The following is a 106,409-nucleotide window of genomic DNA, read 5'->3' as shown; positions in this document are numbered from 1 at the left end:
ATTCATTCTGAAGCATCTTTAAAGTAACCGGCTAAGACAAAATGAATGCCAATTAACTTAACTTTATTAGTTGTCTACTAGAATCAAGCCGTGAAATTTATAGTATGGGATCTCTATTTCCTTTAATTAAACTATTACTACACACTACCCTATCACGCAACATTCATACTGTGTTGGTTTTTAAGATTAAGATCAAATTGAATGTCAAATAAGAACTTTTGTTTTCTACGAACTCAGTGAAGCCTACTGTTAAATCAAATATAATAAAATATATAAAGCATAAAAGATAAAGCATTGTAGTTAAGTGCTCCATTTATTTGTCTTGATATTGATATCTAGACAACTCCTACAGTCGGTCTCCTTGCACTAACTGTAGAACTTGGTCGTCAACGTTTCTGGTTGTTCAGTCGCGTTCTACTTTTGTATGAAAAATATTAGGCATGTATTAAGTGTCCATATTTGTAAAGCTTCTCACAAATAGGATAATAAATACGGTTCAATATACGTGTAGCCTACTGTAACTGTGGTCACTTAAAACGGACTAGTGACATTGTGAAGTTAGGAGAAAGCCATTCGTGTAGTATTTAGCTATAAATGAATTATGGTAGGTCAGGTTTAATCTCTGCGGCCTGATACATAAGTTTATTATACTTATACATGGATTATCATATTAGTACTGTACACTTCAGTTACATTTATACCGACTGGAGTACATTTCATTACCGTTACTATAATAATATTTAGTCATAAAGTTTGGATCTGTAGAGTTGTTTATGAATAATATTTTGAGATTAGTATAAAATGTATGATGTTGAATTTTATCACGTGTTTATGTTTTTACATCCAGTAAATGAATACTCTTATCTGTTTGTGTATAGTCATATGTTATTTATTGGACTGAAAAGGACATTCATCAAGTGATTTAGAGACACGGACTGTCGTTGACTTTTAGGTATAAGATAATGCAACCAATTTATTCTGTACGTATTGCTAAACTAGAGGGATTTTTTTTTTATCGATTTGTGCAATGTATTAATTCACCCCTAACAAAACGTTGGTGTTCAGATTCTATTATAAAGGTATTAACACCAGCCATAGCTTAGATGCATTAAAAAAACAGTTACCATTCAAGATTGTAATATTGGTGGATCCACAAAATGGTATATTAATGGTGTGGTTATTTTATCCAAAAATATGACAAATTTTCGGTGGATTACGGATGTATTTACAACAAGAGACAGTCTGGATTTCCACCCATCAAGTATTATAACTAGTCGTGGATGCTTTAAGCCATACAGATCCTTCAACAATAGAAGCATTCTTGGTACATCAACAAATTTTATAGAAAAACTGCAGAAAGATCGTGAAAGAGATAGTGAATTTCACTTTAAATCGCTGGAAAGTATTCCAAGACAACTAAGGTAAATATGAAATCGCTACATTTGGCGGCTATATATATATACAACATAAAAGCATGGTATACTCTTCCAACAAGATTTATGTTGGGTATTAAAGAACTCTAATCTGTAAATGTGGGTGATATAGTGTGTGTGTGTGGGGGGGGGGGGGGGGCAACGGTCAGCCAAGTCTGCAATGTATAGTAAGTTATATTATATGAAACTCATTTCTGTGTTTTTGATGCGCAATTCAAGTGAGATCATTGACTTGTTTTACCGATAAGCAGATTAGTGCTTATATAAAACACGTGTGTATGTATACCTGTGTAATGTAGCATGCGATATAGGCATAACTTGTCCAGATTACCAAATATATATTCTATAGAAATGTGTCAAAATCGATTCGATTAACGGACATATTTTGATTAATGACAATTTAATCGTTTCGACATGGTCTAGTGGGGTTATTCTTCAAATGAGAATAATAGTTTCTATGTAAACATATGAAGTGCATTAAATACAATGAATAGGTCTAACCCTGTGGTGTATGGTACATTTCTCGAAATGGTGTTCCATTTAACTAGACCAGTTTTAATAGCCAAGAAATATACGAGGTTGGTGATTACATAGACCGTTACTACTATTTTGTCTTTAATGGCCCAAAGCAGACCTATAGTTTTTTATTATTTTTTTTATAAAAAAACCCAAAAGATCTTTGCTGTGGGTGAACCTGCAATCTCTACCCACAAATTCCGGATGCTGGGCATCGATAAAAAAATTATTTGTTATTGACTGAATTATTTACGATCGATGTGTCACGTCCGGAGTTGTGCTACATTGTTATTTGAATATTTATCACCATTAATTGAATTGTGTAGACTATGTATATATGTTTTTGTGAAGAAAAATAAATACTCTAAACAACCATTATTCTATTGCAGGAGCCCATCAAGACAAAAGTTTTATTTTTCTGAAGAACAAAAAATAGCATTACCACGAAAACAAAAGAAATCGCATTCTCAATCAGTTTATTTACGGCACGGACACGTTCCACCGATTCATTCCAAAATTTTAAGAAAACCATCAAACACAGACAGCTATTGTGTTGAACCCTTAGCGATTGACAGAAGTTTAGTTGTAAATTTGAATAGAACCACTCCACGAAGTGATAGATCGCAACCTTGGGAATCCGATACATCATCCAGCCGAACCCAAAAATTCAAGCGATTTCAAGCAGTGAGAGTTAAAAGTTCAGAAGCAGTAATTCACGATCGACCTGTTCGTAATATGAAAAGTCTAGAACGTTTAAATTTTGTGAATCCACTTTTAAAAGGTCGGCGAGTGGAGAAAGACTTGGACAGAAACTCGTTGTATGATTTAGAATCTAATACTGCTATGTCGGCAATAAGGTCGGTGCAGGAATATAATGATCCAAGAGATGATGACGACACACCAGATCCCGGTTTTACTGTTGAGGATGTGTTTAAGATTAAACCGAGCTGATATGAAAACAGTTGATATAGTGACCGGGTTAGAAACAGTGTTCTCATGATTAAGCCTACAATGGAAATAATCTTTTCATTAATATCTAATAGAAATTTGTATTATATTCTTCGTCGTGGATGGGACATACGAGGGCTGGTTGAAAATTTCTAAGCCTATCTGTGAAAGACCTGTACAAAGTTACTTTTTTCATTTTTGGAAACAAGTCTCATCAATGGTTACAAATCTGGCCATGGTCTGCTTCAAAACGGTACAGATTGTCACGGGACGTCAGGAATCTGACACGTTTCTGTTCAACTTGTATAGAATTCGCGTCCAACAGGAATATGAAAACAATGGATCGAAGGATCCGATACGGAAGCGTCCTTCACAGATAAAAGCGACACTAACACTGTTTTCATAGCCAGGTATTATTAAACCAACGTTTCGAAGAGGTACTGAAGAGATACCCTCTTCTTCTTCAAGGTAATAAATAAAATGTTTTATATCTGACGATGAAAACAGTGTTAGTGTCGCTTTTGTTAGTCTACTTTAACGTTTCTGATCCGCAGCCAAGCGCTTTGACACCCATCTTGCGAAGACTTTTTATTCCTAATTCGTTGACGATAATGACATTGTGCTCAACCCTCTTATATTATAGGAGATACCCACATCATTGGCAATATGTCGAGTGGTTCATCGTCGATCAGCCATCACCATGTCATGCACACAGGTAATGTTTTCTTGAATGGCTGCTGTTGATAGCCTTAAAGAACGCGGGTCATCGTCAAGGCTCTGTCTGCCACGCTTACAGTGGAAAAGGAAGGGAAGGGGCATCATCCCCCTTAAATGGAGACCATATCGTCATGTATCTGTGTTGGGGTTAGTCCTTTCAGTTGCAGGTACTTGATGACTGCCATATATCCAGTGTTACCCATTTCTGGTGATGATTTCAATGGGTAGGTTCACAATATGGTCTGGTACGAAGACAATCATAACACTACAGATGCAGTTCTTATATCTATGATTCATTCAATGATTGTACTTGGTTCTGGCAAAAGTTTGTTTGAACCCAATTGATCTATCATTTTCAGGCTTAGAAGTTTTCAGTCAGCCCTCGTAGAAGAAGATGTCAGGACCCAATCGCTAAATAATTTTTAAAACTACAATCGGAAATAAATATTTATTATTAAATACAAGTGCGTTAGAGTTAATGGGACAGGCACGTCTGGCCGAACGTAGCTAGAAATATGGTGGACTGTATAAAACAACTGAATACTACCCAAGATGTCAGGTTTACTTTTTGTTATGCATCGCCCGAACAGTAGGTTGGTTTTCCTTTTTGTTCAGTATTACCGCCCTCCAAGAATAGTGGGTAACACACAATTGGACATTGGTATACTTCTGGAGGGATCAATTTACTTACAAGTATCTCTATATGTTATAGGGTCATTCCAATTCCATGTCAACTGGACCAATAGTGGTAACATGACCCCCCCCCCCCCAAAATAAAAAAATAAAAAAAATTTCGGATTTGTAAGTTTAAGACCTTATACAATAACATATATTTTTTTTTATAATTTTTGGAGGGGGTCATGTTCCCAACTTTCAGAAATTTGGTTCACTTGACACGGAATGACCCTATAGGCTCTGCCCTTAAAAATTTCATATTTAAACTATATAAGCACCATATTTTACATTGCATTCGATTTTCTTGTATTTCTTCTTTCTAAAAGCTATTATTTAGCTACGCCCTTAACACGCCTGGTGGGGCAACCGTATTCTTTTTATTTTCTGCTTTGTTTTATGGAAACATCATTTTTTCAACAGTCGCGTTGCTAAATACATTAGCCATCATGGAACAACAGAAACATCTTCAAACTACATTTGTTAACAAAAGCATAATTTTCGAAATACATAAAGAACAACTTTTCTGGCAATTAACTAATCGTCATGATATGTTGGTGTTATCAAAGAACGTACGAGTTGTTAAATCGTGCTTATATTACACCCACAACGGTTGACACAGTGGATCATGCTGTGTAATAATTAACTTGATTAATTCATTGGAGTAGGTAATTTGAGCCACAAATAAAATTAGTTTGTGAGAGTCGAAAGAGGAAAATACACGTCCTTCATTTCGCGACCTCTTGATAACGACGTCTAGATTATTTCAGAGTAAACATGGTTATTACACATACTCTTAATCAAAAATAGAGCAACACCACCGTTAACAAAAATATGCACCCCTCTACGCTCAGCATTCATTTCACCCCGCCCTATGCCGAGCTTAAAATTAGCCTGACCCTAGGGATTTAACCATATTGTAGTCGTAGTTATTGACATAAATAGCTGATGGTGTGCTGCCATTGCTTGGCAACGCATGTTTAAAAACACGTCATCTTCAAATCCTCACCCGTCGTACAGCATCATTAAACCTACGATCACGTTGTATTAACATCTTCACATCCGTATTCATCTCCAAAACCTTGCTTATGGAGGGCATTAGTTCTTAGTATATTCATTGTAACTTCAAACCCCCGCTTGTCGTATTTCAACACTTTCAAACCCCCGCCCATCGTGTAGCAATAAGCTGAATACAAACACCCGTTCATCGTGTAATAACCCCTACTTATCATGATCAAATCCCCATTCATCGTCCGAAATCTTCCAACCCCTACGACTAACCATGTATCAGAAGGTCCACCGTATCGGAATTGGATATCTAAACATCGCTTGCGCGTAGGTGTCTTTAGCAGTGGGAGGAAACCGGAGGACCCGGAAAAAACCCACGAGGTTGGAACATACAAATGCGATTTTTATCCAATTTATTTTCAATATAAAAAAAAAACAATTCATAAATGCAACAGGTGAACAAACAAAAAATAAATTCAAACTTAACAATCGTTCTTTATGAATGACATCGTAAATGAAATGAATATTGTTTCTACTGTCCATCTTCTATTTCAAAATTGTGGATTTCCAAATCCAACCTGTTTTTGAACTTTATGAATTTCAGCTAGTAAATCTTTGTCTTGTAAATTCAGTTTCATTGCGTATTTATAAGTTTGTTCTGCCTCTAGTTGTCTTGCGGATTTTAAACAAACCAAAGAAAGATAACCCCATACTTCGGCGTCACTGTTATTCAAAATATTGGCTTCCGATAACGCATCTTCGGCTTCTGTCAACTCATTTAATCTATAGCAAGCTATTCCAACACCCAACCAGGAAACACATGATGGGGATTTTCTACAAGCCATCAAAAACATATTTTTGGCATTTTGAAATTTTTGTTCGGAAAGATAAATAGATGCCAAGCGTATGTAAATAGAATGCATCTCCAATGCCTCTCCAATGAATGAAATCGTTCGTTCAAAGCACTCTCTGGCCGCTTCTGTATCGCCAGTTAAATATTTAAGGTGACCCATTAATGACCAACCATCGGGATTCTGTTGTTCCAGCTCCAATGCCTTTTTCAGACACACTTCAGCTTCCCTAAACTTACGTTTCTGTAAGTTCAATCTAGCTAATGCTATTTGATATTCTATAGCTGTTGTACTGTGAGCAGGGCGGGGCAGAAGTATTTCATGAGCGAGTGCCCTTTCTGCAAACTGAGCAGCTTTAGATTCCAGAAGCCACTCAATAGTATGCATGTATATACTACAAGCTGGTAAAGGAGTTGGATCTCTGGAAGGAATAGCTTTAACAATGTGTGTGGGTTGTGGTGTGACCGGCTGTTTCCCTACCCTTTGTTGACTATGGGTTCGTGATACTGACACGCTAGCACCAGGGGAATTGACTTTATCAGTTTCACGTTTATCATCAGTACTTTCAGATATAGCAGATGTTAAGGGTGTTCTGTCAGGAGAAGGAGATTTTGGAAATGAAACCTCGCCGTCACCCAAAGCCTCTGAATCCCGAATTTGCTCACCTTCTAGAACTTGTGGCACAAAATCGGACTTTTCTTTCAATTCTGCTTTGATGGCTTTGGCTGTTGCTGCTGCTTCTGAATGGTTGAGTTTGTTTGCTTCCATGTATGCCATTTCAGCACCAATATCATTCCCAATAGAATCGTAAAACAACCCAAACATCGTCCAAGATTTGATACATTTAGGATTAATGTTTGTAGCGGCTTCAAAAAATGTTTCTGCTTCATCATTGCGCTCCAATAGGGAGCACACGACGCCATACATTAATATACCATACAGGTGGTTCTGCTTGATGGAGATGCATTCTTTAAAACATTCCTCGGCTTTAGTAACTTCATTAATGTAGAGATTAAAGATGCCATAGTCGTACCAGTTGTCTGCGTTTTTCTTTTCTTTTGCTATTCTTTCTTGGTAGTATCTTGCTGCTAACTCGAAATTTCCACCCATTTCTGCCTCTCTGGCAAAATGTTTCAGTTGTGCAGACTCTGTGACAGGTTTTGGTACAGGTGGTCGGTCTCCAACTTCCAGGGCATTGCCCAAAGCTAAATGCATTTGATCGACTAGGTATACATACAGCTCGCTTAGAAAAGTTTGTAGTTCTTCTCGATCATCAAAAATGGTTGTTTTCAAATACTTCTCTCTAACAATCTTTACCACTGAATGCTTCAACTGTTCTTTAAAGGCAAAATATTTACCAGATGAATTCAATTCGTATATCAACTTCTGGCGATTAGTTTCCATTGCTTCATTAACATTTAGCTGCCCTGTAGCATCATCACCAAACAGTTCCCTGAATTCATCTAATATGAGATCGGCTACATTAGATATCTGTGCATGGTAATCTTCTACAGCTCGCTTTGCACCATCAGTTCTCTTTGGAAATAAAGGGCGTGGTGGGATATATTCAGAGACTTTTCTAGCTAATTCCTCAGGCTGACGTTTTGGTATGAGGGGACGATCTAAAACTATCTCCAAAATCACAAAAGATTTAGCTTCAACATACATCTGTCCTTCCACATTTAATGGTGGTTGTCCATCTAGCTCTGAACCAGTATCAGATTTAACTAACTGTGACGCACCTTTCTTTACATCTTTTTTCTCTGGTTCTTTGCCACCTTTCTTAGGTGGTGGGGAAGTAGAATTGTGGTGTAAAATGTTCATGGCTATTTTAGAAGCTTCTTCGGACATGCCACTTTTCCTCTTTGTTTTTTCATAAAGAATATGATCAGAATATGGCCAAACCTTATAGGCTCCTCTAATCTTCTTGACACCAGGATATAACAGGGGTGCTAAATTGACAAATGCAATTCCATGAAAATATATGCCATTTTCATCTTCTTTTTTTCCTTTTCCACCTGATGCCTGTACTGCTAATCTCATTACTTCTACTGGCCACAGACGATTTTTCGCTATTTCGTCTTGGAATTTTTTTATGGCAGAGCTGTCTAAAAAGCATCTTCTCTCTGTTATCCAAGAAACATGGTTCTTCTCCATTTCTGCACAATGTCTGAATTCTCTGTCTTCTTTATTTTTGTAATCTCCATCCTCATCTTCGATAGGATCACTAACTACAAAACTATCAGGAATAAACACAGAGAGACCTTGTGCATTTCCTGGTTTACACCATTTTTTCTGTTTGTTGGGCAATTCTTTATCCGATCCCGGTTTCAACTGACCATTAGCAAAGACAATGGGCACTTCCCTTTCCTCTGTAATCGGAATGGGTAAAGCGGCAGCATAATAATACTGAATTCCTGACAATGTCCATGATTCTGGAGGACAATGTAAGTTCTCCATGGTAATTCTCATTAAATTTCCATCTTTTAGATTTTTATCAACCAGCAATGGTACCTGCACAGTTATGTTCACATCAACTTCAGGTCGAGGACAATCTACTTGTAAAGATTCTAAAGGAGAACCTGGTGTTGGATTTATTGGCAAGGTGTAGCAGGCCTTTGTTTCTCCACGAACTAGGGGAAGCAAATCAACTGTACATTGTCCTAAAAGGTGTGTCTTTTCTTCCTTTTGGCGTTTTTCTTTTGGCAATACTTCTATTAATGTTAAAACTACTGGTTTGTGGGCTATTTCATCCAAGGCCTGACCATCATTATATGCACAGTTTAAAATAGCATTAAAGTTAATGTCTGATGACGTTGAGGATTCCCCAGTGCAGTCAATTTTTTGTGATTCGCCTAAAACTTTGTCTCCGAATTCTGCCTTAATAACCACAGTCACTACATCTCCTTTTTGGCCTCGTAGATGTTTTACTCGTACAACTGATACAGTAACGGGTTCTGGTGCACGCACATTTGTTGTTTCAACTTCGGCCATTTTAAAACGGTAAATTTCACATCGCGGGTTTAACTTTTGAACAGCTTTTCTGGGCGTTCCACTTATTACTTAACCTTTGCCTATACTGGGGTATAGCTTTGTCTACAGTTATATTATCATATCACGGTGTAACTGGGCGTTTCGTTTGGAATTGACAAACTCCTCAAATTAACGCAATAACAGCGTCTTTTTCAAACGCTTTGAAAAGTAGATAAAATATTTTTCCTTCGGAACTATCAAATTCTCGCTTATCCAGCCTCACTATACCTTTTTACATTAAAAATACGTCTTAACGATCTCGATGTTTGGAATGTAAACTTCCGGTAAGTTTCTATGCAACCCTGATTGTCCAGACGTTCAATCGCACCCCGTCTGTTTTATTTTTCAGACCTTTAATCCACTATTAACTGCCACTATATATCTTGGGTCTAAAGACATGTTCCCTAGTAACAATATTGCTAGGTCTGTAAAACAGATTGCAAAAATAGAGTGCTCAGTGCTTTCCCCCAGAAAATTTTGGAAATTTTGGAAAATAGGGATTGCACCAGAGGAGAGGAACTATGAAAATGACAGAAAATTTCAATTTTGAGGCTGAATTTGCGATATTGGCGTATTATGATATGAACATTATAAAAATTAGAAGGAAGGAATACGACTTTAGCGTAGGCTACATATAATAATTTATTTGAAAAACGAAAAGTTCGGAATCGGGTTAGAGTGCGGCTTGTTTGAATTTTGAAGATTATCACGCCTGGTGCGAGCTTGAATCAATCTCATCCCGATCGTGAATTTGACCTGGAAAATTTCCTACAATCTCCAGTTGGCTTTCTTATTATGATAGATTTCTTCGGCCGTCGGTATGCGGTCCGTTTCTTGATTGGGGGCCCATGATCTCGTTGTGGGCGACCCACCAATCTCGGCGCCCCTCCGGAATGAGGCACCCCACCAATCATGCCATTTTGGGAGCCCCATTGATCAAGTTGTAGGCGCCCAACCAATCTCACTTGGCCTTATGCATTATGTGCGGTCCGACACTCATATATTGTCATTATAAGGCGCCCCACCAATCATGCCATTATGGGCACCCCTCCGGGTTAGGGCACTCCACAGATCACGCCGTTTCGGGCGCCCCATCAATCAAGTTGTGTTGATCGTGTGATTCATTATGGGGCGCCTCACCATTTGGGGGCGCCTCATATATAACGACATGATTGGCGAGGCGCCAGAAAAACCAAGTGACCAACCAATGTCACTCGGCTTTAAGGGGCGCCCATATTGATATGGACACGTTGGTCGATGACTTTGTATTGCGTCCAATGGAAAGAGCGCCTACGGTGCCCATTGGGGGCACCAGTTTTTTACCCGGGAGGAGGGGGCAGCCCGCTAGCTACGGGAATGGAACTTGGGGCCAACTAAATATTAACTTCATACGATATTTCTGACACACTGATACATTATAATACTAGTTAGTTAGCCTATAACTTGCAATGTGCATTAGTTATTTTGTGTTAGATTCAACTCGAAATGCTACCGTAGGGCGGGTTGGACGGCCGATGGTTAGCACGTGCGTGCTGTATAATAAGGTCTGCCATTGAGTCTACTGGCTTGGTTTCGATTCACCGGTTGTACGTGACAAGAAGTAGGGTCGGCTGTCCAACCTCATGGATTTTTTCCGGGATCGCCGGTTCCCCCCCCCCCCACACACACACACTGCTAAAGACCCCCTACGCGCAAGCGAATTATTAAAATAAAATTGAACTATGTGTTAGTCTCGAAATGATCTAGTTTTTGTCGAGTGGACGTTAAACCCATCTCTCTCTCGCTCGCTACCGTAGGGCCTACTTATTCCAATTAACGTCATGGGAAATCCATGATCGAAACTGCACATACATGCCACAAACTTCGTCAAATTCATTAACAATTTATCAATGTAAAACTAACAGACCAAAATTGTTGTGAAACATAATACACATCAAAATATTATACGATGAACGTTTTAGCTACAAGGCTTGTATCTCGTTCTTATTGGACTCGCTCATTAATTCACAAATGTGAATGGTTAAGTCTAGATACATCGTCTTACCATTAATTATTTCTTGATATTGGTACGGAAAATTCTAATAAATCCGTTGACTATCCAAACAATTTATTATCTGTCGATGGCAGTCAAGATACATATATAAATGTTGAAATCATGGACCAACATGTCTCTAGTGACACAGATTTTTTACCACTCCTGCCTAACAACCATCATTATGAAATCGTTTGGTGTCGCCATAGTCTTCTTTACCTCCTAGAAATGAACATTCTTGACAAAGGCCTTAAATTCATCCCAACCCCCACAATAACAACCATAGACCCCATCACACAGGCAACCGATTGCTTCCAAAGAACATCCTAGTGCACAGTAAATTAGACTAAATAACACCAGTCCTCACCCTAACTCAAAGCAAAGAATATATCAAACCCTAGCCCTAACCCTTGGCAAATAAAATCAAGTAGTTATAAGAATCCCTAGCCCTAATCCCTGCATATAGTGAAAAAGTTCATTTTTAGAAAATCTAATCCTTAGTAGGGAACACACTAATGTGGCTCTCACCCGAGCGCCTCAAATTTATTCTTTTTTCTTCGGAATCCAAAAATACCAGAATACCACAAGCGACACCGAAGGAAGACCATCAGCGCCACCAACACCAACAAAACAGCGAAACCAACCAGGTATATTAAAGATATATTCCCTTGTACAAACTGGGTGATTTGATGATATATTTGGACTAAAAACATATTCAAACTAATTAATGTATCATAATTTTGCTTCAAATCTTTCTAAAAACATTGCAATTGTCAGGGAATAGCCGACTATAAAAAATCGATCAAAAGAGGTCATGTTTGTGTCACGTGACACAACGGGTGCAAGGTCGGAGGAGAATTCATTGCATACACAAGATGATGTTGCCTTTATCGCCGACTATTTATTACAAATATCGAGGCCTAATTCAATTCTCAGATTATCCACTGCCCGTGTCTTTTTCCGTGATTTTTATCTCAGAAAGTGTTGTACGTCTAACTCGTCATAAAGTTTATCAACATGAACACCAAGGTATCCCATCAGACTCAACGGTTTTAAAATATGGAGTGCCACAGGGTTCCGTTCTCGGTCCTCTATTATTTATTAAATACACAGCATCTTTAGGAAATGTCATTCGTAAACATTGTCTTTAATGACACTCATATTTATATAGCTTTTGAGCCTTCCTCTGAACCATCTGAGTTATACAAATTTGAGGCCTGTTTATCAGATATTGTAAATGAATGGACTCAAATTTATTAAGCTCAATGATGACAAAACAGAAATAATGCAAGTCGGCAGCAACTACTAAAATCTAAAACACAAAAGTATCGAATTGGCAATATCTCTATTACACCATCAGATTCTATAAAAAATCTTGGGTGTTTATTTTGACTCTAATCTGGACATGAATAAACAAATTTCGGCCATGTGTAAAAGTATTAATTTTCAGATTTATAATATTGGAAAACTTGCATCTTTCATTGATAGTGACACGACGAAAATGCTGGTAAACACTATGGTTACTTCAAGACTCGATTACTTTTATTCACTTTTGTATATTCTACCTGAAAATAAAATCCTGTGATAGATCTTGGCAGTCAGTGCACCAAAGTTATGGAATTCAATATCAAATGAAACCAAAAAGCGCAAATTCTATTAAAGGTTTTAAAAGTATCTCAAAACCAAACTTTCAAATCAAATATACAACTGATTGAATACAGTTCTAGCTGTGTTTGTGTCAGACTTTTACCATGTGTACTAAATAATGTTCTCCGTTTTTTGTTTATGTCTTTCATGGATTAATGCATTGTAACTGTTATTATTATATATATGCTACATATCCTTTAATATTTCCACACCAAATACATTACTGTCTATCTGACTTTAGATATTCTAAACAAATGAAAAATTGTCATTTATGTGATAATAATATTCATTTTATTAATAAGAAAAACAGACAAAAGTAGCTCTGGAATAATAATATATCATTTAAACAAAGGGATGTCTGCTTCGGTCATTTGTTGCAAACAAAGAATTTCAGCAATCTGGTTAAAACACAGATCCTATTTCGTTTTGTTTTTATAGTTCAAAATTTCGTTTTACTTGTCTTTACTACACTTGGATCTGGAAGACTTGTTATTTAACTTGTGTTCTGCTTGAAATGAGGGGTCAGCCAATCAAATGGTCTGTCAAATCGAGTGTTTGACCTTTTTTGCCCGGAACTGTGGGTAATCCACTAGTAACATCAATGCTGATTGGTTAATCAAATGTTTGACATCATAGGTCAAAAGTCGGTCTTTTGACCCCTGACGTGACCTATTGCTATAACTTGTCAGATATTCATGTAGTGTAGGCCATCGAAAGTATAAAAAAACGAAACAAAATATAGATTTGAATTTAAACAGATTGAGAATTTCAGTGAATATACACTTTAATAATAGACAGAATACTACACTTGAAATTCCTGTGATAATGATTTTTAATTGAATGACTAATATATTTGTTTTCTACTTTAAAACTCGTAATAATTTATTGTATTTTAGGCAACACAAATAAAATAAGTTGTTTCTCGGGCACCGCCCGCACGCAAAATTGGTTGCGCGTGCGGCCTATTTATTAGTCTTGATGAAAAATAAAAAATATGTAACGCCCGCCCGAACATTGATAAGCAAGTCATAAAAAAAATATGCCGCATGTATCTACATGCCCCATTCGTGAATATCCATTCAAATGTATTAAACTGATTCAGATGTAAACGCTCATTTACGGGTCTTTTTTATTGATATCGAAAGAACCTCCATTTTTGTATCACGTGATTTTAATTACCTCCCCTTGTGAACTAGAATTTGATTCGTGTTAAACACCGAAAGTCATTGACAACAATGCAATGTATTTCAATCATTCGATCTTAATCGGCTCATTATTGCCGGCTTCAGTCGGTCCATGTTTGAAAAAATCCTACTTATAAAACAATGAATCGTAGAACAGGTTAATTATTATAACTTGTGGCTACGAATACGATACGATGATAGTCACCATACCTTAGTCAGAATCTGGGTCATTAGCACGTTTAACGGTAGTTTTGATAATCCGGAAAATAATAATTGGATTACACATTTGATAGTTTTACTGACGAGTTGTTAGTTAAATTTAAATAGTCATTCGATATAAGCCCCAGATAGAACACCGAATATGCTGAGAAACACACCAAATATCCTGAGAAACAGTCATTTCACGAATCCCGATGACACCTGACATGCATTGGTTGGAATTAGGTCAATCATTATAAACCAGCGATACTAGATTTAGATCGAAGTGTCGTTTACCGTGATGATTATTTTTGATACACATGCTGACAGAGGCTTACTCTTTAAAATATTGTCGTTATTATGGACGGCTATTAATAGTCGTACGGAATTTTATTTTAAACCAATTTCAATTATGGTTGTCACCATTACCATTAGTAAGCTACATTACGTGAATTAAATATGGAAAATTATTTTCCTTTCAGTCAGTGTTCAGTGTTTGAGTAGACTTGATTTCTGGATTTATGTTCTAAGTATGTATAATATATAACTGAAAGCAAAACCGTAGACAAGTAATGACTTTCTCATTAAAAAAAAAAAAAAATACAAGGCCGCCCTCCCGCCCCAACAATTTTCAACAATAGGCAAATTTTATTTTGCACCATCCTCTAGCCAGAAATGAGATAAAAAAAAAAATAAACCGCCCTCCCCCCCTACAGTTTCAGCTGTCAGTTGCCCGAGAAACAAGACATTTATTTTGTGTAGCCTTAATGTTATTTTATACAATATAAACAGTGATATCATATTTGTCAATTCGTTAACTCCATATTAAAGTGGTACTATCTCTTTCTAAAAACATATTTTCAGTCTTTCATTATACGTTGTAGGCACAGTCAATAAAAAACAAAAAATAAATGACACCTTTTGATATTTTGTGTTTGTAATATTAAACAAAATATTGTACATATATTTATCACTGTTGTTATATCCTAGTTCTCAAATATCCACAGAATATTTATTCCAGATAATCCCAAGTTTACACGTCTGAAAAATAAAACATAATCAAAACTTTAAATGGTTTTTAATGAGAAATACAATATATAGTATACATAAATCTTAAAGAGAAATACAAATATATTATATAACAATCTTTATGTTAATTGAACAAAACCATTGTTCATATTATGTTAAATAGTAACAAACTCATTAGTTTGGACTACATAATAAAATACCAGTATATCCATTGTTCATATAAGGCCACACAAAATAAATGTCTTGTTTCTCGGGCAACTGACAGCTGAAACTGTAGGGAGGGAGGGCGGTTTCTTTTTTTTTTTTTACTCATTGATGGTGCAAAATAAAATTTGGCTATTGCTGATAATTGTTGGGGCGGGAGGGCGGTCTTTCTTTTTTTTTTTTTTTAAATGAGAAAGTCATTACTTGTTTACGTTTTTGCTTTCCGTTATATTCAACTTTATTTTACATACTTAAAACATAAACCCAAAATCAAGTCTACTAAAACACTGAGACTGAACACTGACTGAAAGGAAAATAATTTTCCATATTTAATTCACATAATTGAAATTGGTTTAAAATAAAATTCCATACGACTATGTAATAGCCCTCCATAAAGACAACAATATTTTTAAAAACTTAGCCTCTTTCACCAGGTGTATCAAAAATAATAATCATGGTAAACAGTATTTAAAACTAAATCTAGTATCGCCGGTTTATTTATAATTATTTACCGAATTCCAACCAATGCATGTCACACCGTGTCATCGGTATTGGAGATTGCCGGAAATACTGTTTCTTGGGATATTTGGTGTGTTTCTCAGGATATTCGGTGTTCTATCCGGTGTTTATATTGAATGACTATTTAAATCTAACTAACAACTGGTCAGTAAAACCATCAAATCGGTAATCCAATTATTATTTTCCGGATTATCGAAACTACCGTAAATGTGCTAATAATGACCCAGATTCTAAGGTATGCATTATGACGACTATCGTCATCGTATCGTATTCTTAGCTATAATTAATTAACCTGTTCTACGGTTCATTATTTTATCAATAGGATTTTCCAAACAAGGACCGACTGAAGCCGGCAATAATGAGCCGATTACGATCGAATGATTGAAATATTGTCGCCAATGACTTTTAACACGAATCAAATTCTAGTTTATCAAGGGAGGTAATTAATATCACGTGATACAAAATGGAGGTTCTTTCGATATCAATAAAAAAGGCAAATCTGCCAAACTTCGCCATTGTTCGGATAAAAAAGACAGCATGTTCATCTGAATCAGTTTTAATACATTTGAATAGATATACATGTATGGCGGATGTAGGTACATGCGGGATATTTTTTTTACGACTTGCTTGTCGATGTGCGGGCGGGCGTTACATATTTATTTTTTTTCATCAAGACTAATAAATAGACTGCACGCGCAACCAATTTTGCGTGCGGGCGGTGCCCGAGAAACAAGTTATTTTATTTGTGTTGCCTAATATTAAATAGTAACAAATTCATTAGTTCTGACTACATAAATAACAAAGTGTGGAAATCATCTACTTACCCTAACATGCCCTCTTGATGTGTTTTAACATGATATAAAAATAATAACAATGCCTGAAACATATTGTTCCTACCCTGAAATTAAAAAAGAACTGATTTTATTTCCTGACTTGTTATTAGTAGTTTTGATGTCTATTTTTATGCCAGTAGTCATTATAAACCAAATTTAATTAAGGCATGCACTGGCAATTCTTCGTAAGATTACTGTGAGCAATTAAAATATACTTAAGGAGGCATTATGCAAGGGATAAGCTGACTAGTGCAGGTCTTTTTTCTGGCTTATTATTATATGAATTATTATTTAGACATTTATTCATATGACAAGCCCATATTCAACTCTCTAGATCATCAGATGACTTAGGTATTAAGGGGATTAGTCAATGGCCGCCATACCTGCGTTAAACAATAATATGGCTACCAATCATGGAGATTGCCGATAGAGGGTCTGATTACAGTAGCAATGGTACTTGACATTCTAAAATGTGAACTGTCAATTTGACAAACATTCATAACTTCCCCAAGAATAAAATAATTTGAGGAAAATTTGCAATAAGTTTTTTTTTTATTTTTTGGAACTAGCCTAGCAAGAATGGCCAGCTCTTTATCTAAATCTTACATAATGCCCCTTCAATGTCTACATAACAGCTTGTGGTCATGACCTACCTTAGGTAAATTATATGTATTACCACCAAATATAACTTGATACAAAGGAGGATTTATACTAGACTGATACAATAATAAATTATCCTTCTTCTGTAAATCTGAAAATAAAAATACTAAAATAAATATACAGGAAATGTTGCACAGGTTAAAATGAATAACAAATGGTTTTTATTCAATCCTTGCAAACACAGTTATCCCCTTAGACCCGTAAACCTTTAATTTGGTACCTGGGCCCTTATTCACGAAAACCTTTAACTAAAATATTTGGAGAATTCTGCCTTTTCATTGGTTGAGAGCCAACATTTGTACAAGGATTTTAACATTCAACACATCCTTAAAATATTGTAGTTTAAGTTATCATGAATAAAGCCACTGAAAGATAACAATAAGATAAAGTTCAAGGAAGCAAAAATAAGGTAATTAAGGAGGATAGTTCAACTTAAATACCAAATATATTTCTTTTCAATATTATAATCATAAAAAAGAGAGAGAGAGAGAGAGAGAGAGAGAGAGAGAGAGAGAGAGAGATTGGGTTGAACCACTTGACCCAAACTAGGTCATTTTGGGACTAACACATGGTTCAGTTTTATTTCAATAATTTGCTTGCACGTAGGGGTCTTTAGCAGTGGGAGGAAAACCCACAAGATTGGACAGATCATCCTACTCCTTGTCATGTACAATCGGGGAATCTAAACAAGACCAGTCGACTAAATGACAGCGCGCGCACGCTAACCATTTGGCCATCCAACCCCCTTATATTCATAAATCATATTAAATCTGCAATAAAGTTGTAATAACATTCAAAACATACTTGGCTTATCTGGTGTTTTCATAAAATATTGACTAGTAAATGTTTTTCCATCTGGAAATCTGGGTTGAGCTGGAAGTCTGGAATCCATATAGGTACATAATGCATGCATAACAATCTGGAATTAGATAAATAATAACTTATACTGTGATCAAACACAATGTATGTTATGCCAATCTAACGGAACAAGCATGCCAAGTTTGGCTGAGCCTTAGATTTTTTAGGATGGCTGCCTCAAAAAGACCAACCAGATGAGTAGCATATGAGGACCAAATACAGAGCGATGAAGGATATAAAACAAGATCAATCTATTAATAGCTTACCGCTGAATCAGTTGGTAGATGTTCACCCCAAACTTTACCATAATGTCCTCCACCATTCCAACAGAACTCACTCATACAACCATCTTTACCTAATTCTAAAATATACATCATAGTAACACACATTATACATACATTAACTGACACCTGTATTCTATAAATACACCACTTAGATCATAATGACAATTATACTCTAATGTTTTAAGGACTACCATCACATTATCATCATAATACAAAAGTACAACAAATAGATGTAATTCAATTGGGTAATTTCTACTGTTTAATGTAAAGCACAGAAAAGATGGTGGGAAAATTTTTACAGAGAGGACAAAAAAGACCAGTGGGAGATTGCTTCACAATATATGGATAAATTGAATGGTATCGTATCATTTACCTTATTATATAAAGCTAGTGCTTTTAATAGTGCGCATGAAATCACAAGATTTGTCATTAAGGCAAGTGGTGTGTTTTCGATTTCTTGCTTGAACATGACGAGGAGTAGGGTCGTCTATCCAACGTCATGGGTTTTCTCCGGGTCTCCGGGTTTCCCGACAATGCTAAAAAAAAACCTATGCACTAGCGCATTATTGAAAAAAAATTGAACCATGTTAGTTCCAAAATGACCTAGTTCTTGGACGTTATACCCATTTCTCTCTCATTCTATAAAGTTGATAAGAGATGTAAAATAAGCCATTTCATAAATAATTTGGAATCTTTTATGAACTTACCCAATATGCGCTTGGTTAGATATTCCTGATTAGAAGAAAAATCTAGATATGGTACAACAGAATTAAAACCGGGAATAAAATTACTTTTAGTTAGTGCCAATTGTTTTAACGTTGAAACCCCAACTTCTGAAATAAGGTTAATAATAACATATTTACACATGAATAATATATTTTAAACAATATATATATATAATAAATGAAAAATTGATTCTTATGAACACATCGATATGCTTACAGAAATGGACTAAATTTCTTCCAGTTATGCATCCTAAATTAGTATTCTAACAAGAATTCAAGTGTACCTCCTATCTGTGTATCTTCACATCCTATTCTTCGTAAAGCATTGTTAATTTCCTTTATTTCATCCGATAATCTAGTCATTACTGTTAAACTTATCCACTAAAAATATAATAATGTGTTCTATATAAGAGACATATATATATGAGAAGAGGCTGGACAGATGGGTAGATCTGTAAAGCTGTTTGATGCAGACGTAGAGTGTAGACAAGAATGAATAATTAAACACACACAGATTTTAAGGGTCATATTATTACCCAGAACATTATGATCATATTATGACCCAGAACATTATGATTAAACTACCACCCTATTTTACTTAATCTGTTTAGCAGGAATCTGAATTATCTAACAGTAGATATCTAAATGGAACAGGTAATTGAAGTTACTATGTTTTACGATTATATCTTTCATAACCTCATAACACAGAAGCAAGGACATGGTATGAAACCATCTAAATCAGTGTTTTTAAATATTTGATGGTAATGCTAATTGGGGGGTTGGATGGCTGAATGGTTAGCGTGCGCACGCTGTATCATAAAGTCTGTCATTGAGTCGACTGGTGTGGTTTCGAATCCCCGGTTGTACGTGGCAAGGAGTAGGGTCGCCTGTCCAACCTCGTGGGTTTTCTCTGGGGCCTCCGGTTTCCTCCCACTGCTAAAGACCCCTACGCGCAAGCAAATTATGTAAATAAAATTAAACCATATGTTAGTCCCGAAATGACCTAGTTTGTGTCAAGTGGACGTTAAACCCCATTTCTCTCTCTCTCTCCGGTAATGTTAATTAATTCCTTTGGATATATCCTATTCTATTACCTTTCTGAGTTTTTCTGTCCATATATATAATTCATCTTCTGTAACACCAAACTGACTCCAAACCTGTTGAGTATAAAATCATTTTATTAAACTAGTATCAAGTTTATAGAGCATAGAAACTAAAAGATACTTTCAATGAAGACGAACATACGCCATACAGAAAGCTCTGAATGAAGTTTTGCTTTAACAGCCATGCTTCCGCCTACTCTTTTTTTTAATTCCTGCGGTCAAGGCTCTTTTTATTTGCACACTAACATATACCTAAATAAAACTCGATTTTCCATACCATCCCAACGATTAAATGGCTTTGGTCTTGCCAGGCACTCCAAACTGCACCACTGGCAAGAGGAACCAGGCTTTAAATTATTTTTACACATTTAGGATTTTAAATTAAGGCTAACTGGACAATATGAAAACAGGAACTATGTTATTTGACTTCGTGAATGTTGAAATTCATAATTAATTTGATATATTTACCTCTTCATAACCTGATCTATGTGTTAAATCTGTTAGACTATGTTTAGTTGTAGCTGACTGGGGTGATCGTGTTGATACTTGATACTGATATTTACTTAATAAATGAGACTGATCCATCACGCTGCTGCCATAACTCCAAAATGATGATCCACTGTTACCCAGATTTTCTGATGATACTATGATAAGCAATGACCGAAAGATTAAATTAGGATAAAAACAAATGAATTGAAATGATCCGCACTGACTGGGTCAATGAAGATGGGCATACAGCATACTGTGTGCTATGAGGAAAATTTCCTGCAGACAGATGCACTACAGCCTACTCCTATTTTGAATTCCAACTGTCAAGGGTTCTTTTACATGCACACCAATGTGTACAAAGGACCTCAGTTTTTGTTCCGTCCGAATGTCTATACAAAGTCTATTGCCAGGCCCACCATCCTGCACCACTGAAAAGGGGAAACATGCCGGAAAACCCTGATGAACTTTCTTGGTTAACACAGGGATCGAACACAGGATCTCCTGGTTAGCGAGCCAACATCTTACTCACTGAGCCACCCGGACAAAAAGAAACAGAAACCAACAAAAAAATAGTGAAAACTGAGTGCTTTTTCGCGGAGTAATTCATATTCTAGTTCTTTGATTTTTTTTTTTATTATGTCAAAGGATCATGTGGCTAAATAACTTTATCACAAACATCACATTACCAGGTTCTAGCATTTTCTCATCTGTTTATTTGTACTGTTTACAGAAATTCCATTCAAGCATGATTCTAATATGCTAGACCAAATAGTCAACAAAAACCATCATGCAAAAGGGGAAAAACCTCAATAATATTTTAAATGACCTAAGCAGAAGTTTAAGTTAATCTCCTTGATATGTCTCCTTAAATATCTTCAAAAATTGTTCTACAAACCTTGTAAATTTCTATACTCTTCTTCATCTTGTTCTTTTAAAAACTGACTTAAACCATGAATACTTGTTATTCTCTCATATGGTGAAACTAAAAGATAAATAAAACTTACTATACTTATACAAAATTTATCGGTTAAATTCAGACTAAAATTTTTGTATTAGAGAGAGATAGAGAAATGGGGTTTAACGTCCACTCGACACAAACTAGGTCATTTCAGGACTAACATATGGTTCAACCCTATTTCAGTAATTTGCTTGCGCATAGAGGTCTTTAGCAGTGCGAGGAAACCGGAGGACCCAGAAAAAACCCACTAGGTTGAACAGGTGACCCTACTCCTTGTCACGTACAACCGAGGAATCGAAACCACGCCAGTTAGCTCAATGACAGACCTCGTGATACAGCGCCTTCGGCCATCCACCCCCCACACCCTGTATTAGGATCTAAGGATGCCTAAATTTGTAGTTAGCCTCCATAATCTTTCCCATCTGTAAATCAATATATTGGTTAGGGGTATATATTCTTTCTTTGGAATGGATCCAGGTAAAAAAGGTACATGATGACTAAATTCTGAAACTAGTTCAGAAGAAAACGTACATGACTGTACAGTTGATCTATTAGATCAATGGTCTTTATTTTGTTTCTATCTACACTCATTTATTCTACCTATTTTATGCATTTCCGTCCTGAACTTAAAAGTGAGCTTAGGAACAAAAACAGGGCTAGAAATTTACACGGATCTCCAAAGCTAATTCGCGCAAGAGCTTACACTGTGAATCTACAAGGATCTGCGTAAAAATTTTATAAAAAACTAAAAAAAATCAGAGAATTGTCGAGTCCGACTATTGAATGTCAGTCAGGCTGTTATGAATCAAATTTGTAAGCCTTACGGTACTTTATAGAATACTACATGTATAATAAAATAAAATATTTGTTGTTTTATTTTGTTTAACTGTTTACTTATAATTTTGACGAGTTTCTGGCTGGCCATTGTCTTTTGTGTTTATGTTATGTAATGAATTGTGTGGAAAATTCCCTGATCACGACATGGCATCTTGTAGAACTAGAGCATTTATTTTAATCCCTCTTAAAAATATTTAAAAGAAGCTGCTTTAGCGGGCCAAACTTGAAACAAAATAATTTTGGGTTCCATTTTATCCTTTTGAGCGATTTGATTCCACTAGTTCCACGTCAATATAATGGGGTTAAATTGGGTCATTCCAATTCTATTCTGTCAGTGTCAAGTTCAGCCACTTGTTTTTTTTTTTCACTTTTGTTTATGCGGACATAAACTATATTCCTTTATTATAATACTTTGTGCAGTTATCAATTGAATTTTTCGGACATTGGTAAACACTATTTTGTTTTTTAGACAGTATCTTATTCGGAGGATTCGTGCAGATTGCATATATGAGAATCCTCTTAGATTCTTGCGAAAAATTATGAATTTCTAGCCCTGAAAAAGTACACCTAAACAAAGTACATGAAAATAAGCTACATTTTTAGAAAAATGTACATCCCTGACATTATATAATATAGACGAATTTGCCTAAATCTGGTTTTCATCCTAATATTCAAGTTTTGATCAAAGAATATTTCTTGAACAGAGGTAAAGGCCTTGCTTTAAGCAACTGCTTTCAATAGATAGTAAGTGGTTACCTGGTGAATTTCTCGATGAAGGATAAGAATGTCTAGATCTTAAAGAACTAGGTTCTGTTGTTTCATATGGAGATGCAGTATAAGACAGGTTCAGAGAATTCATCTAGATGAAAACAAGGATCATCAATGAAATAATTAATAAATAGTTAATTTCTTAACTAAATTCTATAATTATAACTGTAACTTTAAATCAGTTTTAAGAATTAAGCCAAAGGAAATCATGTACATTGGGTACATGTATTATCCAATAAATCTAATTTTTCCTTAGGCTGCACATTTGTAAAAGACAATATCTAAATAACAGTTATTCAATACTTGTACAACCTGAAGAGAAACAATACAGCAGTTAGCAAACTAAATCTCTTTCTGTCTTGTTAAACCACTTTATCTATGTATTCCAGTCTATTTAGCAGCTATTTAGTACTGCTGTACATGTAAATAATCTTTAATGCAGCACATAAATGCATTAGCAAAATTATGTTCTGTGTCCCAAGACCAGGGTAAGGAATTGTTTTAAGTCATAATGCTACTCTCAGGAGCCATGAAAAACAAAACTATATGATTTTTAAAATCTTACCCTGTCGTATGATGTATTAGGTGATGTAGAACTAGAGTAACTTGAATATGGAGAATGGGCTGACATTGAACTATTAAAACTATTGATGTAAGATCCTGGAGTCACAGCTGCAAAATATGTTGGACTATAAGGTGCACTATCATTAGTAAAGCTGCTTGTATGTTTGCTTGGAGAGCCTGATGAAAAGATTAAATTTCTTTGTTTTGTGTCAGTTCTTGGTTTAATAGGTGTCGTATAAAATCCTTTCTCTGAAAAACAACCAACAAAAACATTTATATTTTTCAATGTGTACAAGGAGGCATTTTCACCTTTTAAAAAGATAAGTTGCCATGCATCCAAACATATACCCACAGCAGTTAAGCTGTCTGAGCAGTCCATAAAGGTTGTCACATTGTGTATCTTCATGTACATAAAAAGATCACTCTAAAAGTAATTAACAGATATAAACATCTTTGTTACAGTAATGTCAACAAAGATATATAAATATTAAAAAAATAGGATGATAAATGTAATCTGTACAGTGTTAACAAAAAATTGTGGCCAACAGACGGCTATGGGTGCAATGGCAATATACAACCCTATTTCAATGTGGGCGTACAAAAATGATTTGATTAAATATTATTTATACAATTATAGAATTGTGTGAAACTTCAAGAGAAAGATGCTTATCATTTTCTAAGACACATACCAATACATATTATGTTCAAATTTGGGAGCATTCTTAAGAATTTCTGCAAATTAAAACAAAGTCTTACCATTTTCTTTCACACCCAACAACTTTCTTTGAGCATTTGAAATCTCCACATATTTCCCAAACAGTGTAATATGCAGATAGTTTAAGAGTTCTAGTATATTCTGAAGAATTCTAATCAATATTACAATTACAATACCAGCTTCTGAAAATACAAAATGGCATATCATGGTTCAACAGCCTAGGTCAGCATTACATACTCTAAAGGGACTACTATACAAAATACATTATGATAAATATTTTCTAGATGAACAAAGACAAGGGTAATCTGTCATGGTAAGAGAGAGATGTGAATTAATGTCAATTCAACATGAACCTATGTATTTTAGGTCAAACATATGCTATAATATTATATTTGTATCTAAATAATTCACTTTAGAAGTGGGAAGAAACCAGAAGACCTACAAAATACACATGAGGTTAGGCAATTGGCCCTACTTTAAATATACAAACCCAGGATAGATAACAAGACTTTACGATTTCCAGCGCAAGCATATGACAACTCGGTTGATAACCCAACTAAGTAAAACTATTAAAAAAATCTTTAATTCTTGAAAACTTGATTACTCACCTAAGTACCATAAAATAGGATGAGAGTCAAATATCAGAAAAAATGAAGAATTGCATCTGTAATTTGATAAAAAAAAATAATAATTATTGAACTTTTGCATACCAGATTTTTAAAGTTGTGACCCAGCAGAATACTAATAACATTTTCATTATTTCCATTTAAAACTAATATGGGTTGAAAAGTGTTCAATAATTCAGACAATTAAAACTATTAGACAAAATTAGATAGTAAAATGTGTAATTGAGTTATCCTTCATTTAGGTAATATTTTGAGTACATTTTGCTGACCGACATAAAATATTTTTCATCTGAAATTTGAGAAGATATGAGAAATATTATTGCCATAGCAGGTACTCCATGTAGTATAATGTACAGTTTATTTCTAGAAATAATTATTTGGGATATAAAATTCCACTGAGAAGTGAGAATAACACTTACATATCTAGATAAACAATAAAAATAACAAGCAGACTCAAACACGTTGATGTTACAGCCCTTCTGGCAGTTTTTGTTGAATATCGTATTTGCCATGTTGATTCAATAACGGGACTTTTCCTTGGACTTATAGTAGTCATCGTGAACAAGTTGTGTTTGATCTCTGATCTGTAAAAGAAATAACATATTTTATAATGTTTAAATAACATATTTCATTAAGTTTAGAGAAACAGGAAGATATTCTTATTGTTTAGTTGATAAAACAGAAGTACTTTCATGATTGATTTCCATAAAGAATGTACAGATATTTATTTAATAAATAATACGGTACATCTTGTAAATCTAATATGTATTGGGTAAGAGTTAGTTTAAGACCCTTCTCGTGCAGGTCTTTCACTAGATCAGAAACCTCATCCCTCGACCCTGCGTCTTGAGATAGGAGATGCTGCTATATAGTTCCTTCTGGAAGAACGCCGATATGGATCAAATAGTACTTTAGTAAGCAAAACTATAAATCTTTTCTTCAAAACTACAATTGATTATTGTTATTTGTGACAATTAAGCATATAATCCTGCCTGACCAAGGTATAAATCATCTCTTTTAAATCTAAGCATTGAATTGAAAGCTGGCTATGGGATAGGTTTGACATGTTAATGTCATGAAAGCGGGGATAAATATATGCTGTGTACAACAGTCAATCTAAATATGCAACATAGTAGAGAACCTTTATGAGTCACGCATGACTAATGCACAGTAATTATGAATAGCCATATCAATTTTGTTGAAAACATCGCTTGATTAACTTTACTGACAATATTTGCAGATAAACGAAAGTTGTTTCACTACAGTGAGCTGAAGTATGTTTAATTAGTCCTAATAGTATAAAATCAATTTTTTTTGGGGGGGGGGGGGGAATGTTACATGCATTGATAAAGAAATTAAATTTGCCAGGGGAAACTAAAGGCATCCAATCATAACTTAAAACAAACACATCAGTAGTCTATATCTCAACATTTTTAGCTATGGTTCTTGTAGCTAATCTTCCACAGATTAATAAACTGCATTTATCTTAGTTCATCATTACTTTTATACACGGTTGGTTGCAATTTGGATTTAGTGAGCACACAACAAATAGATTCCTCCAGAACTAAATTCCAAAGAATAAATGGGATTAATATGCCATGAAGTGTGCTATGTGAGGGGAATTTTGCCCAAACAGTGGCATTTCCACCTACTCTTTGTCCAATTACAGTGTCAAAGATTTTTACGTGCACAGCAACGTTTACAATATTGCAGGATCGCTATTTTCTGTCCCATCCAATCGACTAATTGTGTTCATTCATTGTCAATGGGGAACACCACTTGAAAATCTTGAGGACCTTTATTGGACAAAACAGAACCAGAATCAACTAACCATGGACTGGACCTCTGGGTTTTGTGAGCCAGCGCCTTACTCATTGTGCTACTCTGGCACTAGCTACGAGAACGTAGCTAAAAACGTTGAGATATACTGATGTGTTTGTTTTTTAGCTACGATTGGAGGCCTTTAGTTCCAAGTGGCAAACTCAATTTCTTTATTAATGCATGTAACATCTTTAAAATAAGATAAGTTTATGCTATTATGATTAATTAAACTTACAGAGGCCAATGTAGTGGCACAACTGTCGCCTAACTCCAAATATTCGCATTTAAATTAATGAAGCGTTGTTTTTGTCTGACCTTAACCGCCATCGAAATCCATTCTTAGTTACAGAGCTTTAGATTGCCCTATTGATTGGCTGTTATAAAAGCCTTATATTTAGCCCCGCCTTCATGATGACAGCGTATCGTTTAAAAGATGGCGGTCTTCTTAGTAACGGCTTAACACCTTGATTTTAAAAACGACAATTTGTACCCGTTTCAGGTAGGATTATATGCTTAATTGTAGTTGGGTCTGGCAGAAATATTATAAATAACAATAATCAATCGTTGTTTTTATTAAAAATATTGACAATTTTGTTTACAAATGCCGGGTGCGAATCGCTCCCGCATGTGCTACGTTGAAGGTAATGGCCTCATGTCTTATCTCGAAACACGGAGGGTTGAGAGATTAAGGTTTGTTATCTACTCTGGTACTAACTCAGGCTGCTGGTAGAGCGGGTATGCAACTTTGTTACGCCACCGTTTTACATTATTTACAAACTAGTACAAGGCTTACTTTTGGAAAGGGCTAATGAGTGACTGAAGCCATTATTATTGGTGTTATACCTTTTTATATGTACATTAGACGTCGTTGATCCCGATTTAAATCTCAGATTTTATTATCAAAATATCGCTATTACTACTATTAAGAATAGTAATAAAATTTACAAAACAGGTAATCTGTCGACTGTCTCCCGCCGTTCGTCTTTCCATCTAAATTCAGTACACTTGATTAGCTAGTCGTTTTTTCTTTCTAACAAATATTATGTTGGGTAATCGAGAAAAACATAAACCGGAAGTGGTTGTAAGGGGAAATAACTCTAATATTGAGCTTTTCAAAATGGCTGACGACCAAGAGCAGGTGCGAGATTTAAAATTTATAAACACGCTTGTTACAGTTACATTCAGGATGTTTATTGAAAAACTGTAATCTAGCATTGTGGCCAGTGTTCAGTTATTCTAATAAAATGAAAATGTGTAATAATTGTCGATATAATAACCAGTTATTATTTTAACATTTGTGTTTATTTGTCAACTTCCAAAACCCGTTTTCCTACACAGTAAAAATCTAAACAAACGCTACCCCAACGTACAGTAAGCGTACGTAACGAAATAAGAAATGTCATCTTGTTGAATATAGTTTCATTTATTTAAAATCTCATTACATTCTTTAAGGGCTTGTTAATCCCTTGCAAGCTACAATGTTGTGAAAATTGAATCTTAAATGGAATGACCAAAGTGGCATAATTATCCATTCATTGATCTAGGGCTATATGAAAAACACGAATTAGAATTCAATATTAGGCCTAGTCCATATCAATCAGTATTGATGTTATGCTGATAGATTTATTAAGTGGATGTTAAGCCCCATCTCTGTCTCTTTCTTTATAAAGATATGTTTTCTCTAACACTGTATTTCAGCAAGTTCCAGCTCAGACAGTTGAAGAACCTTTGGATTTAATTCTACTTAGTTTGGATGAACGAATTTATGTTAAAATGAAAAATGACAGGGAACTCAGGGGAAGACTTCATGTAAGCTAAAGACACCTTTTTTTACATAAATATTGAGAGCGCTCTTACCATTCCTATTTGATTTTTTTTTTTTTTTTACTTTGTTTTATATAGTTATATTTTTGGTCATAAATTTTACCTGTGGTGCTTTTAAAACCAAATTTAAATTGATTAATCTTGGTCCGCGACAATGTAGAAGATATATTTATATGCCTTACAGCATCTGAGTGTAAAATTTGACACAGTTGTTTAGAAATATTAACTCTACAGGAATCCCATTCCAAAGCAATGATTATTGGTTAAGGAGCTGATAATGCTTGTCTCATAACCATTGCTTGAAGAATATATAGAATCCATGTTTGTGTGTTTAAAGATGAAGATTCTTAAAAATCAAATATGGTCCTTTTCATATCGTATTGCTGTGCAAACTTATTCACTCTTGTTTGCAATGTGGCTCTTTGTCCACTGAGGCTTGTGATTTGATGTTATGTGTCTATTAGAACAGGACAGACTAAATTGTTAAGACTATAATGGACTGATTTCTAATATAGTGATATTTAAAGATTTGATATGATTATTTTTAATATAATGGCTGTTTCTGTTATTGATATGTTTATTTTTAATATAATGGATGTTTCTGTTATTTTTAGGCATTTGATCAACATTTAAACATTGTAATTGGTGATGTAGAAGAAACTGTAACTACAGTTGAGATAGATGAAGAAACCTATGAAGAAATATACAAGGTTGAGAATAGTTATAACTTATTATCTATTAAAAACATCATGTACCATTGAACTTTTATCATCTGTCATGAATAGTTATATTGAAAGTTTACACTGACACTGTTGTGTTAATATTACCTCTTTTTGTGTACATGTAATTAAGAGAGCACATGCAGTCATATAAAAAGTATTTGACTGGATAGAAATACTAATAATTTACCAGGGTATGTTTCTTTGATAATGATACAACATATCAGTTTAGGTATGCAAATTAAAATGTAAAGAAATAGACTATATGTGTTTTGTTCAGCAATTCAGAAATTATCGACATTTTCTTAACAGGATTATGTAACTCAGATAAAGAATTTTGATCATTTGATTCAATTGTGATAGGGTGGTTGAGTGGTGTAAGGCATGTGCCTTAGAACATAAGGTTTATTCCAGACTTTTATGTGACAAGGAATAGAATTGCATGTCCAACCGGGAGCCACAGTGGCTAAGTGAGTAAAAAGTTAGCTTGTGGGTTCGCTCCCGGTTTTGGGCCAAGAAGCTTTATCAGGATTTTCCAGGGTGGTTTCACCTTGTCAGGGGTGCAGGATGGAGGGCCTGTCAAGGACAGCTGTCTAGTCGTTTGGATGGGGCAAAATACCAAGGTCCCATGTACACATTGGCATGCACATAAAAGATCCCATGGCATTTGGAATTCGATATAAGAGCAGGCCATAGCGCTGCTGTCCAGACAAGATGGCCCTCATAGAACACTGTATGGCATATACCCGCCTTCATTAGCCCAGTCGGAGCAGAGCAGTAGGACATTAAACCCCATTTCATTTTTGCATGCCCAATCTTAGAATAAAATTTACTGTGTTTGCCCCGAAATGACATAGTCTATTTACGTTCTGGTTTATTCACCAGAAATATAACTTATTCTTTAGTTTTTCTCCTTTTTTTTTCAGTCAACCAAGAGAAATATTCCCATGTTATTTGTTAGAGGGGATGGAGTAATTTTAGTTTCACCACCAATGAGAACTGGTACATAAGATGATCCAGATTCTTGGCTATGAATATCATTGTCCATTTAGAACTTGCATTCACATACAATGTAAAACTGAACTCAAACTAGTGAAGATAATTCTGTTTTTGTAGGACATTTCAAGAAAATCATTTCATTTGTTAAAATTATTCATGTGGAGATTTTTGTAAAACAGGTTTTTACAGTCATCATAAATTTTCTGAACATGGTGTTATTATTGATGTGAAAAAAATCATGTTGTAATTAAAAATGTAAACATTTTCTTGTGTAAGTTATATTCTTTTAATATGATTTAAAATACAGATGTGACGTCACCCTTTGATGTTGGCGTACCATTATTTCAAATAATCGTACGGGCACTTGCCAATCGTACCTTGTCAAATATTAGACTCGAGTGACGTATTTCACTGTAAACGCACGTGCGGAGTGTCTGTATTTTAAGATGTTTAATGGTCTCGAGCTGAGACATTGCGTAATATATTGTAAAAACACTCGGACCTGACGGTCCTCTTGTTGTTACAATATATTACTTAATGTCTCGCTCTCGACCATTAAACAATACAGACATGATAATTCATGCTATGATTCTTAAATATATCTGTTCACAGAAAGTTTATATAAGCAATTTGATTGGTTGATGCTTTGGGATACAATAACTTCGATTCCAATTGAGGGAGAATGGTGAAACTTGGTGTAAAGTTTCACTACATTAAAACTTTATAAAATATAGATAAGTCGTTTGATAACTCATTGCTTTACAAAAGGGTAACTGTAATTAATTTTAATTGGGATGGTGTGGGGGGGGGGGGCATCAGCTGTTTGCTTATTTACAAAGCCTTAGTCAGCATTACCCCAAAAATGTTAAAAGATCCTTGTGCTCGGACAGATAATGAAATAAATAAATTATGCTTGTCCCAAACTGAAAAACTTGCGCTGGGGTGGTTGTTAAATCCCATTTATTTCTCCAGCATTAGCATAGTGAAGACTATGGAAATTGCATTACTAACAGCCACATAGTGAAACATCAAACAGGAAAATTATACAACTGGATTGACCCGAGATCTACAGATAGGTTAAAATTTAAAGACTGAAACCGAGATATAAGATGGGTTCAATGACAACTCTAAGCATCACATGCAGCTGTCTAAAATAATACTTTCTTTTAAATACTTTCTTGGGGTTTTTTTATTTTACAAATGATAACATTATACATCCACATTTACAGACAAAATTTGTACACAAGACAAATCTACATCAAAATGAATATAAGTTTATAAATACATTCCTGTACATGTATAACAACCATTACGGTAACAAGACAGTTGGCAGAACCACATACATAAACAAGCTACTTGTCACAATTATATTATATCATTAAGTATTTAGTAAACAAAATATGCAATGTAAGCCTTAAATTTTATACAATAAAAACTCATTTAAAGTCAGGTGAAAGTTTCCTTTATTGAAATTTATCATTTTCCTGACATTATAAGATAATATAGATGGCATACTCTATTCTTTTACTTATCTTTCTGTCATGACATACCAGGATGATTTTGTCTATATTAAACATCTTTAGGAATATCCCATGTACAGAGAAATTAAGGGACTATTTGTAATTTGTATCAAAAAACCTACTAATATACACAGCATGCACAATAACACTTTTCTTTGGCACCTAAGAATAGTCAATACCAAGGCAAGGAGGAAAAGCTACAAATGTAGGAATATAGAATTTATTACAATATACTGTACTATATAAAGAAAACGGCATCAAATCTCGTCGGCAATTGAAGTGTATGGGTTGGGTGGGGGAGGCAACTCTTTGCCTAAATTTTGAACTGTTTTATGTGATGCAAGGCTTGCAATGTCCCACAAATGTACAAACATACTTATATTAAACAACCTACACTTTCCCCACCTAGCAACACTGAGACCCAGCTAAATGAGTTAACGGTCGTGGAGATTTTCTATGTCAATTGTTTTTCACAATTGTATTACCATTACAGAAATAATAAGTAATCAGATTCTTGAAAATTTGTCTCCAAGCATGTAATTTTCTCATATTCTTTTTCTTTTATTCCATTGTATTCATAATATTAACATTTGTTTTGGAAGATGTGACATTTTGCCTTCTTCCATTGGTAAGGAAGCTTTAATATAATTAAGTACATTTTCCCTCTTTGTGTTCACATTGACAATAAATATTTCATGAATGATAAAGACAGAGACATGAACAATTTAAAGTTGCAATTTCATATTTTTAAGTTATTTTTTTAAAATTTATTAAAATAAAGCCTTAAAATAGATGGTATCTATTAACAGTCCTACCTTGTTAAAGAATGATCCTATTAATCCTATAATTCACTATTGCCAGTTGAGAAATTGGCAAAAATATCATTTTCATCTTCAAATTCCAACATTTGAAGATAACTACTCCATGGTGGAGAATAGAAAACAAGGGAGGTAATTGTGTTATTATTTCCGGTGTAAATGAGTTTTAGGCGTGAGAATGGCACCTATGATCGTATAATAGTGAGTTGACAACCTATTGAGCAAAAGACATAGAAATAATTATGTTTTGACTTTCTTAGAAAATATGAAATTGTAACTTTTAAGTAGTTTGAGAGGAAGCATTTGGAAGAAATGTACTTTAATACTCCTTTTCCACCAAATGCATACACAAGATTTGTTAATCATTGGCAATTGATTGTGAAACAAGTTTCGATTTCTATAATTACAACTATAGATTTTAATAATGACTACCATAAGTAAATTAACATATACGTTTTATTATAAAACAATATAATACTATACATGAAAGCCCAATCATCAATAACGTTACAGGTTATTAATGTATTTTTCTGTATATCTTCTCTTATAACAAAAAGATAAGAACTTGAATATATACCACTAGAATGAGGCAGTACCTAGTTAAAGGTGTGTAATATCCAACCTAATTACAACAAAATGTTGTGTTTTTTGCATGTCTTCTATACCCTCGGCCATTCCAGAAACATCTAAAGATATGTTAAAAGAAAAATGAATTCTGGGCCTTTTATGAGAGCATGACAATACTTTTCACTCTGACAGCAAATCAATTGCCTAAATAACAAAAGCCTACGAGAGATTTAAACGAAATTCTGTACCATGGGTTTTGATTGTTAGGCTGATCTGGAGGCTGATCTGGAGTCTGCCCATTACAGCCCTTGCCCTTGAAGAAATGTCTTAAGACCAAGATGTAGTGAAGTAAACAATCAATAAATAAAACAGAACTAAATGTTTGTATAAATTTAAATTGATGATATAATATCTTGAAATCACCTAAATCTGATATTTCAATATTAGGTCAGTTTCATCATATATTTTATTATAAATGCACAACTTTTTAAATGACTTCATTACTTTGTGATTTCAGATAACATTGTTCAAAGTATGTAAATATAAACTTGTTGTTGATGTTGCTTTACTAATCTAAAGGTATGAGATCCACTAGGTTGCCTTTAGGTTGGGTCATATGATCAGGAAAATAATTCACCAACATGTCAAATAAATCTGTACGACTTTGAAACCTTTCATCATTGTCAGTATCCACTGAAAAAAAAAATTCAATGTGTATTAAGTGTAAGTGTAGGGGGATGGTCAAGGTACACACAGACATTGCAAACAATAAAGACCAAATATCAAATCAAGTGAATGGAGCCAGCGGTAAGCGTCCACTGCGCTGTATAGTACTAGGTCTGTAACGAAACCGACTTCACTCAAAATGATAAACAAACAATTTACAATATTAGACAAAATTTGTATATAAAGAAGTGCAGGTACAAAACTTATTTAATCAGAAATATAATTTGTCATCTTGTAAAACTTTAGGTCTTCTACAGACATGTATGTTACACATATAATGTATTAATAACAGGAACTTACCTTCTCCCATTCGTTCATCATCACCTAATGTATCTTTAAATAAAGTAGTAGCCAGTAACTGAAACTAAAGAAATCAACAATCGTCATCCAACAAACTCTAATAATTTTCCTGTATATGACTACAATTAAATGAAATAGGGTCCGACTTTTCTGGGCTGACGGATAATGAAGACTGGATGTCTATAATGTTAATCTCCATATCTAAATTCAGATTCTATACGAAGACATCCCTGGATTCTGTTGATTCCCAAATATTTCTTCGTACTTAACACAATTTTAGATAATAGTATCCGGGAAGAAATTGTTGTGGGTTTTATTCCTTGGTCTTCAGGAGTCATTAAAATACATACCTCTTTTTCTTCATCTGTATCATCATGATCAACTGTTTGAGCTAACTTTGTTTGTAGATACACCATAGCCTCTCTCGGATCCGTCAAGGCCATTTCTTTAAATCTAAACTTTCGTATGAGATAACGACATTTACGTAATAAATGGTTTGTTGACGGGCGACATAACTGAAAGACACATGATCAAATATCAAGTACTCAACTTTGAGAAGTATTTGAGGTATATTGTAAAACAAAACATAGTCAGGTGTTTGTCAGGAGTCTTGATAGACCAACAAGCACCGAAATCGTCAGTGTGCTATGTCTAAAATCCTTGTTAACAAATCCTGTGGGGCATGTATTACAAAAACAAAATAAAATGCACTATGAACTCTGTTCCAAACTCTTAACCATCAAAATGTGAATGGAAAGATAACTCCACGAAACCCGTTTTAAATCTACGATCCTAAATCTTAAAAAGTTCTTCCTTACACTCCCAGTGAACAATGCCACCAAATTTGAAAACAAACTTTATCAACAACTCTGGCCTGTATTGTGTTTCATAAGATTACATAAATTGGAACATAAGAAGAGGAATAAGTGCATGAATTGCGATTGAAAAACAAAAAGTTTTAAGAAATTCCATCGATAACCTTTTCCAAAATGTATTCACAAGTTGCAAAAATATGAACACATTTGAAATTATAAACCAAATATGTTAAAATTCAATTGGATTCTTATTTTAACTCTAATGAACAATTCCACAGAATTACAGGGTTTATATTTTATAACTCTAGGAAATGTGATCAAACAATTCTAAATTGTGATAGGGTTTTTCTTTACGACCCAATGAACAATCCTTGCAAAAAATTCTGACCAAGTGTGGTCATAAGATATTGTGGGCTCGAGTCCTGACGAAGGTGAAGACAATGCGTCATAAAAGGTGATAAAATACATGCATATAGAAATTCATTCAATCTATTTATCATATCATACTCTTTTCTAACAGTGTTTTATTAAATAAGGTACTTACCTTTAATGACCAAAAATCATCTAATCTCATTTTAGGTAAACTATCTTTACCAGGATTACCTCCAAATAAATAATGTACCTAACATAACAAGAAATACAAATAAATAATGTACATAAATATAAAAACTTATATCACTCATTGAGTTTTATGAAAAGCAAGAAACAACTAGGTACCAAATTCTTACAAAGATGTGTGATTAACCCTATTGCACTATTAAATTGCATCCCAATTTAATGTAACATACATGTACTTAAAAATGTTTTGCAAAACTAGCAATATTTTCGTGAAAGGCACTGGTTACTGCTAGTAAAATCTGTGACAAAAACGCATTAGGTAAAATCCTGTTTGACATTATTCTTATGAATTTGTAGTAGCTGCTGCCTTATTAAAGATGCATTATGTAAGATTTAGATACATAGCTGGACGTTCCTGCTATAATAGTTCAAAAATAGATAATGCAAAATGAATGTATTGAAAAATTCATTCAAGTTACTTTATTCTGAGCAAGTTAACACTGTTTGGAGTTATAACAATATGTGACATTGATTGTTTATTATCGTACAACAGTATTTTATTTAAATAACCAGGGTTTTTTCAGTACTTTATTTAAATGTTGGGGGTTTTACTGGTAAGGTTTAGTCCTGTCACCTATTTATGTACATTCACTGATTTTTAATTTTATACAATTGCCACAACTGTTTTTACAAAATAATTATACTACATGTATCTAATATAAATATAAACATTCAGATCTATTTGTTAATGATCCAATATTTACCTTTCTGACATGATCATAAACAAGTTGATGAGCAAATCTAGGGACAGGTTCAACATGCTGCATCTTCGTCCAATAATTCTGACCTGTATTTTCATTCTTATAAATACAGGACCTAGATATACAAATTTTAAAATGATCATCAATTATTGTATTGGAAATAATCAATTTATGTTGTTATCTAATGTATTCGATTTAGTAATAACTGGCTCCAAAAGGCGACCATCTTGCAATTTGTCTTGGAATATTGTAAACAACATTTGTAAACAACTAGTCTTGATAATCCAGCTATCCTGCTCTGCCAGCAAAGGTCTGGAAAGACTCAATTACTTTCATGCATTTTTACTGACAGAGAAAGACTATATGCAGTTAGAATTTGACTGCTTGGATAGTTTACAGATTTGTTATCACTGTTGTTATAATGAGAGGTCATAGCATGGGTCAGCTGTCATAATTACAAGACTGCATAATAATAATAATCACTCCCCTAATAATCACTCCCCTTTATGCTCCCACATTGCAATTCCTTGTGAATACTTTACATTTATCATTCAATCTTTTTAAAATATATATATGAATTGCTTATATTAGTTAGATGAAGTCTACTGAGTTTCAGCAATTATGGTCATTTATCATTTTGTAGACTCTTGTGAACGCTTTAGCAATAGAAGTTAATCATCTGAGAAATAAAACAGATTATAGAAAAATCTTTTTTTTTTCGTTTATTGCTTTGTAGAATAATATGCTTTAACAGTAAAACACAGGTCCAATATAGGCTATACCTGTTCCCCAATCCCTGTTCAGATACAAATCTGAATAAACTATTGTTTAAAAAACCCCCAAAAAAACCAATAAAAGTCATTATCTGATTTACTGATTGGTTCAAAGTTGACACTTACCATCTATTTTTGTTGATATCATAAACCCAGAAAGAATTCTTTACATTATCTCTTTTATCTTTATCTCTACTTAAACCCTGAAAAATATACCAAATATTTAAGTAATAATCTTATCAAACATATAAACAATACAATATGAATGAAGGAGAGAGGTTTTCTATACTTACAGATAAAACATGAATTTCATTTAATTCTGGATCTAATGTAGCTCTCTGAGTAAATCCTAAAAACAACAAAAAAAACATATCAACATTATTGATAAATTCATGAAAGTCAAATCTAACAAACTTATAACAGATACCATTTTGAATGTAGTAGGTAATGATTTAGTAAACATTTTCATTACTTTTATTAACAAACAGAGAAATGCATTCTAATGCCTCCTCATCACAACAAGATCATTTTGGAACTAACATGTGGGATACTATAACATCAATAATATGCATGCTTGAACAGATCTTTTGCAGTGAGTATAAACAAAACAACAGACAAAAAACCTGAGTTGACGCAGGCAATCTGAGTTTTTATGATGCAATTCAAGCCTTAAATATGTTCTTAAATTCCTGTTGTTATTTTTTGTTACTAGAATATTTAAGCAGACTAACCTGCCTGACAACCTTCCCGTTTCGTATCAGATATAACATCTATAGAACCTGTATCTACATTATAGATTAAAAAATCATTTAAAAACTCTCGAGATCTCTGACCAGCAAATATATATAATACCCTTCGGACCTGAAAATATACATATAAAGCCACAAATAAGATGCATATTATCTCATTCAAATTTCTAATTTTTATCATTTGATAGTAGGTAAAACCAGTTTTCAATATAATTGATTCAATTCTACATATTAATATATAATTATATAAAAGAGAAATTTTGCCTGTTTGTTTGTGCTATGAAACCATATGGCTGAACTTCTTAAATTTTAAAATAATTTCAGAATAACTAGTTGTTTCACAAGAAATTCAAAAGGGCTATTTATTTTGTATTTGATGAAGTATTTAATGATGAAACCGACAATTAATGGTCATTGTGTTATCATGGATGTTAAAAAATGGAGATTTTTCAACTATGCAACGTCGGGTAACTAATGAGTAATAAAATAACGATTGTACTAGTTCACCATCCTTTTTTTGAACAAATTATACCGTAACCAGGGGATATGGAAAAAGTATACCGGTATTTAGGATGTGACATGAACTCTACACAGTAACTAATTAAGTAAATTTCATTATAAATTTAATGAACTAACCGGGTGAAACAGCATGGAGTGTCCTATACGCGATCGTAATTCTTTACAATCTTCCATTAATTGTGTCCAAGTACTGGTTGGTATATGATAGTAATATAAACCACTAAATACAGGTTCATGACTAGATCTTTCACTATCACTTCCAGAACTATAATATATATACAATAATTTTATATATACCAGGTTGTACTGTATGACAACATTAGGTGAGATTAGATAACGATCTGACAGTTCTCGCTATAATAGTTAAAAAATAGATAATGAAAAGAGATTATGCTGAAAATTTCAGTCAAATTGCTTCACTCTTAACCTAAATATTAGCGATTCAATTTTAGGCCATGAAACGACCCGCTAAGAGTAAAACACCCCATGAGGTTAGGCATTCGACAAAATCCTCTTCACATACAAACTAGGTATGAAAACCCTGCCATTTGACTCAATGACAGACCTTATGCCCGTAGGCCATTAAACCTCACTTTCATGGTATTCCTAATTTCACCAATTCACAATAATTACGATTATTTTACCTGGAGAGAATCCTGCCACCAAATACAAACATATTCTGTTTTTCTATGTCAATGACCATTTGATGATCAAATATTAGTTTAGGTCCATCAACAGATCCTGTATCTTCTGTTATTAACGTCCATCTTGCTGAACCAATATCATACATGTAGAAATCACACTATAATACAAACATAAAATGAATACATCTGGATTAAACATACATATACAGACATTTTTGAATGTGGTGGCCAAGGGTTGAACAAAAGAGAGAGAAATTTGGTTCAACATCCACTCAACACAAACCAGGTCATTTTGAGACAAACATAAGCAATTTTATTTCAATAATTTGATTGCATGTACTGTAGGGATCTTTAGCTGTGGGAGAGACAAGGAGAAAACACGAGAGGTTAGGCAGGCGACCTTCTCCTTCCCACGTACAAGTGTGGGATTGAAACCATGCCACTTTACTCAATGACAGACCTTATGATCTAAAGCCACCAGCGACCATACAGTTGATTAAGCACAGGACATGGGTTATGTAAAATTTGACTGTACTGTTCGTGGATTACCTTCAACTTTAATTAAGCTGCTTCTCTTGTGTATACCCAATGATCTCCATGAACTTAATAATTATTCAAATGCAAACTGTATGAAGAGAGAAATCTTTCAACCAGATATATTAATATATGACTAAGGAATTAATGACAGTTGAGTCAACATTATACCTTTAAATTTTCACTAGCTCTCATAGAGGCATCTAAATATCTTCCAAGAGTAAAAATCTGTTTCCTTTCATAATCTAGGCACATTTTATGACAAGAACGAGCACTAGGACCACCCTGAAATAAATAATATGAGTCCTAGCTAGATACCACTTCTCATTTCACATAGCTAACACTAAGAGATTAAACAAGATATCAAGAATATATATACAATTGGCTATTATCATCTGAGAAAAATATGCAAATATTAATCAACTGACGCCACAAGGACCTTGATCTGTTCGATACTCGTTTTTTTGTTTAGATGTGTTTAATTCTATGTTATTTGGTATTCCATGTAAAACCATTGATACTTGCAAAAACTAAAAATTTTGGCAGTTTAGCTTATAGCTGGAGCATCATATAAAGATCCAATATCTCCAATCTTGTATAAATTAGAACTTATTAAGATCTAATTATTAATTTTTAAATGTCGGAATAATCCACTCTTATATTTTTATCAACCCTTTCAGGAAAAAAACAAATAAATAATAATTTGTTTTGGTCATTTATCTCAATAAAATGCTGCTAATTTTAAAACGCTACAGTTTTATATTTTATGAACATTTTGTTTTTCCTAAGTTGTCAAATGGATTGGATTTATGAAATATTTATTTCAATTACCTCTTCTTCAGTATTTCGAGACAAACAGGTCCAATTTTTGGAGGGAACATGATAGGCCCATAAATCTGCTAGATCGTGATTACCGTCCCAGCCACCAAACAAATATATTATCTCTGTAAGTATAGCATATCAATAAGGTAATAAGGTGCATGACATACATACAAAATCTTATGAATTAAATACATATAACCAGCTGTTTGGCCATATTCTTTGTAATAAAATTATAAGCTTATTTATATCTGGCAACCATACTCTCTAAAGACCAAAGATTTAATTGTTCAACTTGTATTCATGAAAAAATGATTTCTCTTAAATTCAATCCCTAGTTTACCATAGTGATCTGCCATTTTCAAAATCATGATATTAAATGATATTAGCAAATATCAGATTTGAGAAGTTTAGACAAGTAATATATGGTAATTTACCTGTATGTATATCTATACACATTTGATGTCCTCCCCTCATACCTGGTCTACATTCATTACCTACTGATTAAATAACACAGACAATTGTAATACATCAAATACACAGAGAGTTATGTCACTCAAACATAGAAACAATATTAATAGATTTACAACATTCCAATTTTTACTTACAGGACAGAGAGAATCAGACCTTTTTTAGATTACTTTGATATAAACACACAGATGTGGTGATGGCTGTCATACACGAGGTACAATATAATAATGTTAGGCTTTTTAGTTCTTAGTTCAAGAACACCCAATACCACATGGCCTGAGCTCTCATTTGAAATAGATGCTGTGGTTTTGAAAGTTCATGCAGTTGTAAAACTTTAAATTTGTCTTGTCTTAGTAGGTTCTTTGTGTAAAGTAGTTTACCAAGAACATTATATTACATTACTCGATCATACTATTTACAGTCTTGTACTATTAGGCCATATAAAAAAAATATCCTGGTTCCCAAACGCCCTGTGTCACTTAAAAAGAGCCGCATGACTAGTTTTTATTTCAAAAAAATAAAAACAGTCTCTTTAATGTACCATAGACTCAAGTATCAAATATGCAACCCTAATAAATGTTATTGATAATCATAAATAATACTTGATAACCATACCCATGTGACAAGATAAATGCAGTGTCTTGAAACTATTATGAGAAGTCATTTAGCCCAGTAGTGATCCTTTGACAACAACCCCCCCCCCCCCTCCAAAACCTCTCTCCTGCATCAGATTTTCAGGAAGGATTGTCTGAAAAACCAGAATGTATTTTTTAATGGCCTTACTGTTACCATATCTAAACTATTATTTATACTGGTAGTCACACTAAAAGGTTTATGTTAAAAAGTATAACATAAAGATAATAGTTACCATTATTTTTACTGACAGGTTCTATTGAGTTCCATACAGGTACGTAATCTTGTTGACTAACATATTGGTCAAATAATCCCTCTAAATGACAATATTATTAGAAATATTAAAATAAATTTAATCAAACTTTATAAAGCGATAATTGGAAAGACAATACTCTATAAATTTGAGTGGGGTTTGGTGGAAACGTAAAATGCTTGAATAAAACGTTTCAGATGTACTATTTCAGGCCTATACACATTTCATGTGCGCTGTCGCTTTGTGCTCCATTGTCTCACCTGAATCCTAATCTGGGGGCGTATTTTATTGCTCACCTCGGTCCTTCGTAATCACTCTCTCTAACTACATATTTATTTCCACCCCAAAAAATGTCAGAAATACATCGCTCGGCCTCAACGGATGTTATTCATCTTTACAAAAATCAATTTATCGAGATCCGTCAGCTTCAATGACAATGATTAATATAGTTTATGTGTTATAGTTTATTGATCAAAATTAAATTATTATGAATCAACATACCTTGACATGCCTTAGAAACAAGCTGTTCACAGTCATCATAATGACCTTTAGTTACCTATAAATAGAATATTAACAATAATAAACTTATTCATCCTATCAAAAGTATTATTATTAACATACATGTACTTAAGGGGGTATTACTTAGGTAAGATTAGATAAACAAGCCAACAGTGAGGCTGATGTCCCCCGCCGAAATAGGAAAATAATTAGAGGACACATATAAATTTATCACAAATTATCTTTTACAAAGTATTGAACAATCAAACAGTATATCTTTACTTATAGTCTAACAATCAAAGTAGGAGAGTTATTGTTTTCCAAAGTCTCGACCAATCAAATTGCGTATCGCTCTGCTTACCCTGAGCAGAAAATGCTCACTATCAAACTTAGTCAAGGTATTACTGTAATAAAACTATACACCAAGTTTCATCAATCTCACTTAATTAGAACTAAAGTTATCGTGTCCCAAAGCATCAACCAATCAAATTGCTTATCTCTGCTTACCCTAAGCGGAAAATGCTCATCTTCGAACTCCATCAAGGCATTGACCTAATCAACACATACACCAAGTTTGAACATTCTAGCTCAATTAGGAAGAGAGTTATCGTGCCCCAAAGTATCAACCAATCAAATTGCTTATCTCTGCTTACCCTAAGCGGAAAATGCTCATCTTCGAACTCCATCAAGGCATTGACCTAATAAACACATACACCAAGTTTGAACATTCTAGCTCAATTAAAAGTTATCGTGTCCCAAAGCATCAACCAATCAAATTGCTTATCTCTGCTTACCCTAAGCGGAAAATGCTCATCTTCGAACTCCATCAAGGCACTGACCTAATCAACACATACACCAAGTTTGAACATTCTAGCCCAATTAGGAAGAGAGTTATCGTGTCCCAAAGCATCAACCAATCAAATTGCTTATCTCTGCTTACCCTAAGCGGAAAATGCTCATCTTCGAACTCCATCAAGGCATTGACCTAATAAACACATACACCAAGTTTGAACATTCTAGCTCAATTAGGAAGAGAGTTATTGTGTCCCAAAAAGTGTGACGGACAGACAGACGGACAGACAGAAGGACAGACAGACGGACAGACAGACAGACAGACAGACGGACGAACCCATTTTAATAGTCCCCTGCTTTCTTCGAAAGGCGGGGGACAAAAAGCTGACAGTTCTCGATATAATAGTTAAAAAATAGATAATGAAAATGGAATATGTTCAAAATTTCAGTTAAATTACATCACTCTGAGCCACATTATCGTCGTTAGAACAGTGCAGTGTAGCTTTGATTGACATTGCTACCATTGTTACGATAATAAACAAAGTCTCGATTATCCATTTTTACAGTAAATTATCAAAAGCAAAATGTATTCAAATCTAATTAATATCGGAGCCATCCGATGGCAAAGAGAGTCAGTTAATTAATGTCTAATAATTAAGATAACATTTAAGGCCTGAAGAAAGACCTGAAATAGGCAGATTAGCTCTTGTATAATGCCTGTTTAACTTTATAGTTTTTTCATGTACAAAAAAGAGTTACTGGCTAAAATGGTGCCTTGTCAAATATATTATTATTAACATACTTAACATTATAGTTTATTCATGTAAATAAAAAAGAGTTATTTGCTAAAATGGTGCCTTGTCACATGTTATATTTGTCAGTAATTTTTATCTTACTACTAGTTATCATGGAATGATAATTGAAGATTTTTTTAGAACATCAACTTCACAAGTATGTTGTTATATGTAATGTTTGTAAACTCTTAGTTGAATACTATTTGGGAATTCTTTACTTTGGTGGTGTTAAATAAAACACACATTTCAATCACTTCATTTATTAATGTCTTAAAATACCTGTGAGCTCTACTTATCCTAATATCTTTAGAATAAAAAACATGACTATATCCAAACTGTCAAGTATATAGTTTACCAAAATCACAATAGGTTCGACTGTATTGCAATATCTTTTATATAGTTTTCAAACAATAAACAGTCCAAATTCTGTGACATGACAAATTGCAGTGATGTCACAGAAATTGCTGTGGTGCTTGTGGTGATACATTTTACCTAATTATGAGGGTTGTGTATATCGTATGGTGACTATAAAGACAAAACTTACTAATAAGTTGTGTAATTCTGTTAGAACTGGATGTTCTAAAACTATTTTTGTTTTCTTTTGAAGAGCATCATATGCTTCTAAATACTGCCGTTGTCGAAAATGTTTTAAACATAATCTTATTGCCTCTCTTTCCCTATACTGAAAAAAAAACATAACACTTTATATAACAGGAATAGAATCACAAAATTATTTCCCCCCCCCCCCCCAAAAAAAAATAGAACTACATTTAATAAAAATAAATGACACAAACAAAAAGGGGTGCTTTTTATATTATTACTGTTAGACATAAAATGCCTGCTTACTGATAATCCAAGGTCACGATCATATATATTTTACGTTTAAACACTAACAATGTAGTTATGTGGAAATATGGTGGCATAATTAGTTTCATCCTAAAAAAATAAATGTAATTAATTCTAAATAATATCATATTCAAAATAACCTTAGATTCTTCTAATTACTGAACATCCAAACACTGTTAGGAGCAGGGATCCTAATCAATTTTGAAGAGAACCGGCCAGAATTCGGTGAAATGATGTCCAGGTAGGAAATAGGTTAATAATAAGCTTCCATTCCCTTTAATATAACCTAATCTAATTAAAGTATAGATCTATATTTCGTTTCGTTTTTTATACTTTCGATGGCCTACACTACATGTAGATCTAACAAGTAATAGTGGAAGTTCATGTTCTATGACGTCAGGTACCAAGCAAGCGACATTTGACCCGATTACATCAGTCATTCGATTAACCAATTAGCGACCGCCATGTATTTTTTATCTACTTTTGCTTTGTTTTGATTTCTATTGCCGCTAATGTCTACCCACAGTTCTGCACAAAAAAGGTCAAACGCTCGATTCGACAGACCATTTGATTGGCTGACCCCTCATTTCAAGCAGAACACGAGTTAAATAACAATGCTTCCAGATCCAAGTGTAGTAAAGACAAGTAAAATCGAAATTTTGAACTATAAAAACGAAACGAAATTGGATCTGTGTTTTAATCAGATTTAATATAACCAGACTTCAACAAAAATAATTCTTGTTGATTTGAAATGGAGAATGTTGTTTTCTAATGTATGTGATTTCCACAAAAATAAAGACAAATAGGTACACCTTTTGAAAACTTTCCATATTTAATTCACGTACCGGCTTGAGGTTTAAGTCAGAAATATTCCTGAATAAATTACTGTCTTCATTTATTCGATGAAACATTCATGTTTCATCAGTCAATGATCTAAAATATTAGCATTTTTCTACTATTGCCAGTATCAGAAAATGCTGTAGCCAAAATAAGCTGATGGCACCATGTTATTTCTTCATAACACAATTTGTAGTTTTTTGTCTATCACGTAACTAGTCATGTAACTTGCAAAAGTTTTTATTCATTCGTCGATGATAGACAAACGGCACAATGAATAAGTGACATTCATAATTGAAATTGCTCTAAAAAAAAATTCCATATAGCCTTCAATAATAGGGACAATATTTTTTAAGTTAAGTCTCCGTCATCTTGTGTATAAAATAAAAATCATAACACTAAACGCCATTTACAACTGGTTTATTGACCTAATTTCATCCTATGATTCCAACAGATATGTCACGTGTCATTGGAATTCAGCATTGGAGATTCTCTAGGGAAAATATATTATTAATGAATGTTTCTCAGTGTATTCGGTGTTCTATTAGGGGACTATATTCAATGAACATTTAAATTTACCTAACAACTGTTCAGTGAATCCATTAGTGTATGATTCGGTTATTTTTTTAATATCTACCGTTACCTGGAATTCATACGGAGCTTTGAAGACGCACGATTCGCAAACCATGTCGAGATCGTCTTCTCTCGCCATGTGCTTATTTTCAGCTTACTGAATCTGTTTTGGATAATCAGCTAGCTCGTTTAGTTTTTTTACCGGATTATCAAAATTACCATAAATATGCTAATTACTCGGATTATGAATCGCGTGGCCGATTCTCACTAAGGTATGACTGTTGTAGCCGACAAGCAAGTTGATTGACTTCTTAATTACCAAGTAGAAAATCAACCCGTTGTAATTTAGCCAAAAATATATTGATTTATGATACCATAGTGGCCAGTTTATTGTTTTACCAATCGGTTAGATGAAACATCACTCAGCTAAATTTAAAGCTGACAAAAAACAGCCGATTAAGAACAGTGGTTAACAGTAATAATATGATGTATATTTATAATACACTATACTCCATCCATAAAATGCATGATCAAAGCACAACACAAATAAAAGTTACTAAGATAGTTTGAATAACTAAGTCTTTAGTTGTGATTTGAAAAAAGTGAAGGTTTCTGATTCTGGATGGTAGTTGATTTCCGAACCGAGGAACAAGTTCCACTGGATTATTCAGCGTGGTTTCCCCATGTCAATGGAGCAGGACGTATGGACTGGCAAGAAACAGTGACTAATCATTTGGATGGGATAAAAAATAGAGTTCCTGTGTACACAATGGCATGCGCTTCAGCCCAGGAGGTGCAGAAAATAAATAGGACGTTAAACCCTGTTTCATTTCATTTAAACTACTTACTGTGTGATACCAGTTCATACAAGTTTTAACAGATTCCCAATCATTTACACCTTTCAATTCAACATACCAAATACTAAAATTAAAACTTGGACCCCACGCCTGCGTAGGTACTGAAATAAAACATTAAATAAATCAAACCAAAAAGTAAACATACAGGTGTTATACTAAAGTCGTGCATGCTGCATTTTATAATTAACAATCAAGGTTTTCACACCATTGAAGTTCTATTTCAGTGGCCAAGTTTGACACAATTATGTTTTCAGTCCAATACACAACCCAGGTTTTTGCAAAATCTAGCATTAACTGTCATCAAAACTCATTTTAATAATTCCTGGAAGACACCATCTGAATAAGATATTTGATACCATTTTCTCCACTTATGTTTATAAGAATTTCCACTTTGTGACTTCATCAAAGAAAGTTTGATTTTGATAACGGTCTGTGGCCATGTGTTATGTACTAATGACTGCAGTAGCTAGTGTGCAGTGACAACATTCTGATTAGGTTGACAGCAATATGAGATTATTCTGAAACCCATAAGGAGTGTGAATATTGACTTAAATTAAAAGAAATAGTCCTAAAATAACAATTATTCTTATGTTTTGCTTTGCTTGCCATGTCTTTAAAGGAATAGTCTTCAGTAATTTGTCAACTCTGTATACTTTCAGATTTCTATAGAGAGGAGGTCTATAGGCTTCTGCCTGTTCTCCAATCCAGTTTCTGTGAATAAATATTGTTTAGAAAAAAAAAGTTCTATTTCATGCAGAATATGAATATTTACCTATTTTTATATATCTACAAGGAAAATGATGATTATCTATTTCATTTCTAAGTTGAAAAGTTTCAGGTATGTGGTCATTTTTCAGGCCGCTGCAAAAAAAGTAAAAATATGTAGATATATTTTCTATCAGACAAATACAAATAACATCAATCGTAATTCAGTTACCAGTTACGCCATTTTCCAATCATTAATTGGTGTTAATGTTTTAATTATTAGTTATGGGTACAGGATGATGACAAAGCAGGCCATGAAATTTCAAATTTTGGCGTAACCAGAAAAATGGTTGCGGGTTTATGCTCTGCGTAACCATTTTCTTTGGTTATGCCAGATGATCATTGCGTAACCAATTGGTTACATAAAATGGTTGCGCTGTTTTCATGTTTTATCCAGATTTAAATGGTGCTATTATTCATTTCCACTTGCAGTGAATGTATTTTTTAAAGAAATAAAACATTAGAACAAGCGGTTGCCATGCAAGATACGCCCACATTTTGCAAGAGATGGACAGAGAACAAGTTCAAAAAAAGAAGTGATTTTTTCATACAATCAAGGGCCATAATTCAGGAAGTTATGATCCAATATGTGCGAATATCGAACGGAACCAAGATCTTTGGGTTATAAATATGTATTTCAAGTTTCATCAAAATCGTATCAAAATTGTAACCTCTATAGGGTCCACAACCTTGATATACCATATTCTTACGCTATTTGAGAACGAAAGGCAGCCATTTTGTCTGTCAATTTTGGGCCGATTTTCAGAAAATTCGAACTCAGTCGACCCTAGGGTGTAACGGTGATATAATAATACGTTTTTTTATATCGGATAAAAATTATGACCTCTATAGGGTCCACAAGCTAAAAACGCGATTTTTCGTACAATCAGGGGCCATAATTCAGGAAGTTACGGGCCGATATGCGCGAATATCGAAAGGATCCAAGATCTTTGGGTTATAAACTTACATTTCAAGTTTCAACAAAATCGGATAAAAATTGTGACCTCTTTAGGGTCCACAACCTTGATATACCATATTGTTACGCTATTTGAGAACGAACGGCGGCCATTTTGTCTGTCAATTTTGGGCCGATTTTAACGAAATTCGAACTCAGTCGTCCTTAGGGTGTAACGGTGATATAATAATACGTTTTTTAAATCAGATAAAAATTATGATCTCTATCGGGTCCACAAGCTAAAAACGCAATTTTTCATACAATCAGGGACCATAATTCAGGAAGTTACAGTCCGATATGCGCGAATATCGAAAGGAACCAAGATCTTTGGGTTATAAACTTACATTTCAAGTTTCAACAAAATTGGATAAAAATTGTGACCTCTATAGGGTCCACAACCTTGATATACCATATTTTTACGTTTTTTGAGAACGAACGGCGGCCATTTTGTCTGTCAATTTTGGGCCGATAAAAATTATGACTTCTATAGGGTCCACAAGCTAAAAACGCAATTTTTCGTACAAACAGGGGCCATAATTCAGGAAGTTACAGTCCGATATGTCCGAATATCGAAAGGAACTGAGATCTTTGGGTTATAAACTTACATTTCAAGTTTCAACAAAATCGGATAAAAATTGTGACCTCTATAGGGTCCACAAGCTAAAAACGTGACTTTTCGTACAAACAGGGGCCATAATCCATGAAGTTTCGATCCGATACATGCCAATATCGAAAGCAGACAAGATTTTTTGGGGATAAAGCTGTATTGCAAGTTTCGTCAAAATCGGACAAGAATTGTGACCTGTAGAGAGTCCACAAACAAATTGTGGACGAACGGACGGACGTCCGGACGGACAGGGGCGACGACAATATACGTCCACATGAAAATGTGGGCGTATAAAAAAATGTTCCATTTCACTAAATCCCTACATTTTAATAATGAGGGGAATCGGTTCCAAAAATTACTAATGGATTTTCGTTTTTATATCATATCTGACCTTCAAAAACCAGGAATGGTAGCTACCACATTGTTTTCGGTCACTGAAGACTACATGCGTACTTCATATCACACTTGTCATTCATCCAAGCACGTAGCATGCGATAGCCTCACTCATAGGTATAGCGACTGATTGACAAACAGTATTTATTATAAACCTCGGCACTCTATACACAAAGTTTCAAAAGGAAACAGAATAGTTTGATGTCATGAAATAATATTAAAATAGACAGGAGAGTAAAATCGTTTACATTATCGCCCGAGCGATGCCGGGGAGGGGGTCAAAGTTGACGACATACATATGGGTCATTGGTACTACAGCATGGCTATAGTGAAAACTGAAAGGAACATGTGTAGTAAATTCTTTGGAAATATAGCCGACATGTTAAATAGTCAAACTCATTTCTCATTTTGTGTTTTAAAATCCAAAGGTACGCTTTCAAAATTTATGGCATAACTAATCATTTAAAGAATTAGGAGTGAGGGGCATTTTTAAATCAACGTGCTTGCAACTGGTCAATAGCCTACGTGGAGTCAAAATACGTGATCTGTCAAAGTACCGGTAAAATGGAGAAATGAAATGCCAAGAATGAATGAATGGAGTTTGTGCTATAATACAAATAATTTAGACCCGTGTCACAAAGTCATCCTGTATAAAAATTGATCAAATGTGAATAAATCTGTTAATGAAATTTGTCAACGTAACCGATATTTCAATTTGCGTAACCAGGAAATCGGTCGCGTGTTTTTGAGCTAGCGCGACCGCACGTAACCGATTGGTATCGTTAGCGTGAAATTTCGTGGCCTGCAAAGTATTGAAATTTTACTTTAATCCAGAATATATTTACCATTTCGGTATCTCATTTTCCCAGTGACCTGTATTATTCATAATAAGAAAAGTAACCTCTGGATCTTTTAAATTCAAATCTATACTAAAAATAGTATAAATATAAAAATGTATCAAACCTTTCTAAAAGTTCTATCATATGATCTTCTGACAAACCACCAAATATCTTAAACTTTTTTAAATTACATACATGAGTTTTTTCATATTTTCCAAAAGTGATGGATTCCACTATCGCTGGTTTTTCCAATTTCAAAATAAGATACTGAAAGAACAAGTAATTCCACTTCCAAATAAAATAAACAGATGATAATTAGAGGATGTTTTCACCCACAAAATAACAAACAGATTTTTTCATGACCATTACTTCAAAATATGTAGTAAAGACTACATTCCATTACCAATACACAAGCACTGTTTTAGAAACCTAAGTAACCATACTGGAATATATGTGAATGATATTGGTTGTCAAACTAAAAGCTACAAGTGTTAAAGATAGATAAAGAGACAGACCCAAATCAATAACCTCTTATTCAGCAAATTTGATAATATATGAAACATTTAGAATGTTATGTATCTCCTTTATCACTGTATCAAGACACTCCTGAACGTTATATATTACACAGAAGTTATTCATTCTTAAAGATGTGTTCAATCTAGATTTGTAAGCTTTTAAATAACATAGAGGACATATACATGAACTTGACAGTTTTTTATGGATTCTATATGGATTATCATAATTAAAAGGAATATGATTAAAAATGAATATGATTTAAAAAGATTATCAAAAATACCTGAGGAGGATTATTAGAGTCAGATGACCATCTTGATGACTGATCACCAGCTTTATCTGAGTAAATATTCCTAAAAAAGAAAAAGAATAATTGATAAAAATGATATATATATGATATGCCATCCTACCCTAGTTTACACTGTAGTAACCGTATGCATAAATTATAATTTTGCTTAAGTTGTAATTTAACAGTTTGAATCTTCTGATTCATTTCCTAAAATAGTAATCATGACTTTTTACAACTATTTTTTAGATTTTCAATCTTTCAAAAGGTTCAGGGGATTCTACGTCCCCTGCATTCCTATGCATTTTCACACCTCTACACCATTCATAATTCATGCATGCATTTACAGGCCAGACTTATACAGGTATATATATATATGCCTTTTCTACCTAAAGTTTGTTTCATCTTATATGGCGGAGTTATATAAATTTGTGCGTTACCCTATATTTAGATTTTAATGGCTTCTGCTAAGCCGTTTAGCAGAAGGGGAGGTATTTTTAGCATGTTGTGTCATACATAATGATTCTAGTTTCTAGCAAGGTTAGCAATGTCTTATTTTCTCACTAAAATGTTACTTTACATTGTACAGGCATTCACAGGGACTGACACGCGACTGTTTAACAGTAAAAAGTTCCCCAGTAAAAAAATAAATTAAAATTGACTAGGGTTCGAAAGTTTTTTGACAAGGATTCAATAGGCAGTTCCTGAACGTACAGGATGAGTGTAATGAGACCTACGTTCAGAGCTGAACTACATCAAATATAGATATAATTTATTATCATTTTAGATGAAATAATGATGGATTTGGGTAAATCGTGCTTCTACTGTACTCTGTGTAGTCTGTACTTCTACTGTCCTGAACATAATTAGTTACTCGCATCATTTCTGTCAATATGATGCATGTTGATCTAGCCTATAGAAACAATTTTTACACAGATTGTGATTGTAAAGGAAATCATGATTAGAATTATTATCATAGAGCCAGTGACTCCCCCATCCCCGCAAAAAAAAAAACAAGTCAATAAAATAAAACAAAAGTAGAGTTGCTGTCAACACAATAACTCAATCAAGTTGAACTAATCGTCATTACCCAATTACGTTGTTGATTAAAGAATGTAACTTACTCTGGAGGGTAACTCTGTGAATAACTGGACCATTTTACAATTGTGTATTCTAATTTAAAAGATTTGCTAGAGCTACACGAAGCCATGCATTCAATTTTGGAAAGTAAATTATTTTCTGTAAATCTTAAAACGGAGTTGCAACTGACATTCAAATTTAATACAGGCTATTAAACGAAATGTCGTTCTTCACAAACATTTATTTACATTTAGTGATTGCATTACTGTCATATAAACAACATGTGAAAACATTACTTTTTAAAATAATATAATGAAATCCAATGATAACAAAAAAATATTATTATTTTTTTTTTTTTTTTTTTAAATCAAAGCATTACTATATTCCTATTATAAATTTTATTTCACCATTGATTGCCAAGCGCCACTGATAAAAGGGGAATAACTCTTATTTTAATTCGTTACTGAACTAGTACGTACCAAAGTTCATTCTTTTCGCCGAGTCCAATGTGAAGTGTTTGAAACTTGAAAGATGTTGAAGATTACCAGTATTAAGCATTTAACTTCAAATGCAGTCAAACATGTAAAGGAACATTTTCATTTATTTTATTTTCTCAATGTGAATGCCCTTTTGTTTGCTTTTTGGGCGAAATGCATTTTGTGATTTTGATTCTTCATTTCTTGTTTTTTTTCTTGCAGAATTTACAAGGGAAGAAAACTTGCCCAAAATATTACAGGTATTTTATAAATATATAGGCCTAGTACTTGATATTTTTTTTCAAATTAAATGGTTGCAAAGGATGAGTGATCTGCAGTCTCTTAGATAATACGATAATTGCGGTGAGTAGTGATAATAGCTAGAAAATGACCAGACCTGTTAATATTATTGTCGAGGCCCTAGAGTAGATTGGAATTAGATATTAGATGTATTTTATCAGAAATCAAATGTTTAATATTGATAATAAAGCCATTTCTAGATTTTAAATTTCAGTAGAAATATTATTTGATATAATTAACCCACCATGACTATAGTTTCTATATGTCACCGGTGACATATTAATGCTGTTTTAATGAAGTTGGCACATGTAGGGCTATCTGATAGTCCTAAATTAAATTATTTTACAGTTCTGGAGGATTCCCTGAAAGCGAATATTTAGAGAAAAGTTCTGTACCAACTTACCACTTTCAGAAAAGTCTCCCAAGATTGCCAGTTCCAAAACTTGAAAAAACCTGTGAAAGATATCTTGCCTCTCAGAAACCACTGTTATCTGCAGATGATTACTCTAGAACAGAATCTTTGGTGAAAAACTTTCAAGAAACCGATGGACAGGGTGAGAAAAAGTTGAACAATTTTACCACCATGTAAAAAAATTGTCATTGGAGCTTCCTTTCAGGGTATGTGAATGACTAAGTGGCCTAGAGCATGCACTTTGGGTTTTGATGAGAGAATGTTTGGTCCCATTTCTCTCTCTAATTTATAATTCTCCTTTCAACAAATTTCTAAATGTTGATGGTTTTCTTAATTTCTTCCTCCTTAATTTCAGTATTGCAAGAAGAATTGGTTGCCACAGATAAAAAAAATAAACACACTAATTATGTATCAGGTACTGTATATCTAGGACTTAATATTACATGTATGCTCATTGTTTAAAAGTTATCTAAAAACACAGATTTTTTTACATCGTTTAGCACACTGAAAAATCAGAAGAAGAAAAATCTATAGCATTCAAAATTCCATGTATATTTTTGTCAGAACTTTAGTTAAAATTGTCACATGCTAGATCACATTAATGCCTTGGAAAGAAATCTATGATTTCACTATTGAAAGTCCTTGTATACTTTTGCCACATGCTAGATTTTATTAATGTCTTTGAAAGAACTATATTTTGCATATTTTCTTTTAGATGTATGGTTTGATATGTATTTGAAAGACAGACGACCTGTTGTTATTACCCACAATCCTTTTATGGTATTTAATGATGATCCAAGACGTGAATATAATAATCAAGTAAATGCTGATAATATTCTAACACAAAAAAAACCTTTAAAATGAGATTACATCTTTTGGTGTCCAGCTTTGTCATAAAAACTTTGGCAGTATGAGTTTTGAGTTAATTCTTAGACTGAATTCCAATCTATTGGTAGTAAATATAATCACTGTATGGGCTATTAAATTCCTTTTCTGTATAGATTGTTTGTGTAGCTGATGAGTATTTAGGAATTTGTTTAAAGATATCCATGTAAATTTATAATGGCTCTATTTATTGGTCATTGTACCTGTTTGAGTTATCCCCCTTTAGTCTTCAGAATCAAGATTGTTTAGAAATTAGTTCATTTTCTATGATAGTTAATTTTGAGGTGTTAATTGTCTCCAGCACTTGTAACTTATATTGTATGCATTAACCAGGTATCTTAGATTAACTGGCTGTTTTAAGGAAGAAGTTTTCAGAATGTAATACACAGTAGAATCTTTAGAAACTTTGGGGTTAGTGGTTCCACAGATTTGATTTGAAATTGTCATTGCTTTTAAACATTTAATATTATACCAATCAATTCAGATTAATTTTATGGCACATTTATTAAGATATTGAATATTTGTTACAGTTATTGCGAGCAACCAACATGGTGGTTTCATCAGTGAAATTTATGAAAACTTTACGAGATGAATATTTATCTCCGGAAGTATTTCATTTAAATCCAGCTAAAAGTGACAATGAAAGTTTTAGACGTCTTGTTAGGTAAAAATTGTAATTCCTTTCTACATAAAGAACAAAGACGGTATACAATGTAACTATGCTTAAGAATACGTTATGAAATTTACCAATACTGTGTGGCAGCTAAAGGACTATGTCGACGAGTGCATATCAAGAGCTTAATAATCTGTAATATGTTTATAATTGGCTTAAATGCAATGCAAGCCAGATCTTTCAATATATAAGTATCTCAAAAGTCAAACATTTGTATTATTTATTTTAATTTAAAAACTGTTGTTCCGGACTATGTTACTCCGTCCGTGCTTTGGTATAACAACATTTATTTGATACAATTGCAGTTCAGAAATCTGTCCACTAGAATTTCTCTTTTCTGTACATTTAGTTATGAAGTGAAAGTAAAAGACAATACTACAGGCCTCTGTTGGTTTAATGAAATGGGGGGAGGGGGTGTAAGTTATCACTTTTTTGTGCTTGCCAGGCTAATGAAGAAGAGCATATATGCCATGCAGTGTGCTATGAGGAAAATCTTGCATGACGTACAATGGCTCAGGGGACCTGTAATGTGCTGATAATGGTATACATGTAAACAGGACCTTGTTTTTTTTCATCGAAGTTGTCTGCGATAGCACTTTAGAGGAAGCAGACGTTAAATAAAGCTATTTCACACACACACACACACACACACACACACAATTTCATCGAATCTGGACTACTAGACATTTTTGCTTGCCAGGCAAATTCTCTACCCAAGGAATGTTCTAGGTCAACACTGTTCTCTGTTAATTTAATGTTTTTGAGATCACTGAATAATTTTAAGAGTTAAAATTTATTATTGACAGTTGTCATCACAGGAAAGAATACAGATTGCACATTTTAATACTTTTATTTACATCATCATATGGTTTGGAACTATGTTACTATAATAAAGTTATTATGTCAGTGAACAAACTTTTTCATTTGAAGATTTGTAAACATTATGAACTTTTATTGCAGAATGTTACCTGAAGCATTATCATGGTACGGAGCATACTGGTATAAAGCTTTTCCTCTAGATATGAGCCAGTATAAACGATTATTTTGTTCGACTCGGATACCTAGACACAAGAAAGATGAACTTTATACTGATCCATCAGCTAAACATCTTGTAGTTCTTAGAAATGGAAATCTCTATTTATTTGATGTACTTGATAGAGACGGTAAGGAAAGGATTTGATGGATTTTCTTTTTTATATGAAATCAATGCAAAAATGGCAAATTATTAGATTTTGTATTAATTTCATGATGAAATGATTCAATGTTATTGTTATATTAATTTCATGATGAAATATAATTCAATTTTGTATTAATTTCATGATGAAATGATTTAATTTTGTATTAATTTCATGATGAAATGATTCAGTTTTGTATGAATTTTATTATGAAATGCCTATAGATTTTGTATTCATGTATGATTTATAATTTCTAGGCTTGTATTATTTTTATGATGAAATATGAAGTATAGAAGCTTTATCAAATTTGATCTGTAATGCCAATCCATATTAACTGAGCATAATTCTTTTTACCAGGCAATATTGTAGCTGTAGAAGACATCATGGCACATATTAAATATATACTGGAAGATAAAACACCAAGTCCAGAATATCCAGTTAGTATCTTAACCTCAGAAAATCGTGATGTATGGGCAACAGTCAGAGAACAACTTGTTAATGCAGGTATATGAGAGAGGATTTTTAAATTTATTTGTTGATATGATGTACTATTGTAATTAGTGATATTACAACATTCCTAAGATTTAATTTTCTTGTCAGCACAATTTTTCGAAGTCAGCTTACTACTTTTAAGTGTGTATTTTACTATGTTAAATGCTTAACATCTATTGGTGTTACAGATACCTTTATACTTGGTTTAATGAGGGTACGATCCACCTGTAGCATGATAATATCAATCAAGAATTTGATAAAATAGCAGACCTGTCACTTAATTCATAGACATCAAAGTATAACATAAATTTATTGAATATTTATTGTAGGTAATGAGAATACATTAAAATTAGTAGATGGTGCTGTGTTTGCACTTGTATTAGATGATGCCCAACCCACTGATCCCAATCAAGTATCTAGAGCTTTTTTACATGGTAATGGCATTAACAGGTCGGTAGTTTTGAGTGAAAAAGATTTTTTTTTTTTTACATGTAAAGAGATATGAGATGATATTGCACAATTGTTGTCTATGAAGAAGTCTACTTTTAACTGATAGTTGTTATATATGTATCCCAGACAGTTAAAGATCATTATGGGAGATTAGATAAAGAGGTGGCAGTTCTCACTACAATAGTTAAGAACTAGATAATGTAAAGGCAATTTGCTGAAAATTTCAGTCAAATTGACCCACTCTGAACCAAGATTTTAGCGATTGAATTTTCGGCCTAGCCTCGATCATCATTACTTAAGTTCATTACTTAAGTCGGTACGATAAAAAAAACATAGTCTCGATTATCCATTTCATGATTAAATCATGAATGGAAGTCGAACAGAAAATTGGAACCTAATCCAATAAACATCGCAGGCTAGCGATGACATCGAGAGTTGATTATGGTCTGGATAAGTTAATTAATGTCTAATTAATGATTTAGATAACATTTCAGACCTAAAGAAAGACCTACAATAGGCAGATTTAGCTCTTGCATAATGTATGTTTAAACGGACATATCAATTATTGATAATTTTTAGCCAAATCAAGATATGTCATTGTTCCGACCTGTAATAGCTCCCAATGTTTGCGGGAGTGTAACACTACCAGTATTACAGACCGTCTCTGGATCTACTAACTGGGAGACAGGATCTCCTAATTTTCCAAAAAATAAATTTGGGTGGCATATAAATGCAATGTTCTCTGCATACATGTACATTAAATGGAAGATCTGATGGTTAGAGTTTGGAATTGTCTTTTCTCAGATGGTTTGAAAAAAGTTTTATGCTAATTTTGAATAAAGCTGGAACAGCTGCTGTCAATTTTGAGCATGCTTGGGGTGATGGTGTGGCTGTTTTAAGATATTTTAAAGAAGTATTCAAGGATACCACTGAGAAACCTAGTGCCAATCCTGATACTCGTCCCTCATCTATAGATTCCTCTAAAAGTGTACAAAGATTAGGTATGTATTATATACTATTATAGATCTGACTTTAGTTTCATGAATTTTATATTCCCACATCATTACAGTTAAATATAAGGTGTACAAATAGAAGCTCAAAAAGGATGTGAGAATTTATAAAAATGCTGCAAGGTCATTTGAAATTAAAAATGTAGGTTTAAAAAGAAAAGTATTTCAAAAGGGCACAGCTTTCTACTTTATTGGCATGAATGCCATGAAGATTCTGTTGTTTTTTGGGGCGTTTAAAAATGCACAATATGCATCTAGTTTTGCAGGTATTTATAGGGGTTTTTTTTACATTGTAGGATTAGCCTCTATATTTTATATTGTAAATCTGTTTGAACAGTACACTTTGGTGAATGGGGTGCAAAATAAATAATAATAATTAATAACTTATAACTCTAAATTTACAGACGGATGAATGCATGATGATCTATGATTTGAACCTGATTTGTTCTTTGTTAAATTAGTTAAATATACAATTTACTATAACCTGTTTAAAATCAGTCTTGGTTTAAAGTTAATGTAATATATACTCTTTGTTACAGAATTCAATCTTGACAGAAATATTGAGACAAAAATAACAGAAGCCAAACAGAAATTTGATGCCAAGATAAATTCTTTAGATTTTCACCATCTTGAATATCAAAAATACACTCGTCAGTTTATAAAGAAACAGAAACTTAGTCCTGATTCGGTTTTACAACTAGCAATACAGGTAGGGTTTTTTTTTCTCCACAATTTCTATGCCAAACTGAAATATGAATAGTTTGATAAATCAAAACTTACATATATTTCCTTAGATTTATTTAACTAAACAGAACCTAAAGGAGCAGTACCAGATATATTTTAGTGAATAAAACTGGTTAATCCAAGGTAAAAGTCTCTTTCAAATATTTATCCTAATCCAGTTCAGTTATCTGATGCTCTGTCTCTGTGATATTTTTTTAAAAAAATAAAAACTCTCAGTTTCTATATGGAATAGGCCAAAAGGTTACAGATTTCAGAACGTGTAGTTGAATCGAAAGAAGGATTAGTTGTAATTTGTCTTCGGGATTATCAAGCCACCAATACAATCAAAGATTCTTTTTAAGATGCATTGTTAATATGCACTTCAACAAAATGTATAAAACCTTTCACAATGATTATTTGAAATGCAATTGTAATTAATCAATTTCCTTGGGTGTTTTTATTTAGTATGCTAAAATAACAAGTATCTTAAAGTTTTAGTTTGTTTTAATTTGAACTTTGATGGGGTGCGATAGGTTCTCAGTAGTATTTTATTGTCCCCCGCCTTTCGAAGAAAGCAGGGGACTATTAAAATGGGTTCGTCTGTCTGTCTGTCTGTCTGTCTGTCTGTCTGTCTGTCTGTCCGTCCGTCCGTCCGTCCGTCCGTCCGTCCGTCCGTCCGTCCGTCCGTCCGTCCGTCCGTCCGTCCGTCCGTCCGTCCGTCCGTCCGTCCGTCCGTCCGTCTGTCTGTCCGTCACACTTTTTGGGACACAATAACTCTCTTCCTAATTGAGCTAGAATGTTCAAACTTGGTGTATGTGTTTATTAGGTCAATGCCTTGATGGAGTTCGAAGATGAGCATTTTCCGCTTAGGGTAAGCAGAGATAAGCAATTTGATTGGTTGATGCTTTGGGACACGATAACTCTCTTCCTAATTGGGCTAGAATGTTCAAACTTGGTGTATGTGTTGATTAGGTCAATGCCTTGATGGAGTTCGAAGATGAGCATTTTCCGCTTAGGGTAAGCAGAGATAAGCAATTTGATTGGTTGATGCTTTGGGACACGATAACTTTTAATTGAGCTAGAATGTTCAAACTTGGTGTATGTGTTTATTAGGTCAATGCCTTGATGGAGTTCGAAGATGAGCATTTTCCGCTTAGGGTAAGCAGAGATAAGCAATTTGATTGGTTGATACTTTGGGGCACGATAACTCTCTTCCTAATTGAGCTAGAATGTTCAAACTTGGTGTATGTGTTGATTAGGTCAATGCCTTGATGGAGTTCGAAGATGAGCATTTTCCGCTTAGGGTAAGCAGAGATAAGCAATTTGATTGGTTGATGCTTTGGGACACGATAACTTTAGTTCTAATTAAGTGAGATTGATGAAACTTGGTGTATAGTTTCATTACAGTAATACCTTGACTAAGTTTGATAATGAGCATTTTCTGCTCAGGGTAAGCAGAGCGATACGCAATTTGATTGGTCGAGACTTTGGAAAACAATAACTCTCCTACTTTGATTGTCCCCCGCCTTTCGAAGAAAGCAGGGAACTATTAAAATGGGTTCGTCCGTCTGTCTGTTTGTCTGTCTGTCCGTTCCGCTTATTTGTGATAAATTTATATGTGTCCTCTAATTATTTTCCTATTTCGGCGGGGGACATCAGCCTCACTGTTGGCTTGTTGTTTTGTAGATGGCATTTTATCGTATGTATGGTAAAACAGTCGGAACATATGAGTCATGTAGTACATCAGCTTATAAACATGGCCGTACAGAAACTATTAGACCATGTACATTAGCTACTTTAAAGATGTGTGAGCTGGTATATAATAAAAACACAACTGCCTCTGTAGAAGAATTACAGGCAACCATTAAGGAGTGTTCTACTGTTCATTCAGAATTAACTAAAAATGCTGCAATGGGTAAGAGAAATGTACAACATTTAAGTTTAATATATATAAATAAAAGCAAAAATGACCAGACTGGTGTGTTTGAGTCCATGGTTTGAGTCATTTGGGATCCCTGCATCGGACATATTTGGGTTTGAGAAAAGGCACTTTTAGAAGGAAAAAAGGGCACTGTCGAAAATTAGGGGGGGGGGGGATGGATCTGCCTCTGTTTAAGGTCCACTGGCGCAAACTAGGTCAATCATATGGTTATAAACAAATTAGTAACTTTTTTTTAACAATGGGAGGAAACTGGAGGCCCTGTAGAAAACCAACGATGTTGGACAACGACCTTATTCCTTGTCACATACAAGTGTGGGATTATGGTGAAGAGCCTGTGCCTTTACATTTGTGTATTTTGCAGTCCTAGATAAACGTGAAATATTAGTATGTTATTAATTTCATGTACATTTTTTGAATAGGTCATGGATTTGATCGTCATTTATTCACGTTGAAGAGACTGGCTGAAGCTCAAGGAAAAAACCTAGATATATTTGCTGATCCGTCCTATAATTATATAAATCATATCATCCTCTCCACATCTACATTATCAGATCCATCAGTTCTCATAGGAGGTTTTGCACCGGTTGTTCCTGATGGTCTTGGTATAGGTAATACAATATTTCTTTATTTTGTCACTTGGGGATCGGAACTCCGGTAGTGGAAAGGTTACAGTACTAGTAAATTTATCATCATGTTAAAGTCTCCACGTAAGAAATGGGACCTCCCATTATACAGATCGATCTAGTGTTATCAAGCATGGTACTCTTTTCATTAATTACTTGTACATTTATCTTTTTATAATGCATCAAGCAATCCAATTAATTATCATTCTGCAGAAAATGCTCGTAATCAAACTTGGTTATAGTATTGATGTATTGTGACAAAGTACTCTATAACTTTCATCAAATTGAACGATTATTTAGGTGCATAGAACTTATTGATCTAAGCTGCTTTTGATAATATATTATATTGACTTTTCAACTCTGTATATACTTCTGTTTAGGCACGAACTGGCTATGATCTAATTAAACATGTTATTAATCCCATATGTCATTTACAAACTACACATGATCTGTGTACAAGCTCCACATGACTTCAAAGGCATATGCACTGGTCAGTAAGCATACCATGACCTGATAAAGAGACAATTGCATGTATGATCATGAGTGTTATCTATTGCCGGAGGGTATATAACTAGTTCCTGTTGTATCTATGTAACTGTTTGATATTCTGTTTGAACTGCAAATACCTATGCAGGATGTGATATGATAAATAGTCATGGACACTTGACATGATTTGAGAGTATGTTCACAGATGAAGAACTTATCGCCCCAACAGAACCACTGAGCTGCATATGCGACACACAATAGCGCCATACACATGGGAGGGATTCATTGTCAAATTTGACACTTCAAGGAAGGGTTGATGAAAACTGCCAAGTGAATAAAAGTTCTTGTGTTTCAAAGCATCAACAAATTAATTAAATTGCTTATATCTGGTTAGCTCAAGTTGAACTTAGTTATTGATGTAATGCACTACCGGTATACACCAACTTTCATCACTCTTTCTCAATTAGAATTTACTAAATTAAATGATGATTATTTTCTGCTTGGGCTAAGGAGAGATAGCCCATTTAATTGTTCGATGCTTTATCAAAGATAAATAGGCAAGTACTTAATGAATGTATTTTGTTTATTATGGCATCAAGGCCTCACTGTTGGCTTGACAAATCGGCCCTGTTTGTCGCGACACAGGAGCGCCATCACGTAGTGATCTCTAAAACTATTATGGCCACTTCCGCCTTCATTTCTATCGGGTTTGGAGCTCAAAGGACGGCAATAAACTCGCTCTAACTTGACTGAATGAAAAATCTAACATACCTTTCGACTTTGTGGAATAACAATCTATAATTCTAGTGATCTTTTTTTTGAAAATCTTATCGGATTCCTGAGAACAGATGTATTTTCTTCATGATCACCATCAAAACATTGAAGAATCGATTATGTCGTAAATTTTATGTTAATTAGATTGCCATTACTTAGATTTTCCTTTTTCTCACTGTTTTATTGTCGATTTGGGATGATATGAATATTTAGTATATATTAAAGACGTCTCTATTCATTTGACCTTATTTGACGTTTAAACCTATATAATGTACATGAATTTTAGGTACTATTTTTTTTTGCGGATGAATACAGCTGTTCTGTATTGTATTCTGTTGTAGACTGTGAAAATTTTGGATCCATGTGTCAACGCTTTAAATCACATGGATCCATTAAACCTTCTAACTGTTTAATTCCATTTTTTTCATTGAAGATTCTTATATTACAAATCTTTCCTTACACTAGAAACGTAATCACTGGTTTTATTTTTAAAAACTTTAGTAAATTATGTTACATTAATAATTTTTTTTTTATTTTAACAGGTTACTCTGTCGAAGATAATCGTCTAGGTTTTAATGTGACAAGTTTTCCACCTGCTCGAGATGTACATGGTTTTATAGAAAGTTGTCAAGTAGCACTAGATGATATATACAGTATATTACAAGGCCAAAAACCTAGCAATAAATCGTGATCTTTGTCTATTTGTGATATCTCATTTAGTTATTGGTTAATATTTCCTTATGTAAGCAGATTATCAGGTTATGACATTTTTTCAATATGAAATATATCTTAGCTACATGTAATAATAATATTCATGGAGTTCCCAAAATCCAGCATGATGTTTTGCCCCTTGGATCTATTACTTGGCAAATTCAATACATGATACATACATCAATAAACTTAAATATGAACATAATACTCAACTTCAAAAATGGAGCAATGTTCATTAAAATCCCTAATTTTACAAGATATTTTTTTTCTGAATACTGTTATATAATGTAAATTGTTTATTTGTTATTAATTCCACAAGACATACTGTTTACTGTGTAATATTATTGTGATCTATATTTACATGAACATCTATTTATGTATTTTTTGATGAAAAATAAAATTGTCACACTTTTCAAAGTGTGTCAGTTATTGAAATCTAAAATTTCAGTATCTTGATGCAATTTACCATAAGAAACTACAGCTAATTTTTTCTTCGTGCCTTTGTAGTTAATGGGAGCATTCACAAGACAATAAAGATCATTTGTAGGTTGTCTCATTAGGTAAATATCAAGCAAAATCATTTGAGCCATAACTGAGGTAATAATTAAAGGCTCAATACCACTCTTGTTGTAACTGAATAATATGTCCCAATCTTTATTCTGGTCAACAGATTGTATTATTTTACAATATTCCAATTAATTGATGATACATATTTCATCTTAACACACCTAATTTAAAAAATTGGAAAAATTCAACTAAATGATTTGGAAAGCCTGACGTAAAGCTTTTCAAATGTGACTTGGATTTAAAAATATTTTTGAACCCTTTGGACAAGTAAAGTAGGATTGAATGGATAATTTACACAACAGGTAGGACACTAACACATCTAGTACTTAGAATAAGGCTATTTTTTATTTTCTGGAGCTGTCAAGCCAGCAAGAGTGTTATTGTCCCTTTAACATAAATTATTCAATGGTCATACATGTAGTCTTTTCCATTTCACTAATTTGAATAATGCATATCAATTACCAACAAATCGGATAATACCTTTCACAAAATTCCACAAAATTAAACAAGGGCTTTATCTCTCGATGCAATTAAAAGGAAAATTTTTGAAATTTAATAGGATTCATCTTGTCTAAATCTTGTACAGATCGTTGACAAAGTGAAATAAGTGTCATAACTCTGAAAGACCTTAACGGAAATTCAAAAGCTTCATCGTTTCACTGATAGAAACATAGTCTGCAGAGAGTTCACAAGAAATTGCATTCAACCAAAGGGGATGACAACAATCTAGGTATTATACTCAAATTATTATGTATAAATTTGTGTCAGATGTGGAAAGAAGTGATTCCTTTTGGCGAAAAAGAATCGGTGAAAAAAAGAAATGAAATGAAATGGGGTTTAACGTCCTACTGTTCTGCTCCTGTACTGGGGTAATGAAGAGGGGCATACGCCATACAGTGTGCTATGAGGGAAATTTTGCCTGGGCAGCGGCACTATCGCCTACTCTTATATCGAATTCCAACTGCCAAGGGATCTTTTACGTGCATTCCAATGTATACACGGTACCTCGGTTTTCCGTGTTATCCGAAGGATTAGACACCTGTGCTTGTCAGGCCATCCGTTCTGCACCACTGACGATCAGGGGAAACCACGTCGGAAAATCCAGATGATCTTTCTCGGCCAATGCAGGGATCGAACACACAACCTCCAGGCTAGCGAGCCAGAGTCTTAACCACCTAGCCACCCGGGTGAAAAATAGAAGGTAAGGATTAGAAAATAGCCTTAGAACGGGAAAGAGTGTTATTTATATATTGCAGCTTAAAGCGGCATTATGGAAGATTATGAAAGAGCTGACCGTCCATGCTATAATAGTTAAAAAAAAAAAAATAGATAATGTAAAGTGAATATGCTGCAAATTTCAATCAAATTACTTGAGTCTAGTCGAGAAATTCTCATTTCAATAACACTGTAGCCTCAATTGTAATTGTTACCGTTATTACAAAAATAAATAAAGTCTTGATTATCCATGTTTACGGGTAATCATCAACCCCCATTAAAATGCAGATCGGATTCTAATCTGTTGAAAATCAGACCCATTAGATGGCACTATGAGGGTTGATTATGGTCTGCATTTTAGCGTTGACTTTTTGGAAGCTACAATGGCTCAAAAAGGGCACATTTACATTTTTATCGTATTTGTAATCAGATTTGTTCGTTGAAATAAGTAATCCGAATTGAATGCCAGTCGTTAATTGTCTTAAAACCTGGGTATTTTGAAAGGCGCGAAGTGGCGGAAATAGACCACCATAAAACATTTCGTGCGAGATCCAACCAGCCAATGAAATAGCAACAGTCAAAGTATTGCGCAATATAAAATCCGGCTACTAAATCGTATCAAACCAAAGTCTCGAAGAAGTTGTGTTTTCACATCAAATCGAATCTTATTTACACTTGTCTAGCTAAGTGAGTACCCTCTGTTTGAACTGGTAAGCTTTCGCCAGCTTCCATCTTAAATTACTTAGTGATATCTCAAACAAGATCAGTAGATGCCAAAGGTTTAAAAAAAACTGAGCCCTGTTCGTGGTTCAGAACTATTAAACCATTTTTTCACACCGTAAATCAGGTATGCTTTTATTTATTGACGTTTTTTTCTGTGTGGTAAGGAACTGTGATGTCTTGGTCGAATTAACAAAATCGGGATTGAATTTTACGGCGACCATACTATGGAAGCCTTTTAGGGCCATTTTATTATCTCGACTAAATCAAGAACCGGAAAGCGAGAAGTCGGTGGAGAACGCGAGGAAATATTGGGGTCATGAGATAACGAACCCTATCGAATTTTCAGCATTCGGTCAACTTCCGTTCCGAAGTTAAGCCCCTTAAAAATCCGAAACATTGTGAACATGCGATACTATATTTCAGGCTCACTGAACGTAGTGTTCAGGCCTTCACAGAGACTGACACGCGACCGCTTAGCAGTAAACAGTTGCCCAGTAAAATTGACTGGGGTCGATTTTAGTTTCGACAAGGATTCAATAGGATATGGTTCCTGAACGAGTGAACGTACAGGGCGAGTGTTAATCTGTTTCACAGAGTATTACGAAAGTCTTTTAATATCTCTGTAAAAGATGACTACCTAGCGAATATTCACTGCTGATCAGTGTGGGCGAGTGTATGAGACCTACGTTCAAAGCTGAACTAGCGATACTACAACTTGGTGTGAAACATGATCCCTTTCACACAATAAAGCCTGTTGATTTTTAAATGTGTTGTGAAGCATTGTGATCGGATAGGATGAAGCCTGTTGATTATCAATATTCTAGGACTATCTATTCCAGATATATAATTTACATGTCAGGAATTGTTAACATCCTTATCAAATTTGGACAACTATGTTTTCCTTTACAAATAGTCTAGCTTGGTTGTAATGTACTAAAAAAACTGAGTAAACAGTAACTATAGTGTTTAAAGGAGCTAAATCGCTAACATTTGGGACCTACAAATTGACAAAAGTGGGTCGCAACGCATATAATACTGTAATATGAATGTATATAAACTGATTTACATTCAGTGGTTTCCGTTTTTACTCCAATTTCAAATCAGTTATGTTCGGCGAAATAAGCCAGCAGTCTCAAGCGAGTGCAAATTTCTAGCGTCTGGTTATTCCAGTCTACATACGCCGTTTGATTTGATGCAATGTGTCTAGCCTCGTCCCTCGAGTCTCTTGATACAACTGGGGCTGTACACGATTCGTGTACCAATGGTAAAATGTTTATTTTGTCTTAAATATTGGATATCAAAAGCCCATCTTTTCCGGTAAGATCACAACATGATTGTTGATTTAATTTGACAAATAAATCATGTTTTCAATGTTGAAGATTTTAGATGATATTGAGTTAGAGACTTAGCTACTTTAATTAGCTCTTTGGTTTTTGCGATATCTACATGGTTAAAAGAGCCATGCTACAAGCCGTGGTCGCTTAGCTATAACTGTAGCGAGGTTGACCTCAATAAAATACGCCATAATAAGACTACCTTAGATTGTTGTATGGATAATATAACACTTGTGACAGAATGTTACTAAGGTAGGCCATCTCGTAAATAATATGACTCATGCCTTATCTCCCATGGAAGGCTGCTTATTGCATATACTATATATAGAGAATCTCCTACCAGTCTTTTTTATCAAAAAAGACGAGTAGGAGATTTTATTTATCACCCAGTCCCTTCTTAGTGCACAAATAGATAAATATAATTCTTTGCTGTAGATTTCACTTTTACTGAACATTACGGCGTAGTGATACATCATTTTTTGACAGCAATTCAACCTTTGCAAAGTCCTTTATATTGACCCAGTGTTTCCATCATGGTCAATTGAATAACAACAGTTCATTTTTAATAAAAAAAAAAAGTTACTTTTAATAAGAAATGAACTGTACTTTGAAAATAAAAAAGTAGTTCCTTTTCAACTGACCAATCAAATTCATGTAAAGCGATATCTCCTAAGGAGATATCGCAATAGATTATTATGAAATATATCACACAAGCGATATCTACTGTAGAATGTATTATTGGATGATAAACTGTAATATATACTGGGCATAATCATTATCACCCTCCATTTTATATGAAGTTGATTGGATAGGAACGAATAAGACTTCTCGGTCCAACCAAGTCTTATCATTTAATAAAATAGCAGACGACTGATCTACTATTCGTGATCCAAGAATGTCGGCTATTACAGTCAAGATATTAGACGAATCTCATAGGCAAATTAAAAAGACTTGGTTGTTTCCCCACCAGTGCCGGATTAGGCAAATAAGGCAAGTACCTTAGGGCCAACAAAAAATTCAGGCCACATGTACACACGTCGGCGGGCGGGGAATTTATATTTTTCTTTCCATAAACATTCAAACTGAAAAATTGAAAAGACAAGTACATATTTAATTTTGATACCCCCTTTTTTTAACCTTCCAGGAGATTGTAAGATGGATCCTGTAGCTAACGCAACATTACCGGTTTATGGACAATGGGGAGTGCCTGGGTTATCGGCTTTTGTTGGCTCCATATTTTCAATTTGGATTATTTTAGCGAACATTGTTGTTCTAATGGCAATTGTAGCTTCCAAGTGTTTAAGAAATGCCCGAGAAAGTCTGTGTATTGCTCATATTACGGTTGCTGATTTATGTATGGGACTCATTTTTGGTCCCCTGACCGTTGACTATTTTGTGAAGGGCTATTGGGACAATGGATGTGATTTTTTGTTTAATTACACAGTCATACCGTTTTATGTAACTTTTATGACTGTACATTCACTGGGTTTAATGAATGTGTTCAAACTGATATCGGATTGTTGCCGAGCACAAATCAAAAAATGTCTCAAAGTGTTTTTGCTCGTGACAGTATTTGCCCTCTTCTGGTTTTATTTTATAATGGTGGTTGTTTCGACTTATAATGTTCGAGTTACAGGCATTTCATTTTCCTTAAAAGTTGGCATATCATGTACAGATCAGTTCGCTATAGATAAATTGGGAACGATTGTTTTGGCATTGATGGCGTACTGGGCACCGATGATATTTAACATTATCTTTTTGATAGTCCTTTTCATTCGAGTAAGAAAAGACCTCTACTCTGTTGAACGACAGCTGCTGACTTTCAAAACACACGCAGTTGCTGTAGCGGTTTCTTGTTTGTTACCTCTTCCGGCAATAGCTATTCTAGGAGATCTAGGCAGTGCGGTTTGCTTTACTCACAACTGCCAAGTTATGGCGACTATTGCTAATTTTTATTTGCTGATAAAATCAGGACTTATGCCGTGCGTTTGGTTTATATCCCCCGAGTTTAGAGAAAGTATCAGGCATATTCTTTCACTCGTTAATATAAGAAGCAACACTTAAAGGACAATATTGGTGTCAGTCATTATCACATATGTGATAGAACTGGTTAAACACGTTCCAAATATAATTTAATCTGATAATTCAAAAAAGTAATTGAATGTCACTAAATAAGGGAAAACGAGAAAATAGAAATAGTCCGTACATTCCCTTGTTTTTATACGCCCACATTTTCATTTGGTCACTTGTTAAGGTTGTGGACCCTCTAAAGGTCACAATTTTGATCCGATTTGGTCTTAGAAGTAATTATACTTGAGCAGAAATTCGCCCGTGTGTCTGTTATCACTCGCCACTTCAGTCAATTATATAGAAGTATAACTCGTGTGATAATTAGTGACACCAATATTGTCCTTTAAATTCTCTGAAAGTCATTTATACATTTGCAGAAGGCCCGCTTTACATGTACTCATGGAAGAGAACCGGTGTTTGTACGACAGGGCGTAAACATCCGCATGTGCACATTTTACGCGAGAAGAAACGCCATCGAGCAACGTTTTTTCAGCCATGGAAACGGTCGCTCTCCGTGTACGCGTCTAATGCAAATGTAATGGTTTATGGTACCATTTCCATGGAAGTATTTCCGCGTGCGAGAAAACGCGTAGTGAAAAAAGTTGCTCGATGAACGACTTTTCCGTAGCGGATGTTTACTTTCTTGTGGAATAAACGCGAGTTCTCTTCCACTAAGTCAATCGTTGTTGCATATTCATCTTAGAAATTGCAGATTAATTTGTACACGGTGTTATTATAAAAAGGCCGCGACTGAACGTAAACAATATATGACTCTATTTAAAGATTTTTCGGTACACATGCATGGAAATATATAAAATCGCGCGCTAAAACGCTGTGTTTTTCCGCTAGTGGAAACGTGTACATGGAAAGCAAACTACAATTTACAAAGATATGATGAATTGCAATTTTCGCAACATCTGCAGACGATAGAAACAGGATATTGTCAAAACGGACGTAAACCAGAATGTCCAAAACCACAAATTAATGTAGTCCAAGTCTGTCAAAATATATATCAGTGGATTCTTACTAAAAATACAAAATATTTTATTGGTCATTTTTATCCACATTGGCTCGGCTATGGTAAGGAGCTGGCTTATACTAGCCAGGAGAACCTGGGTTTGAGTGAAGGTTTTTTTTCCTCGGGATTTTCCAGCGTGGTTTTCCCTTTGTTAATGTTATTGGTTGAACAAAACGGACATATATTTTATTCATATAAGTGACAGTCGAATGTGCCCAGTTTCATAACCAGAGTTGGCTCCCTTACAGGTAGGATTATAATATTCAAAATAAATATTACAAAATTTAGACTGAAACTGAATTTATTGCTAACATATTTAAATTTGTATAGAAGAACTCAGACTGCGTTTTCATTATGTCCATTATTCTAGAAATGTGATGTCAAGATTTGTTTTTATTTAATGTTTGAATGTATCGACGAAACTAAAGAGTATCTGAGATGTATGTTTTGTACATGTCAATATGCTAATTATCAATATCTCTAAATAGCTATTAAATTTGTCAGATTCTGGTTATCCATGACGTATAACTTATCTTCACAGAAAGGATTATCAAGTGTTGTATGTAAATTGTATAATGCATTTACGTTAATTTACAAATATACGTTTATAAACGTATTTTGAAACTATGTATTGTGTAAACACGCGTTTATATTACTTATTATCAGAATGTCAATAATAATATATCAGAATTGTCAATAATATTATAATATATTATATCAGAATTTTCAATAACATTAAATATATATATATATATATAAAGAGAAATGGGGTTTAACGCCTACATGACACAAACTAGGTCATTTCGGGACTAATACATGGTTCAATTTTATTTCAATAACTCGTTGTGCGTAGGGGTCTTTAGCAGTGGGAGGAAACCGGAGGGCCTGGAGAAAACCTATGAGGCTGGACAGGCGACCCTACTCCTTGTCACGTACAGCCGGGGAATCGAAACTACGCCAGATGACTCAGGGACAGACCTTATGATACAATGCTCAGTGCTACCCCCCCCCCCCCTTATAATATATCAGAATTGTAAAAAAAAACTTACAATAATAACGTTTATAACGTTTCGCTAAAATTATGGACTGGATTATAGAAATCAAACAAGGTTTAGCTAAGTGTTGTGAACTTAAAGTTATGGAGGCTGCTATCCGTCGGACACACTTTTATATTTCGGGAGCCTATTAGATTCCTCGATCATCGCTAATAGCCTACCAAGTCTCGCGCTTTCCAGCAAAAATATCTACCTCTGATAATCCAGTTGCAAAGTGCATGTTAGTAAGGTTTCCGTTGAGGTTGCACGGAGGTTGCCATGGGTTAGATCTATTTCTTAAGGTCACCTCCAGATTTGGTCAAAGGTCACGAAATGTACATGTAAACAGGGCTAGTGCTAACCCTTACCACTTACCCAAACCCTAACTCTGTTTACATCTCGTGACCTATGACGAAAAATTGACCTGGCCTTATCATTTGACACTAACCCTTCGGTAGTCCCGGCGAGGTGAACCCAAGGAATTTTTTAGGGGTGGCGCCCGCGGGGACGATATGGATAGTGCGCCTATGTAATTCGGATGATACGAGAAACTGTGTACACATTGACGTCCAAATATAAAAGAACCCGTGGCAGTTAGAATTTGAAATACCCCACGGACACATCATCGTCTTGCACGTGTTGTGGTGATGAGATGATCGACAACTTCAATCCCGTTCCATTATTGTCAGCTAGCATAATTTAATTGTTACTGTATAAAAAAAAAAGGTCGCTGAGATGTAAATAAGATTAGAACACGTGATTGTTGACGAGATTGTGGGCTAGCCCTAGACCTAGCCCCAATGCTTACCCTAACCTACAATCTCACCAACAATTTACGTGCCCTAACGTTATTTACATTTAAGCGACCTTTACAAAAATTGAACTGGCCTTAACAAACAGATTTAGCCCTACCGCAGTGGTCCATTTCCCGCGGGCCAGTTAAAGTCTTTGTAGTAGCCTATCTCAGTGAAATTCTCTCAGATTCGCACTAAACACCAAGATAGTAATTGAGGGATAATATTTCCCGCGTGATCATTTAGGGGTGTGAGTGGCAAGGACAAGCAACTCAGCGAGGTGCGGGGGGGGGGGGTGCAAATTTGTGAAAGATACACGCTCTCTATACGTCATTTTGACTTGGGGGGGGGGCACTTGCTAAGACACAGAAAATAAGATTTAACACAACATAATTATGACATACCAAATACATGTACCGTTTTAGTTTTACTGATGTAATGGTGGTATGGCCGAACGGATAACAAGCTTCCCGGGTGACGAATCACGCTACCATTGGTCGGAAAAAGGTCCGCAATTGTCAAAAATATCGAAAAACATAGAGAAGGCGAAAGTAAAAATTTCAATTTCGAAGACTTGCAGTTTTGTTTTTTATGACCGAATACCAGCCAGCCTACCTAGATCGATAACCATTTGCAATTTGCATGGCCAGCATTGTAGTGTTCTACGGGCCCCGGCTATCGGTGTCCAGATACCCTGACGGCGAGGAGAGCCACAAACGGAACGAAGACGGGTTAATATCCCACGACCGTGTATACATATTTTTTTTATTAATTTATATCAACAATTTTTTTTAAAACACTGCATACCTCCGGGGCCCTGGACAAGTGTCCCAGCTGCCCCCTCTCACGGGCCCTGGGGAGGGGATAAAAATAAATAACATAAATATATATTAAATAAAATACATTTAATGTGATTATCATAATTAATATAAATAATTAGCTGAAAGAATACAGTCGTCAAATAAAGATATATTTTTATATATTTTTGCAATTAAATATTTTATAAGGCTGGCATCCGAGCACATTAGGGTAAACAACTCACTGAATCTAAAATTATATGGTGTATAATACCGATAACTTACTTTCGAGTTTAAACTGAATTACTTATTTGAATAATATGTATGTTTATAATGAATACATTATCTTTAATATGTGAATGCATATATGAATGAATATAATTATTTTATATTCATGACTTATGACCAACAATGCAAGTGTTTTAGAATTGGCAAAACAAATTAACTAAGTGTATTAATTGCAACTAAGGGCATGTTTCTACACCCACCAACCAACGCGCACCCCAATATTAAATTATTTACATATTAACCGCGTTGAGACTCAGTGAGTATGAATACCTATAATACGGTACTCTGGTCATTAATCAATCAATACTATAAAACTTTTCTCCCCGTTCTAGATAAATCATAACGGGCACGTCAAAAGGAAAACTTTAAAACAGCGTTTTCTGTCGGTTTAATTTACAAATTCATTGCCACATTTACAAGTCTAATAAATTTGAAATTTGTATGTCTGGTCACACCTTCATAACTTGAGGAATGAGGATGCATTATGTAAGAGCTAAATTTGCCTATTGCAGGTCTTTTTATATATTATATAAATTATTATTTCGACATTTATTCACATGAAAAGCCAATAATAAACTCTCTGGACCATCGGATGGCTTAGATATTGATTGGATTACAACAGCCTGGCATAAATTAGTTAATCGGGTTTTTGGTTTATAATTTTTTTGGTTTATAATCGCAGCAATGGTACTTAACAATTGAGACCTTCTCGTCAAAACTTCATTCAAACACTCATAACAGCGCTCGGAATAAAGTAATTTTACTGACATTTTCAAATATATTAATTGTAGCACGAACGGTCAGCTTTTTATCTAAATCTTACATAATGCATCTTTGACTATAAAAGCAAAAGTTAAATACAAGCACAGATGCCTAGACATTATTGTACATTATTCTATATTCTATTAGACCAAAATAACCGAAATTGAATAAATGGACAGGAATAAGTTAAGAGATCTTTAAGATTAGAGACAAAATATTTACAATAAACTGTTAGCACATAATGATGTCATTAATTAATCAAATTGTATCTTTATTTACAGTTCGTTAAAATATATATCCTGGTAACAGGTATGTAGTCAACCTATTCAGGCAAACATTTTGATTAGTTCACACATAGTAAGGAATTTTCTCGATATTTGATGAAACAAGTTTTGCAAGATCAAGATGTTGGAATATAAATAGGTAACAAAATAAGTTTTAAAAATTGCTATTTCTATTCTCAACACAAAAAAATATGTTGTAGCCCTGTTTTGCGTAAGATGATTCTCACATGTCGAACAATTAAAAAAAAGAAATTTGTTCTCCGAAAGTCATTCCAATGTTATAATAAAAATGACTTAATATTTGGGTTTACACAATTCATTTATGATTTGATTTCGTTCTACACACTAACAAAATGTAAGCAAATTCAGAGTGAACACCCACTCTCTCATCACCGGCAGCCCCCTCTCTTGCAACAAATCACAAACCTTTTAAAACAATGTTGATCCAAAAATAACAGAACAGATAAAAAAAAACATTAACTGGTCCCAAATATCACAATCGTCAAGTGCACCAATAAAAACGAAACAACATCTCCAAGATGTCGCCATTGACGTTTAGTAGCCTATTATACAACTACGCGTCAGCGAAAAATGCGAATAACGTCATTCAAGGGAGCTACAAATAGTTTGCACTTGGCTACTTCTAGCAATGCTTATTAAAAGGCAGTTAATTTGTTAATATGAATGCTATACACGACATTAGACTCTATATCATAGCACCGGTATCGTCCTGGTAGGAGACGTCACCATCCCTGGAGTAGACAGATTTTCAACAGTACTTATATTATGTAATGTCATCGGCGGAAACGGCAATTGTCCATTGAAAAATCCTGGAAATTGAAAGGCGGGTCCGAATCGCGGGCTGAGCGTTGTTACAGGACTGAGTGAGCTCCAGAAATGAAGTAGTGGCGTCCTTGGGCCCATCATTGGGCTGGGCATTAACATTGGCGTTGGAAGTCCCGTAAAAGCGAAAGGCGAGCCCTTGGCCGTTGGGCTGGGAATTGGAAGAAATGTGGATGGTGTAACAAGAGTGGTATTTCCAACTGGATTCAGAGTTATCGGACTTGGCTTCGGTTTGGTAGCTGATGGCGACGATGACGTTACTGTTGTTGTATGGCTGCAACTTAAAGATGAACCAGATGAATTTGAATCTTCAGATTCCCGTTTAACGAGATTTTTAGCGCTTTGTATGTTTTTTGAACGGTCTGTGGATGATTTGACGTTGGGTGATGGTACACGCCAAGCCGATGAGCGGGCTTGTTCGGCAGAAGATTTTATATTCCGGGCATTAAAAGAGGCAAAGTGAGGCATGACTCGCTGTCCATATTCATGAGCAATCGACTCCATTTTTACTTTGAACGGAATCTTATTTTCTGTTTTCACTATTTCTGGAAAGGACACGAATCTATACACAAACTTTTGTCCCATAACTTTTTTAATGATATTTTTATCGTAATAATAGCGCAACGCACGACTTAATTTGTCATAGTTCATATTCAATTTATTTTTTCTAAGTCCCCAAAGTTTGGCCACCTCTTCGGCATTGGTTAATTTGAACTCGCCTTCGTTGTTTGTCCAAGAGATAATATGTTGATGTTGTTCACTGAGTAGAAGTTCCAGTAGAAATTGCCACAGAGTAATATTTGAATCCATGTCTGAAATTACAAAAAAATAAACAACATCAAAATAAATGTTATAGCTATAATGTGTATATAAGAATGGTGAAATGAAATGAAGTTTTACCAGAACAATTCGCTCATTTTGATATAATTCTAAACAAGTTAAAACATTTCTGATTATGTCATTATCGGATTTTCATATCAATTTGGACACATATCCTACGAAATAACCTGACAGTATGATAAAAATTCTATTGAATCTTCATCCATATAGTCGATTTTCTATTTGTAAGGTCGCCTTATTCCCATTCCTACTATTTTCATTTTGAAGAATGGCCTTCGCATATATTACCTCAAATATATAGTAATCAAAACCTAGCATATTAAAATTTATTGTTTTTTTTTCTATTAACCATCCTGGGATTATAATTAAGCACCTTCCGTTTTGTAACTATAAAGCCTATACTATCATTAACCTACATCTTGATTAATTACATTGATTTAAAAAAAAGGAAAAGTCTGATCGATATGGGTACCCCAGTTAAAACTTTGGGGGGTTAGCACGTGCGCGCTGTATCATAAGGCCTGTCATTGAGTCAACTGGCGTGGTTTCCAATCCCCGGTTGTACGTGACAAGGAGTTGGGTCGCCTGTCCAACCTCGTGGGTTTTCTCCGGGTCCTCCGGTTTCCCCCCACTGCTAAAGACCCCTACGCGCAAGCGAATTATTGAAATAAAATTAAACCATGTTAGTCCCGAAATGACCTAGTCTGTGTCGAATGGACGTTAAACCCCATTTCTTTCTCTTTCTTTCTTTCAGTTAAACTTAACGCATACCGCTACATGATTCCATTTAACTGAGATGTAAAAACTCTGATGGCCGTGATATGATGTAGGTGTTTGGTTACTGAATTCAGTAGTTCAAATCGATTTGTCAGTATACACAGTAAATATTCATCTGACATTAAAGTTTTTATCTCTAAAAGAAGGATATTCTCTTAAAGGGACAAGCTTTAATTAACTCTGCGACGAACCGAATAGGGTTTAACATCTTGTCAATACAATACTTAGGTCATTTTAATTAGAAAACATTTTCTAGTTCCCCGTTTATAGTAACCCAGTACCCACCCCATCCTCACCCACCCAGCTGTTCAAATGACAACAATTTTCTTTTTACCAATAACAGACAACAAACATTACACGATGTAATTGAGTGGAAAAATCAGATAAAGATACGGGTAAAGACAAATTATTCAAATGAATTCGTCAACCAAAACGACACCTTGAGACGTTGATAAATCGCAATGCCATAAACATAACCGCGAACTTGCTCAACAAACAAAATATCGTAGTTTGTACCAGGTGCGCTTCATAAAAGTATTTTAAAAGTTGTCTAACCCCAAAATATACTTAAAGGCCATTCTGTTATTTAAATACTGAATTGTTTTAGGTAAATATACTGAAAGAGATCACGATCTACGAATTGAGCACATGTCAATCTAGTTTGTATATATATATATATCTTTGGTTGTCTGAGCAATATATCATTACTCAAATTTATTCTCTGATTATCACGTTTGTTTAAGTGTCAATGAAGGGCGATTTGGGTTGCAAATATTGGAATAGATGTTAATTCATTTCAGTATGAAGACAACTCTGTTATATCAGATTAATTAGGTTTATCTCAGAAAGAAGAGGCTTGGGCATGGCGACTAAGCTATTTTTTGATGAGTATTTTCTATGTTGAGCGTAGATTGTCCCTCGTCCTTACACTCTGATAGATCGTTCAAAAACTCGGATACATTGCTTATACACTTTAATACATCGTCTCTACACTTTGATACATCGCCCATACACTCTGATACTTCGTTCATGGTCCATACACTTGGCTGTGTGGGTTATGGATATCGGTTGTGTAGGTTATGAATAAATCAGTTGTGTGGGTTATTGCGACGAAGATGGTTAGTAACGAATATGGCATTTCGAATAGTAGATCTATCTAGTAAACGAGTGTGCAAACTGCAATCTGTGCAAGGGGGTAATAATACATAATACTATCTTTCAAGCTGTGGCAATATTTGCATTAGAAATTAAGAACACTAATTTTTCTTGTCATCTAACGTTGCCTATATGGGATCCCTCAATGAACATTATCTTTACAGACAATAGAATACAAATTTAATTCATTTATGAGAAGAAATCCCATTCCCTATGAACAGACGACGTCGACCTCAATCGGGAAGTAACGTCTGAATTAGTGTCTGCGCTCTTAAAAACGGAAGTAGGCGAACGTGGTTCCGGGTAATGTTTTCGTGACTATGTGTAAATTCTGCCTGTCGTTTTATTGACATTTTGTTAAACAAATGAACTGAAAACCACTTCCTCGTATTAAAAATTAAAGTTACAAGCATGGTGTAATATATATTTGATTGGCGAAGTCCCTTGTTACAAATGGCGCTAAAACGCATTATGGTACACGATTCGAGTACCAAAGGTAAAATGTTTATTTTGTCTTAAATATTGGATATCAGAAGCCCATCTATTCCCGGTAATATCACAACATCAATATTGATTTAAATTGACAAATAATTCTTGTTTTCAATGTCGAAGACGTTGGATGATAGTGAGTTAGAGACTTAGCTACTTTAAATGTGTCTTCGTATTTTATGTTTTCACGAAATACATGCCGTATATATTTGATACCCATGAATCTCCATAAAAAATAAGCTTCTTGACATTTAATTCAAATATAAATCACAAAAGTAAACTTACTTTTAGAGGCTCTTGGGAGATTTAGACAAAGTCTTTTAGAGAGAGGTTCCCCTTGTTCAGACCGTGTAGGGGATGTGTCAGTCCGGGGTGTTTCTGGAATAAAAAAAAAGGCATCAAAACATTTCGCTAGATTGACATATTACACTGGGAATCGTGACTAATTACGCAACATCAGTTGACACCCATTCCAATAATATTATTACGCCTAGAAGGGGTTACCAATCTATATAAATAAAATCAAAGTTTGTATGCATGTATGTTGGCCCATCACGCTTCGTCGCCGCGCTCCACCACCACATGTGGTATCAAATTAACCAGCATGACCCCGTGAATGTTTTGGGCCCCGTGTGAATTTGGGCCCGGGAGCTCCGGGCGAAATTGGGCTCCGGACGAATTTTTCCCCTGGCGAATTTGAGCTCCTGACGAATTGAGCCCCGGCCGAACCCGGGTATCATGCTAATAACGAAATAACGGCAACCCGTGTTTACCGTTGGGTAAATTTACGACTTCCAGTATAGACGCATCTTATTGTATGGTGCGTATGGTTTAGGTTCGGTTATGCATAATATTTTTTTTCTTTTGTCGAGTTATCTCAACTGTCCCTAGATTTAAAGCTTCCGTGTGCGTGATGGACCTATGTTTTGCTAAGGTTAGGGTTAGGGTCTTGCAAACTGACTCTATAATAAAAGCTCCGTGTTGGCCTTTATGTCCCCATGATGGGGGTCATAAATGTACCGAACAGTAAAAAGGGGTTTCCATTTACCTCCTGATAGGCCGATTTATTTTTTTATTATCATCCCATTCTAGGGGGTAAGAATATTGGATCGGTTGCAGTTGAGGACGCCAAATTTAAAGATCTGGAGGCGTTAATGAATTATTCCGCTCCGACTGGCCTAATGAAGACGGAGGGCGTTAATGACGCCACACGCATTTTTTGAACGACATTGCTGTGTTGGACCAGAAACATCTAGGAATTATTTAAAAGTTGATGCCATGGTGATGTTTCAAAGATATGGGCGTTTAATCTCTGTTAACTTTACATTTAAAAGAAAACAAACCAAATAGTTGACACTGGTCAACCATATTTTAATGTAATATTTTGTGTAAGTTAAGCTCATGACCAGTGCTAATAAGATAGGATTATTATTATTCTATCCGTCCAACAGACGTCTACGGGTGGTGGTGTGAAATCAATAAATTTCAATGTAAACTTTAAATGACAGTAACTTAGATTAGAATGGTTCGACTTGGATACTTATTGGACCACGTGGTCTTTAATTCGTTTTAACCCCCCACTCGAGTCCCAGCCCACCTCATGTGAGAACCCCCGAATACACCACTGTAGGAATACGTGTTTATATTCCCCAAAATAATATCTACATGATTCAAAACAACAATCCAATCTATAATGTAGATTGAAGTTTACAAAGTATATATTTTAAAGTCTCCCTGGTGGTAATGTTATATTTTATTTTAATCAACAGCTGCTTGTAACAGATAATATGACAGTTATTTTTACACCATACTTTCTCAGCCCAACTCTAGAATTACACTTAGAGAGACGTAAACAAGAATTCTATAAAGAGAGTGTTCGGGTATTAATAAAACAGTCTAAGTTGATTAAATTTATAATATTTAGTTGCTGGTGGTGGTGGATTTGTTGGAAACAATGACACAAGGCGTGGGGAGGTTGAATGAGTCTTATAACACACATTTTGATGCAACAATATCGACAAAGGAGAGAGGGGTGTCGCCCACTTTATCCTCAAACCGATTACACTGTTTTACTTACAGAGTTAAATTTTCAACATATGGACTTAATTTAATATGTAAGCAATAATATCTTATTATCTTTATTTATAAAATGTGATGTGAATATTTTTTTTCTGGGGCTTAGTTGTTTCTATCACTAAGATTTTAAGTGCAAAAACAAGAACATGTATCTGAAGTTCGGTTTAATTCTGTATCCTCTCCAAAGCTTTAGAGCAAATTAAACCCCTAGAGTATTACAGGCGGATAGTCAGGTCTCATCGTTATAAGAGGGTGGAGATGGCGAACATACGACATCATTTGTGAAAACAAAAAGAAAACTATAAAATGAAAACAATATAACACAACTTAGTTCTATGGATAACAATCACTATATTGTATGCACAAGCCGTTTCGATAAGTGTGTGTGGGGGGGGGGGAAGAATTGCTGGCGAATTTCAATCGGTACGCGCCAATCAGGCAAAAAATAAGCTCGTCTGCCCCCTAGCATAAGATTTCATTGTTACTTATCAAGCATACACATTTATAGCCAAAAAAATGAATGTGAATTACAAATATATTATATTTATACTCGCTAACATCGACACCAAGATATTATCTATTTTTGATTTAATCTTTTAAATTACTACACACTATTCAGTGCTTCTTTGTGTATAATTTAAATAACGACATTTTTATGGTGATGGTGTGTACATATGGTCCCCATTGTCATTTTATATGTGGTAATTTGGAGTGGAAGACTAAAAAAATCATTATCCTACACCCGAGTAAACTATATGAAGGTCTGTACAAGTTTCCATGTGAGATTGTCCGTAAATATGGGAGTGGGACAGTCACTTTAATTTCGCACAGGGGAGAAAAAAAGTAAGACACACGTTTCAGATTTTATTATCATTATATCTATAGTTAATTCTTCGAGTGAAATATATGTTTTATAATCTCAAATCGCTGCATCTTAAGTAAAATACCCCACACGCCCCGAAGCAATCTAAAACACACGCACACATTTATAACTTCTGATAACAAAATACATGTATATCAAAATGAAAGTGTCTTCAAGTTCGACTTCTGAAACAAAAATAATGTACAGTTTGAAATAGCTCTAAGGTGTCGAGATACGATTTTATTAATAGCTTATACATGTCTACACGCCGACGTACGTTGGAAGTGTCGTGTTAATCTAGGCTACAGTTGTTATCATAACGTGTTAACATTCCAGATAAGATTTGAGTCGTGATCAGCCAGTTTTAGGTCACACATGTTCAGAATTCTTTACTATTACCAAAAAAACATCAAAGGCACGCTTATGCATTGGCTAAGTTTACACAGATATTCTAAACTTTGTTTGGGATTTTACACAACGTAAAAATTACAACGTTCACTTCCGAAAAAATGTCAGTCAAATATTGTTCCTTTGTCAATAATCATCAAGTTATATTTTATCATTATGCCCAGTTTCCAGTTAAAAATACATTATGTGATAGCTAAATTTTCCTATTGCGTGGTCTGTTTTCTGGCTTCAAATGTTATATATTATTTAGACATTTATTCACATGACAAGTCCATGATCAACCTTCTAATGTCTTGTTTTTAAATCCATTATATCAGTACTGCAAATAATCATGTCGTACTCGAAATAAAAATATTGTTTAAACTAACCCTCTAGATTATCGGATGGTTGGGATATTGAATGGATTAGATTACCCATGCATTATAATCGGTTAATGTTAAAATGTACGTCAATCAATAAAAGAACTGACGCTCGACACTTCGTTTATTATCATGGCAGCGTTACTTGATAATCGTCTATTTCTTTCAAAACTTTAAATACTCATAACTTCGCTCAGAATAAAACAATTCGACTGAATTGTTCAATATATTCATTTTTCATTCTGTTTTGGATAGCAAAAACGACCCGGTCTTTATCTAAATCTTAAATAATGCATCTTCGAGACTAAAGTTACCAATGCTAGCTCAATAGTCAATCCATAATTCGGCCAATAATTTTTTACGGTTTTGTGCTATTAAGTTCGCGAGAAAGCTCATATGCCTCAAACCAATGCTTTTATCTAGGTAGTCCTGTGTCACCTGTGATGGCGACAAGTTATACAAAAGACCCCTCGACATTACAAATAAAAAAAAAATGGCCAGATTTTTAGCTTTAGCAAATATTAAAATTAAATTGTATTTCACTTTAGTTATTTAAAGTTGGCAAATGAGAACTCGTTTTGGCATTATCTAGAGAATATGCTGAAAAAAATATATGCACGTAGTTTCAACTGATCAAGGGGGCCTTTAGTGTGGTTTTTACAATAGAAGTTATGTGCACATTTGTTGGAAAAAAATCTATACATCTACTATAAAAGCTCGACTTGTTATCACACACAGAATAACAGCCCCATTCCACAACAAAAGTACACAATACTAAGTGCTGGTTATCAAAATGGGATACAACAGGGTTCCATGCTGGGGCCCTGAACATTAATGCATTGCGCACATGAACAACTTTCAATTCGTTATTCTGCATTATGAATGTTGGTACAGTGCGGTGATACTGCTAATAACTATAAATGTTCGATCCCGGACATCCTGGTCACACTAAACAAATCCAGTCATAATAATCCATTTTTTGTCAATAAAATAAAACATTGTATAAAATCAACTATACACACCTTTCATGTCGTGTCAATGTTGAAATTGAGAAAGCGGACTCCGTCTTGGAAATCTGCAACAAGAAAATGAAAAAGATACTTTTTACATCCGTCATTGTGGCTTTAAGGATATGACAGAAGGAAAACCAGCTTTTAACATCCTTATGTTATCTGAACTTCCTCTAGGGATCATTAACGTCCTGATATTGTATTAAATATTATAATTTCTCTGCAAAGTTTCACTCTTAATTCAGATCTTTTATCTCGAATTTAAAGGTTTTCCTTGAAATCCAACCCATTTCCCGCAATAGATATAAAGAGAAAAGAAAACCTTATTATTATTAAGTAATAATGCTCAATGGATACCTTTTTTTTTCAATTTACCATCAGATTATTTTCCTGGAAACTGTATTTTAATCTGACAACATTCTTTGTGTACAATAAGATAAGTGTGTGAATTTTCCGGCAAAATAAATATCGACAATCGTGGTCGAAGATCGTCTTGGAAGTAACGTGTCCTTATGTCGAGGTATACGCGTGAACGTACTTTAAGATTTATTTCAAGAATAAAAAAATTTAGAGTACAAAAGTACATTAAAGATAGGTTGCCAGGCAACTAAACATACCCCCACAGCAGCTAAGTCGTCCGTGGAGTCAACAAGAGTTGTCGCATATTTTTCTATTGTCGGTAATGAATCATTTATAATACACTAAAATCTGATTAAGAGTAATAACTCATTAAGTAAAAGTGGATATAGTAACCATTGGCTCATGAAATTTAGATTTTTTGTCTTATGTGGTCTTTAAGTAATTATCAGAAAATCATTTGTTTGGCTTTTAGTTCTGCCCCATGCTAACGTTTAGTATACGAAAATTTAGCTGTTCAGGATATCAAAAATCTTTGAAAATCAATATACATGTTCGTCTCAAGAACTTAAACTCTGTGTATCAATCTTAAGTCAATCGGATATTAACTTTGGTCTCTAGAGCATCAACAAGATATTTCAAAGTGATCCAGGGCCATAACTCTGACAGTAATTATCGGAAATCGTTGAAAATATATAGGTATCGTTTTCTCATGACCTTCATATTAACTTTAGTCTCTAGAGCGTCCAAAAGCAATTGTGGACGCGACGGCAATATAAAAGTGTTAGATCTGTAAACTTTCTAAAAAAAACCAACAAGAAATGGTATCAGATGTTATAGAAAGACTAAGCATGACCTGCAGCACGATCCATGAACTTTCTGTTTGCATGTTCTCACGGTAATCAGTTTGAGTTTATGGTGATAACGAAGGCGAGGAATGTCGTGCACCACGCCCCCTGGTTGATAACTTATCTCATAAAAACTCTTTTTAGCACGTGGCAAGAGATTTTAGTTTCAAACATTATAACCGGAGATTCGACTACAATATACAATTTGAAAATTCAAATATAGGAGTGGTTGTAAAAATAACTATGATAACGATATCCATATTATACATTTCTTACACAGCGGTCATAATTCATAATGATAAAATGAAAAAAATGGTGTGGTATGAGTTTATAGATGCGATAGAGAACTTTAAATCCTATGACATAATTGCAAAAACAGACATATTATCTATTGTAACAATCAAGGAATGTTAACACCACCAGATACAGTGTATAACGGTATAGATGATTTTGTATTGCCAAAAAAAAAGGCTCATATATACATATATATATCAACTTATATCAACTTTTAATACATGAAAATTGAAAGACGGCACAATTTCATGATTTTGTTTTGGTGATTTTATCACCGTGCGCGATGTATCATGAGGTCTGTCATTGAGTCAACTGGTGTGGTTTCGATCCATCAGTTGTACGTAATGGGTTTTCTCCGGGTCCTCCGGTTTCCTCTCACTGCTAAAGACCCCTACGCGTAAGCTAATTATTGAAATAAAATTGAACCATGTGTTAGTCCCGAAATGACCTAGATTGTGTCGAGTGGCCGTTAAACCCATTTCCCTCTCTCTCTCTCTCTCTCTCTCTCTCTCTCATGTCAGTGTATTAGAATTTAGAAATTGTGCCCAATGATGTCATTGTTTCCGTCTTCAAAGTTAAAACACCGGTTCTAAATCTATTTTACATCTATAGTTATTATAGCAGTTTCTTTAACATATCGTCCAGACTGACCTTAAATGGAATAGCTAAACAATTATGTACTGTTATTTCCACATTGTTCTATTATTAGTTAAAGCACGTTTAATTATCTATTATGAATTATAGCTTAAATATCGGCTTAGTGATCTAAGGTGATAAACACGCGTTAACAGTGTAATTAGAGTTACCGTTCCTTTTTAGTTCAATTATAATCAATCCTTCGTGACTTAAGGAAAGTTAATAACGGGGATTTCAAATATAAAGCGTTCGTGGTATATTATAAATCAGATTTAAACAAATTGTAAATTCAGACAAATCCTTATCAAAGGAATTATCCGTAAAAACCTTCCATCTTAAAGTAGCTAAGTCTCTAACTCAATATCTTCAAAAATCTTCGACATTGAAAACACGAATCATTTGTCAATTCAAATCAACATTGGTCTTGTGGTCTTACAGGAAAAAGGTGGGCTTCTGATATCCAATATTCAAGACAAAATAAACATTTTACCATTGGTACACGAATCGTGTACCATAATGCGTTTCAGCGCCGTTTGGAACAAGGGGCTCAAAGAACGCGGCTAGACATATTCCACAAATCATGTGAAATGGTGATGCTATATTCTTATCTGGAGAGCACGCGCAATAAATATCATCGGTGTAGACTGGAATAACCAGACGCTAAAGATTGCCATTCAATTAAGACTTCTTGCGTATTTCGCCGAACATAACTGATTAGAAATTACAGTAAAAACAGAAACGGTTGAATGTAAATCAGTTTAAATACATTCACATTGCATTATTATATGCGTTGCCACCCATTTGTATCAATTTCTAGGTCCCAAATATTAGCGATTTAGCTCCTATAAATCTTAATACCAACTTTAGGCCTATTCGAGATTGGATTGGGTCTTACAGTAGTGCTTTATACGACAAAGAAAAAACATTAAATGTGATTTAACAACCTACTATTCTGCACCGACCGGGAAGTGTGCTACGGGGGGAAATTTTTCCCGAACAGCGGTGCTACGGTCTACTCTTATTTCGAATTCCAACTGTCAATGGTTCTTTTACGCGCACACCGATGTGTACGGGACCTCGGCTTTTCGTCCCGTCCGAATGACGGACTAGCCACTCCTTTCCAGCCCTTCCGTCCTGCGTCACTAACAACAAGGAGAAACCACCCTTGAAAATTAATGAAAATCCAGGGGAACTTTATTCGCCAAGACCGACATCCTCACTCGGATATTCTGGTTAGTGAGCCAGTCGGTCTTACTCACTGATCCCCCACGTCTTCCCCATTTACTAGAGAAGGGAAATTATATAACTTAGTCGAGGTATGCGTAAGCGCCAACAAAATCCAGAAGCTAGATGTTATCGCTAAAAAAAAAATTGAATAGCGAAATATGGTAATATTCATATTATTTTCAAAATATTTTTATGTTATTTTTCGATCAAATAAGGTTGACCGTAGGATATCTGTTATTCTATAAGTACAAACTGCACCACACATGACAACATTTAAAGTGGAAATTGCAAATTTTTAAGTTATATTTTTAAAATTTATTAAAATAAAGCCTGAAAATAGATGGTATCCATAAACAGTCCTACCTTGTTAAAGAATAATCCTATTAATCCTATAATTCACTATTGCCAGCTGAGAAATTGGCAAAAATATCATTTTCCTCTACATTTTCAAACGTTTGAAAAAAGCTACTCCATGGTGGAGAATAGAAAACAAAGGAGGTAATTGGGAGGTAATTGTGTTATTATTTTCTGTGTAAATGAGTTTTAAGTGTGAGAATGACACCTATGATCTATAATAGTGAATTGACAACCTATTGAGCAAAAGACATAGGAATAATTACGTTTTGACTTTCTTAGAAAATTTGCAATTTCCGCTTTAAGTAGTAACAACAAAACGTTTACCGCGTAATAGCCCGTTCAGACGCTTAAGTTGAACTGGTTTAAAAACCCCGGGGATCGTTAAACCAGTTTAACTTAAGCGTCTGAACGCAAATGTGGGGCAAATAAACCAGTTTAAAAACCCCTGCTCGCGACCTGTCTTCGAGAAGGCTTTTTATTTTAAACTGGTTCATCTTAGCCGTCTGAACGGGTTGGCTTAAAAACCCCAGCTCCAGCTTGCTTCGAGCATGCGCAGTACGCAGTTAGTTACATTTCTGTGAAAATGTTGGGGTCAGACAGTGCCAATGTTATCGAAAGCGTGCGAGAACCGAATAAAGAATGTGAAGCTACCCATGCGCAGTTAACTCTAACCTCCGACCGAAGAGGTCAGAATAGTTGAACTGGTTTGGCTTATATAGTACGTGTGAACGCAACACGATGCTGTCTTAAAAACCCCAGCGATTATGAACTGGTTTCAAATTTAAATGCACAAATTCAACGACATCTAACCTTTTATTAATGTGCCTATAATTAGTTAGACTTCATTACAAGATCAGGTGTGAAACTATGGTTGATAGGTAACAGTCAATTGAAAAACACAATTTGTTTAAATGGTTACGTAGAATGATATATCCTGTTGGTTGTAGACGAAAATATTTTGAAAGCTACCGGGGTGATTAGACTTAAGTGTGGCCTTGTATAGTGAACGTTCCAAATGAAAGATAGAAGTGATACCAGGTGTTTTACAAATTAGCATACCCTGTTACATGCACGTTATACGACGTACGTTATTGCGTTGTTTGAACGTGGATTTGGGGGGGGGGGGGGAGCTATAAAAGAAGGTAACTTATGGGCTGTCGCACCGTGGACTTCCAAAAGAGGTGGGTTATAATTATATCCAGCTCATAGTCTACATCGTGTACGACGATCTATAATATTTGCGGGTAAATAGAGCGGTGTTTCCAAAATGGACACATATACATCCTACAATGAGAACGCCCTCGAAAACTGCAGTGTCCATTACTTTGGTAATACAAATGATTCACTTTTCGATCGCAAAATGCCCATAAACAACCAGCCAACCTGGTCAAGCAATAATCAAAATTTGCAGCAGATTCAAAGCTCCGGAATAGCAGTCCTCTTTGTATTTTTCACCATATTTTTTTTTTTTTTTTTTTTTAACTCTTATTATTTTAGCTTAGTTTAGTCTACTAAACTTGGCAGCATTTCTCGCGGGATCAAGTTATCTATTAGGTAGGACAAAAATTTCAACACATCATACGAGATTGTTTTATATTCTCCATCTTAGCTCTTCATCGAATTACCACTTTTAAAAAATCTTTTATTCCCCCTCAGAGTTGAAGTTTGGAATGTATTTCAGTGTGATGGGTGGTCTCTTACAGAGTCGACTCGGTGCAATATGTAAGAAAACTATGAACACGTAGACTGAATTATAGACGCTAAATCTGTAATCTTACACCAAGAAATGAGAGTAAAAAAAACGTTCGTACATACACACATAACTGTTATAATGGCTGACAACACCAGGATTTATTTAAAATGAGCACCAAAATGTCAGACAAGTTGATAAAAACATCCAAGCGCCTGCTGAACTATTTTCGGGATAATTTGCTCATCAAATAAGTTTAGACTTGTGGAAACAAATACAGGGGCGTTCAACAAAATGCTTATTTTTACAGAATACATGTGGATTGATAGAAACTGAATTTGCCCAAAGAAATAAAATTATAACGTTGTTCAACTACAAAGGGATGGTGCGGATAGATTGGTCTCGACAACTTTGAAATTGGTGTAGGGTTGGGATAATGAAAGGGTATCGATTGGAATGGGAATTCCACGTTGTTCTTCCTAATAAATGCAGATCTTTATAGTTTTAGAACAGCATCAAGGATTAGAAACCCATGGTGCAGGGCAGATACAATCCATTTAATCCTTCAAAATATGTCCTGAATATGAATACCCCCATATATTATGTCATAGCATCGTATATTTGATGTTTATCATTGCCCATGGCACGGTTTAACCCGGTTCTCGGACGGGCAACGATAAAGTTCCATTCCATTTGACATCAAGCGGAGCCCACCTTCGGATACATAATGTAGACCAGAAAAGTCTGCGAATCCACTTGACGAATACAAGACTGAGAATAAGCGCACACAAATTAATTATTGGAAGAGAAATATATTATATCAAATTGGATGTTAAAGATCGTTAATGTAAATATGCCAGGAGGTAGACGATGCAATGCATAACATCCTGCAAAAACTATGCAGAAAGAAGAAAAGAACCGTATTTGAACAATTCCCAGCAAATTAACATACTGGTGCTAAATTAAATTGTAGAACTTTGTATACTTATAATTATGTATGTATGTTGTTGGTGTTTCATGTGCAGTTTAAGATTCATGCTATATGCATGACACAACCTTGTGAGGTTTTTTTATGAAATAACGTTTCTTCTTCTATATTCTTAAAGCCCATCATTGACCGCGGGTTTCGAGTAAACAATATGGAACTTAATGCAACATTTATGAGAGGAAAACATGCCGCCATATTTGAAGCCACCAATTCCCTCGGGCTACCGAAAATCTTATCTTTTGTTATAAAGCACGATAGCAACCTTATTAGTAGAAAATTAACTTGTAAAACTCACTTGACCAGAACGTAGTTATGGTCGACATGGTAGGGTGCCATTGTTCCTTAATCTGTTCAATTGTTCTGATGTAGTGTTATAGGTTTATTAAAGCACAATAAGGTGTAATAAACAAACATCTTACTACAGCCGCCAAACTACTTTAACGCCCTTCTTTTATCTCGAACTAATAATAAAGGTATTTTCTACACCATATAGATCACGAGAACAAGTGACACATTTGAAACAATTTAAGCATGAAGCCAAACAAACTCTTAAAAAACCCCAATATATTTGCACTATTTTCTTAACCAATTTACATCATTGTATTAATGCAGAGAACAGGGATGGGCTGAGAAAGGGCTGAGAATGGTAAGCAAGGGGTCCCTCAAGAAGTTCATGTCGTCACTTAGGTTTAGGGCCCTTTTTTCGTTTGGGGTCTTTTTAACTTTTTAGTCATGAATTTGTGCCATATTTGATGGAGCGGTCAGATAGCCACAAGCAAAATTTGTGTATAAGCTAGAAACACGAGGGTGTACTCTATAAAGCAATATTTACAGCAAGTTTTTCAAAATAGTTATCGTCCCTTATATTATATACATGTAGTATCAGGCCCGTGAGCCCCTGGCATATAGGCCTTAGTACATCAAAAATAAATAGTACATTTAAAATTAAAAGGTATATGTCATTGCATGGAATAAACTTTTTTTTTGTTTCGAACAAGCACAGATCTCAAGGTGCCATTTTCTTCATTTTATATGATAATGTAATGCTATCAAACGAATATTTGATTAAAATATCGTGATATTCCCCCGGGGGCTTAATATATTTTTATACAATATCTGTTAGACAAGAGACACAATTTAAGCACATATAATCCAAGTGATAGAACTTCAGAAAATGACACAAAAAAAACCCTATCGAATACGTAAGCAATTTGTCATAACTTTTATATAAATATGTAAAACGCTGTACTTGGCTGTATGATATTAATTCTATTACTGACAGACATATCTACATATGTATATTATATCAGAAGGTTTCATTAAAAATGTCGAGGCGACAACGTTAGGTATCTAACATGGGCGGATACAGTGAATTTTGAGGTGAGGAATAGTGTGTGTTGGTGGTGGGGGGGGGGCAATATATGCTGTTCAAGGGACCAATATATATATACAGAGAGAGAGAGAGGGAGAGTCAAAGTGTTCCTTTGGGATTAATAGCATAGTATATTTGGAAAACAAACATAATGTCTTATTTATCGCACCATGATGATACCATAGATCCTATTTATATATTATATTACTCTTTAATCTATGTACAGCATACTGTTATTAGTGTTATTTATCTTTTATTTGCATGACCGCTAGATGCGAGTCTAGTTATTACAACCTAAGATATCGAATTTTAAAAAACCTGATACAAGCCGACGTGTATGTACACGCATCGTTAAAGATTACAGTGGGAGTATTTCCCAATATTTCTTATTTTAAATATAATACTACTATCTTATATGACTAGAAATATGATGATTAATTGTTGAATCGCATGACTTGATATCTATAATTATAGACACATGTACATGTAGGTCTATATATATATATATTTGAATAAGTACATTACAAAACAATATAAAAAGGAGTGGTAGATAGGCCTATTATTATATGACACTCCTTTCGAACTGTGAAAAACTATATTCAAATTTGAAAATGTTTTTTGGTTTTCCGTACACGTTTCATTTGTCTACTTAAACAGGTTTTAAGCACGAATCGTTCGACTGTATTTTATCTCAACCTTTACGAATGAAAGACTATCTAATCGCCAGTATTATTAAACTATGTCGTAATGGTCTAAATCAATGTCATAACGTCGAATATATAAATGAGATTCAAGTCCTTACCGTGTCTAAGCTATATATCCTAAAATTCGAGCGAGGCGTATGAGCAATATGAACTTTAAAATAACAACAAAACCATGATAAATCGTCTGTTCCAACAAGTGGAGAGATCGTCTGACGGATTTAGAACGATTAAACGTGACTCATGTCCGGAAATACTTTTGATAATAAGCCCGAATTCTTGTGTAAACTGTATAGCTAGCCGCGAACACTAGGTCGACATGTTTATCCGATCTATGCTAAGCGATAGTAAAACTCTAGCCGTCTGACTCCCGAGTTAAACTAGAACAATTACTTTACATTGCCAATAGAAATAACACAACTCACCTCTTCGTCAGCTAGGTCGATTTTTTTTAACTACCGACCCGGATATCCGTAAAAATAAACGCCGTGTATTAAAATAGACAGCGTATTTACCAGTAGGTAAACCTTGTGTATCGACTATAGTATTATACTGATAATTATTATTTTAATATAATCTACGTGTTATCTGTATCAGTACATATTTAATCCTATTGACATCTTGTAACCTATATTTCACTGTATAAATCCAGGTCAATCTCCAAACATATATAATTATGAGTTTATGTACATATCATATCCACACACTCATTGATTAGAGTTCATTGAAACCTCATCTGTATTGTTACTATTAACGTTGACCTATCTAGTCCGTCTCTTCCACTCCTAGCATACCTCGCGTGTCATTCAGTGATTCATCACAAACTGTGTCCTATAACAGTCTATAGCCTCTTGTCTATAACACCCGGAAGTCTCCTGTTTACTCTGGGAACTCCCCCTGACGTCATCAGTGACGTTGGTGAGTTAAAAATATCCTAATATGGAAGATGAGAAGCTGTCAAAAGCGTCATTTTAAAATATTAGAAGTCGTGCATTGTTCGTTAACTTACGTAATAGAACTGTAGTATATTCTTTCATTCTGTCATGCAATCGTAATCAAGACAAAGATGTCTAATAATTAATTTTAAAAACCCGTAACAAAACAAATCTATTACTAATGGTGGTAATTTATCTCACAATATAGCCTATCATTCATCAAAGATTTGCTGAGCAAAGTGTGTCAAACACACAACAACTGATCCGAAATAGCACAGGCTGCTAACATTAATTTAAATAAATTTATGTTTGTATGGTGGGTATTGAAACAAAGGAGTATTAGATTTTACTTATCGACTTTGATCGGACCCTTGACGGCCTACTTTTATGCACCAGAATGGTCTAGGCAAGAGAGAGAGAGAGAGAGAGAGAGAGATCATAAAACAAAGATAAGAGAGAGATTAACGTCCACTCGACACAACTAAGTCATTTCGAAACTAACATACATTTCTATTTCAATAATTCGCTTTCGCGTAGAAGTCTTTAGCAGTGCGAAAAAACAGGAGGACCTGGAGAAAATCCACTAGGTTAGGAAGGTGACTCTACCCCTTGTGGAAACAACACCACTTGACTCAATGACAGATCTTACGATCTAATGCGCACGCTGTATATTTTCAAAACATTCACGCCGACCAATCCCCAGGTTACGATGGCGCGGCCGAGTTAAGAGACCAGGGCATTGGACCGAGAAGAACTTTGGTGATATTTCGCGCCCTATTCACACTACATATTCAGCCAGTCAAAAGCTATATTTTTGGAATAGTATGATGCACTGGTGGATGTTAATCGACCGGATCACAAGTTGTTCGTTTTCATTAAGCCAGCGACGTGAAATTTATGTGGGTGGGTGGCATTAGCGATGTTCTGTTCCCTCTTGAGCCACGCCCAACAAAAATACTGTATTTGTATATATACAGGGGTATTCACACGTCCCCTATTGTCACCATTCTCCCATAAAAAGATCGGAGATCTGCCCAAACATTTTGGTATAAGGTGATGAATCCGCTAGGACTGAACTAGAAAAGAAACCTCATCTCTCAACCCTCCGTGTTTCGAGATAAAAGATGGTGCTATATGAATAGTTTTACCTGGCTAACCCGCCGACGTGAAACAATTCGGCCTTCATTCAGCGCAATTGACAACATTTTCATCAAAACAACGATTGATTATTGTTGTTTATAACATTTCTGCAACATCCAACTACAATTAAGCACATAATCCTACCTGAAATAAATCATCGAGGTTTTCCGTATGAAAAGAGGCGTGTACATTGGACTTCGATGGTGTTTTCAAGTCGAATAAAAAACGACGCTTCATTAATTTAAACGCGAATATTTGGAATTAGGCGATAGTTGTGTGATTTGTGTCAATACATTGGCCTCTGTAAGTTGAATTATTTTTAAGATGTTACATGTATTGATAAAAAAAAATTGAGTTTGCCAGGTGAAACTAAAGGCATCCAATCATAGCTAAAACAAACACATCAGTACATCTCAACGTTTTTAGCTACGTTCTCGTACCTAGATCCGAACATCCGAACGTCCTCAATTGCTTGTCTAATGGTAGTAAACTTGTCAGCGCTGGGCAGGGAGTATAACCGCGATATGCCGGAGCCCATTGTAACACATTTTACTAAACATGCGATAACACCCAACGAACCCCACATCAGGGCTGGATCTGGGGTCAGATAGGAACCCCTTTCTCGAACGTGTAACTGATGTCCACTCACGATCTCGAAAACCAGAGACGGTCTATACACACCAATGAATTTATTGCCGGGAGTTCCATTCGTGTATGTCTGTAGGGGAATTGTGTTGCATTCATCTTTGCTCAACTATCGTCTGATACTATCATAAGATGGCGCGGGTAGAAACAGCTTCATAAAATCTCCTGCTATTTATTAAAGACGTGTCTTCTATTCACTAATTCATTAAACAGTTTTTCGACCAAAATTAGATTTCAGGATAATCTAATTTCAAAGTTTTCTCCTAAAATAGATATATGAGCTGAACAAAACAAAAATTCTGTCAATAACAAATACTATTTATAATAGGCCTAATAAAGAAATACTATTATAAATAGTATTTGTTAATGACAGAAAATTAAAACTTAACAGCATAATTAACGTCTTTTATTCTGCGTGGTTTTCTGCCCATATATATTTGAATTAGGAGAAAACATAGAAATCAAATTATCTCGAAATTAATTTTGGTCGAAAAACCGTAAATTATCCTGAACAAAACAAAACTTAGAAATCAAATTATCTCAAAATCTAATTTTGGTCGAAAAACCGTAAATAATAATTATTATTTCATTAGCGTAGATTTATTTTATTAACACGGATAAGCGAATATTTAATGAATTAAGAATGAGTTCGCGAGAGAACCATGCAAAATTTAAAAATACCGGCACAAGCGGTGTCGGGCGATTTTGACCAACTTTGCAGATTTGGTCATTGGGTACCCCATTTACCCGACATGAAATATGAGGGCCACCAACCTTGTAGTTACAAAGAGCCAGCTATAGCCATTTTAGAGTTTAAAAAAACGTCATTTTTTTTTACAAAAAATCCCTAAATTCAAATATTTCCCATAAATAGCCTATTGATTTTTTGATTTTTTTAAATTATTTTCTATGAATGATCTTGTCTGCTACTTCAATATATATGACTATTAAATTTTTCCGAAAACATTTGAGGTCATGAGGAATTTATTTTGGGACGTGGTTTTTGCTATGCTAAAACATATAAATTTCATGATGCTATATCTCACCCACTGTGGGACTGAGGACAATTCTATTAATACTGGAAGTTGAGGACTACTAATACTAATATTTGGTTTTGACAAAATGACTGGCACGGATTTCTTTCATATTAAATTTGATGGTCGAACTTGAAGAAAATGACGTCATTTCTGACATCATTTTTCATATAAAATCAGTCAATGCCTGGATGATTATGCCTGATAAAGTCCCATGCAACCGCCTTCCAGCAACTCTGTGTAGGGCCGATATAGATGATTCAGGAGTTCCACAAGGATCGGTCCTTGGACCTATCCTTTCTGTAATGTATACTAAGAATTTAGGGCAACTAATCGATAATCATGGTTTCTAGGACAACATTCTTATACAGATGATACACAGCTGATTGCAAAATACTCCCTTTCAAAAACAATGAAAACGATTGGTTATAATAATAAAAAAGTGCTAACGTGATTTCATAACAAATGAGCATAACACTGGAGATGATACAGAAAATATGGAAAAACAATGACTTCTTCATTTCTATCACATCTAGTCTACCGTACTGAAAGGAAGAGAATCCTGTTGATTTTCCACGATTTTTTGATAATAACGTCCAGAGTTATTCCCCTTCATTACGAAATCATTAGGACATAGTTCACCAAATATTCCTACGCCGTCACCCACGAAACAAGGGCCTAAGCTATTTTTAGTCTTTTCCTTTTGCCCCCTTTTGCATGGTGATTTTTGTTGACTTTTTGGTGTAGGATTGAAGAAAAGGGTTTGAAAATACATTTTCTGCCATGTTTTGGTGAATATTCATAAATTTGAGGCGGAAGGATACAAGAGTTGAGAGGTTGGCTAGATTTAAATGTAGGGCCGAAAATTGCATGTTTACTTGTCTCGACTTCCAGCTTGTGTATCTCAAGTTTTTCATGAATAACCTCATACGTGCTTTTGGGCAAGAGGCTGCCACATGTTGCTCCATCTGTGGTAGAAAGCGTTCTACACAACGAAAATTTGGGAAAGAGTTAGAGCGGATCTAAGATACGAGAATTAACATTAATGTCAATGGGGAAATCTTTAGTGATCTGTGGCCATTAGAGGGTTCAATTATGCTCCAGTCTTTCTGATATTTGTAAAAGTTGTTTAACCCTAAATCTCATTAATACGAAGAAACCTATATTTTCATTGTTTTTAATAATCATTCCGAGGAATACTGAAAAGAATTGCCCTACTGATTATCAATGATTTTCGGACCGTGGGGGGTATGTTACATGTACGTTGCCTGGCAACCTATGTTAATAAGGTCCGATATTAAAGATACGGCCCAGGTTTCCGTCAAGTTTTTATTCCGAACCCCATAACTTCTAACTCTATCCGTCCATCTGCCCTAAACAATAGCCACAAAAGGCTAGGAATAGAGTTCGACATAACATCGCTTCGTGCTTTAAATTGCGCAACGTGTTTAAACAATTCTGATAATACTTGGAATTTGAAACTACATTTCCGTTCTCGCCTTCGTAAGACGATCATTTTATATGTTAATGTGTTTATTAATCAGACAATTTAAATTTGAACCTGATACGATACTATCTTAAAATAATTACTTCAAGATTGGTTGACAAACATCTAGTTACTAAAGATGTTGCCTTGACTATCTTAATTAAGACATCTTTTAATCAAATAAAGCTAGCTAAGTATATTTCATTTAAAGGGACATTAGATAAGATTAGATAAAAGAGCTGACAGTTCTCGTTATAGTAGTTTTTAAAAATAGATAATGAAAAAAGAATACGCTGAAAATTTCAGTCAAATTGCTTCACTCTGAAGCTAGATATTAGAGATTCATGTTTAGGCCAGCCCCGATCGTCATTACTAACGTTGTTACGATAATAAACAAAGTCTCGATTATCCATTTTTACGGCTATTTCATCCACATTAAATCGTATTCAAATCCACTAAACATCGCAGACATCCATACATCGAGAGTTGATTATAGTTTTGATAAGGTAATTAATGTCTAATTAATAATTAAAAATTCAAATAACATTTAAGGCCTAAAGAAAGACCTGCAATAGGCAGATTTAGCTCTTGCATAATGCATGTTTAAAGTAACATAGCGTCGAATTTTTTTATTGTACAATGGTGCAATTTAATACAATAGGGTTTAAATACATCCGGGAGCCGCGGTGACTCAGTGAGTAAGACGCTGGCTCGCTAGCCAGGAGCTCTCGATTTCGCTCCCGGTATTAGCCGAGAAAACTACTCGGGATTTTCCGGTGTAGTGTCCAGTCGTTCGGATTGGGCGAAAAAACGAGGTCCCGCGTACACATTGGCGTGCACTTAAAAGAACTCTCTTCATTTCATTTAAATACATATACTGAACACCAATATGTTAAACAAATATAGCTGAATATTTAGAGGCGCTGGAAATGAATGGTTGAATTATTTTTGAAATGTACATCCATATTCATTCTAGCAGGGCAGCCATAATTTTAAAACAGTGCACGACTTCAACTACACAATCTTTCAACGACAATTGCACTTGCGAGACGAAACAAATAATGATAGTAGACTGTACATGTATATAAAGATTAAGGTTTGGTTGGTAATAAATATGGAGTATAATAGAACGTGGTTCTCCGCCCACATTATCGTCCGGTTGGCGTAGAAAACAAGGACTTGAAACCTCATTTCATTTTCAGGATACATTCTCAGAAATAAGAGTCTGTGTACGTATGAACCTTAAGCGCCAAAATAGAGAGGAATGGTGTATTTATCTTGTCTTAAAATTTCAGTTCAAAATATTGAGTCGTTTGGACGTGAACGTCTAATCCGCTTATCTGGACACGTAACCCTTTTAAGATCACGTGTCAATATTTTCGTTGGGTGACCTGATAATCTATTGCCGATCCTTTAGAGTCTATACAGTGCATGACCAACATGCTGTACTTGATAAAAAAGGTAAATTTCACCTACACGTTTTTTTTTATAATACAAGCCAACAGTGAGGCTGATGTCCCCCGCCACAATCCCAAAATCAATAGATGACACATATTAATTAATTGATAATCAAACTGATTATCAACTATACACTAAGTTTCGTCACTCTATATGATATAGAATCAAAGTTATCTTGTCCCAAAGCATCGACCAATGAAATTACTTAGCTCTGCTTAGCATTAGCTCGAAATGTTAATCACTGAACTCAGTCAAGACATTCACCTTATACATCTAGTATAAACATCCTACCTCAATTAAAAGCAGTGTAGCTATGTTCCGAAGTCTTGACCAATCAAATTGCTTATCGCTACTTAGTGTAAGGAGAAAATTCTCATCATCGAACTTAGTCAATGTGATGATGTAATGAATCTATACACGGAGTTTCATCACTCTTACTTAATTATAACCAAAGTTATCGTGCTCCAAAGCATCAATCAATCAGATTGCTTATCTCTGCTTACCGTAAGCAGACAATGTTTATCATCGAACTCAATCAAGGCATTCACCTATAAATGAACGCATACACCAAGTTTGAACATTCTACGTCAATTAAGGAGGGTTATTGTGTTCCAAAGTTTCGACCAATCAAATTGCTTATCGCTCTGCTTACCCTGAGCAGAAAATGCCCATTATCGAACTTAGTCAAGGTACTGATGTGATAAAACTATACACCAAGTGTCCTCACTCTCACTTAATTAGAACTAAAGTTAGCGTGTCTCAAAGTACCAACCAATCAAATTGCTTATCTCTGCTTACCCTAGGCAGAAAATTCTCATCTTCGAACTCCATCAAGGCATTGACCTAATAAACACCTATGCCAAGTTTGAACATTCGAGCTCAATTAGGAGAGTTATTGTGTCCCAAAAAGTGTGACGGACAGACAGACGAAAGGCGGGGGACAATAAAAGTCTGGTTTATCCAGACACCGTATAATACAGCTTGGGGCATCAGTTTCCATTTCCAGATGAAGACTGACGGGTTTAAGTTGTTTGAAAACGTATCACGTATATTGAGTTAGTTGCTCGGCCCTAAGGTATGGGATTTTAAGGGCTTTTAACACCAAAATAAACAGCTTTATTCTCCAAAATATAATCGAGATTGGCCCTGTAATATTATGTACCCGTAATTTTATGTTCGATTCATTTTAATATGCGCTCATTCATCGAATATATTCGTATAGGAACAACGAAATATATCGATCCACGCCGAATTCTATTTTACAAAATCAAGCCATAAAATAAAATAGGCCCACAATAATAAAATCGAAATAACAGAATATTCAGGTGTCAAGTTTTATTATTGTCGTACTAGGATCTGTCTTGACTCGTGCTGACACACCTTCAATGACATGTAACAAATTATATGAATATATATAGAGAGTGCTGGGAAAATGATCTGTCAAGACATTGTATAAGTTATGATGTATGCAGCGGAATGCACTGTTCTCGGTTCGAGTGCACATAAATTACCTAAACGACCGGATAGGGACTATAATGGCATACAGTAATTTTATCAATAACCACTTGAAGAACAAAAAATCCAGACACACTCGCATTTGTATTTTTTGGAGGAAATTTATGCGTAAAATTCAAATATAGACCTTCGTATGTCGGTATATTATAAGATTCAAAATTCAAAATTTGTTAATGTCGCGCTATCGTCTAATTTCTAACTTCTATTCGTGTAATTTCTAAATTATGAAGAAGACATTGTTCATCTTAATAATAAAAATTAGATGAAATAGAATTAAAATTTACGCTGAACAAATAAAGAAATTAGATTATACATTGTTTTAATTTGCCGCTGTCCGGGCAAAATTTCCCTCATAGCACACTGCATTAGCCCAGTCGGAGCAGAGCGGTAGGACGTTAAACTATATTTCATTCATTCATTCATTGAGTGATTGATTTGATATGACGCCATAATTCAAAGCAGGCGGTGATGGCGTCATGCTCGGTTTCTATGGTACTCTTTTACAACTTTGGAAATACGGTCAATAATGACCTTAAAGTATGACCTAAAGGGCGCGGAAGCCCTCTCATGTCTAATCGGTATGGTGTTTAAAGTAGCTAAATCTCTAACTCAATAGGGGGGTGGGTGACCGAATGGTCATCACGTGCGCGCTGTATCATAAGGCCTGTCATTGAGTCAACTGGCGTGGTTTCGATTCCCCGGTTGTACGTGACAAGGAGTGGGGTCTCCTGTCCAACCTCGCGGGTTTTCTCCGCCCCCCCCCCCACACTGCGCGCAAGCGAATGATTGAAAAAAAACTGAACCATGTGTTAGTCCCGAAATGACCTAGTTTGTGTCGAGTGGACGTTAAACCCCACCCCTCTCTCTCTCTCTCTCTATATATATATATATATATATATATATATATATATATATATATATATCATCCAAAGTCTTCGACATTGAAAACACGAATTATTTGTCAATTTAAATCAACATTGATGTTGTGATTTTACCGGGAAAACGTGGGCTTCTGATATCCAATATTTAAGATAAAATAAATATTTTACCATTGGTACACGAATCGTGTACCATAATGCGTTTCAACGCCATTTGTAACAAGGGGCTCTTAGAACGAGGCTAGACATATTGAACAAGTCATGTAAATCGGTGGCCGCATATTCTTATCTGGAGAGCATGCGAATAAATACTATCGGTTGTACTGGACCCATTTGTGTCAATTTCTAGATCTCAAATATTAGCGATTTAGCTTCTTTAAATTTGATCAAACAAAGAGTAATTCATTTAGAATCTCGTAAACAATTATGAAACTAATGTGGATGACACTGAATCTTGACCTTTGGTGCCTCCATACCGTTTTCATTAGTTTTCAAGCCCGATTTCACTCAGACTATGAATAATAGACCAGGCATCCCCTTTCTTACTAACTTGATAGGCTTATCTTGGGAAACTTTTAAGCTGATAACCGGAAACAGACTTTACGCATGTTTTATTGCAAAATGCGCCTCAAACACCACGTTTTCTTACAGCTGCACACCATAGTCCCCGGACAGATGGCTCCAGGCTACTGTAGCTAGGGATAGAATTTTAAAAGAATTATACCGATAAACGAATTCAAAATCGGAAAACGTTTGGGTCCTCAGGAATCTTTGCAAGGGATGTAGAAGTCGCAAAAACCGGGAATAAAAGCAGAAGGGTTTTCTACTTATGGCTACAGATAGAATTGCAAACAATATTAACAAAATCACAAAAATAACAACATATGTAATCTGCCAAGGGTTGCACGTTGTTTGCCGTATCTATGGAAACACGAATTGGAAAAACAGAAACTTTGATGGGTTACCAATATACTCTTCAAAAAAGTAGGGGATATTGAAATGCAAATACCTATGCAGGTTGTGATATGATGAATAGTCATGGACACTTGACATGCTTTGAGAGTATGTTCACAGATGAAAAACGTATCGCCCCAACACAACCACTGAGCTGCACATGTGACACGCAATAGCGCCATACACGTGGGAGGGGTTCATTGTCAAATTTGACACTTCAAGGAAGGGTTGATGAAAACTGCCGCGTGCTGGTTTATCTATCCATGTTAGCATTCCTATCGGTTCTTGCATAAGATTAACCGTTTACTGTATCTTTGCTTTAGTGTGTTACGTTTATTTTCATCGGGAGACGTGTTCGTCGACCGACAATACTGCAAGAATTGGTCGTGGCACTTCATGAGGCGTGGGTCAGATTGCCCCGAATCGTGATTGGACGATTGACTAGGAGTATGCCACGACCTACTGCTGAATGTCTGAGGATTGGTGAAGCAATTACTCATTATTAAGACAAAAATCAAAAACGTCCATTTTCACTTTTGACAGTGTATCTCTGCGAGTGAAATGGGGCCGTCAGATAAGCCGCTCATATGAACTGTTTATGTTCATGTGTAGGCAATTGGCCTGTTATTAACATACATGCAATGGTTACCTCTAATAAAAACGACAGTGCATTTCCGCAGTTTTGTATTACTTCTGAATATCCCCTACTTTTTTTAAGAATAAATATATGACAGTGGTTTGTCGAACCCAAACATTATAAATTTATATTTATAGGAAGCGCTTATTGCACTATCCCCACTTGTCATGCAAGTTTTCATACGACACAAGTTTATCTTTGAGTCTCTGTAGTCTGTTCTCTATGAACTCGCTTCTTGGCTGGTTATGCAGCCCCAAAGTTAATTTGTTAAAATTTTCTTAACTTACATATTTCAGTTCTTCCAATTATACATATAAATCTAGAGTGGCGATGAAGGATGGGTTTATTTATATATATAACCTGGGGTGGAAACCTTCCTGTATACTCGAAATGGTACGTCAGAGTACCAGAGTCCAATTGAAAACGCTGCCTCCTTATATTCTAAACAAGTTATTGTCACATAAACGTTAAGTTCATCACTTCTTGCATCTGGAGTATTGCCAATAACTTAAATCCAGATTTACTGTTCTCAAGGTAGTAGTGTAACGTTAGACATAAAAACATATTCCATCTCACGACGACAAACCATTATATTAATATTAATTGAAAAATGTAAAAACAAATCACAAAAGTCATGTTTCTACAATCATTCTCTTATCGTTTACAAAATGGATGGATAATAATTGCAATCTACATAGCGTTAACATTATTTCATAACAAAGGATCATAGGTCTAAATGTTACCAAAGAAAAGTGTTACCAAATGTTATCAAAGAAACCAATACGCCACTTGAGTTTGAGGGGGGGGGGGGGGGATGACCGAATGGTTATAGCGCGTGTGCGTTGTATCATAAGGTCTGTCATTGGGTCAATGATTCCCCAGTTGTACGTAACAAGGAGTAGAGTCGCCTGTCCAACCTCGTGGGTTTTCTCCGTGTTTTCCGGTTTCCTTCCACGGCTAAAGAGAGATAGAGAGAAATGGGGTTTAACGTCCACTCGTCACAAACTAGGTGGTTTCGGGATTAACACATGGTTCAATTTTATTTCAATAATTCGCTTGCGCGTAGGGGTCTTTAGCAGTAGGAGGAAACCGGAGGACCCGGAGAAAACCCACGAGGTTTGACAGGCGACCCTAACCATTCGGCCATGCACCCCCCCCCCCCCAACGGCTAAAGACCCCTACGCGCAAGCTAATTATAGAAATAACATTGAACCACATGTCAATCCCGAAATGGCCTAGTTTGTGTCGAGTTGACGTTAAACCCGATATCTCTCTCTCTCTCTCTCTCTCTTTCGATTGACAATGAAAGGGATATAACTCCGGATGTTTGCATTAGGATGCAGACCACCATTTGTTTTTCATATAGCAATACCCTCTAGGTCATCGGATTGTTGTGATTTTTAACGGTTTGAAACACGATCGCCATTTAATAAATTAATTCAAAAATGGATAACTGAGACCCTGTTTTTATCGTAACAACAGTAGCAATGAATATCGAGGCTACGCTATTCTTCACGCAGTCACGACAATTTATTCCTTTTTCATTATCTATTTTAAACTATTATAGCAAGAATGCATCTTTAAGTAAGAAATCGTCGGTAATAAGTCATGACATATGTTGGTTAATAGGCCAACAGAAAAGTATGTAACAGCTTGCATACAGATTCATGAACAAATACAATAGAATGGGGTTTGTCATACTGTCTATACCAACGGCGATGATGTTGACGGACAAACACTATGGCACAAGATCACAATAAAGAAGTAGTCTCTCAAGAAAAAAAACAGAACGATAAGCACTCCTTTTATCGCCAGATTATAAATGAAATGAAACGAAATGGGATTTAACGTCCTACTCTTCTGCTCCTATACTGTGCTATGAGGGAAATTTTGCCCGCGTAGCGGAACTACTCTTATATCGAATTCCAACTGCCAAGGGATATTTTACGTACATGCCAATGTATACACGGGACCTCGGATTTTCGTCTCATCCGAACGACTAGACAGCTGTCGTTGTCAGGCCCTCCGTCCTACGCCACTGACAAGGGAAAACCGCGTCGGAAAATCCCGATGAACATTCTCGGCCAATATATAGGGATCGAACACGCGACCTCCAGGCTAGCGAGCCAGCGTCTTACCCACTTATATACATGTAACACAGTATATTATGACGTTTGGGGATCCTTTGCAGAAAAGCTTTAGTAAGCGACAGCCGTAGCATGTTCCTTTGTATTGGAGACTTATGAATTGCTATTAAAAGTTTGCTAAAAGTGACTTATTCCAAACAAATTCATTTCGTATGCTGTATACAATTCGGACGCGTCTGCAGTAAATCATATGTATTGAAGGGAGACAACTACATTTAAGAGCTCTTAAACCAATGGAATCAGACTAGCAATTATTTTGCCCATTGACTTCAATGTTAAATGGCTGTAACATCACAGGCTGTACCTTTTTGCTCAACATTCCGTTGGTTCCAATCTTTACAGGCACAATGGGGACCACATTTGGCAATATCCTCATCATAAATTTGTAGGGGTTGACCGTTTAGATTTTTTGCTACGGGGATTTGAAGTTGACTGGGGTGAAAATCTCACTTTCGACACAATGATTGCTCTGCAGACAGACACTTTACACCCCCTATCCCTCCGCTGTAATATCATCAGTATTACCCCAAACTGCTATGAAATTGCAAATTTGATCCCTTTTCTCCAATTCTAGACCGAAAAGTCAACCCCAAAATGCAGGAAGAGGGCCTAAAAAATTAAGGGAAAAATTGTCTATTTTAACTCGCACTACATTCGTGAATAATTTCTTGTCTTAGTCCCAATCTGCCGGAACCTTTTATCCCCAATGAGCTCACGATATCATGATAGATGGGGTTTTAAATCCACTCAACACAAACTAGATTATTTCGTGACAAGCAAAGCAAACGGTGCATCTTTATTTTAGTAAATAGATTTTCGGTAGAGGTCTTCAGAAGTTGGAGGAAATCTGAGGACCAGGAGAAAACACGAGATAGGCGCTACTGCTTTTCACGAAGTAGCCTTGGATTGAAATTTTCCACGGTCAGGACGGAGCCCCTGCCAAAGAGCAGCGTCTGGTGGAATTAAGAACAGGTCACGTAATGAAGGATAGGCAAAAAGGCCGCTGTCAATCAAAGCCCACTACATGGCGTATGCTCGTCTTCATTATTCCGGTGTACATGAATCACCCATTCCAAAAAAAGGGCGTGTCACTGTTGCATTGTGGGAGATCGGTGAGCAAACTACTCGTAGACCGCCATTAGCTTGCATTGGATTTATATGACCAAATTTCGAAAAACGCCGATTTTACGTTAATTTTAGTGATGGGGGGTATTTCATATGATGTGATAGATACACAGATGGTTGATGCACGTAAAGAATACCTCAGAAAGCACATTCTGAAGTACACAGATCGCAAAAAGGTAAAATGAAAACTCCCATTGAGACTTTAAAATAGTATAAGGAAACGCAGGTTACTTTCCAAAATAAAGTAAGGACTGCAGAATTACACCCCTGGTTATTCCC

At 34.9% G+C, this 106,409-nt stretch overlaps 7 protein-coding genes across 17 annotated transcripts; 3 read left to right on the top strand and 4 right to left on the bottom strand.

Moving 5' to 3' along the window:
• Window positions 1–5,804: 5,804 nt before the first annotated feature.
• LOC126828329 (cilia- and flagella-associated protein 70) lies at window positions 5,805–9,139 on the bottom strand. Its single transcript, XM_050558020.2, has one exon. The coding sequence runs from the start codon at window positions 9,137–9,139 to the stop codon at window positions 5,846–5,848; it is 3,294 nt and encodes a 1,097-aa protein (XP_050413977.1). The 3' UTR covers window positions 5,805–5,845.
• A 3,986-nt stretch (window positions 9,140–13,125) lies between these two features.
• LOC126828334 (transmembrane protein 209) lies at window positions 13,126–28,269 on the bottom strand. The gene is made up of 16 exons (XM_050558027.2): window positions 28,076–28,269; window positions 25,831–25,995; window positions 25,394–25,449; window positions 24,827–24,967; window positions 24,072–24,319; window positions 23,495–23,597; window positions 21,839–21,925; window positions 20,923–21,098; window positions 20,446–20,508; window positions 19,636–19,732; window positions 19,334–19,459; window positions 18,609–18,703; window positions 18,289–18,403; window positions 17,478–17,575; window positions 16,816–16,889; window positions 13,126–15,280 (listed from the first exon to the last, which is right to left on the bottom strand). Exons 2-16 carry the CDS (start codon window positions 25,965–25,967, stop codon window positions 15,226–15,228), a joined length of 1,671 nt encoding a protein of 556 aa, XP_050413984.1. The 5' UTR covers window positions 25,968–25,995; window positions 28,076–28,269; the 3' UTR covers window positions 13,126–15,225.
• Window positions 28,270–28,301: 32 nt separating this feature from the next.
• LOC126828340 (U6 snRNA-associated Sm-like protein LSm3) lies at window positions 28,302–31,039 on the top strand. The gene is made up of 4 exons (XM_050558043.2): window positions 28,302–28,370; window positions 28,931–29,041; window positions 29,671–29,766; window positions 30,702–31,039. The coding sequence occupies exons 1-4, from the start codon at window positions 28,350–28,352 to the stop codon at window positions 30,783–30,785; spliced, it is 312 nt and encodes a 103-aa protein (XP_050414000.1). The 5' UTR covers window positions 28,302–28,349; the 3' UTR covers window positions 30,786–31,039.
• Window positions 31,040–31,945: 906 nt separating this feature from the next.
• On the bottom strand, window positions 31,946–53,053 carry LOC126828331 (muskelin). 2 transcript variants are annotated; one of them, XM_050558023.2, is made up of 21 exons: window positions 52,914–53,053; window positions 51,787–51,856; window positions 51,115–51,257; window positions 48,204–48,292; window positions 47,423–47,532; window positions 44,863–45,000; window positions 42,736–42,790; window positions 42,217–42,297; window positions 41,315–41,377; window positions 40,890–41,002; window positions 40,230–40,343; window positions 39,525–39,682; window positions 38,998–39,145; window positions 38,344–38,473; window positions 37,906–37,961; window positions 37,739–37,815; window positions 36,843–36,954; window positions 36,065–36,142; window positions 35,056–35,220; window positions 34,706–34,769; window positions 31,946–34,372 (listed from the first exon to the last, which is right to left on the bottom strand). In XM_050558023.2, exons 1-21 carry the CDS (start codon window positions 52,997–52,999, stop codon window positions 34,248–34,250), a joined length of 2,175 nt encoding a protein of 724 aa, XP_050413980.1. In that variant the 5' UTR covers window positions 53,000–53,053; the 3' UTR covers window positions 31,946–34,247. The 2 variants fall into 2 exon arrangements, with proteins under 2 accessions (XP_050413980.1, XP_050413981.1); XM_050558024.2 differs by having other exon boundaries at window positions 41,315–41,374.
• Window positions 53,054–53,314: 261 nt separating this feature from the next.
• LOC126828333 (carnitine O-palmitoyltransferase 2, mitochondrial) lies at window positions 53,315–64,393 on the top strand. The gene is made up of 14 exons (XM_050558025.2): window positions 53,315–53,451; window positions 53,568–53,605; window positions 53,994–54,199; window positions 54,413–54,472; window positions 54,773–54,876; window positions 55,473–55,606; window positions 56,576–56,778; window positions 57,148–57,294; window positions 57,612–57,732; window positions 58,537–58,733; window positions 59,282–59,451; window positions 61,152–61,380; window positions 61,827–62,015; window positions 63,833–64,393. Exons 1-14 carry the CDS (start codon window positions 53,401–53,403, stop codon window positions 63,979–63,981), a joined length of 1,998 nt encoding a protein of 665 aa, XP_050413982.1. The 5' UTR covers window positions 53,315–53,400; the 3' UTR covers window positions 63,982–64,393.
• A 1,944-nt stretch (window positions 64,394–66,337) lies between these two features.
• Window positions 66,338–71,665, top strand: LOC126828339 (uncharacterized). 5 transcript variants are annotated; one of them, XM_050558039.2, is made up of 2 exons: window positions 66,338–66,630; window positions 68,985–71,665. In XM_050558039.2, exon 2 carries the CDS (start codon window positions 68,996–68,998, stop codon window positions 69,902–69,904), a length of 909 nt encoding a protein of 302 aa, XP_050413996.1. In that variant the 5' UTR covers window positions 66,338–66,630; window positions 68,985–68,995; the 3' UTR covers window positions 69,905–71,665. The 5 variants fall into 5 exon arrangements, with proteins under 5 accessions (XP_050413996.1, XP_050413998.1, XP_050413997.1 ...); XM_050558041.2 differs by having other exon boundaries at window positions 66,339–66,493; XM_050558040.2 differs by having other exon boundaries at window positions 66,342–66,470.
• A 1,979-nt stretch (window positions 71,666–73,644) lies between these two features.
• Window positions 73,645–93,031, bottom strand: LOC126828336 (ETS domain-containing protein Elk-3). 6 transcript variants are annotated; one of them, XM_050558030.2, is made up of 4 exons: window positions 92,602–93,031; window positions 83,719–83,771; window positions 79,277–79,369; window positions 73,645–76,542 (listed from the first exon to the last, which is right to left on the bottom strand). In XM_050558030.2, the coding sequence occupies exons 2-4, from the start codon at window positions 83,723–83,725 to the stop codon at window positions 75,599–75,601; spliced, it is 1,044 nt and encodes a 347-aa protein (XP_050413987.1). In that variant the 5' UTR covers window positions 83,726–83,771; window positions 92,602–93,031; the 3' UTR covers window positions 73,645–75,598. The 6 variants fall into 6 exon arrangements, with proteins under 6 accessions (XP_050413987.1, XP_050413988.1, XP_050413992.1 ...); XM_050558031.2 differs by lacking the exon at window positions 92,602–93,031 and adding an exon at window positions 92,278–92,526; XM_050558035.2 differs by lacking the exon at window positions 92,602–93,031 and adding an exon at window positions 90,399–90,418.
• Between the last annotated feature and the right edge of the window lie 13,378 nt (window positions 93,032–106,409).

This window comes from Patella vulgata, chromosome 7, assembly GCF_932274485.2.
Source record: "Patella vulgata chromosome 7, xgPatVulg1.2, whole genome shotgun sequence".
Taxonomy (NCBI): Eukaryota; Metazoa; Mollusca; class Gastropoda; family Patellidae; genus Patella; species Patella vulgata.
This window is presented reverse-complemented; position numbering and strand designations above follow the sequence as displayed.

What these genes read in the sequence shown, in the direction of transcription:
- LOC126828329 (XM_050558020.2), bottom strand. Translation starts at nt 9,139, where the DNA reads ATGGCCGAAGTTGAAACAACAAATGTGCGTGCACCAGAACCCGTTACT.
- LOC126828334 (XM_050558027.2), bottom strand. Translation starts at nt 25,967, where the DNA reads ATGACTACTATAAGTCCAAGGAAAAGTCCCGTTATTGAATCAACATGG. An exon ending in GTTGGGTGTGAAAGAAAATG is followed by an intron (nt 24,320 to 24,826) that starts GTAAGACTTTGT and finishes GTTGTTTTTCAG; the next exon opens with AGAAAGGATTTTATACGACA. An exon ending in GAAAACACCAGATAAGCCAA is followed by an intron (nt 17,576 to 18,288) that starts GTATGTTTTGAA and finishes TTTTATTTTCAG; the next exon opens with ATTTACAGAAGAAGGATAAT.
- LOC126828340 (XM_050558043.2), top strand. Translation starts at nt 28,350, where the DNA reads ATGGCTGACGACCAAGAGCAG. An exon ending in AACTCAGGGGAAGACTTCAT is followed by an intron (nt 29,042 to 29,670) that starts GTAAGCTAAAGA and finishes TGTTATTTTTAG; the next exon opens with GCATTTGATCAACATTTAAA. An exon ending in CCTATGAAGAAATATACAAG is followed by an intron (nt 29,767 to 30,701) that starts GTTGAGAATAGT and finishes TTTTTTTTTCAG; the next exon opens with TCAACCAAGAGAAATATTCC.
- LOC126828331 (XM_050558023.2), bottom strand. Translation starts at nt 52,999, where the DNA reads ATGGCTTCGTGTAGCTCTAGCAAATCTTTTAAATTAGAATACACAATT. An exon ending in ACTCTAATAATCCTCCTCAG is followed by an intron (nt 51,258 to 51,786) that starts GTATTTTTGATA and finishes TTGTTCTTTCAG; the next exon opens with TATCTTATTTTGAAATTGGA. An exon ending in ATACAGATGAAGAAAAAGAG is followed by an intron (nt 34,770 to 35,055) that starts GTATGTATTTTA and finishes TGATTTCTTTAG; the next exon opens with TTTCAGTTACTGGCTACTAC.
- LOC126828333 (XM_050558025.2), top strand. Translation starts at nt 53,401, where the DNA reads ATGTTGAAGATTACCAGTATTAAGCATTTAACTTCAAATGCAGTCAAA. An exon ending in ACTTGCCCAAAATATTACAG is followed by an intron (nt 53,606 to 53,993) that starts GTATTTTATAAA and finishes ATTATTTTACAG; the next exon opens with TTCTGGAGGATTCCCTGAAA. An exon ending in TTTTACAACTAGCAATACAG is followed by an intron (nt 59,452 to 61,151) that starts GTAGGGTTTTTT and finishes GTTGTTTTGTAG; the next exon opens with ATGGCATTTTATCGTATGTA.
- LOC126828339 (XM_050558038.2), top strand. Translation starts at nt 67,704, where the DNA reads ATGTGTCTAGCCTCGTCCCTCGAGTCTCTTGATACAACTGGGGCTGTA. An exon ending in ACACGATTCGTGTACCAATG is followed by an intron (nt 67,771 to 68,984) that starts GTAAAATGTTTA and finishes TTAACCTTCCAG; the next exon opens with GAGATTGTAAGATGGATCCT.
- LOC126828336 (XM_050558030.2), bottom strand. An exon ending in TCTCCCAAGAGCCTCTAAAA is followed by an intron (nt 76,543 to 79,276) that starts GTAAGTTTACTT and finishes TTGTAATTTCAG; the next exon opens with ACATGGATTCAAATATTACT.